At 39.4% G+C, this 144,179-nt stretch overlaps 1 long non-coding RNA gene across 1 annotated transcript; it reads left to right on the top strand.

The window, feature by feature from the left end:
- The first annotated feature begins 26,840 nt into the window (after nucleotides 1-26,840).
- LOC308549847 lies at nucleotides 26,841-89,612 on the top strand. The gene is made up of 3 exons (XR_013997802.1): nucleotides 26,841-26,967; nucleotides 27,073-27,170; nucleotides 88,667-89,612. It is a non-coding gene; the product is annotated as an uncharacterized lncRNA (long non-coding RNA).
- Nucleotides 89,613-144,179: the final 54,567 nt, after the last annotated feature.

Raw genomic sequence — 144,179 nt, forward strand, 5'->3', positions numbered from 1 at the left:
CGGCGGGCTCAGCTGCGTGCCCGCCCCGGCGGCACCGCCCGCACGCCCCCCCCCTCCCCCCTCCCCCCCTCCCCCCTCCCCCCCTCCCCCCTCCCCCCTCCCCCCCTCCCCCCCTCCCCCCTCCCCCCTCCCCCCCTCCCCCCCTCCCCCCTCCCCCCCTCCCCCCCTCCCCCCCTCCCCCCTCCCCCCCTCCCCCCCTCCCCCCCTCCCCCCCTCCCCCCCTCCCCCCCCCCCCCCGCTGCCCCCCTCCCCCCTCCCGGCCGTGTGCAGGCCCCGGGGCAGCTTGGGCGGCGGGCTCAGCTGCGTGCCCGCCCCGGCGGCACCGCCCGCACCGCGCCCCCTGCGCCGCTGAGCGCCCCAGCGCCTGCGCAGTACCCCCCGACACCCGGCCGCGCGCCCCCTGCCGGCCGTGCTTCTTCCCGCGCGGCAGCAGGGAGCCGGCGGGGAGGAGCCCTGCCCGCCCAAGGCGCGCCCGCGGACCTCGCAGCGCCCTCGGGGCCTTGGTTCTCACTCTGGACGCCCGGGCTGTAGAGGGCCTTCAAGGGCCCGGTCCTCTGGGAGGCAGCTGGCAAACACTGCGGCCTGCAAAGGCCCTGGGACTGTGCTGCCTCGTGGGAAGTCAGCCGAGTTAGTTGGCAGTAGTCCGTTAGGATAGTAACTACAATCACCTTGATTTCTTTCTTTCTTTCTTTTTTTAAATTTTATTTTTGTTTAAAATATTACAGATGTCCCTTTTTCTCCCCAATACCCGTTCCACCCCGTCCCCTCCCCCTCCCCAGTCCCTCTCCCCACCATTGTCCGTGTCCTTGGGTTGTGCATATACGCATATGAAGTCTTTGGTTACTCTCTCCCCCTCCACCCACTGCCCTCCTGCATCCGTTTGCAATAGCTCAGATCTGGAAGCAGCCCAAGTGCCCATCAGTAGATGAGTGGATAGAAAAGCTGTGGGACATTCACACACATGGAATACTACGCAGCTGTGAAGAAGAAGAATCTCACACCCTTTGGGACAGTATGGATGGACGTGGAGGATATTATGCTAAGTGAAATAAGCCAGGCAGAGAAAGACAAATATCACATGATCTCACTTATACGTGGAATCTAAAGAGCTTAATAAACTGATGAACAGAATAGATTCGCCTTGATTTCTGATGAAGTGGACTGATGATTTTCTTCAACACTCTTGTTAACAACACCTTAAAATACACTGAGTAATTTAACCAATTTTATTTGCTACCATCTCTAACCATTTTATACTGGTTGGCCTATCCTGACTAATGAAAAAAGAGCTCCTTTAAAAAAGTCATTCATTTTTTCATTTATTTACTCAATCACACATTTGTTCACCAGAGTACTATGCTAGACATTTTCTATATCCTCTAAGAATTTATACTAATGATTACTTAATTTTATTGGTTAAAGTTTGTTTAGAAACGGGGCAAAAAAATTAATAGTCCTTTTGTTAGTTTAGAAAGCAGAAATTAAAAATTAACATTTAAAAAGTCATTTAATTTGCAGTGATTCCCTAAGTCTAGCTATGGGATCCATGTAATTGACATAATCAACTCATATTAGAGGTCCATTTGGAAACATTGGCCTCACTAGAATCTTAATTAATACACTTTGAGCATGCTAATTTTTATTATTGATATGATGAAAAATTGACTAAATAGGGGTGTAATTCTGACACTAGGGAATATAAGATATTTACCTTTCAGATAGATTTTTTCTTAGAACTTTTCATAAGTAGAAAGGGAAATTCAGCAGAAAATATATGTGAACATGTGCATTAATGGTAAAGTATCATCATGGATGGTGGTGGAAATGGGATTCTTTCACTGAGTCGCTAGACAAGCGTTCTCAGGGACTCAACACAGGAGCCTGAGGTGTCGTGGTAAGGTTTATCGGGGCTGGGGCAGAACGCCGGCCCCAGGTCCTGGGGTCTCATCTCTATCTGCCCCACTGTGGTCAAGTTCAGCCTCGTCCTCATCAGGCCCAGAAATAAGGGCGGCGTCCAGAAGTTCCGTGCCCTGCCCGGCGGAGCGCCGCTGAGTGCCGCGCTCACGGGCCGGCGCAGTGCTCCTGAGCGGGGCTCGCGCTGGAGCGGTGCCCGGTGCCCGGTGCCCGGTGCCCGGTGCCCGGCGCCCACCAGGCTGCGGCCGCAGGAGCTGCCGGGGAGGGGGGGGGGCAAGGAAGGGGTGAGCGCGGGGGCAGAGCCCGCTCGCCTGGTGGAGCCTGGGTGCTCCCCTCCTGGGCTCTGGAAGGACCAGGTGCACTTTCAAACTAACCAATAACCTCCTAACCTTTCGCAAGCTGGCTCGGGCCTCCTAGCCCGTCCCCGGTGCGGCTCGCTGGGGTCTCTGTCCCTCCGCCAGCCCCCCCCCCCCCGTCAGTCCGAGCTCCGGCGGGAATTGCCCCGGGCTGTGGCCTTGCCCCGGGGTGGCCCCGGCTGAGGCCCGGTAACGGCCCCCCAGCCCGCCGGGGAGGGGATGCGGGCGGGCCGCGCCCCGGAGAGCCTGTGGGTGCTCAGCTTCCTGGTGCAGGGGCCTCGGGCTCAGTCCCGCGCCCCCGTTATGCGGCTCCCTGCCTGAGTCCCTGAGCCCCCCCATTCGTGCCTCGGCACCCACCGACACAACCATGTAGGTTTCCGCGGTGTGGGGGGACTGTCAGGCTCCCCTGTAGAGCGCCAGGCAGCCAGTCGCCCAGCTGTGGGGACAGGAGCCTGACCCGTGGCTCGGCGCCGCCGGAAAATGTGCCGCCCTCCCTGGAGAAGAGGGGGTGCCCTGGGGCTGACGCGGGGGCCCCGGAGGGCCGGGCGCGGCGTTCACGGGCCGCAGCACGCGCAGGGATATACTTTGAAGAAAGTGACCCAGACAAGAGAGGGAACTGGAATACGGTGATCGGAGGGGCCAGGCGAGCAGGCTCGCTGCCTCAGCAGTGAGAAAACCGCCGTAAGGCAATCAAAACCGACTTGAAGAGTGAGGCGACGGTGAGCCCCCGCGCCCCGCCTCGCAGCCCGCCCCGCGCCCCGCCTCGCAGCCCGCCCCGCGCCCCGCGCCTGATTAGCTCGGATTTCCCCACTCCAGGCGAGAGCCTGCTGCGGAGCCTGCGTCCCCGTCATTTTTTAACAGCTGGGAATGTTCTTGTTTTCAGTTATGTTTCCGCAACTCACCCTTCCCTGTAAAAACTCTGTATGATACTCCTCCAAACTGTTGCTTCGTAAATGTGTTATTTTAAAGCATCCTTCACAGATATTTTTCTCATCTTGCTTGCTAGACTTTTATGTTCTTGGAGAGACAAAATCATTACTTCTCTTTATCTTTCCTTACCACATTTAGTCCTGCCTGTCCTGTCTTTTGAGCAGTTAGTTGACAATATTTTCGACAGAGAAACAGACTTTTGATTACAGCAGTTAAGTTTTAGCAAGTTACAATCCCAGGCTATTCAGCACTTTACAATTCTTGCTTGTGGAACTGAAAAGACTTTTGGGGGTGACATTTGATTCTCCCGTCTACTAGAAATACAAAAAAGTCTAAATGTCAACCAAGTCTGAGGCTACTTACAGACAAGCTTTCCACTTCAGTGATTTCAGAAATTGGGTGGATTGTTCTTTGTCTCAAAGAATTCATTTTTAAGCTCTGGCTGGTGGCCAGCTCCAGGAAGTGTTCACAAGCCATCAAGGACTGTGCATACTCCACATTCTTTGGGTAATGCAATTCTGGACCCAAATCGATTCCAGAAGTCTGATCTTCCAAAAGGAGCTAATGCTCTGAGCTTGCTGAACTGTCCCCTCCAGGCTTCCCCTGCCCGCCATCCCAATCAGCCTCGAAGGGTTAAGAAAGCCAATGGAGGAGCTAAGCAAGTAGTTTGGTGAGACCAAAGTCGCAAGGATCTGAGCAAGTTGATGAGCTTGGCAGGTGTGTTTCAAGAATTTGTTTCATGATTTGGATAAAGTCTGGGAATTTATCCTTCAAAAATCTGTAGATTTAGTAACATATCAATGCACTGTGTTAATGCAATGAGGGTTTTCCGCCCCCTTTTTCTTTTCCTTCCTTCCTTCCTTCCTTCCTTCCTTCCTTCCTTCCTTCCTTCCTTCCTTCCTTCCTTCCTTCCTTCCTTCCAGCTGCCTTTCTTTTTTAATATCAGTAATTCATCCAAATCCTGTAAGGGAACACAAACACTTCTGGTAATTTTTTTCTTTCACAAAATGGAGACTTCCTTTCTGTCTTCTTTAAGTACTGTTCTTTAAACTGAAGGGAAATTACATTCCTCATCATTGAAAAAGAGATTATGCAAAATGAGAAGGTAAAGCCAATCACCACAACACAAATAAGAATACCAGCTTAAGTCCTCGAGGCAGGAGAGTCCCGAGTCTTCTCTTTGCAGCTGTGGGCACCTATTCACTTCTACCTTTAAAAAAGCTTCCATTATGTAGTATTTTTAAGAAGGCAGGCAGAATAGAATCCTCAGTAGAACACCATGGCTCCGGCCTTTTGTTCCAGCTCCTACTAAACTCTCCTCTTCCCCTTGATTTTGGAGGGTCTCCACTGAAGCACCTCACTGAAGCACCAAGACCCAAGGGTTACTTTTCTCCGTTGAGATTACCCAGACAGAGGAGAATGAGAGGCAGAGACTGAGTGAACGACCCAAACAGAAAATAAAAAAAATAGTTGGATACAAAAATAGTTGGATGACATTGAGTTTGGGAAACTATAGACAGATAAACATGACTTGATGTCTAACGTAGCTGCCACTCACAAAATACTCATTATGTGCCAAGCTCCGGACAACGTGCATTATGTCCATTGTCTCTTTTATGTTATAGACTCTGTGAAGAAAGCTTGTCTCTAGTTTATAAATATAAAATTGAGAAAGGTTAAATCATTTGCTCAAGGTGACGTTTAGTGAGAGACAGATAAAGCATTCAAATCTAGATAGACCTGGTTTCAACACCACTGGGGGTGAGAAGCAACAAGACAATGGATGCGACCTGTGGAGTGCAGGGTGGCCGGAGTACCTGGGATTTATGCAGTAGGGAGTATGTGATGGGAGAGTGAAGGGTTTGGGGCAGGGTGTGATTAATCAGTGTTTTAGAAAGCCGACTTTGTCAGCCGTATGGATATTAAAATGGAAAGGGAATGATTCTATATGCTTGTTTTACATTATTCTACTTTACATTAGAGTCAGTGGTTTTTGCAATTACTGGATAGGAGCTATGTTTAATTCTTTATTTTTTTAATCTTCACCTGAGGATATATATTTTTTGTAGGGGGGCGGAGAAAGAGAGAGAGAAAGAAAGAGAGACATTGATGTGAGGGAGGAACATCAGTAGGTCATCTACCCAACACACCCTGTCTGGGGATCAAACCCACAACTCAAGCATGTGCCCTGACCAGGAATTGAACCTGCAACATTTTGGTGCATGGGACAACTTTCCAACCAACTGTTAGATGGACCAGGTACAGCAGCCCAGGTACAGAAACCTGGGTGCAGAGACTCACCAGTGCAGGAAGCCCTGGAAGCCTAGCAAGGGGCAAAACTGGGAAAACAAGAACCTTGTCCCCAGGGTAACCTTTCCTCCCCTAGCATATCGCTGGTCATGTGGTTTAGACCCCCTGAGTGTTCCTCCCTGAAGATAACATCTAGGCCTCAGTTTTAGTTCAGCTCCAGGCCGAGATAAGCAGCAAAACCAGACAAGAGGCACCGTGGCTGCCTCAGGACCAGAAACTCTGACTAATGACCCCCTGCCCTGGCACCGACCCATCAGTGGAGACCAGGACCTGAAAGAGCACCTGGGAAGCTGATGAATATTCTATTAAGACCCTCCCCTGAGAGATCCCCTAAGATTCCCACCTGCGAGAAAGAGATAAACATGCTCAGGACAAAGGACCCAGTGTGTGTTCCCACCAGGAGAGTACTTCAGCACCATCTCCACCCCTCCAAGGGGACCCTATGAAACCTGCAACCAGGGGAGCAGTGGACAGAAGCAGCTTGTCCCAGGCTTGCCCCCTGAACCTGTCCCCAAGGCCCCTTCTCTCTGACTTTTCAGTGGCTAGAGCAGCCCAGCCAGGCTCTCCTGTTGCCTCTTCTGTGCTCTTCCCTGTCTTACTGTCCCAAGTGTATTTTTCTGCCATCATGGACCCAATACCCTTGGCTCAGTGCTGTGTAGCCCTTCCCTTGGATATCCCCAACCCCTTTTAATACATTTAATTTTTCTTTTTCACCCGTCTGAGATGGCTGTTTAGCTGCCGCACCACCACGCTAACCTTTCATGAGCCACTGGGCGAGGGCACTCTGTTTAATTCTCTATCCCTCTCATAGCTTATGTCTGTGAATAAATGAATGAATAAATGAAATTTTAAACTAGAAAGTTTCTATGTATGATAAGGAGACCAAATACTGACTTACCTGATCCCATTTGTTAATCCCTAAAAAAGTATCAATATAAATAAGAAATGAGCACTAACTTTGGGAAGAAGTCTTATAAAGTATGAAAATGCAGCTAATATTAAGAGAAATATTGTTGAAGTGAGAAAAGCCCTAGTCTTTAGGAGACTCTGCCACCGGTTATGTGTGCTTAGGCAAATCTCTGTACCTTTTTGAACTAGATTTTGTCTCTACAATGAGAGTAATCTTTGAAGAGGGCGCCAGTGGTTCACAGATAAGGGGAGATTCTGGGTACTAGTAATGTTTAATTTCTTGATCTGGACAATGGTTATGGGTGCCTTCACCCTGTGAAAAATCATCAATTACATATTTATATGTATATTTTTCTACATGAGTTTTATATTTCAATAAAAAGTTTATTAAAGAAGATAAAATGAGGAAAGTTGAATTTAACCTCATTTATTGTTTTTACAGTTTGGGTACTCAGTGGTGCTAATTATTGATCCTTGATAAACATAAAAGTATAGATGAGGTCATATCAAAACACAAATATTATGAGAAACTAGTCCATGAACTCTTTGGAATAGCTACTTAAAGAATAAAAAAAATGAAATGGAATAGAGAGGCTGCTGGTTAAACAGCAGCATGAACACAGGTTTAGTACCAAGCTTTCTCAAAACTCACTAAAAGTACAATAAAAGAATATAAAATGCACAAACCTGCTATGACACAGAAAATGGAAAAAAGTAGATGGCAGAAAATAATATTTTAAAGTCAGTAATATTTAAAAATTTATTTTGTTATTACTTTTTAATTTGAAAGTTGGAAAAAATAATAGAGAAACTTCTTGTGTACCCTTCACCCAGCTTTCCCCAAAGAGAATATCTTACAGAAACAAAATACATTGTAAAAACCAGGAAACTGATATTGGCATAATACTATTTATTCAAGTGCCCATCTTACATAGATTTCACCAGTTTTGGCATTCTGTCTCTTTCTCTCCAGTTCTATGAAGTCTTATCATACATCTAGATTTCATAAATAATCACCACACTATCCCATAACCACAGAGAAATTCCCTCATGTTACCCCTTTTCCCCAACTCTGATCTGTTCTCTTGTCCTATAATTTTGTCATTTTGAGAACGTTATATAAATGAAATTTTACGGTATGTAAATCTTTGATACTGGCTTTCCCTGCAGTTAGCACAATACCTTTGAGTTCCTCTAAACTGATACATGTATCAATACTTCGTCCCTTTGTGCTGAGTAGTAGTCCATGGTGTGAATATGATGGTGGGGAAGGGAACGTAATAAGAACAGAGCCACAGTTGTTTAATAATTATTCACCTTACTAACTATAGATAAGAGGTTTTCTTACAGACCCTGGGAAACTGGGGGATGAAACAAGGCTGGAAAAAGATAAGATGCCTCGGTGGGTCCATTGCTCAGAAGAGAAATACATTTTGAGAACAGACCAAGGACAGGACATGCTTTGACTTGGTTGCTGTACTGGGACCCTGACCCCCTCCGGGAGCTTGCCTCAGGAACGCTGACCACTCTTCAGCCCCAGGAACTGGCTGAGCTGTTTGTAACATCATAGATTAGCCACCTGGTTATTGGACTTTGGTTCCTGGAGGCCGGACTGTAGACCCTCCCCTCCCTTTTCATTGTTACACTTGCAGCTCGCAGCTGCACAAGTTATCTTCTCCTCACTGGTCAGAGGGGTCAGAGCAGAATTTCCAGGGTGACCCACTGCTCTCCCATTATTTGCCGGTGATAATGGAATAAATGCTCATATATGATGCAACCCTGTCTCTGCTTAATTTGGCTCAAGTACTGACAGGTGACCTCAGACACCTTGTGTCCAATTTCAAATATACCTCTTTCTTTATCCATTCACCTGCTCAGGTAAATTTGTTTTTTGATTTTTTCCAGTTTGGGGCTATTATGAACAAAACTACTATAAACACTTGCATACAGATTTTTGTGGGAAACGAGCTTTTCATTTCTCTAGGATAAATACCTAAGAGTATGATTTCTGGGCCATCTGGTTAGTGCATTTTAACTTTGTAAGAAATTGTCAGATTTTCTAGTGGCTTTACCAGAAATATATGAGAGAGATAGTTGCTCCACCAGCACTTGGTATTATCAATATTTTTATTATTAGTATTTTTTATATTAGCCGTTCTGATAGATGTGTAGTGATATCTTTAATTTGCATTTTCTTAATGGCCAATGATGGTGAATATCTTTTCACGTATGTATTTGCTATTTATGTGACTGTCTTCTTTGGTGAAGCGTCTGTTCAACTTTTTTGCCCATTTTCAAATTGAATTGTTTTCTTGCTGTTGATTTAAGAGGGTTCTTTATTCTGAATATCTTTGTTGGATATGTGATTTCCAATATTTTCTTTATGTCTGTGACTTGTCTTTTCATACTTTTAACAAGGTCTTTCATAGAGCAAATATTTAAAATTTTAATCAAGTCTAATTTATTGACTTTTTTTTTTTTTTTACAAATCATATCTATGGTGTCATGTTTAAGAAGTCTTTTCCTAATCCTTAGTCATAAAGAGTTCCACAAATGGTTTCTTCTAAAAGTTTTATACTTTTATGTGTTTAGATGTGGATATTGATCTCTGTTGTGTTAATTTTTTTATAAAATATGAAGTTTATGTTGAGGTTCATTGTTTTGCTCATGAATTAGTCTAATAGCATTTGTTCAAAAACCTAATCCTTCCTTCATGAAATGTTTTGCATTTTGTCAAAAATTAGTTGGCAGTATATGTGTGAGTCTATTTCAAACTATTTTATTCATTAGTCTATGTGGCTGTCCCTTCACTAATAGAGCAATGTGTTGATTACTGTATCTATGTAAGTTCAATCAAGTCATGCTATTTTTTTACGTTTACTCTTTTTTTAAAAATATTGTTTTTGTGGTTGTAGTTGCTTTGTCTTTTGTTCTACAGGAAATCCTTCTTGGGATTTTAATAGGAATTGCTTTAAACCTATATATCAGTTTGGGGAAAATGGATGTCTTTATTAAGGTGAGTCTTCTAATGCCTGAACACAGTATTCCTTTCCCTTTATTTAGGACTTCTTTCATTAACACTTTATAGTTTTCACATAAAGATTCTGTATATACTTTATTGGGTTTATGACCAATATTTCATTTTGGAGTGATTGCAATTGGTATGGTACTTTAAGTTTCCAATTTTTCATTGCTAGCATATAGAAATAGAGTTAAATTTGTGCATTGGCCTTATGCTCTGTGACCTTAAACTCCTTATTCTTCCCATAAATTTTTGTGGATTACTGTGGTTTTCTATGTAGAAAATCATGTCATCAGAAAATAGAAACATTTTTATTTCTTCCTTTTGGATCTGTCTGCCTTTCATTTCCTTTCCCCTGCCTTATTGTACTGACTAAAACTTCCAATACAATGATAGCAGGCTTTCTTGCCTTATAGTTGATCTTAGGGGGAAAGCATTCAGTATTTCCCTACTAAGTCTGATGTTAACTTCAGGTTACTATCAGATCTTCATCAGACTGAGAAAATTTCATTCTGTTCCTATGTTTCTGAGAGTGTTTATTAAAAAATTTTCAAATGCTTTTTTTTCTTCATCAATTTGTATGATCATATGATTTTTCTTCTTTGTAGACTATTAATATGTTGGATTACATTGACTGATTATCAAAGATAGAACCATCTTGTATTCCTGGGATAAACCACAGTTGGTCATGGTTACTATTATATTTATGTATTTCTTGGCTTAAATTGCTAATATTTTGATGAGAACTTGTTACATCTCTGTTTAGAGAGATTAGTCTATAGTATTTTTTTATATTTAAATTATGAACTCAATTTCTTTAATGTTATAAGACTATAAGATTATCTATTTTATGTTGAGTGAGTTTGGTAGTCTGTGATTTTTGAAGAACCAGGAAAATTTATTTAAATTGCCAAATTTATGTGTGCAGAGTTATTTGTAATAATTTCTTGTTATTTTTATGTGTGTGAGGTCTGTAGTGAGGTCCCTTCTTTTATTCCTAATATATAATATGTAGGCAGGTTTTTGCACATAATTCTTTTATTAAAGTATAATTGACATACAATATTGTTTTATCTTCAGGTGTACAACATTTATATACCTTACAAAGTGATCTCCACAATAAGTCTAGTAGCCATGTGTCACTGTACAAAGTTATTTTGATATTATTGACTATATTCCCTATGCTGTAAATTATGTCCCTATGACCTATTTATTTTTATTTATTCTTTATTTTTTATTTAGGTATAATTGGTGTATAATATTATATTAGTTATATTAGTTTCAACTGTACAATATAGTAACTTGACAATTTTATACCTTATAATGTAATCACCCAACTAATTTTAGTAATCGTCTGTCACTATGCAAACTTACCATAATAATGTTGACTATATTTCCATTCACTGTTTCCACTCATCTCCCCACACTGTCCCTGCTGGTAACCATCCCTTTGGTCTCTGTTTCTATGAGTCTGTTTTAGTTTTAGTTTAGTTTGTTTGTTTATTGCGTCTCTTTTAGATTCTTCATATAAGTGAAACTTTATGATATATGTCTTTCTCTACCTGACTTATTTCACTTAGTATAATACTCTCTAGATCTATTTATGTTGTGTTTTTTGATTTGTCAGTTTTGCTGGAGGTTTACAATTTTATTGATTATTTTTCTCCAAAATATCAGTTTTAGATTTGATGGAGTTTCTTTCTCTGTTCAGTTTTGTTAGGTTTTGCAGCTATTTTTGGTGCATATCCATTTAAGACAGTTATGTCTTCTTGGTGAATTACATTTTTTATCATTATGTAATGTCCTTATTTGTTTCTGGTAGTTTTCTTTGCTCCATAGTTTATTTTTTCTGATATTAATATAGACTCTTCAGCTTTATTTTTATTCATGTTTGCATGATTCATCTCCTCATGATTTTATCTTTAATATATTGCTGTAATTATATTTAAAGTGCATTTCTTATAGGCTGCATATGGTTGGATTATGTTTTCCCCCCTCCTTCTTTTCCACCCTAACCCATCCTGTCAACCTCTCTTTTAATTGGTATCTTTAGAACATTCACTTTTAATGGATTTACTGATGTTATTATTTAAATTTGCCATTTAACTTTTTAATTTATGTTTGTTCCTTCTGTTTATCATTCCTCTGTTTTTCTTCTCCTGGCTTCATATGAAATACCTGAACTTTAAAAAAAAAAAGTCACTCCGATTTATCTATAGATTGTGTGTGTATTTTAGTATATCTCTATAAGTTTTTTTCATGGTTGCTTTAGCAATTATAATACACATATGTAACTTTTTTGCAGTCTCCTAGTATCAAAATGTTACCACCTCAAGTAGAACTGTAAATACCTTATCACCATTAGGTTTATTTTCCTTCTTGCCTTTATCATATAGTTGTCTTAAATGTTACATTGAAAAATAAGGCAGTCAGAGAAAGACAAGTATCACATAATCTCACTTATATGTGGACTCTAATGAGCAAAATAAATTGATGAACAAAACAGATACACAGGTACTGAAACATGCAACAGATGGACAAATCTCAGAGGGAAAGGGGGAGGGCGGGAAAAGATTAACCAAAGAACTTACTTGCATATATGCCTAGCCCATGGGCAAACAGTAGTGTGGGAAGGCCTGGGGTGGGGCAGGAGTGGGGTGGAAAGGGCCAGCGGTGGGGGGGAAAGGAGGACATCTGTAATACTTTCAAAACTAAAGATTAAACCTATTTAAAAAACTATATAAGACAGTGTTATAATTTTACTTTTAAGTATCAAAAGCAATTTTAAAACCTCAGGAGAAGCAGAATAATATGTTACATTTTTCCATATAGTTGCTCTTGGCATTGTTTTTATTTTTTATTTTTAAAGCTTATGATTTTTTTCTATTATTATTTCCTTTCTGTCTGAAGAATTTCTTCAGCCTTTGTTTCAGGGTAGGTCTGCTGATGACTTCCATTTGCTTTCTTTCAACTGAGAATGTCTTTATTTTACCTCCACTCCTGAAGGATATTTTCACTGGATATAGAATTCTGGGGTGACAGTTCTTTTCTTTCAGGACTAGAAAAATGTTGTGTCGCTTCCTTATGGCTTCCATGATTTCTGATAAAAAATTCGTTGTCGGTCAAATTATTTTTCTAAGATAAATAATTCATAATTTATTTCTGTCTGCTTTTAATTATTTTTTGTGACTTTATATTTTTTTAGGTTATTTTTCTTGCCTTTAGTTTTTAAGTGTTTGATTACAGGGTGGGGCAAAAGTAAGTTTACAGTTGTTCATATGGAAAATAATACAATCATTAATAAATAATAATACAAGAATAAACTTTGTGTTTTAATTTCCTGACATGGAGTTTGAGGTTTATTTTGTTTGGGTTTATCCAGCCTCTTGAGTCTACAGGTTTGTCTTTTACTAAATCTGGGAAGTTTTTTATCACATTCCTTCAAGTATATTCCCTTTTTCTCCTTTTCTTCTGGGACTCTACTGATGGAGATGTTATGTTATTTGTTATGGTCCACAGATGAACCCCTCTCCCTCTAAAAAATTAAAATATTTGGATAATTTACAAGTGAGATCAAGGAAGTGATAATCCTTGTTTCATAAAATATACAAGGATAGATATTGTCTTGTCGAATTATGAGAGAAATGTAATCTTAGTTCTAAAATATAGATAAAGGTAGTACCAAAAAGAAAATTAAAGGCCCATTTTATTTATGAACATAGGTACATTGCAAATAAATTCTAAGCCTACTGAAATAAACAATGTATTAAAATATTGCATAAATGTTCTGTAAGATTTTTACCTTAAATTAAAGGAACAAAAATCACATGATTGAGAAAAGGCATATGATCAAGCTCAAAATCTATTTGAAATTGGAAGCTATCCAATAACAAGGAGTTAAAGGAAAAATCCTTAACATAATAAAGGATATAAAAATATACATCAAACTTTGTATTTAAGTGGAAAACTAGATTCATAGGAATAAAAAAAGGATGCCTATGATCACTGTTATTGTTCAACAAAGAATTGGAGATTCTGACCAATATGATTAAAAAATAAGAAAAAAGGAAAATATATAAAGTTAGGGAAAAAAATATAAAACTATTATTGTTCACAGATATGTTCTACACAGACAATATTACAAAATCAGATTTTTAATACTAATAAGGGATTTCAATAAAAATAATGTTCTTTTACATAAATATTAAAAAATGAAAAGATATAAAGTAAAAGGCCATTCAAAGCATCATAAAAACCTATGAAGTACTTAGGCATTAATAGAACTTTTGGCTTTATGTAAAACATCTGAAGACTCCAGCCCTGGCCAGTGTGGCTCAGTTGGTTGGGTATTGTCAAGTACACTGAAAGGTTTCTGGTTCGATTCCTGGTCAGGGCACATGCCCAGGTTGTGGGCTTGATCTTCATCAGGAAGCATGCAGGAGGCGGCCAATCGACAATGTGTCTCTCATCATTGATGTTTCTTTCTCTCTCCCCCTCTCCTTTCCTGTCTCTCTAAAAAAAAAAAAAAGAATAAAAATATTTTAAAAAATCTTGAAGACTCCAAAGGATATGAATAGTTAACTGTTTATGAATGGAATGTTAATATTATTAATATTTTCTCTCACATTTACTTTATATGTAATTAAATTAGAGTTAATTAAATTTCCAGTAAAATGTTGTAGGAAAAAAACACCAAAGTTAATATTTAAAATTAAGATTCATGAATAATTGAGCCTACAGCTAAGTAAATGTTCATAAAAAAGAACAGAGAGATGTGACCACTATATGACCTATCAGATATGGAGACATACTATAAGATATAGGAATTTAAAACAAAAGGATGGAATAGATTCAAAAGGTACAGGAATAGACTCAAGAGATGATAAAGTTTAAGTATAGAACACATCTATCTGGCAACTTGGTGTAATATGGTGGTGGCAGCAAAGCCAGTGGAAAAAGGATTGATATGAAAGTTATGGTACATCTGAAACTAGCTCAAGTAGAAGACTTGAAGCAGAAGACTGAAGTTTCACTTTTACCTCAATCCATTTACAAAGGTGAATAGCAGGTGGATTAAACCTAAATGTAAAAGATAAAACTGTAAAACTAATTAAGACAGTGGAAACTATTTCTAACCTTAAAGTGAGGAAGGACTTCTTAAGACACCAAAAGCACAAAACAAGTGGTGGAAAATTGATAGATTTGACTAAAACTGCTTTGCAGGACTGTTTGGCAGTGACTTATAAAGTTAACCATATGATTAGCATATGACCTTGCAATCCCGCTCCTAAGAATCTACCCTACTTAAATGAAAACATTTGTCTACACAAAGTGTGTACATGAATGTCAGTGCTTTATTTTTAAAATCCTCCTAATGAAAACAACTCAAATGCCCATCCTCAGGAGAATGAATGCATACATCGATACAACAGAGACATAGCTCTAAAAATTTTTATTCTGGGTAAAATAAGCAATACAAAAAAGGTACATATTGTATGGTTCCTTGTATGTGAATTTCTAGAACACATTACATCAATCTACAATAGCAGCAGGCCAGCAGTTTTCAGAGACAACAGGTGAGGTATTGACTTTAACAAATATGAGAGAACCTTTTCAAGTGATGAACATGTATTATGTTTTGATTGTATGTGCTTATAGGAGTGATTTATTTGTCAAAACCCATTGAACTTTAAAGATTAGTTTTATTGTATGTAAATTATACCTTAATAGAGTTGATTTAAAAATGTATAAAACAAAAATGATGAATTTGAACATATCAAAATAAATAATTATTGTTCCATCAAAGACACCATAAATAAAATTAATAGGACACCTTGAATCAGATGGGTAACATATTTCAATGTAAAAATTGATGAGATTAATGTCTAGAATAGTCAGATAGTAAAAAAACTTTGCTAATCAACAATACAAATGAGAAATCCAATGAAAAATAAGAAAAGTAGCCTTAGCTGATTTTGTTCAGTGGGTAGAGCATCAGCCTGTGGATTGAAGGGTCCTGGGTTTGATTCTGGCCAAGGGCATATACCTTGGTTACAGGCTTGATCCCCTGTCAAGGTTGGGGGCACATGCAGGAAGCAACCAATCAATGAGTCTCTCTCACATTGATGTTTCTCTCTCTCTCTCTCTGTCTCCCACTTTCTAGAAAAAGCAATGGAAAAAATATCCTCGTGTGAGGATTTAAAAATATAATAAAATATAAGAAAGGTAATGAGTTGGAAATTTACAAAGGGGGAAATTCAGATAACCAGCAAATATATAAGAAAATGTGCAACTTAATTAGTAATTAGAAAAAATTCAAAACAAAAATATAATAACATTATATTATATCCATCAGATTGGAAAAAGTTAGGAAGTCATGCATTACCAAATATTTGAATAGAATGAGGGGAATGAGAATCTTCATGTTGCTCACAGTAATAGACTACTACAGTCTTTATATGGGTGAATCTAGCAGTATTTCAATTAACAAATATTTGAGTGCTAACAACGGGCCAGGGACAATTTTAGGTGCTGCAAAAATAAACAGTGAGTGGGAAAAACATATAAAAATAATTTCCTTCATTAAGCTTACAGTTTAACAATGAAAAAGACAACGAACACAAAAAGTAAAATTATATGAGGGAGGAAAGGACTGGATAAAGGGGGGGAGATAACTAGAGGAAAAAGAGAGTTACAATTTAAAATTTGGTGGCTATGAAAGACTTATTGAGAAGGATACATTTGAGCAAAGACCTGTGAGGGATAAGCCATGTGCATACCCTGAAGAAGAGAGTCCCAGACAGTTTGCAGCAAACACAGAGACAGGAATTGAGAGCATACTTCAGATGTTCAAGGAACAACAGGGTCAGTATGGCTTCATCTGAGAAATTAGGAAATCACAAGGAAAATATGAGAAAATGAGGTAAAAGCGATAAATGGCAGATAAGGATGACATTGTATATATTGGAATACTTTAGATTTTACTCTGAATGGGATGGGAAGACATTCAAAGGTTTTGTGGAAGGAGTTTTCATAAAAATTAGGTATGTATATAACCTTAGAGTCACCAATCTCACTATTGGTTAAATTCCACAAAAACCAGTACACAGAAGCATAAGGCATGTGTAAGAATGGGGTGTTTTTTGTTTTCGTTTTTTAGTGTGTGTGTGTGTGTGTGTGGGTGTGTGAGAGAGAGTGAAGACTAGAAGGTAATCGAGGTATCCCTTAATAGGGAAATAAGTAAAACCTGTTCAGCACTCAGAACAATGAAAAGAGATCCATATAGCTCCTAAACAGTATTGAGTAAAACAAAAAGGATGAAAGAGAATGAGATATACTGCACAATGCAACATATATAAATTTAAAAGACATATATACCAAAGGAAATACTATTTCTCAAAGATCCATAAATATCCAAGGATATGGATCATGTAGAGTGAGTGTCTATGAGGAGGCAGTGAGAATGAAATTAGGACTGGGAATATAAAACAAAAGTAAATAAATATTTATAAAGAGAAATGATTTAAGGAGAAGTTTTAAAAATCATGTAAAATATTATAGTCTTTCAGAATGAGCAACCCATTTCTACTCCTAAAAATTTTTTATAATTTTATTATTTTTTTAATTATTGTTATTTTTTAATATATCCTTATTGATTTCAGAGAGAGGAAAGGAGAGGGAGAGAGAGAGAGAGAAACATCAATAATGGGAGAGTCATTGATTGAGCCCACAACCCGGGCATGTGCCCTGACCATGAATTGAACCCTGATGGCTTGGATCCTAGGTCGACGCTCAACTGCTGAGCCACGCCCGGCCAGGGCAAAAAAACTTTATAATTTTAAATAGAGCAAATCACCATGTAGCCATCATCCAGCCCCCCAAATCACTAACTTGTAGCACTTACACCTTGATCAATATTTCTCCCCTCGTTTTTATTTATTTTTGAGCATTTTAAATCAATTTTTTAAATAAAATTTACATGTCTAACAAAGTGCACCCATTTTATTTGTATATGTTGATGTGTGTTGAGTATAATCACCACCTCAAACAAGTTATATAATATTCCATCACTCAAAAAAAAAAAAAAAATTCCTAGAGCACCATTCCAGTCAATCTTTTCACACTACACTTAAGCAAATACTGATCTGCCTCTGTCACTATAGATTAGATTTGTCTTCTCTAGATTTATTTCTATAAGAACCATGAAGTTTCCATTGTGTTCATGTTTTCCTTTAAAATTTTGAGCATATTTATGATACTTGTTTTAAAGTGTTTTCTCCTAATTTCAGCATATATATTATATTTAGGTGTTTCTAATGCCTGATTGTGTTCCTGAATAAAGGTCACATTTTTCTGTTTCTCCATAGGTCTAGTAATTCTTGATTGGATGTAAAATATTTAGATGCTGTTCCTTTATTTAAGCAGTGTTGGGCTTTTTGTGGCAGGCAACTAATTTATTTCTGGATCAGCTTGGTTCTGCGAAGCTTGTTTTTAAGCTTTGTTAGGGTGGTTTGAAACCTTTACTTTAGGGTGATTTTAACCCAGCTACTAACATAAGACATTTTTGTGGTCTTTACAGAATTCCCTAAGAGTTTAATGAGGATCCTCCCTTGTTTGGATGGAACTTGAACGTCTCTCAGTTTTGTGAGATGCCTGGTAGCTGTTCCATTCACAACTTTTGGTAAATTATCATTCATTAATAGTTACTCTCTACCAAACCTTTCGTTCTTTTACCCTATGCATATGTAGATTCGAATTCAAAACTTGAGGTGGCAAAGGAGATGGAAGCTACACTCACCTCCTCCAAGGACCAAGCTGGGATTACAACAGAAATATAGAATATCAACCTGAATAACCAATGGAAGACTAGCTGAACAGAGGTCTCATAACCAAGGATTTACAGAAGAAGACACATCAAGACTGGTAGGAAGGGCAGAGACATGAAAAGGGCTGGTCCTGCGCCATAGGCGGCGGCTAAGATCCCAGAGGAATATCTCAGCTGCAAAGGTTCCCCCTGAGGAGTGTAGGGTCTCAACCCAAAGCTGGGTTTCCCAGACTAAGACACTACAGCTGAGAAGAGGAGCCCACATAATATCTGTCTGTGAACATCAGTGGGTATTCTATACAAAGGTAGAAACTTGAGTCTGCTAGAGACACAGGTTGATGAACAAAATTTCAGTTGTAGCCACTCACCCTGAGCTCCAGGGGAGGAAGGGAAGAGCAAACTAGAGTCTCATGAGGAGAAACTGGGTGCTGTGGCTCTGGAGAGACAACTAAAGGGACAGCCACCAGGATCCCTATGCTGAGCTCCTATCCCACACTATAGACACCCTCTTTCTTGGGAGAAGCACTCCTCTCCATAAGGCATCAGCTGGGGGAAAGAAATAGTCCCAAACTCTGGACACCCTGTCAAAATACCCTGTGGGGCTAACATCCTGCTGAGGAGTCAGATGACTGGGCAGGGTTGTAGAGGTCTGGGCAGAATCAGGAGGTGTCAGTGATTGAGTTGTATGTCTCTGGAGCAGGAGTTACTCCCCTTACCTTCCCCCAAGCTGGACCAACGCCTCCCCCTCATGAAAAATCCACTAGCTCCACCTTCCTGACTCCCAGTGACCTACCCTGCTGAGTAGGGGGCTTCCAGCAGAATCTGAGACAGACTCAGTTATATGGCTGTAAGACAGAGGCAGTTTTTCCCTTTCATAACCAATCTTTGCAGAGCACTCCCTTTACATGAACAAATCTTGGGCTGTTTGGTCTTGATAAACTCTGCTGGTCTCACCATGATGACTCCCTGAGACCTTGCCCCACCACAAAGGTATGTGGGCACCCAGCAGGGGGAAGCTAGACTGGGTATACCCTGGGATTTTGGTGAATGGACTCAGGCCTACCCTGGCACCAAGTTTAAACCTGTATCAATCTGGTGAAAGTTACTCAACTCTACTTGGTGACTCACTGAGAACCTTCATCCTGAAACTTGAGTACCATCAGAGGCTCATTCAGTGACTGAGCCTAACATGTATTTGGCAGGCAGAGGCAAGTGAAAGCAAATCTCAGGGTGGTTGGGCCTTTTTCTGACCTTCTCCAGGACTTGGTGCTGGTGGATGCAGCCTTGGTGCACAGCTTAGTCCTTCTCACACACACTCATGCACAACAGACTCAGCCACAAACTGTGGCTCCAAACAGGTTGTCTGGTGCCAGTCATAGGCAGTATCTGACATTGGCCTGCATCAGAGTCCCTATCAAGAGGCCCAGAACCAACACACCCAGTGGCCAGTTTCAGACAACATCAGAGAAGGATCCAATTAGCTTCACAAGCAGCATATCCAAAGAGAAGTCTCAGCAGGCACCAGACCTTGCTGAAGTGAATTCTGTTTAGGGTGGTCAACACTTGCACAGCAGCTCATACACTGTGGCCAAGGTCAATACTCATAGTCAGCCAGCCTGAGGGTTGATCCCATGCTCAAAAGGGTCAATAGCAATCATGACTCATTTACAACAGGAGGCCTCACATAAATAATACAAGTGACATTCCTAGAGCACCCAGCTCAGGTGATAAAAAAAACTGTGCCACTAGAACTCACAGTAACACCTACTGTATAAGAGTACCCTACCAAGACTTGGAGACATAGCAGATCTACCTAATACTTAGTAACAAACATAAAGAGGCAACCAAAATGGGAAGACAAAGAAACATGCCCCAAATGAAAGAACAGGAGAAATCTCTAGAAAAATAGCTAAATGAAATGGAGGCAAGCAATTTATCAGATAAAGAGTTCAAAAAAATGGCTTTAAAGATGCTCAAGTAACTTAGTGAGAAATGCAATAACATAAAAAAGGACATAGAAACCAAAAAATAAAACCAGTCAGAAATGAAGAAGGCAATATCTGAAATGAAGACTATACTAGAAAACATAAAAGTAGGTTGGATAAAGCAGAGAGTTGAATCAGTGATTTGGAAGAAGAGGTAACAGAAAACATAATGAGAGCACCAAAATAAAAATAAAAAATAAAATAAAATAAAAATAAAAAAATAACAGTTTAAGAGAACTTTGGGACAACATAAAGTGTAATAAAATTCACATGAAAGGGGTACCTGAAAAAGGAGAGAGAGAGCAAGGGATTGAGAACCTATTTGAAGAAATAATGACTGAAAACTTCTCTAAACTGGTGAAAAAAAAAAAGACATACAAGATGAGGAAGGTCAGAGAGTACCAAACAAGATGACCTCAAAAAGGCCACAGTAAGACACATTATAATTAAAATGCCAAAGGTTAAAGACAAACAGAGAATCTTAAAAGCAGCAGCAGCAAAACAGTTATTTACCTACAAAGGAGCTCCCATAAGACTGTCAGCTGATTTCTCAACAGAAACATTTCAGGCCAGAAGGGATGGCATGAAATATTCAAAGTGATGAAAAGGAAGGACCTACAACCAAGACTACTCTACCCAGCAAGGCTATCCTTTAAAGTTGAAAGAGAGCCCAGCCGGGCGTGGCTCAGTGGTTGAGCGTTGACCTAGGATCCAGACAATCGGGGTTCGATTCCCGGTTCGGGCACATGCCCGGGTTGTGGGCTCGATCCCCAGTCAGGGGCGTGCAGGAGGCAGCCAATCAATGACTCTCATCATTGATGTTTCTCTCTCTCTCCCTCTCCCTTCCTCTCTCTGAAATCAATAAAGGTATGTTTAAAAAATAATAATAATAAAGTTGAAGGAGAAAGAAAGAGCTTCCCAGGCAAGGAAAAGCTAAATAAATTCAATACCACCAAACCAGTATTACAAGAAATGTCAAAGGGTCTTCTTTAACACGACCTGGAAGAAGAAGGAGGAGGAGGAAGAAAATGGATAAAGTTAGAAAGAATAAAGTGGCAATAAATACGTACCTGTCAATAATCACTTTAAATGTCAATGGCTTAAGTGATCTAATCAAAAGACCTAGGACACATGAAGGAATAAGAAAACAAAACCCATATTCATACTTGTATAAGACTCACCTCAGAACAAAAGACACACACAAACTAAAAGTAAAGGGGTGGAAAAAATATTTCATGCAAATGGAAATTTTAAAAAGTTGGGGCATATATCAGACAAAATAGACTTTAAAACAAAGGCTATAACTAGAGACAAAGAAGAACGGTGCATAATGATAGAGAGATCAATCTAACAAATGATATAACCCAGGTAAACATTTATGCACCCAACATAGGAGCACCTAAATATATAAAGCAAATTTTGATGGACATAAAGGGAGAGACTGACAGTAATACAGTCCCAGTAGGGGATTTTAACACCCCATTGACATCAATGCATAGATCTTCTAGGCAGAAACTGGACAAGAAAAAAGTGTCTTTAAATGACATGCTAGACCAGATGGATTTAATTGGTATCTTCAGAGCATTTCATTCCAAACCAGCAGAATACACATTATTTTCAAGGACACATGGAACATTTTCTAGGATAGACCATATGTTAGGAGAGAAAACAAGTCTCAATAAATTTAAGAAGATTGAAATCATATCAAGCATCTTCTCTGACCATAATGCTATGAAAATAGAAATCAATCACAACGAAAAAAATGAAAAACATACAAAGACATGTAGGCTAAATAAAATGTTACTAAACAATGAGTGTATTAACTATGAGATAAAAAAAAATCAAATGATACTTTGAAATAAATGAAAAGGAGAACACAACAATCCCAAGCTTATGGGACACAACAAAAGCAGTCTAAGGGAGAAATTCATAGCAATTCAGGCTTACCTCAAGAAACAAGGAAAATCTGCAACGAAAAGTCTAACTTTACACTTAAAGGAACTAAAAAAAGAACAATAAACAAAGCTCAAAAAGAGCAGAGGAAAGGAAATAATAAAGATCAGAGCAGAAATAAAATAAAGTCTAAAAACACAATAGAAAAGATCAGTGAAACCAAGAGGTCGTTTTTTGAAAAGATAAACGAGATTGACAAACTGTTAATCAGAATCATCAAGAAAAAAAGGGAGGACCCAAATAAATAAAACAAGAAATAAAATAGAAGTAACAACTGACACCACAGAAATACAAAGGTTGCAAGAAAATATTATAAACAACTATATGCCAGCAAATTGGATGATCTGAATTAAATGAATAAATTCCTAGAAACATAATCCTCCAAAGCTGAATGAAAGAATCAGATAATCTGAACAGGCTATTACACTAAATGAAATTAAAGCAGTAATTAAAAAACTCCAAATGAACAAATGTTCTGGCTTGGATGGCTTCACAGGTGAATTTCCCCAAACATTAAAAGAACTAACACTTATCCTTCTCAAACTATTCCAAAAAGTTCAAGAGGTGGGAAGACTCTCAAGCTCATTATATGAGGTCAGCATTATCTTAATTCCAAAACCAGATAAAGATACAACAAAGAAAGAAAACTACAGGCCAATATCCCTGATGAACATAGATGCTATTATTCTCAAAATATTAGCAAACTAAATCTGACAATACACTGAAAAGATCATAGACCATGATAAGTGGAATTTATTCCTGGGATGTAAGTTTTGTTCAAGATCCACAAATCTATTAATGTGATACATCACATAAACAAAATGAAGTCTAAAGACCACACGATCATAGATACAGAAAAATCATTTGATATAATCCAACATCCACTTATGATAAAAACTCTCAGCAAAGAGGGAACAGAGGAAACTTACCTGAAGATAATAAAGGCCGTATGTGACAAACCCACAGCCAACAATGTACTCAGTGGGCAAAAACGGAAAACATTTTTTTAAAGATCAGCAACCAGACAGGATGTCCGCTTACACTTTCTTATTCAACATAGTACTGGAAATCCTAGCCACAGCAACCAGACAATAAGAAAAAATAAAAGGCCTCAAAATTGGAAGGGAAGTAAAACTGTTGCTATTTGCAGATGATGTGAGAACCATAAAGATTTTATGAAAAAACTACTAGAACTGATAAATGAATTCAGTAAAGTAGCAGGATACAAAATGAATACCCAGAAATAAGTTGCATTTTTATAAACCAATACTGAACTATCAGAAAGGGAAACTAAGAAAACAATCTCATTTACAATTGCACCAAAACCCCCCCACAAACAACTAAGAATAAATTAACCAAGGAGATAAAAGACCTGTATTCAGAAAATTATGACACTGAAGAAAGAAACTGAAGAAGATACAAGTAAGTGGAAACATATACCATGTTCATGTATAGGAAGAATTAACATCATTAAAATGTCCATGCTACGCAAGGCAATCTAGATTCAACACAATTCCTATCAACAAATGGTTATTTTACAGAATTATTTCAAATATCCCAAAAATTTATATGAGACCACAAAAGACCTTGAAGAGAAACAGCAATCTTGAGGGAAAAAAAAACGACAACAAAGTTGGAGAAATCACGCTACCTGATATCAGACTATACTACAAGGCCATAGTAATTAAAACTGCATGGTACTGGCATAAAAACTGACATATAGATCAATGGAATAGAATTGAGAGCCCAGAAAAAAAACCATGCCTATATGGTCAATGAATATTTGACAAAGGAGGCCAGGACATACCATAAGGTAAAGATAGTCTATTCAATAAATGGTGTTGGGAAAATTGTGCAGATATGTGCAAAAGAATGAAATTAACCACCTTCTTACACTATGCACATAAACTCAAAATAGATTAATACTTAAATGTTACATTCAAAACCATAAAATCCTTATAAGAATTTTAGGTAGTAAAATCTAAAACATTTCTCTTTCTCTCTTTTTTTTAAAAAAATATGTTTTTATTGACTGCCAGAGAGAGGAAGGGAGAGGGAGAGAGATAGAGACATTAATGATGAGAGAGTCATTGATTGGCTGCCCTGCATGCCTCCTACTGGGGATCGAGCCCACAACCCGGGCAAGTGTCCTGACCAGGAATGGAACCATGATCTGCTGGTTCATGGGTTGATGCTCAACCACTGAGCCACATTAGCTGGGCTAAGACATTTCTCTTAGCCATAATTTTTCTGATCTCTTTGATCAAGGGAAACAAAAGGAAAAATAAACAAATGGGACTAAAAAGTTTTTGCACAGTAAAGGAAACCATCAACAAAATGAAAACAACCCGCTGAATGGGAGAACATGTTCCCCAGTGATACATCTGATAAAGGGTTAATATCCAAAATTTATAAAAGACTTATATAACTCAACACCAAAAGAACGAACAATCCAATAAAAAATAGGAAATGGAACTGAATAGACGCTTCTCCAAAGAAGGCATCCAGAAGAGGGCATCCAGATGGCCAATAGACATATGGAAAGATGTTCGACATCCATAAAAAATATAGTTGTGTCTGGCTGGATCCCTCAGTCACATTCAACTGCAGTAAATACTGCAGGAGATAGGAGATTAAATATTTATTTGTCTGTGTCAAAGAGTCTCAAAGCTTCTAAATGTCAAAACTTAATTTGTAGGTTATAAAATACTGGGTTTAAAGTTTGTGTGTTTTAAAATTACTTCTTAGTGGTTTATTCTAATTACCGGATCTGTAGAATAGAGATTGGTCTCATTCTTCTTGCCTGATAAACAGCAGGAGGGTTTTGTTTTGGTTTTCGTTTCATTCCCTCATTTGCATATGGTGATACAAATCCCAGACTCTGGAAAAGGGATCTAAACTTCAGTCCTCACTCAGCCAGTGGGAAGGCAGAACTTGCGGTAATCACTTTACCTCGCTGGATCTTAGTAACAGCATTTGTGAAATGAAGGAATGGATAGTAAATGATCGTAAAAGCCCTTTTGGCTGGACCAAAGCTCTGTGACAGGTAACTTCCCCCACTAGACTGTCAATACCTTGAAGGCAGGGCTGTGCTCTAACATCTCTGTAGCCCCAGGTGCCAGTGCAGTGCTTGGCACCTGGGGGCTCAACAAAAGTTGGTTGAATTGAATAATATATGAGGAAGCAAGAGATGAGAGCCAGAAAGTTTAAAAGTAGGAACAAGCCTTTTCTTCTCTTAGTGGAGCAAAGTAAGAAAAGGCCGTTTCGCTAACAGGTAAACACCCCAGCTGGAGCAGAGCTGAAGGGCTGTTCCACCACGAGGGCGAGTTGAAACCCTGCATTGCACAAGCATCTTGAGGATAATTTATAGATTATAGAGAATGCTGATAAATTACAAAGGATAAATAAAATAAAAATTGTTGTGTAAAGTTAAGCCTTAATATAAAACAAAACATCAAGAATTAGTGGAAAAGTTCCAAAATAGTTGCTTAGATTTTCAAATTGTAAATAATTATTTTTGAGTAGGTAATGCACGCACAGAGGATACAATTTTAAAGATTTTTAAAACTTTTATTGGAAACACCTGTTTTGTCTTTTTACATCCTATTAGTTATTGGAATAAAAAGTTCATTTCCTTTGAACAGCAAGCGTCTGGTGAACACACAGGTCAGCCTTCCGATGCCCTCCTGGGCCTGCAGGCAGGGCCCCTCTGCCGCTGTGCCTTCCAAGGCCGGTGCAACGGCACCTCGACGGGGGCCAGCGAGTACGGTGGGGCGAAACGGTTACCCAGTGTCCAGAACAGGGGCCTGAGCCCTAGAAGTGAGGGGGGTTCAGGCAGAGCCCCTTAGGCGGTGCCGGGGGAAGGCCGCCGGCTGCCTCCGTCGCCCCGCCGGCGGTGTCTCCAAAGGGACGCGCGCACCTGGGTGGGGACGGGCTCGGGGGCGGCCAGCACCTGCCTGGCGGAGACGCCGGCCGGGGAGGCTGTGGCGGGCGCGGGGGCGGCTCCCGGAGGGCAGCGCGTGCACCCGTTCCCGGGCGGGCGCCTCCCCGCGTGTGGCGCCGTCTCCCAGTCCCGGGCCTCCCCTCCGGCCCCGGGGAGGGCGCAGTCACCGAGAGCAAAGCGAAGCGGACATTTATGCACTCCTGACACGAGAACCAGAGTGAAACGAACGTGTGTTCATTCTCCCGACTTAGCAGGACTTTTCAAGATCGCACCCGCGGTTTCGCGCAAAGCTGGTTACGTACGACGCGTTCACTCGCGGGTCCTTCAGCCCCCGCGCCTCCGCGGGGCTCCGCTCGCCCGGGCAGAGGCTGGCGGGCCGCGCCCCCCCGCAGGACCCTCCCACCCGGGCCCGCCCCCGCGCCCTGCCCGGCGCCCCCCTCCGGGCCCGCCCCCGCCTCACCCCTCCCCCGCCTCCCCCCTCCCCCGCCTCCCCCCTCCCCCGCCTCCGCCCTCCCCCGCCTCCGCCCTCCCCCGCGCCCGCCCTCCCCCGGGCCCGCCCCCGCGCTCCGCTCCCCTCCCCGTCGAGTGTGAGCAGCCAAAGGGCAGGCGTGGGGACAGCGCCCCAAGACCGCGCGGCGCGGGCGCGGACGGGGCGGGCCTCCCAGCCGGCGGGCGGCGCTGTCCCCCAGCCAGGGCGCCGTCTTAGTCGTTCCTGCTCCCCAATTGCTCCAGTCAACACAGTTCTTTAACTCTGGTTACACCGTCTTGCTGGAGGTGTCTACAGGTCCTTGAGCCTTTAACTTCCTCTCATTGATTAGCGGGTGAGAGATGTGTGTGTTCTGGACACTGTGCTGCGGTGATCGCAGCGCTGAGCAAGGTCACTTATTTACTATGTAATTCTGAGCTGTTTTCTATTCCAAAGGCAGTTGGAAACAGGGGCCGTGCGCCAGCCATGAACACGGATTTTTCTCTACCCTTTTTGGCACCTGTGACTAACTACTGGGCTCCTCCCACTTTCAGCAAAGTAAGTAAAAGAAAGCAACAATCTGGGAGAACCATTGTTCTTCAGTTTTGAACCGAAGGGAGCATAACCAAAATTGTCTGGGCAACTTGGATCCCCGGCTCCTTTGGAGAGGAAGGCTTTTGGGATATATGCCATGGTGGTTTATTACAGGTGGCAAAAATATTTGTTACCCAATGCACTGCTGAGCTTTCTGCTCCCCTGTTTTGCAGAGCTAATGCTAAAGGCCAGTACATCCTGGAAAACCTAGACTGGGAATAGGTGTTTCTCCATCTCCCTAAATACCCACTTGCTATTTGGTCTCCAGGTGGTTAATTTAATCTACTTTATTTTGTGTATTATAATTTTATTAATGGATATAACCTTGTCCAAAAGTCTGTGACTGTCACCCCCATGAACTTTCGCCATTTCTTTCTTGGATTCATGGATTTATTTACCCAGTAAGTATTTATAATCTCTGTGCTGGGCGTTGTGTGTCCAAGGATGAGTTAGACAAATATATTCCTTCTTACCTTTGGAGTATATAGCCTAACCCGAAGGGTAATTATTGAGCAAGAAATTGCAAGTGTGTCAGGCTAATACCCAGAGAGCTATGGGAATAGATCAGAAGTGATGGCCTTGAAGATAGGTAGCTCAGAAATGGCTTCTCTGACAAAGTGCCTGAAGGGAAAGGATGAGCCAGGACGATTCCAGGTAGGGAGGGGCCACCTGTGTGAAAGTTCTGAGGGAGAAAGGAGTATGGTGTGTTGTAGGTAATAAAAACCAATGTGGCTGGAACAGAATAATAATCTATGTTAATTTAGCATTTTATGTACCTAGCAATGTTCAAAGCAGTTTACATGTATTAATTTGTTTAACCTCCACAATGTGTGATGAGGAAACTGAGAACACAGAGGAGTTAAGTAACTTGACCAGGGTCACACAGCTAAGAAATTCCATAACTGGGATATGAGCCAAGACAGTTTGGCTCCAACTCCTGCCCTCTGGATGTAGCAACAGCAAAGGGAGACCAGACAAGAGCTACACTGCACAACTCATGAACTCAGGAGAGAAGATCGCTTTAAGTCAATTTAGACCACACTAAAAGTTAAATACAGCACCCTGGTCTTCTAAGTAGCACCTTTAATTTCTTTCTTCAAATGGAAAGTTGGGGGAATCCACTGAGAGTCTACTTCTAGGCTAAGTTTTAGACGAAAAACAAGAAGCAGTCAACTTAGTTCTCAAAGGGCTAAAAGGTCCTCAAACTTTGAGGGGAAGAATAGGTTACTGTGGAGTGGAGAGCTGAGACATTCAAGGAGCAGGCTGTGCTTATTTCCTATGAAAGCCAAAGTGGCCTTGTAGGACCTAGGCTGGTGGAAAGAATGGAATGGTTTTCAAACTGCTGTCCATTCCTTTTCAGTCTTTCATTTTTTCAACATATACTTATTATGTGCTTTGTATATGCCTGTTTTTTGCTAGGAGTTGAGGTTGGATCAGTGAATTGAACAAATGCAGTGGAAACCAGCGTGAGCAGGGGCACAAAAGTGCAGAAGTCTGTGACTGTGGGTGATATGGAAGAGGCCCATCTGGTTGGTGCCCCAAGGTCATGTTGACAGCAAATGGGGGCTAAGCTTAGGAGGCGAAACAGGGGCAGGGGAGATAAAGCCATTGATCGATCAAGATTCTATCAGCATCAGGAGTGAGAAAAAATTATTTTTTTCTAATACACAATGGGAAGCCATTGCTAGTTCTGTGTAGTAAAGAAAAACAATTAGTTTCTAGAATATTCTGTCTAACAACTGTGCACAGGCTACAAAGGAAAGCAGAGACACCTGGGGAGAAGGCTCAGGGACAGAAAGTAGATCTAAATGTCCTTGCTCTTATTTCTCACTTGCCCTGAATATGCTTTAAAATGAAATTTGCGATGGATTAGTATGTACTCTCATACTTGAAGGTCAGGGTTAAACCAGTTTCTCTTGGTAGAAAGTAGACAGGATTTCTGGGTAATAGCTTGGACCAGTTTTATTAACCCAAAACCATCTTTAAACTTGGCACCTCTTCAGCCAGAAACAAACATATTATTCATCCTGGACTGCCCTGAAATGAGTAAGAGAAATGAATGTAATTTAAGGAGATGGTCCTTAATTAAAGGAGCCAATTGGTAAATTTCAACGGCTGCCTTGTTTTGGCTATGCTTTTTTTTTTTTTTTCCGTTTTAATATTCTTCTCCAATCCTCTTGTTATAGAAAAGTTTATCACATTTGGCTTGACCTAGTAAATTTTTGTTTAATCTTCAGCGGATGCTGTGTCCGGTTGACTCTAATTCAGGATTGGCATGCACCGTGTATCTTAGCGCCAAGGTGTGCGGGAGGATGATGGCCCTGAAGCAGTGAATGCAGCCCGTTGTGTGGCTCTGAGTTCTCAGGATGGCTGTGTGCTGCCCTGGCTTTGCAGTGTAGCCAGAAAAGTGAAGAGGTGGATTTGTTTTTCTTTTTTCTGGCATATGAAGTTTAGGACCTACCTCCTCTATTCGTCCTCTCTGAGTGGAGTTTTCTCCACTCCACATGCCTATTTTCAATGGTAACCCAATATCACACATTTTGCTGGTTGGCTTTATTTATTTATTTACTTATTTAAAATTTATCTTTATTGTTGAAAGTATTATAAATGTCCCCTTTTCCCCCCATTGATCCTCTCTTCCTGTACCCCTCTCCACAGGCCTTTACCCCACTATAGTCTGTGTCCATGGGTTATGTATATATGCATATGAATTCTTATGTTAACCTCTTCCCACCCACCCACCCACCCACTCCCACCTTCCCTCTGAGATTCGTCAGTGTGTTCCATGCTTCTATGTCTCTGGATCAATTTTGTTCATCAGTTTATTTTGTTCATTAGATTCTACATATGAGTAAGATCATGTGACACTTGTCTTTCTCTGGCTTATTTCACTTAGTATAATACTCTTCAGATCCCACTGTGCTGTCTCAAAGGGTAAGGGATCCTTTGTTTTTACAGCTGAGTAGTATTCCGTGGTGTAAATGTCCAAGAAGATGCTTGATATGATCTCAATCCTCTTGAACTTGTAGAGACTTGTTTTGTGTCCTAACATGTGGTTTATCTTTGAGAATGTCCCATGTGCACTTGAGGAGAATGTATATTCTGCAGCTTTGGGGTGAAATGTCCTGTAAATGTCAATTAAGTTCATTTGATCTAGTGTGTCATTTAGGGTCACTGTTTCCATCTTGATTTTTTGTCTGTAAGATCCATCCAGTGAACTCAGTGGGGTGTTAAGTTCCCTACTGTGACTGTATTGCTGTCGATCTCTCCTTTAAAGTCCTCCAAAGTTTGTTTTTTTTCCTTTTTTTTTTTTTTTTTTTAGCCTGTGTAAGTCTTGTAGACAACATATATTTGGGTCATGTTTTCTTTCTTTCTTTCTTTTTTAAAAATATATCTTTATTGATTTAAGAGAGAGGAAGGGAGAGGAAGAGAAAGATAGAAACATCAATGATGAGAGCATCGTTGATCAGATGCCTCCCGCACACTCCCCATCGGGTACTGAGTTCACAACCCTGGCATGTGCCCATGAGGCAGAAACAGCCACCATTTTAGGAAGATTCCCCATTTCAGGTATCAGATGACCTACCTGAATGTATATGTAACCTTATCTGACCTCTGTAACCCCGCCCACTATTTTCGCGCCACAAGCAGGCCCAACCTCCGACCCTATAAAGCTGACCCAAGCCCTTTGTTCGGGGCCCAGAATTTGGAGACTGCCTCCTCTGGGACCGCATGCGTTAATAAAGGTCTCCCTTGGCCTCCTCCAGTGTACGGCCTGAGTCTTTTCTGCTACACCCAGACCTGAAATTGAACCACAATCTCCTGGATCCTAGATCGATGCTCAACTGCTGAGCTGTGCCTTGATGGGCTGGGTCAGGTTCTCTTATCTATTCAGCTACCTTGTATCCTTTGATGGGAGCATTTAATCCATTTATATTTAAGGTTATTATTGATAGGTACTCACCTATTGCCATTTTAGTTCTTTATGCCCATATTTATCATTCTCTCTATTTCAACTTCTTATTACAGCAGTCCCTTTAACATTTCTTGCAATGCTGGTTTGGTGGTGATAAACTCCTTTAGTTTTTGTGTGTTTTTTTTTGTCTGGGAAGCTCTTTATTTCACCATCTATTTTGAATGATAGTCTTGCTGGATAGTGTAGTCTTGGTTTCAGACCCTTGCTTTGCATTACCTTGAATACTTCATGCCATTCCCTTCTGGCCTGTAGAGGTTCTGATGAGAAAGCAGCTGACAGCCTTATGGGAGCTCCTTTGTAGGTAACAGCTTGCTTTTCTCTTGCTGCCTTGAAGATTCTCTCTTTGTCTTGAATTTTTGGCATTTTAATTATGATGTGTCTGGGTGTGGGCCTCTTTGAGTTCTTGTTTGTGACTCTCTGTGCCTCTGAACTTGTGTGACTTTTTCCTTAACTAGGTCAGGGAAGTTTTCTGCCATTATTTCTTCAAACAGGTTCCCTAATCCTTGCTTACTTTCTAGTTATTCTGGCACTCCTATGATGTGAATATTGTTACATTTCATGTTGTCCCACAGGTTTCTTAAGCTGTCCTGTTTTTACATTTTTTTTTTTTTTCTTTTTGGTTCTCTGATTGAGTGATTTTTTTCTACCCTGCCTTCTAATTCACTCATCCAATCCTCATCTTCCCCTAATCTGCTGTTTATTCCTTCCAATGTGTTCTTTATTTCTACTATGTCATTCTTAATTTCCTTCACAGTTTCCAGTTCTTTTCTCATGATGTTGAGCATCCTTACAATCAGTATTCTGAACTCTATATCTGATAGATTGCTTATCTCCACTTCATTTAGATCTTCTTCTGGAGAGTTCTTTTGTTCATTCATTTGGGGCTGTTTTTTTTGTCTCCCCATTTTGGCTGCCTGTTTGTATTTGTTTCTATGTATTAGGTAGATCTGCTAGGACTCCCAGTCTTTTGGATGGTCTCTGGTGCAGGCAAATATCAGACCCTGTTTGGGAGTGGCCTTGAGTACCTTGTGTGAAGCTTTCCACATTCCACAGCTTGTGGTTTTCTTTGCTGGGGCTGGGTGTGTTTGGACAAGGGCAAGATATGCGCCAAGGTTTTTTTCCCCAAGCCCTGGGTTCATAAGCAAGTCTGGCAAAGATTCATTCAAAGTGTTTGGAGGCTGATTGTTATTCAGTCTCTTAATGAACCACAGGTTGGGGTGAGAGGTGTCCAGCAGGGTGGGGCAATTGCTTCTCTCTCAGCCAAATGTTTCTTGGAAGGTAAGTGTCTGCCTAAGAAAGATGTGCTCCGCAGTATGGGGGAATGACTCAGCACAGGAATCCAGACTGGTCCTCTCTGAGCTCTATCCCAAAAGCCAGTATCCATAGATTCTCCTCTCACAGCTCCATTCCACACTGCCCTCCCTCTGCTGGAGCCCAAGGTGAGTAGTTGCACACGACACTGTGTGTTGACCCTTTAAGAGGGTGCCTGCATTTCCAGCCATCTCTCCCTGGCACAGAAACCCAGCTGCTTTTCACAGCTTGATGTTATGTAGGCACCTTTTTCAGGTCTAGTGCTTTGGGCTGGGAAGCCCACCTTGGGGTTCAGACCCCAGAGTCCTCAGTGGGAACCCCCACAGCTGAAATATCCCTCTGGACCTTCAGCTGCTGCCTGTGGGAGCCCAGCCAGCCCTCTCATGCCTCCACACTTCCTACCAGTCTCTATGTGGTCTCCACTTTTCCTCCTTGGTTAGGAGGGTGCTCTCCAGCTAGTCTTCAGTTGATTATTCAGGATGGTTTTTCTATATTTTAGATGTAATTCCAGTTTGGTCCTGGGAGTGTCAGTGTAGCTTCCACTCAGTCCTCCTCCATCTTAGAACCTAAATGGTTTTTTGATGATGTCATTCATGCAAGCATTTGCCAGCAGGAGTGTAGGAGTCATTCATTTGTTATGTTTGTTTCCCTTAAATCTAAACCATGCTATACATCCACAGTGGACCATAGAGGAAGACATTATTTTTTTGTGTGTGATACATTATAGTAACAAGGTATATTCAATGGTTCAGAAAGTACAATGAGTTCAAAAGTGAAACGTTACTCAGAATTAATTTAAGATGACTTATTAATTCAGTTTCAATGCAGATAGCTTCTCACATATGGAAATGTGTTTTTACCCAAGAAAAATAATATTAAAACAGGATCTAAGTTTATGATCAGTAAGGTAGTTGTCCACTGTAATGGAAAATAATGTATTTATTAATTTTATTCATTATATTTTCTTCTTATATCTTTTGGGAAAAATGAGACAATCATTTTCTACCTTAATTTTTGCGTGTCAGGGTACAACTAGAAAAACAAATAAAAATAACTTAACACACAAAGCTAGTTATAAAAGACATGAAACAGGCAAAAGGAGAAAGAAGTAACCCAGAAATTATATACTACAGGAAGAAAATATGGCAGAGAATGAAAAGGAAGGAGTTGGTATTCCCAGAGTGCAGGACACACTGACTACTGAGCTACTTAGTGAAGGTACTGTGCACACTGCAGTTACCATGGAAGAGGGTAGCACTTCACAGTTACTGGAACACTGGGGTGAGCCACCCAATAGATGCTGACCTCATATATAGGGAACCACATGGTCACTACTAGAAACATCAAGGAATGGTTATTACTGTCACATATGCTGGGATGATCACAACAATGGAGCTATTTCCACAGTTGCTGCCAGATAAAACAAGAGGCAAATAGAGAGAGAAGGAATAATAACTTCTCTCCACTTCCAAGTTTTGATGTTCCACTAGTGCCTCCTAATATGCAAAATTAATTCATAAGGTAGCTGGCATAGAAATATGAACAGAGTATAGAAGGATGTGTGTGGGAACAGCAGAAAATAGGTAAATAACTGACCCATGAGGAAGACATTGTTATCTTCTACCTCTTGGTGACAAAAATAAAATATCATGGCATGACAAGAGCTCTGTTTCTGATTTAATTAGAGCCCTTGCAGTATCACTTGGAACTCTGGAGGAACTGTCAAAGGGAGGCACAGGAAACACCAAAAAGGCCTTTCCCTTTCAGACCTAGTATCAGCTGCATGAGAGAATCAGGCACCCTGTTATCTGGTTCTGTAGAGATGGGATCCAGGTGCGCTCTGTCATTAGTTGTATTCTAAGACAGAGAAAGGCCGGCAAAAGACACAACACTGGGCAGCTGGAGGATATAGCTCCTGTTGGTATGCTTAGATTTCTTTCATTACCCTTACCCCGTCCTCCCGTTCCTAGGCCGCCTGAGATAGACAGCCTCAAGTGAGCAATTCCAGGCCTGAGTTTGGGCAAAGCATAGAGCTTTTAGAAGAGGCTAATATCTCATTATACAGGAAACTGGCGGGGGGGTGGGGCATGAGTCACAGACTTTGGTTCAAGCTGAGATGTTTATAAACTGAGCACTGGAAAGGGAGTAGGAAAGCAAAAAAGAAACATAGCTATTCTCTTAGTTCTGAAAAACTCATACATGGCTCTTGAGACAATGAATGACTGCAGATGTCTCAATTCATTTATTTTTTTATTTGGTGCAAGTTGAGGGCCTACTATATGCCATTTACTCTTCTAGATCCAGGGGATACAGTGATGAGTGCTCACTGCAGAAAAAGCAGAAACCAACCCTCTCCCAAACTTCCATGGGGTCCCTCCTCCCAGTGGTTTCTCTAGACCCTTGAATATCTTATGATGTACAGGCAATTCCATTTTACAAGTAGATATACTGAGACCTAGAGAGAATCATTGACTTCACAAGCTCACTTGGGAGTGAAACACTCTTAGAATGAGAACCCTGAGCTTTCGGCTCCTTAATGGATGTTGCTTCCCTTCTCATTCTCTCTTTTTCCGCATGCCCAGGTGAGTGGAACTGGGCACCAGAGTGTAGCCAAAAGGGTCTTTGGTGTTAACTCAGTGGGTAGAGCCATTGATCTTGTAGTTATTAACTTGATATTCAGCGATCCCCTTTCCTATAGCTGATGTCCTTGGAAGTCCATGTAGAACAGATGCTTCTGGCCATCACAAGTCCCTTCAAGCTATGGCTTACACTTTAGGACCACTGCCTGGGGTAGCTGAAGTGAGGTCTGCAGACAATTATGCCTGGGACAGGCTGCAGGTTTGAGAGTGAGTGCAGCAGAATGGGCAGAGAAAGCTAGCCACTGTAGCACCAACAGTTTTGCCCTTTTTGTTGGTAGAGAACCAGTAAGGAATTCCTGTTATCATTGTGATCCCCTTTCTTTGAATCCTGTGGTTACTGTAATTTGGTGGATTCATGGCCTGTCCCAGAATACTCTGGGTTGAAGTATTTCTCAGAATTCAGTCACTCAACATCTGGGATAATCTTTAGAGGTTAGAGGAAGATTGTTGGTTTAAATTAAGCTCCCTCACTCTAATTCTGGCATGGGCCCAGGACCTAGTGAATTATTACCCTGTTCTGGGTGGGGTTCTGGGCAAATGACAGAACATGTGGAGCTCAACTTTAGGACTTTTTCATGACTGACCACTGAGGAGATGTCAAAAAAGAAAGTAGTTCTGGTTGACATGCTCTTTTCCTTAAAACATTAAAGCACGTTGCCTGTGAGGATAGTGAGTCTATTGGCCACCCTGTTTGGATGCATCTGTTATAAAAATTCTGTCTTGAAGTTAGATGGGCATGAGGGTGTCTTGCATGACAGAGCTCATTTATTATGAACAGCTGTTACATATCTAGCTACTCATTCAGCCAGGCCTGATCCATCAAGCTATAGACCAGCAGGGCCAGGTAAGCCCAGGTGCCAAGGTCAGCAGTGGCATGGGCAGCCACTCTGGCAAGGGCCTTATGCCCTCTGGAAGCTCATGTCTCTTTGCAGAGAGCTCAGAAATGAATAAATAAATTGTTGAGTAAAGGAACAAATTAATCTTGTCTTTGGTGAGAAAATATACCCTGGCATATGACAATTTCACTAGAACTCTGAGATTTTTCTATTGCTAAAACGTTCTCTGTAACCTTCTGACTTCCAGTTATGACAATGGGAAAGAGGGAGCATTGAATCACAGAAGTCTAATAGGAATTCAGAGATGGGAAAAGCACTATGTTGAACTTTGAAAATATGTGGGACTTGCAGGACATCTATGTTAGATGGGAAACAATGGGAGGTTATTCCTGGCAGGAAGAACAAGGGCACAGTGAGAGCACGTTAATGCAAAGGGTAGAGCTTGACCTTGCTGTTGCCAGAAACCATGAGAACAAAGGTTGTACAGGAAGGAGGGTCTTAAAGTTAAGTTCAGGTCATTTACTATTTATCTTTAGTGTCTCACCCAGACCTAACACAGAAGAGGCATTTAACAACTGTTTAATTGGTGAGTGAATAAATAAATCAGTGGAGGAATGAATACATGAATGAATGGAGTCTGGAAGAATAGCGATGCTATTGACCAAAATGGAAAGTTTAGGTATGAAAAATTACAGGTAATGGTAGAAACTTCAGTTGGAAATGTTCTGTAGGAAGCTATTTGGAATTAAGAAGAATGTTTCTTGCCCTGGCCAGGTGGCCCAGCTGGGTTCCATGCACCAAAAGGTTGCAGGTTCGATTCCTGATCAGGGCACATACATAGGTTGTGAGTTTGATTCCCCTTTGGGGTACATATGAGAGCCAGCCAACCGCTGTTCCTCTCTCTCATCATTGTTTCTCTCTCTGTCTCTCTCACTTACTCTATGCCTAAAAAAAATAAAAAATAAAAAAACATACCCTTGGGCGAGGATTAGAATAAAGAGTGTGTCTAGATGTGGAGATTTGTGAATCTTTATTACAATAACAATTGAAACTATGAGTCTGGATAAAATCTTGAGGGGGGGGGGTTAATGAAAAAACTGAAAATCTGAAGGCAAGGACTAAGAGATGGGATTCACACCTTAGGCAGTGGTAGAAAAAGAAGACCCAGAAGACACCATAAAGTTTAGATACCAGGAAAGTAATCTCAAAAAACTTAATATGGGGAAGAATTTTTCCTTTTTAAATAAGTGGGAGGAGTGACTGTGAGACTGCATGGCAAAGCTCAGAGACTGAGTAGGTGGATAAGATGGGGTGTAGTTCCATAGATAACCAAGGACAGTGCAGATAGAGGGGAGAAGCCACGCTGGGAGATAGCTGGTGCACATTAGATGGAAAACCTCCAGTACACACAGAGAGGACAGGGCATTGTCATCTGGCCCAGAGAGACTGTTCTGAGTAAGAGAAATCATCTGCAAACTTGAAGCTTTAAGACCCATGGATCATCTTTTGGGGACAGGAATGGAATACATTTTTATATTCTCAATCAGAGAAATTGACCAAGAGCAAAGAAATAAAGAAATGCAGAAGTAATTAATACTTGGAATACAGGTTTAAATTAAGCTTAGACAAGGACTGAGAATCTCACACTTAGAAGCTCTTTGAAGATGAATCTCTCAGCACTAATTTAAGTAGCCACGTCAAATAAGGTCTCTCAAAAGACACCATCTAGAAAGGAAATCACTAAAAAAATTTTTAAAAAGAAGTCAGAACTTTTATTTGATGGATCAATGACTACAAATCCCCTGAAGGATTTCTGAAAACTTTGGTTATCAATGGTTTTTCCTGTGATCGTGGTCATCTTGAGGAAGAACAAGAAAGAAGGAAGCCAAGGAGACTCCACCCTGCTTCACTATCGGCCTTAGAGGGGAACAAACCTAAGGACAGAGGTTTGTTTCAAAAAACGATGAAAGAGACAGTTAAGAATTTTTGAGGCTGAAGGAAGGGAGGGAGGAAGAGAGGAATGGATGGAGGAAGAGGGGAAGGGAGGAAGGGAGAGAGGAAGAGAAAAGGAAAGGAGGGAGGAAGGGAGGGAGTAAAGGAGGGAGGAAGGGAGGAAGGAGGGAGGGAGGAAGGGAGAGAGGAAGAGAGGAAGGGAGGTAGGAAGAGAGGAAGATAGGAATGGGTGGAGGAAGAGGGGAAGGGAGGAAAGGAGAGAGGAAGAGAGGAAGGAAAGGAGGGAGGAAGGGAGGAAGGAGGGAGGGAGGAAGGGAGAGAGGAAGAGAGGAAGGAAAGGAGGGAGGAATGGAGGGAAGGAGGGAGGGAGGAAGGGAGAGAGGAAGAGAGGAAGGGAGGTAGGAAGAGAGGAAGATAGGAATGGGTGGAGGAAGAGGGGAAGGGAGGAAAGAAAAGAGGAAGAGAGGAAGGAAAGGAGGGAAGAAGGGAGGGAGGAAGGGAAAGAGGGAGGGAGGAAGGGAAAGAGGGAGGAAGAGAGGAAGGGAGGGAGGAAAGGAAGAAGGGAGGGAGGGAGGGAAGAAGGGAGGCTGTGTAGAAATCAATTCAGGTTCCAAAAAGCTACATGAACGCTTAGCTGTTTGACCTTGCTTGTGAGACCAGTGGTACAGAAAATGTGGGGTTACAGTGGCAGTGAACCTCAGAGTTTCAAAGTCCTATAGATCCAGAGTCAAATTCTGCCTTTTCCACTCACCAGCTGTGCTCCTTTGGACAGATTACTTAACCCTCAATTTCTCACTTATTAAATAACATAAGAACAATAAAAGCTACAACAAAAATAATATAATCTACCTCTTAGAGTTCTTGTGAGAATTAAATAAATTAATGTGCCCATTCAGAACTTGACATTCAATAAATGGTAGTTTTAGAAAAGTAGGTTCTTAACCAGAATATATTAAGTCTCTGGAGCCCAATGGTCCTGTTGGATGAACAGCACCCATTTACCTAGCCCTCCAGGCTGCTAAACAGGCCCTGGACACTGGAACATTCTCTGTGCCAGGTTGTAAGGAGGGTATGTCAGTTGTGTCCAAGCCTGATGGGGAATCTATGGGGTGCCATTTAAAGCCAAGAAACTCAAATGAGACCCAAAGGAGAGAAATCTGCTAATGAGCCCATTAAGATAAAGAGGTAAGAATGTCAGCTTCTGACCATCTGTCTTGTTCTGGCAGCTTATGCTGTCTGGACCCCACCCCTGAGCCTCATCCAAAACTTGCCAATGCCATTGATGCGTATTAATCTGAGTGAGCATACATTACCCCAAGTATCAACCTGTCACTGTTTGCTTAGCTTACATGAAATCACAGCTACACAAAAATCAATGTGTGAAATCTTTGTATCAACATATATGAAATAAAATAGTTCATGCTGGCAGATGTAGGTTTTTAGACAGATTAAAACCAACAAATTGGCATGATCCACAATGAAGGCAAGGATTAGGTACAATGAAACGTCAAAGGCATTGAAAATGGCATGCTGAGGAAAGAAATGCATTGCTGTCAGTGCAAAAAGAGACTGTCATTTCTAATAAAGGGCTTTGGGTCTGAGCAAATACTGATAGCTTTTTCTGAAGAACTAATTTGTTTTTAGCAGGGCTAGCATGGTGTCATATTCCCTAGGAACCAAATAAGACAAACAAAGGGTTAATGACTTGAGGAAGGTCACAATGGCAGTGGCTAGTGGAGGTGCCAGCACAGGAAGGAGGAGCCTGGACTCCCACTTCTCCCAATCACTAAACCCTCTGACACTCGGATGGAGAGATTCTTACCTTTCCCTCTGAACAACTTCTCACCCCAAGAAATTATTAAGGGAGCTCTCCCCAGTCAAATAATCACAAGCCTCTGACAGAATTCTAAAGCAGACTGATTAGGGCAGAAATATACAAGTTTTGCACAATGCTGTTCTGCATTTCAACTTACAAAGACACCCTTGCAATGGACAAAATGTCTTAGCTTTTATTTAAAGCACACTTTTACTACAGGTAATGGTCATTTTAATAAAGAAGAAAAAGTCCTATTTATGACATACCAACTGCATTACATGTGCATATATACAAAGCACCATAGCACTCCATAAATGTGACAAATTTTTCTTTTAATTTTGACTTCCCAAGTCTCACAGCATAATTATTGACCATCTGCTTTCAACACCTTTAGACTGTGTATGCTTCAAGAATGCAAATTCTTATTTTCTAAATAGTAGCTAAGAAAGGTAAATATTCTGCTGCTGAAAAAAAAATCCACTCCAAATAATTCAAAAACTATTGATACCACATGTGTGCAAAAACCAAAGAGAAGTCATCTTTGGCAAATATGAAAGATGATGCAGTGAAGTGACTCAGCACTGAAATAAGACCTGAGTTTGAGTCTTGCCTCTACCACTCATTGGTGTGAGATTTAAAAAATATTAATTTTTTACACCTTTTTCTGATCTTGAAAAATGAGAGTAAGACTCAATAAGACTTTTAGGAGGATTAGTGAGAAAAGGATTGTGAAAGGGCTAACATGTTGCCTAGAGCATAATCAAATCTTTTTTTTTCCTTAAAATTTATCTTTATTATTGAAAGTATTACAGGTGTCCCATTCCCCCCCCCCCAATTGACCCTCTCCACCTTGCTCCCACCCCCTCCCCAGGCCTTCACCCCATTACTGACTGTGTCCTTGGGTTATGCATATATACATATAACTTCTTTGGTTAATCTTTTCCCACCCTCCACTCCCCTTCCCTCTTTCCTCTGAAATATGATCATCTGTTGCATGCGTCAATGTCTCTGGATCTATTTAGTTCATCAGATTTCTTTGTTCATTAGCTTCTTCTTAAAGAAGACCCTTCAGCGTTTCCTGTAGTGCTGGTCTGGTGGTGATGAACTTCTTTAGGTTTTCCTTGTCTGTGAAGCTCTTAATTTGACCTTCAATTCTAAACGATAGCTTTGCTGGGTAGAGCAGTCTTGGTTGTAGTTCCATGTTTTTCATCACTTTGAATATTTCTTGCCACTGCCTTCTGGCCTGCAAAGTTTCTGTTGAGAAATCAGCTGACAGTCGTATGGGTGCTCCCTTGTGGGTAACTAATTGCTTTTCTCTTGCTGCTTTTAAGATTCTCTCTTTGTCTTTAACCTTTGGCATTTTAATTATGCTGTGTCTTGCTGTGGGCCTCTTTGGGTTCCTCTTGTTTGGGACCCTCTGTGCTTCCTGGACTTGTAATTCTATTTCTTTCCCCAGGTAGGAGAAGTTCTCTATAATTATTTTTTCAAATAGGTTTTCAATTTCTTGTTCTCTTTCCTCTCCTTCTGGCACCCCAATAATATGAATGTTGAGCCTCTTGAAGTTGTCCCAGAGGCTCCTTATACTATCTTCATATTTCTGTATTCTTTTTTCTTTTTGTTCTTCTCATTGGGTGTTTTTTGTTTCCTCATGTTCCAAATTATTGATTTGATTTTCAGTGTCCTCTACTCTACTATTCATTCCCTGTAAATTATTCTTCATTTCAGTTCATGGAGCCTTCATTTCAAATTGGAACTTTATAATGTCATTGATTTTCTCAGTTGTTTTTGTAATACTCTTTCATTTAGTTCCTCTTCTAGAGAATTCTTCTGTTCTTTTCTTTGTGATATGTTTCTTTGCCTCTGCATTTTGACTACTTCCTGGTGTTTGTTTCTATATATTAGGAAGAGCTGCTATGTCTCCTGGAATTTGTAGAGTGGCTTTGTGTAGTGCCCAGTGGCTCAGCCTCCCCAGTCACCTGAGCTGGGCTTTCTAGGTGCTTCCCTGTGTGGGCTGTGTGCACTGTCCTGTTGTAGTTGAGACTTGGTTGCTGTTGGTGTCACTGGAGGGAATTGACCCCCAGGCCAATTTGCTGTGAGGACCAGCTGCAATTACAGCCAAAGAGCTGGAGACACCCCTGTGGATCAGGATTTACTTCAGTGGAACCTTGGTGTTCGCCGAGCATGCCCCTTGAGTGCCACTCATGGATGTGGTAGGGTTGTAATCCAGCTTGGTTGAGTCTGACAACCAGGTGCACTGTCTCTGGGGCCTCCTGGGAGGTGCAAAGTCAACCTCGGCCTGTGCCTTGCCCAGGGCCACCCAGCATGAGCTACACAGCAAAGCATAGTTGGCTGCTACTTGTGCTGGGCTTGGCATTGTCCAGGAGAGGCCAAGCTATGAGCCAATGCAGGCTGCCACTAGTGCCAGGCCTGGCACCACTTATCAAGACATATGGGGCATGCTGCTGCTTGTTTGAGAGACTTTAGGAAAGTCCTAAACATGAGGCCTGAGAGGCCACTTGCACCGAAAAGCCACTGGAAATGGCCTGGATGAGCTTGCAGGTAGGGGCCTCCTGGAATCATTAGGGTGGGGTGAAAGATGTGAGTCTGGTGCTGGTGATTCAAATATGATGCCTGCCTGTCAGCTCTGGGGCCGGGGGGGCGCCAAAGGAACAATGGCCTCTGCCAGCTCTTCTGCCTGGGAGAAAGCTGTCCCCCCGACCTCTCGCCCCAATTTCAGGCAGGTTAGTTCCTCCTTAGTGTCCCAGGTTCCTTTCAAGCTGCTGCCTGGCGCTGGGGCTCAGAAGGAGCATCTCTGAGTCTGTGCGCAGGCCCTTTAAGAGGAGCTGCCTGGGACTCCAGCACCCTCCACGACCCTCAGTGACAGTCCCCGCTGGTTTTCACAGTCTGAAGTTGTGGGGATTTCTCTTCCTGGCCCTGGAGCCCTGGGCTGGGGGGCCTGATGTGGATCTGGGACCCCTCACTCTTCCTGGAAACCTCCACCGCTGAGATATCCCTCCCCAGTTTAATCTACAGCATTGGGTGTGGGACCGGGGCTGCATCTCCATGATTCAGCCCGGATCTGCCTGAGTCTGCCCCTCCTACCCATCTCGATGCTTCTTCAGTTCCCTCCTTGTAGGGCTTCTGTTCAGCTAGATTTCAGGAGATTCTGAGTGATGGTTGTTCTGTATTTTAGTTGTAATTTTGATGTGGTTGTGGGAGGCAGCAGGTACAGCTGTTACCTACACCAACATCTTCACATAATAGAATCTTGATGCAGGTGTCCTCTCTATTAGATCATTCATCATTAAGAATAATTATCTGCATCTCTACCTCTATCCATTAGAATGGATACTATAGAAATGCTACAATCAGACTTTGTCATTTGGTTATAAATAAATGCACAAATATTTCCCAGCTCTAAATGCTTCACCTATCATGGCAGTGGAGACCCAGTCAAATAAACAAAATTGATGTTTGTTACCATTTGGCCAGGATTCATCAGTGAATCTTTCTTCCTTTGGCCCCTATTTTTCTGGTGATCTACTGCTGCATATCAAAACCACCCCCAAACTTAGTAACTTATAGCAACATTGATCTATTTTGATCACAAATTTTCAGTTTGAACAGAGCTCAGTCTGGTAGACTCATTACAGTTTCATGTGACATCACCTGGAGCAGGTCAACTGGGGCCTAAAGGGTCTACTTCCAAGAAGACTCACTCACCGGGCTAGTAAGTTGATGCCTGATGTTGGCAGACAGCTCAGCTGGAGCTGATGGTTCAAGGCCTCAGCTTTTCTCCACATGGGCCTCTCTATGTGGCTTAGTCTTTCTTATAACACAATGGCTGGCTTCCAAGCACAAACATCCTATAAAGAGAGAACCAGGTAGAAACTATGTTGCTTTTGTTGATCAAGCCTTGGAAGTCGCATAGTGTCACTTCTCTCATACTCTGTCAGTAGAGGTGCTCACAAAGTCCTGGTCTGTTTCATGGGGAGGAGTCATAGACTCTACTAATGGATAGGGACAGCAAGTTTCTGGAAGAGTACGTGGGATAGGAAATATTGTTTGGTTATTTTTGGAAAATATCTCCCACATTTTTTCCCATTTCTTTTGATTTTCATCCTGGTTCAAATATTTATTATTAACTTGGACTTTTCTGCTCCTTTCTATTTGCTTTTTCATTTGGTCTCAATTGGGCTCAATTCCCAGCTCTCCCAGTAGGCTTCTCATTTGTAAAATGTGCTTAGTAATTCTTATCTTGCAGAATAGCTCCGAGAATTAAATAAAACAATGTAGGTAAAGTGACTGGCACAGAGTAGGTTTTAAAGGATGTGATTTTCTTTCTACACTTTTCAATCAAGTATCTTATTCAGCATTTGTTTTTGAGGAGTGTCCTTCCAAAGCAAGTTCTGAGCTTTACCCCCCAAAGCAACGCTTCCTACCATGCTGCAGTGTTCCCAGTGGGTACAAAAATGCGGGGCAACCTGGCCTCATTTCACTACCACAGAAACCCAGAAGGGTAAATTGGTGTCACCAATGCACAAGATAGAGTTTCCACAATCTTTCAGTCTTCATTTAAATTGTGTGTAATACATGGATAGAAACGCATCCTGATTTACATTCCTTTGGAGATATTGTGCACTGTGGTTGTATCCCACAAATCCATACTGGACGAGGAATGTGTCAAAAGCAGTGTTGCCACAATCACTAAGAGCATCCAGTAATCCCCCCCCCCCCCCAGTCTCCTTACTCTTTAGGGTCTGTTATAGGTCTCCAATCAGTTAGAGCACTTTTGTTACTTTTAACATTTTGCCTAATCAGTTCACTTATTAATTCCATTAAATGTATACCTTTCAAATTAGATATCCATTTAGCAGATGCTTTACTTAACCAATCAATAGGAAACTTCCAAGAATTGCAATCTCCCTGTTTCCAATACTTTATAGAGTCCTGGAGAGGTAATCTATGTCAGAAGCAGCAGATCTATGGCAAAAGCCAAGTTATTAGACTTAATCATTTAAGAAGTTATGCACACTAAGAATAGCTCAACATTATAGCATGCTCAATTTTCAATGGAATTATACTGAAGTTATTCTTTATTCTAAGATAAAATTTGCTTTAATGCTGACATCTCTCTGTGTCACCTGTAAGCCATTTATCTGCTTACAGCCTCTTTAATGACGTTCTGTTATTTTGCTGTTCTGCAAGGTGTTTAAAACTCTGAAAGTCCATCAAGACAGATAGTTTGTTCATCCACATTCAAAGACTGATGTATCTATGCTTATAGAAGGCCGAGGACAGAGAAATAATTCTGGCTCTTGTCTACTACACCAAGCCTGAATCCTAGTTTTAATTTCAATTCTACTTTTACTTTCTCCATAAAACCTTTCTTAATTTAACTCCATTCAGGTTCATTGTTTTATTCATTCCATAATATGAATAGTTACTATTTAAACATTTATTTAATTCTTCCTGTCAGAGATAATTGTATTAATTATCTATTTACTTCTTACTCCAGAAATAAACTTAAATAAAATGGAGGTAAGCAATCTACCAGATGCAGAGTTCAAAACACTGGTTATAAGGATGCTCAAAGAACATAGGGGAAGAGTAGATTAATTCAGTGAGAACTTTAACAAAAAGATAGAAAACATAAAAAGGAACACAGAAACCATAAAATAAAGCAGTGATAAATGAAGAACACAATAACTCAAATAAAGAACACACTAAAAAGAACCAACAGCAGGTTAAATGAAGCAGAGGATCAAATGAGTGATTTGAAAAACAAGGTAGCAGAAAACACCCAATCAGAACAGCAACAGCAACAAAGAATTTGAAAAATGAGGATAGTTTAAGGGACATTTGGGACAATTTCAAGCATAACAAAATCCACATCATAGGGGTGCCGGAAGGAAAAGAGAGAGAGCAAGGGACAGAGAACTATTTGAAGAAATAATGACTGACAACTTCTCTAACCTGGTGAAGAAAATAGACACACAAGTCCAGGAAGCACAGAGAGCCCCAAACAAGAAGAACCCAAAGAGGCCCACACCAAGACACATCATAATGAAAATGCTAAAGATTAAAGACAAAGAATCTTAAAAACAGCAAGAGAAAAGCAGTTAGTTATTTACAAGGGAGCACCCATAGACTATCAGCTGATTTCACAACAGAAGTTTTGCAGGCCAGAAGGAATTGGCATGAAATATCCCAAGTAATGAAAAATAAGTACCCACAACCAAAATTACTCCACCCAGCAAAGCTGTCATTTACAATCAAAGGATGGATAAAGCGCTTCACAGACAAGAAAAAAACAAAGGGTTTCATCACCACCAAACCAGAATTATACAAAATGTTAATATGTCTTTTTAAGAAGAAGGAAAAATTCAAAAATATGAACAAAAAAATGACACTTAATACATATCTATCAACAATTGAATCTAACAAAATAAACAAGTACAACAGAAACAGACTCATAGATACAGAGAATATTTTGATGGTTGCCAGATGGGAGGGGGTATATGGAGGTGGGTAAAATAGCTGAAGGGATTAACAAGTACGTATTGGTAGTTACAGAATAGTCATGGGATGTAAAGTACAACATAAGAAATAGTCAATTATATTCTCATAACTGTATGATGTCAGATGGGCATTAGATTTATTGGGATGATCACTTAGTAAGTTATACAATGTCTAATCACTGGTGTGTACACCTGAAACTAGTATAATATTGTATGACAACTGTAATTAAAAAATAAAAAAGTTTTTTTTAAAAAAACAAACTTTTATGTCTCTTGAAAGGTAAAAATAAAGAAATAAAAAAGAAACACAAATAAATTTAAAATAAATTAAAAATCTTTTCTACTAGCAGTAACCAATTAAATATATATGTTTGTACTCCCAGTCTAAAATCTACTAAATGATGGAAAAAAATGCCCACCTAAGGCATATCATTTTAATGTAAAAATATCCAGGATAGAAAATAAGAGATGATTTTATAAGCTTCTTGAGAGAATGAAAGGGGCCACCTACAAATGATTTGGAATTAAAATGGCATCAGACTTTTACAGCAACATTGGAAGATATAAGGATATAGAGCAATGCTTTTAAAATTCTGAGAGTAAAATAATTTCCAAATTGAATGCTATCCTTAATTCAATAATCAAGTATGAGGTAATAATAAAGATATATTCAGTCATGCAAAGTCCCAGAAACAAAATGTACCTTTTGCCCAATTTTAAAAGTAAGGTTAATTGAGAGTGCTTCAAAATAAAGGAAAAGCCCAGAACAAAGAAATTCCAGTGGGCAGAAGGACAAGGAAGCCCCAGAGTGATGGTGAAGGAAAGTCCAAGGATGGCAGTTGAGCTATTGACCCAGAGAACAAAATAGAACAGAAATATGGAGGGCTCCAGAAGGAATGTCTGTAAAAGGAAAGAATTAAAACTGACATTAACTACCTAAAAAAACATATATATTTATTCCTGAAAAAACCTTTGTAAAATAGCTGTCGTTATTCTCATTTTATTCATGATGTAACTGAAACTCAGAGGTGCACGAATTTGTCCAGTGTCCTATTGAATGTTCTAGACCTGGAGCTGGAAATGAGGTCTGTGTGTCTTCTAAGCCCCTCTCTTCTTGATCACTCTGTAGTCAGGGTGTGGCTTTCCTGCTGCTCACCCCACCGCCAATCCCACAGTTCTGTGACTGAAGTCTTTACATGTTTTCAGAGGCTGTAATGAGTCTTTATGCTCATCTATTTGTGTATCTGTCCCTCTCTTCCTTAGATGAAGAATTGCAAAAGCAGGAAGTAGATGGTTGGTGGCCCAGGGTTTTATTTACTCCACAGGAACACCTCTGGTGTAGTGCAGAGTGCTGAACTTGACACGTCATGATTTGAGGGACAACTCTTGGCTTCCTTTCTTATCCGTGCAAAGGCTGTTTGAGCCAATCTTGTTGAATCCATCTCCTTATTTTTAAAATGATGGTCATTTTACCTATAGTGGAAGTTATGTAAAACACATAACATGTACAGTATTTGTATGATATCTCTCAAAGCCCCTTGCAGAGACTGTTGTTTTTAGAGGGTGATAAGTCACTTGTGATAATGTTAGAGTCCTGGGAGAACAGTGTGCCAAGTAAGTACCTGACAGAAGAACCTGAGGTTCCGACCTGTTGGGTGGTGGGGAGCCAAGCAAAAAGTTCCTGGAGCTGTTTCCTTCCATGAACAATGTAAACATGGAATGGTATAACTGGCACTGGGCAGACAGCTGTGTTTCTAGTCTTTGGAGGATAGCAATAGTCTCCCATTGCAAGGAAAGAGGTTTAAGTTAACCCTGAAGAAGTATTTCCTGAGTATAGGAATTGTGAGACTCTGGAATGTAAAGTTAAGGAAAGCTGGAATGTCCTTTTTTGGAAATGTTGAACAACAACAACAAAAACCAATTTGTTTCAGCCCTGGCCAGTGTGGCTCAGTGGTTAGAGTATTGATGCATGCACCAAAGGGTCACTGGTTTGATTCCCAGTCAAGGTCACGTACTTGGGTTGTGGGTTCGCTCCCTGCCCCTGGGTTGGGGCGCGTGCAAGAGGCAACCAGTCAAGGTGTCTCTATCACATTGATGTTTCTCTCTCCCCCTCCCTCCCTTCAACTCTCTCTGAAAAGCAATGGAAAAAATATCCTCAGGTAAGGATTAACAAAAACAAAAAAAAATCTATTTGAATGTTGGGTTGCTTAAAGGCAGAAGAATGGATTAGTTTCTTTCAGACCCAGGAGTTAATATTCAGGAAAGAGACCTGCTTCTTGTCTCATCTCACCTTGCATAATAGAAAACTTCTTTTCTCTGCTCCTAAGAAGTGACACATGTACTATACTCTCTTAATCATCCCCACACCTCTCCTCTAGCACAAACATCTGGTCCAGCCATCAACACTGCTTCACATGGGGTCACTTCTTGTCTAGGGAGTTCTACAGGAAGCACATATTCTCAAAAGCAAGAGCCTCACACCTAAGAAAGCTTCAAAAGTCCAAAAACATTGTAAAATGTACATGCGAGTGCTGTAGGAGCCACCTTCACAAGCTTGTTTTTACAGGGATTACTTAACTGTGGGTTTTAATTTGCAATGACGAAGTTAAACTTTCCACCAATCAATCAGCAGCCAACAAATACAAGTTTGATTTTTTCAGCAAGAATTCACAAAATCTTTTCTCTGTATTGTCTCATGCCTGCCAACAGAGAGTACACTTAATTAAAAGTCATTGGGAAATTTTCCAAAGAAAAGAGAAATAAAACTTTTGAAAGGTGAAACATGTGAGTTCTGGGGCCCCCAAATCATTAACCTTCAGAATCCTAAAAGTTGCCAACACAATGGTGAAGAGAAATGTGCCATTTCTCTACACAATATGGTAAGCATTTCAAGGAAATATGAAGCCCCCCAAAGTAACTTGCAAGGCTACCTCACTTTTTTCAGTGTTTTTAACCTTTGCAGTGTCTCTGAGGCACAATTTGTTCAAGTGGGTGATGACAGCAATGTATGGTGCTAAAATTTAACATAAAATTCTCAGCTTCCAAGGCTTGATATTTTCTCCCAGATCTAGACTAATTTAAATGTTTTAGTCCATGGACACATACCGTTTGCTTAGCCTTCAAAAGTAACATTAAAGCAGGGATTCTTAACTGGCATCTATGGAAGATTCAGGAGTTTTTGAACCTATTAAAATTATGTCTAAAATATCACGTCTATATGCACTTTTCTGGATGAGATAGTCTAAAACTTTCTTCATATTCTTTTGAAAGTTTATGATTGGAAAATATAAAGAACAACTGCATTTAAGCAAACTCTCTTCAATCACTCACCCTTCTGCCCTCAGAGCTTCCCTGTCACATGCCACATAGGTCTCTTGTCATCAATTACTGAGGGAAGTCCTTCCTTTGATAGTAGCATCAAAGCAGAAGCAGTAGCATTGCTCATCAGGCAAGCCAGAGGGCTTTGTCATCAGATGCAGTAGTGGTGGAGAGATGCTCTAGGGCCTCTTTCAGTTCCAAGGTTCTAGGACTCAGTGAACTGTGAGCCAGAAATGAGAACTTTGGGCTATATAATAGGAATTTTATTGCTGCTTTTCTTTTAAGGAAATTATATTCTCATTGCCTTTCTGGGCTTCAAGGGACTAAATCTGACAAGCAGGAGATGCTGTGCTTTGGCTATATATAGGTAGAGGCTGGGGTCTCTGGGCCAAGGGATGTGGAAAGTAAGGGGATAGATGAGGTGTCCAAGGGGCAACGCAGGTGGTCCTAGAAAGTGTGGGCGATGCTGGTATGACATCTCTGTGTAGAAAAATGACCATGTCCTAACTGTGGAAAGAGTCTGTGTAAGTTTTTTGTTTTTTTGTTTTGTATTTTCAGACCACATTTAAAGGGCTGATAATCTTGAAAAGAGAGGGGAAGGTGGCAGTGGTATAAGTGGGTGTTTCCCCCATATTCTCCCAAAATCTAACTGGAATTAAAACTAAATTGGGGAATATTCACCTTGAAGTGCTAGCTGGAGACTAAATTAAGAAGACTTTTAAAACAAGGAAGAGCAAAAACCACCTTGAGATTGGGCCCCCTGCTGCTCTAAAGCAGACCTGGGAGCTCAGCTTGGCCCTTCCTGTGGGTAGAAAGCAGCCACAAGCTGTAGGTCGCTTAAAGCTTTAATCAGGTCACTGAGAGCCAAACTTGGACAGCGTCTGACATTGGCTGGCACAAAGTACCTCCCAGGAGGCCCAAAATAAGCATACAAAACAGTTAGTCTCAGACAGCATAAGAGCAGGATCCAAAGGGAAACTTTAGTAGGAACTAAAATCTGCAGAGATGCACTTCATTTGGTGGTGCTTTATTTCCCCTCTACTATTTTCATTTTTTCTTTTTTATGCTTTGGTATTCTTATTATTGTTATTATTTTTTTCTTTTATCTCTTTTTTCTTTCATATCTCTTATTTTCCTCCTTCCTTTACTTACGCCGTTTTTCTCTCTTTTTTTCTTTCTGTTCTTTCACTTTATCTCTCTCTTCTTTTTACTTTTTGATATTTTCTTTCTTCATGTCTTTTTTTTTAACATTTTCCTTTTCCTACTTTTATTCTTTTCTCTCTCCCTGCTTTCTTTTTAGAATGTTTTTCTGCCCATTTTCTCTTCTAGTATTATTTTATTTTTATTTTATTATTAATATTATTATCTTTTTCTTTTTTGTTTATTATTTTTGTTCTCTTTTCTCATTCCTAATTCTATTTCTTTTTTTTTCTTTTTTTTGCTCCTGTTGTTGGGATCTTTTGTATGTTTTTATTTGTTTCCTGTTTGTTATGTTTTGTTTTGTTTTGGCCTGACAGGCCCTGTACAATGGCTCACACAGTGTGGTTGGAACTGAGCCTCACAGTTAACCAGCCTGAGAGGAGGTCCTACTCATGAATGGAATAACAACAATCAAGACCCAACTATAACAAGAGAGCCCAAATAACCCACAAAAGGGTCACTCCTAGAGCATGCAGCTTAGAAGATCAAAGAGACTGCACCACTGGGTCCCACAGGACATTTACTACAAAAGACCACCCCACAAAGACTCGGAGTCATAACAGGTATATCTAATACATAGAAACAAACACAAAGAGACAAATAAAATGAAGAGACAAAGAAATAATCCCCAAATTAAAGAAAGGGAGGAATCTCCAGAAAAATGCCTAAATGAGATGGAGGTAAGCAGTTTCTCAGACATATAGTTCAGAGTAATGATTATAATGGTGCTCAAAGAACTTAGTGAGAACTATAAAGAACTTATTGGCAAATACAAGAAACTTAGTGGGAACTACATTAGCATGAAAAAGGACATAGAAACTATGAGTAAGAATGAGGAGGAAATGAAGACTCACCATATCTGACAGCAATAATACAATGGAGGGAAATAAAGGAAATAAAAGCAGGTTTGATGAAGTATAGATTCAAATAAACAATTTGGAAGACAAGGTAAAAACACACTTAATTAGAGCAGCAAAAAGATAAGGTAAAAACACACTTAATTAGAGCAGCAAAAAGATAAAAACACTTAAAAAGCATGAGGAAAGCCTGTCTGGGCATGGCTCAGTGGTTGAGCATCAACCTAGGATCCAGGAGATCACAGTTTGATTCCCCATCAGGGCACATGCCTGGGTTGTGGGCTCGGTCCTCAGTTGAGGGGATGCAGGAGCTGATCAATGACTCTCTCATCATTAATGTTTCTATCTCTCTCTCTCCCTTCCTCTCTCTGAAATCAATAAAGATATGTTAAAAAAGAAAAAAAGTGTGAGGAGAGTTTAAGGGAACTTTGGGACAACATGAAATAGAACAAAATCTGCATCATGAGGACACCAGAGGGAGAAGAATGTGAGAAAAAGACAGTGACCCTGTTTGAAGAAATAATGACAGAAAGCTTCTCTAACCTGGTGAAGGAAAAAGTCATGCAAGTTCAGGAATTACAGAGTCCAAGTCAAGAGGAACAAAAAAAGACCCACATCAAGACATTTTATAATTAAAATGACAAATGTTAAAGACAAAGAGAGAATCTTAAAGGCAGCAGGAGACAGACAGTTACCTACAAAGGAGCTCCCATAAGGCTAACAGCTGATTTCTCAACAGAAACACTACAGGCCAGAAGGGAATGGCATGAATTATTCAAAGTAATGAAAAGCAAGGATCTGAAACCAAGACTACTCTATCCAGCAAGGCTATCATTCAAAATTGAAGGTGAAATAAAGAACTCTCCAGACAAAAAATGGCTACGGATGTTTATTACTACCAACCCAGCATTGCAAGAAATGCTAAAGGGATTGTTGTAAGAAGAAGATATGTAGATATAGAGGAACAGAGGCATAAAGAAAAAATGCCAATAAATAGTACCTATGAATAATAACCTTAAATGTAAATTGATTAAATGCTCCAATAAAATGACGTAGGGTAGCTGAGTGGATAAGAAAACATGACATATACATATGCTGTGTAAAAGAAACCCACCTCAGAATAAGAGATTCACACAGACTGAAAGCAAAGGGATGGAAAAAATATTCCATGCAAATGGATATGAAAAAAAAGCCATGGGGTAACAATACTTATATCTGATAAAATAGATTTCAAAACAAAGGCTATAGAGACCACTTAAATATATAAAAAAATACTCTTGGTGGCCTTTAAGGTAGAGATGGGCAGCAATACAGTAACAATAGGGGACTTTAAGAACCCACTGGCATCACAAGATTGATCTTCCAGGCAAAAAATCAACAAGGAAACAAAGACCTTAAATGACACATTAGATCACTTGGATTTAATTGATTTTTATAGAATATTTCATTCCAAAGCAGCAGAATATACATTCTTCTCAAGTGCACATGGAACATTCTCAAAAATAGACATGTTAGGACACAAAACAAGTTCCTACGTGTTCAAGAAGATGAAATCATATCAAGCATCATGTCAGATCACATTGGCATGAAGCTAGAAGTCAACTACAATAAAAGCATTAAAAAATATTCAAACACATGGAGGCTAAACAGTGTGTTATTAAACAATGAATGGGTTACCAATGAGATAAAAGAAGAAATAAAAATTTTCTTGGAAACAAATGAAAATGAACACACAACAATGAAAAATCTATGGGACGCAATGAAAGCAGTACTGAGAGGGAAGTTCATAGCATTGCAGGCCTACCTCAAGAAACAAGAAAAAACTCAAATAAATGATCTAACCCTACAACTAAAAGACTTAGAAAGAGAATAAAAAGAAAAGCCCAGAAGAAGTAGAAAAAAGGAATAATAATGATTGGAACAGAAATAAATGACATAGAGACTAAAAAACCCCCCAACAATACAAAAGATCAATGAAACAAAGAGCTGATTCTTAGAAAAGATAAACAAGATTGATAAACCTTTAGCAGGACTCATCAAGAAAAAAAAAAAGAGAGGAACCAAATAAAATAAATGAAAGAGGCGAAGTAACAACTGACACCACAGAAATACAAAGGAATGTACAAAAATACTATGAGCATATATATGTTACATGTGCACTGGACAACTTGGGCAAAATGGACAAATTCCTGGAAACATACAGTCTTTCAAAGCTCAACCAGAGGGATTCAGAAAACCTGAACAGGCAAATAACAAGTAATGAAATTGAAGAAATAATTAAAAAACTCCCAGCAAACAAAAGTCCTGGACCAGATGCATTTATAGGCAAGATTTACTAAACCTTCAAAGAAGAACTAACACTTGTTCTCCCAAACTATTCCAAAAATATTCAAGAAGAGGGAAGACTTCCAAGATGTTTTTATGAGGCCAGCATTAGCCTAATTCCAAAACCAGGTAAGGTCATTACAAAGAAAGAAAATTACAAGCCAATATCCCTGATGAATATAGATGCTAAAATCCTCAATGAGATATTAGCAAATCAAATCCAGTAATACATTAAGAAGATTGTACACCACGACCAAGTTAGATTTATTCTGGGATGCAAGGCTGGTACAATATTTGAAAATCAATAAATGTGATAAATCACATAAACAAAATGAAGGGAAAAATCACATGATCATATCAATAGATGCAGAAAAAACAAAATCAAGCATCTATTTTTTATAAAAACTATCAGCAAAATGGGAATAGAGGGGTTATACCTCAATATAATAAAGACCATATATGACAAACCTACAGCCAACATCATACTCAGTGGGCAAAAACTAAAAGTGTTACCCTTAAACACAGGTACAAGACAAGGGTTTCCACTTCCACCACTCTTATTCAACATAGTACTGGAAATCCTTGCCACAGCAATCAGACAAGAATAAAAAATAAAAGGCATCCAAATTGGAAAATCCTAAAGACTCCACCAACAGCCTATTTGATTTAATAAATGAATCTTGCAAAGCAGCAGGATACAAAATTAATATTCAGAAATCAGTGGCGTTTTTATACACCAATAATGAACTCTCAGAAAGAGAAACTAAGGAAACAATTCCGTTTACCATTGCAACAAAAAAAGATAAGGAACCTAGGACTAAACTTCATCAAGGAGGTAAAAGACCTATATTCAGAAAACTATAGGTCACTGAAAAAAGAAATAGAGGAAGCTACAAACAAGTGGAAGCATATACCATGTTCATGGAGTGGAAGAAATAACATCATTAAAATGTCATACTACCCAAAGCAATCTGTAGATTCAACACAATACATATTAAAATGCCATTAGCATAGTTCACAGATCTAGAACAAATAATCCAAACATTTGTATGGAACCAAAAAAGACCCCAAATAGCCATAGAAATCTTGAGAAAGAACAGTCAAAGCCATTGTAACCAAAACAACCTGGTACTGGCACAAGAACAGGCATATAAATCAATGGAACAGAACAGCGATCCCAGAAATTGACTCATGCCAATATGGTCAATTAATATTTGAAAATGGAGTAAAGACAGTCTTTTCAATAAATGATGTTGGGAAAATTGGACAGGTACATGCAAAAAATGAAACTAGATCACCAACTTACACCATGCACAAGAAAAAACTAAAAGTGGATAAAAGACTTAAATATAAGTCACGAAACCATAAAAATCCTGGAATAAAACATAGGCAGTAAAATCTCAGACATCTCAGATAGCAGAATTTTCACCAATACATCTCCTAGGGCAAGAGAAACAAAAGGAAAAAAATAAACAAATGGGACTACATCAAACTAAAAAGCTTCTGCCCAGCAAAGAAACCAACATCAAAATGAAAAAAGAACATACTGTATAGAGAACCTATTCAACAATGATACATCTGGTAAGGGGTGAATTTTAAAAATATATAAAGAACTCATACAACTCAACAAAATGAAGACAACCCAATCCGAAAAATGGGCAAAGGACCTGGATAGACACTTCTCAAAGTGGACATACAGATGGCCAAGAGACATATAAAATAATACTCAAGGTCACTAATCATTGGAGAAATGAAAATTAAAACCACAATGAGGTATCACTTCATACTTATCAGAATGGCTACCATCAATAAATCAACAAACAGGAAGTGCTGGCGAGGATGTGGGGAAAAGGGAGCCCTACTACACTGCCTGGATGAATACAGACGTGTGCAGCCACTATGAAAAACAGTATGGAGATTCCTCAAAATATTAAAAATAAGACTTCCATTTGACCTAGTGATCTCACTTCTGGGAATATATTCTAAGAATCCAGAAACACTAATCAGAAAGAATATATGCACCCCTATGTTCATAGCAGCACAATTTACAATAGCTAAGATCTGGAAACAGCCCAAATGCCCATCAATAGATGAGTGGGTAAAAAGCTGTGGTACATTTACACCATGGGATATAATGCAGCTGTAAAACAGAAAGATCTCTTACCCTTTGAGACGGCATGGATGGGTGACCTGGCGATTATTATGCTAAATGAAATAAGCCAGTCATAGAAAGACAAGTATCACATGACCTTACTCGTATGTGGAATCTAATGAACAAAATAAACCAATGAATAAAATAGATCCACAGACATAGAAGCATGGAACAGACTGACGAACCTCAGAAGAAAGGGGGGAGGGTGAGAAGAGATTAATCAAAGAACATACGTGCATGCATGCATAGCCCATGGACACACAGTAGTGCAGGGAAGGCATCAGGTGGGGCGGGAGCAGGGTGGAGGGAGGCAGGTGGGGGTGGGGAGAATGAGACATCTGTGACACTATCCACAATAAAAATAAATTTTTAAAAAATTAAAAAAATTAGCAAATATGTACTGAACAGTTTAATATATATGTAAAAAATGAGCAGATAGTCTTGTCTTTCCTCTTCTTTCCATTAAATGGAGCTAAGAGCAGATTTGGCTGTAGTCCCCCCACCTACCCCTTCGGGTCCTACTTGAATTTGGTAAGAACAGACCTTCCAAAAGAAAAGTAACACCAATGAAGTATCATGACATGGTCACTCCATCTGCATCCAAAGGGTCCTCATCTTCTGTCCCCAGAGTCTGAGCGTGGAGGAGGCAACGTGTCCAAGCAGTGACTGAATCAGCGCCTGAGCCAGCAACCACAGGCAGAAGAGATCAGTGCAAAGCTACAACAAACCCCTGTTGCTCAGTGGAAGAAACAGCAGAAGCATAGCATGGGAGAGACAGAAGGTGGAGTAACTTAATTATTAATTAACTAATTTGTTCAAAAAATGTTAATGTTCCTACCATGGAGATGGCTCTGCAGCTCAGCATGAGTCACTGTGGGAGAACCTGTCTTTATAAGGAAACTATAAGCCACTTGTATAAACCACGATGCTTTGAAAGCTGAAGTGCAATGAGTCCAGTTAACTAACTGGGTACAGACAATAACTGCTGTGGGCCCTTAGGGAAGGAAAAGATCCCTCGGTGTGGGAATGGTCAAGGAAAGCTTTATGAAGGTAATACAAATTCAAGTGCTTTAGAAGATGTATACAATTTGGTGAAGTTATAGTGGGAATCCCAGGTTGGGAAGGAAAATATGAGTATAAAAATATTAGGTATTATTGATCAATAGTGAGTTAAGATGAAGCTGTTGTGAAAGACTGTGGCTGTCTTGCAAAGGGGTTTAGATTTGAAAAATTTTCAATGTAAGCAACAATTGACAGCGTTTTTCTTGTTTTTGTTTTGCTCTCCTTGCACCTCTCCTTCCCTTCCCTCTCTTTTGTTCTTTCTTCTTACTGTCTAAATTTTATTATTAAATTTTATACAATTTCAATTATGTACATTTTATTCACAATTGAGCCGTGTAGTACACAGGGATTACAACACCCTCACCCTGAATTAATAATTGCACTATTTTAACATTTATTTTCAATGCCCGTACCAGCAACTTACTCCAGACTCCACGTAAGGGCTAAGTCTTCTCTCAGGCTTATGTTTGAACTTGTCAGGATGCCCTGTGTTTCATGTCTCTTTGGAGATGCGCTTCTGCAGCCATCTGGGTCCCCCTCCAGCCTGGACCAGATGCTCCTGGGTCTGTCACGCCGGGCCTACCGTTTCCCCTTCCTTCTTTGGGACATGTCCTCCCTCGCCTCCCGGGAGGACCCTGTTTCTTGGGTCTTCATGTCCCTGCTCCTACTTCCTCCCTGTGGTGGGCTCACCCCTGGGGTCTGAGGAAAGAGCGCAGAGAAGCGACTTGTTTGAGACACTGTTGAAGGAGAATCTAATCTGACTCAGTATTGAAGGTGAGTATAGCTGTAAACGGGAAGTCTTTTTTCTGGGAATTTTGAAGGTTTTTTTTCTTTTTCTTTCTTTTAATCCTCACCTGAGGATATTTTTTCCATTGCTTTTCAGAGAGAGTGGAAGAGGGAGAGAGAGGGGGAGGGGGAGAGGGAGGGGAAGGGGGAGAGAGAGGGGGAGAAGGAGAGGGAGAGGGAGGGGGAGAGCGAGAGGGCGGGAGAGGGAGGGGGAGGGAGAGGGAGAAGGAGAGGGAGGGAGAGGGAGAAGGAGAGGGAGGGAGAGGGAGAGGGAGGGAGGGGGAGAAGGAGGAGGAGAGGGAGAAGGAGAGAGGGGGAGGGAGGGAGGGAGAGAGGGGGAGGGAGAGAGAGAGGGAGAGAAGGGGGAGACACCTCAGTGTGAGACAGACACATGATTGGTTGCCTACCAGGCACCCCTCAGTGAGGGCAGGGACCAAGCCTGCCAGCAAGGCACATGACCTTGCTCAAAATTGAACTCAGGACCCTTCATTCCGTGGGCCAATGCTTTAACCACTGAGCCAGACCAGCCAGGACTGATGGTGTTTTTCTGAGGTCTTCTAAGTCCCAGTGTTGCTGTGAAAAGTGCTATTCAGATCTGTCTGCCTTTGTAATTTTCCAGTTTTATCTCTGGAGCTTTCTGCCCGGAATCCTTAATTCAGACGATAGATGGCCATGAATCCTCTAATTCTTTTTATGCTTTCTCTATTCTATCCCTCTGTCTTTTAGTTTCATCTTCTGTGATATATTCTTGGCCATATATCCAATTCTTGTTTTGAATCTTTTATTTCTACTCTCATCGTTAATCTTGCTAAGGGTCTTAATTGTAGTTTCCTATCTCCTTTTCTTCTTTCTCCAATTCCTTTTGTTGCTCTGGCATCGTCTCTATTTCTTCCAAGTTTCTTTTTCCCCAGACTTGTTTTGTTTTGGCCTCTGACTTTTCAGTTGAAGGTTTTCCTCAAGTGTATGTTGATTCTTTACTCTGTGGTCCTATGGAGGAGAGCAGTAGCAAACCCTCCTGGAAGCTCTTGTTGCTTCAGAGGTGCTTGTCCATTGGAAGCTTCACTGTAGGTTAGTACAGGTGGGAAACCACAATGGTCAAAGTCTCTACTTATTTTTTTGTGGCTGGTAACATGTCTTTTGTTTCTTATTTATTTTTTTCTCAAGGGAAATGCTTTGATTTCTTGACTGGTTTGAGGAAGGGGTACAGGGCCAAAACCTATCTGTTAGCATTCATGAGCCTAATAGAAAAGGTTCCCAGAGATCTCACTGTTTCATATGGAGATTTTTATTTTATTCTCTGTGTTTTCAGCTTGCCTGCTGTTCCATGTCCAGCATCCTAAAAAGAATTAACCTAAAGTTTTCTGGCAAGATAGAGGAGGGACTGCTACTGCTTCTTATGTAGACTTTTAAATTATTTAAATTTTTAACTCCACCTTTTCCCTCAAATTTAGAGGCAAATTTGGTATTCCAGTTCTATGCTCCAATGAAGTTCTTTGGAAAAAGTTTTAACTTTGCAAATTATCAGAGTTAGCTACTGCTCTGTTGGCTTTCTATCTTCCACATTTTGGAGGTTCTGCTGTTCGTCTTTAAGGATTTGTCTCCCTTTTTTTCTTCTGTTGTTGTTTTTGTGGAACTGTAGGAGGGATCCAGAGCATCGCAAGCTGGGACAATATCCTTAGGCTGCCACAAGCAATTGGGAGCTGCTGATGGCTTCTGAAAATGAGACATGAAAGAAGCAGGGGTTTTAGAAAATGTGTCTTCAGAAAATGGGGTAAATGGTAAATTGAATGTAGGAAAGGCTGAAAAGAAAGATAAAAGAATAGAAGCTTTGAAAATAGCTGGGGATAAGATAATAGGACTACACAGGGGAATAAGGGTGATTCATATTTATAAACAGACCACTAAGGACCAACGATTTTTCCAAACCTTGCATTTATAACTGTGGGTAGTTGTATTTTCCAAAGACAACTGCCTGGATATATCCATCCTACATACTATTCTTACAATGTGATTTAACTGTCCTCCATGGGGTTTAGAGATAGGTTATATTTCTGCCCTACTGAATCCGGTTGGCCTGTGACTATGGCAAGATAGTCACTGTGTGATTTGGCTCAATGATGACAGTCAAAATGGCTTCTGCCTGGTTTGCTGTCCTTTGGGACACTTATCTTTGGAGGCCTGAGTGTCCATGTAAGACATGAAGCTTCTCTGAAGCTACCATGAGGCACAGACCATGAGGAAAGACATAAAATTAGAGAGATGCCCAAAGGACCAAAGCTGTGAGTTTTCGTAGGCTAGGCACCAGCCATGTGTGCGATGAAGCCTTGGAGATGATCCCAGCTCCAGCCCCTGCTGCTACTGATGTCCCTACTCGATGGTAGTTGTGGAGAGGCCCTGAGTGAGAACTGCCTAGCAGAGCTCAATTAAACTACAGACCCCTAAGAGATAACAGGAATAGTAAATGTTATTTTAAGCCACTAAGTTTTGAGGTGGCTTGTTATGCAGCCGTATAGGAGGGTAAATAAATAATTATAGTACAATGTGATAAATCTCCTAATAGCTGTGCTGACAATGCTATTAAAGCACAGGGAAGGAAGTTTCTGACTTTGCTGCGTAGTGTGGGAGGGAGTGGGACGATTAGGGAAGTGTTTGCAGGAGAGGTCAGTTATTAGCCGCAACTTTAAAGATGAATGGGTGCCTGTGAACTGCGTACTGGAAATGGAGAGAAAGAAAAAAATTGGTAACATTTTGAGACTGCCTGACTGTGTGACAAGACACAGAGGAAAAGAGAAGCTATAAATGGCTATGAGTGGTTTTATTTCTAATTATTCATTAAAGATATTCTAGTTTTAATACCCACTGCCTACATAGCTTCTCTTGCCTCATTTAAATTATTTTACCTGAATTGGATCAAAATATACAGTGTTCAATAAAAGTCTTTATTGGTAGAGCAAGGTAAAGTCTGGAATCTAGACAGACATGCAGTAGTAATATCCTCAATAACTGGCATGTGACCTCCTTTCTCTATGCAAAATTAAGAAGTCACTGCAGTCATTGCAGATCTCAGCATGACTGTCTGTGATTCGCGCTCCCAGCACCCTCTTTGCATCTGCCAGAGGCTCAGGCTGTGCTCCTCCCTTGGCACGCACACATGCACACATTGAGATAAAGGGCAATCACTTCTTCATTTCTTGGCTTATTTACTTATTGGCACCAGCCCCTTACCAAGTGACATGTTGGGGGTGAAGAAGCAAGGTGGCTATGGAGGAGACTGGAGGAGAAATAACATTTTCCTGAAAAAGGACTTCTTGGTATTCCCTTCTGATCAAGAGTGTGGAAAACAACTTAATTAAGAGACTATGCTTAATGACAAGGAAGTAAAATGTTCCTCATCTTATGGATTCTTCTGCTAAAGAAAGCTCCCAGTCGCCCTGCCTAGTGAACTGGCTATGCTAGAATTCATCGTCACCAAAGCTCTAACATTAAATTGCAGGGCAGGAACCCTTATGATTGGGCAGAGACTATAGACATTCTGTCATTTCAAGTGCTCTTCTAATATGAAAATATACCTGCAAGCGCTCAGTTGGGACTTTCCCGGAAAGTGGAGGCACTCTGCATGACTGAACTTTTCAGCCCTATGCATGAGCCATGCTTATTTCTGAAGCACCATACACTTCCATGTCTTTCATACTTGCCCAGTTACTTCTGTCTACATTTCTTTTCCATCCCTTCCTCATCCAAAAACTCTATTCTCATCCTCAGAAGCACACTTTAATAATGCCTTCTCTGAAAAAGATGCAGAACTTAGTTTCTACTAAATGCTGCCTTAGCCCATTGGCAGTAAAGCATAGAAACTATGAATACAAATTTTGGAGTGAGATAGACATGGTTTTACATCCTGACTCTGAAGATGACTAATTCTGTGATTTGGGGGAAAGCAGTTGTGTTAGTTTCCTAGGGTTGCTGTTACAAAGTACCACAAACTTGGATGGCTTAAAACAACAGAAATGTATTGCCTCACAGGTCTAGAGGTTAGAAGTCCAAAATCATAGTGTCGGCAAGGCATGCTTCCTCTGAAGGAACCTGGGGGAGACCCCCCTCCTTGCCTCTCCTAGCTCCTGGTGTTTGTCTGCAACTGCTAGCTTTCCTTGGCTTGTAAATGCACCACTCCAATCTCTGCTTCCACTTCACATGCCATCTTCCTGTGTGTCTCTACATTATCTTTCCTCTGTGCATGTCTGTCTCTGTGCCCAAACTCCCTTTTTTCTCAGAACACCAGTCATTTTGGATTAGGGCCCACTCTAATGACTTCAACTAACTTGATTACAGCTGCAAAGATCCTGTTTCCAAATAAGGTCATGCTCAGAGGTACTTAAAGTTATGTTCATAGGCACTGATGGTGAAGACTTTAATATATCTTTTGAGGGCCACAATTCAACCCATAACAGCAATTGGCCTTCCTCAGCTTTAGTTGTCTTATCTGAAATGCAAAGGATTACAAGAGCATCAAAGTCAAAGAGAGATTGTGTGTGAAATATCTGAAGTGTTAGACATTATGCTTCTCAAATAGCTCTCAGAGAAAGGTGGCTCTTATTAAGGAAACCCCCCACATGCTGAGGAACAGGTCCTCTCCTCCAAAACGCACTGCAACTGCCATATGTACAGAAATCCTTCTGAGGCCTGGGAGATGGGAGCAGTGTTAACTAGTTCAAGATCACCAAAGGGTAAGTGACTTTAAAAGAATAGAGGCATAGTCTGACCATTTGGTTCATCTCAAACTATGGCTGATCCAAGTTTGTTTTTATGTATGGAGTTGGCAGATCTCCTTCTGCTAAAAAAAGTTACATTTGAAGGAGAAGCCATCAACTTGACTTTACTTCTTTCTTGTGTGATTTTGGAGGCTTACCAGAAAGCACCTTGTCTCTCATCCTGAATACCCCCAGAGCCTCAGCACCTGAGGCCTGAACAGAGGTCTGGCTGCACCAAGACTTCTTTTATGTGCCTATTACCTGGGAATAGACTCAGTGACGTTTGCCTAGCCCATGGGAAGAAGAGTTGAGGGTGAAAAGCAACCCTATGACCTGCTTCTTTATGCCTGGCCATCCCAGCCCTAAGGAGGCATCCCTAGAGTCCTGACAACTCCCTCACATCAGTGCTCAAATGAAAGCCATCAGAAAAAATTCATTTTACCTGGGGAACCCTTCTGTCTGGGTCTACTGCATTATTCCTTGGCCTTTGAAATTAGTGATAGTTAAAGCAATAAAGGCTAATTTTATGCTCTAGAGCCTGATGGTGAAAACTATTTTAGGTGATGGTTTGTGACTGGTTGATTTAGGAAACCAACAAACCTGCCAGCAGAACATAACGCAGCACTACAGGAGTGAAAGGGCGAGCATACGTTGTTCTGCATCATGCAAGGCAACTGAAACGCAATTCAGCAGATCAAATGCAGCTTTTATTGACTTTTGCTAATTTTCTTTTAGAAAATAAATATTCCAAATTATTTCTCATATATCCCTTTATATAGATAATTTTAAAAATACTATAGTTGCTTTTTGTATAATTAAGAATATGGGTTTTTGATTCTGAATTCCTAAGTTCAGATGCATGCTCAGCTGTTTGCTATGTGGCCTCAGTTTCAACAGCTATAAAATACAGATAATAATAGTATCTACCTCATAGGGTTGGTGCAAAGATTAGTTAAAAGAAATACTTAGCACCTGGCCCAGAATAAATGCTCATTGTTAACTTTTATTCTTTCCTTTCTTCATTCTCTTTACATTTATAAAATACATGTAAGACAGGGAATGTAGAGATGAATCAGACATAATTTCTGCCTTTGAGGGGTTTAGGAAGACAAGCTTGTGAACAACAGCCACACATATAGATCCTAAGACGGAAGCATGTACAATCCACTCTGGGAGGCATAAAGGGGAGCTATGTGGCAGAAGAGTTAGAGGTTTTGCATAGCTTGTCTTTCTAAAGTGAGGTGTGGGACAGAATTCTCCATCTGGCACTTACGTACCCCATGGGAATGGAAACAGGCTGGGACAGAAACTAATAACTGCCCCTCAAATACTTCTAAGCTCTTTCTACCACCGGATTTCCCCTCACTCTCAAACCTATGGTAGTCAGATTTCTATTTCCATTCCTCCACTAAAACTTCTCTTCTGGAGGTCAACTTCAATGGTCTCTTCAATTCACTTACTGTGCTATTTTTTTCTTGTATTTCCTACTTTTGTTATTTTATTTTTCAGTTATAGTTTATATTCAATATTATTTTGTACTAGTTTCAGGTGTACAGCATTGTGGTTAGACAATCATATAATTTACAAAGTGTCTCCCTTGATATTCCTAGTACGCACCTGGCACCATCTATATTTATTACAATATAATTGACTAAATTCCCTGTGCTGCACTTTACATCCCCATGACTATTTCATAACTACCAATCTGTACTTCTTGATTCCTTCACTTTTTTTCATCCACTCCCCCACTCCCGCCTTCCCTCTGAGATTCGTCAGTCTGTTCCATGCTTCTATGTCTCTGGATCTATTTTGTCCATCACTTTATTATGTTCCTTAGATTCCACATATAGATGAGATCATGTGATATTTGTCTTTCTCTGATTTATTTCACTTAGCATAATACACTCCAGGTCCTTCCATAGTGTCCCAAACAGTACAAGATCCTTCTTCTTTACAGCTGCATAGTATTCCATGGTGTAAATGTCCCACAGCTTTTCTATCCACTCATCTACTGATGGGCACTTGAGCTGTTTCCAGATCTTAGCTATTGTAATTTGTGCTGCTATGAACGTCGGGGTGCATAATTTCTTTCTGATTAGTGTTTCAGGTTTCTTAGGATATATTCCTAGAAGTGGGATCACTGGGTCAAATGGCAGTTCCATATTTAATCTTTTGAGGAACCTCCATACTGTTTTCCACAGTGGCTGCACCAGTCTGCATTCCCACCAGCAGTGCACTAGGCTCCCCTTTCCCCACACCCTCGCCAGCACTTGTCCTTCATTGATTTGTTGATGGAGCCATTCTGACAGGTGTGAAGTGATACCTCATTGTGGTTTTAATTTTCATTTCTCCGATGATTAGTGACTTAGAGCATTTATTCATATGTCTCTTGGCCATCTGCATGTCCTCTTTGGAGAAGTGTCTATTTACATCCATGTCTATTTAGGTCCTTTGCCTATTTTTTAATTGGGCTGTTTGTCTTCCTTTTGATGTTACGTGAGTTTCTTATTTATTTTGGATATTAACCCTTTATCAGATGTGTCATGGCAAATATGTTCTCCCATACAGTGGGCTCCTTTTCATTTTGCTGAAGGTTTCTTTTGCTGGGCAGAAGCTTTTAATTTTGATGTAGTCTCATTTGTTTATTTTCTCCTTTGTTTCTCTTGCCCTAAGAGATGTATCTGACAAACATATTGCTACCAGAGATGCCTGAGATTTTGCTGCCTACATTTTCTTCTAGGACTTCTATGGTTTCAAGACTTACATTTAAGTCTTTTATTGATTTTGAGTTTATTTTTGTGTATGGCTTAAGTTGGTGGTCTACCTTATTTTTTTTGCATATACCTGTCCAATTTTCCGAACACTGTTTATTGAAGAGACTGTCTTTACTCCATTGTATGTTCTTGCCTCCTTTGTCAAATATTAATTGACATAATGGCTTGGGTCGGTTTCTGGGTTCTCTGTTCTGTTCCACTGATCTATCTCTGTTCTTGTGCCAGTACCAGGCTGATTTGATTACCTTCACTTTGTAGTATAACTTGATATTTGGTATTGTGATCCCTCCAACTTTATTTTTCTTTCTCAAGATTGCTGTGGCTAGTAGGGGTCTGTTTTGGTTCCATAGAAATTTTTGAAGTGTTTGTTCTAGATCTGTGAAATATGCTGTTGGTAGTTTAATAGGGATTGCATTGAATTTATAGATTGCTTTGGGTAATATGGACATTTTAATGATATTAATTCTTTCAGTCCATGAACATGATATAGTCTTCCACTTGTTTATATCTTCCTCTATCTCTTTTGGCAATTTCCTGTAGTTTTACAAGTACAGGTCTTATATCTCCTTGGTTAAGTTTATTCCTAAGTTTCTTAATTTTTTTGTTGCAATGGTAAATAGGATTGTTGTTTTAGTTTCTTTTTCTGAGAGTTCATTATTGGTGTATGAAAATGCCATCGATTTCTGGGTGTTAATTTTGTATCCTGCTACCTTGCTGAATTCATTTATTAAATCTAGTTGTTTTTTGGTGGCCTCCTTAGGGTTTTCTATGTACAATATCATGTCATCTGCAAATAATGACAGTTTTACTTCCTCTTTTCCAATTTGGATGCCTTTTATGTTTTCTTCTTGTCGGATTGCTGTGGCTAGGATTTCCATATTGAATAAGAGTGGTAAAGTGAACACCCCTTTCTTGTTCCTGTTCTTAGGGGAAATGCTTTTAGTTTTTGCCCAGTGAGTATGATGTTGGCTGTAAGTTTGTCATGTATGGCCTTTATTATGTTGCGGTATGATCTCTCTATTCCCACTTTGCTAAGAGTATTTATCAAAAATGGGTGTTGGATTTTGTCAAATGCTTTTTCTGCCCCTATTGATATGATCATGTGATTTTTGCCTTTCAATTTTTTTATGTGATGTATCATGTTTATTGATTTGCGAATGTTGTACCAGCCTTGCATCCCTAGAATAAATCCCACTTGCTTATGATGTATGATCTTTTTAAGATATTGCTGGATCCAATTTGCTATTATTTTGTTGAGGAATTTAGCATCTATGTTCATCAGGGATGTTGGCCTGTAAATTTCCTTCTTTGTAGCGTCTTTATCTGGTTTTGGGATTAGGCTAATGCTGGCCTTGTAAAAAGAGCTTGGAAGTGTTCCTTCCTCTTGGATTTTTTGGAATAGTTTGAGGAGGATAGGTGTTAATTTTTCTTTGTATATTTGGTAAAACTCCCTGTGAAGCCATCTGGACCAGGGCTTTTGTGTGCTGGGAGTTCTTTGGTTCTTCAATTTCATCAGCAGTTACCAGCCTACTGAGGTTTTCTGACTCTTCCTGATTTTGTTTCAGAAGGTTGTATTTTTCTAGGAATTTGTCCAATTCATCCAGGTTGTCCAGCTTGGTGGCATATATTTTTTCATAGTATTTTCTTACAATCCTTTGTATTTCTGTTCAGTCAGTTGTTACTTCACCTCTTTTATTTTGATTTTGTTTATTTGGGTCCTCTCTCTTTGTTCGTTTGTTTCTTCTTCTTTTTTTAAATATGTCTTTATTGATTTCAAAGAGAGGAAGGGAGAGGGAGAGAGAGAGAGATAGAAACATCAATGATAAGAGAGTCATTATCTGCTGCCTCCTGCAAGCCCCCTACTGGGGACTGAGCCCATAACTGGGGCATGTTGAGGCATGTGCCCTGACAGGGAATTGAAGGAAGATCTCGTGGATCAAAGGTCAATGCTCCTCCAGTGATTCAAGCTGGCCGGGCTCTCTTTGTTTCTTGATGAGTCTGATTAAAGAATCATCAATCTTCTTTACCTTTTCAAAGAACCAGCTCTTGGTTTCATTGATCTTTTGTATTGTTTTTTTAAGTCTCTATGTCATTTATTTTCTGTCTGATTTTTATTATTTCCTTCCTTCTACTTATTCTGGGCTTTTATTTTTGTTCTCTTTCTAAATCTTTAAGTTATAGGGCTAGACAGTTTATTAGAAGTTTTTCTTGTTTTTTCTAGGTAGGACTGTAGTGCTATGAACTTCCCTCCCAGGACTGCTCTCACTGTGTCCCATAGATTTTGAGTTGTTGTGTGTTCATTTTCATTTGTTTCCAGGAAGTTTTTTATTTCTTCCTTGATCTCTTTGGTAACCTATTCATTGTTTAAAAACATGTTTTTTAGCCTCCATGTGTTTGAATGTTTTTTACTGTTTTTATTGTAGTTGATTTCTAATTTCATGCCACCATGGTTCCAGAAGATGCTTGATATGATTTAAATCTTCTTGAACTTGTAGAGACTTCTTTTGTGTCCTAACATGTGGTCTATCTTTGAGAATGTCCCATGTGCACTTAAGAAGAATGCATATTCTGCAGCTTTGGGGAGAAATGTTCTGTAAATGTCAATTAAATCCATTTGATCAGTGTGTCATTTAGGGTCACTGTTTCCTTGTTGATTTTTTTTTGTCTGGAACACCCATTCAGTGAAGCCAGTGGGGAATTAAAGTCTCCTACTATGACTGTATGGCTGTCATTCTCTCCCTTAGAGTCCTCTGGAAGATTTTTTATAAATTTAATTGCTCCTATATTAGGTGCATATATGTTTATCAGGGTTATATCCTCTTGTTGGATCTTTCCCTTTAGTAATATGTAGTGACCTTTCTTGTCTCTCTTTATGGTCTTCACTTTGAAGTGTATTTTGTCAGATATGAATATTGCTACCTCAGCTTTTTTTTTCATTTCTATTTGCATGGAAAATTTTTTTCCATCCCTTCACCTTTATCCTGTGTGAGTCTTTTTCTGACATGGGTCTTTTGTAGACTGCATATATTTAGGTCCTGTTTTCTTTTTTTTAAGTTTTTTTTTTTTAACCCTCACCTGAGGATTTTTTTCCATTGCTTTTTCAGAGGGAGTGGAAGGAAGAGAGAGAGAGAGAGAGAGAGAGAGATCTATGTGAGAGGGACTCAACCAATGTTGCTTTCCTCATGTGCCCTGCCCAGGGTCTGGGATTGAGCCTGCAACCAAGCATGCCCTTGGCCGGAATCAAACCCAGAACCTTTCAGTCCACAGGTTGAAGCCCTAACCATTGTGCCAACTGGCTAGGGCTAGGTCTTGTTTTCTTATCCACTCAGCTACTCTATGCCTTTTGATTGGAGCATTGAATCCATTTACATTTAAAGTTATTATTGATAGATACTTATCTATTGCCATTTTAATTTTTTATGCCTATGTTTCTCTCTCTCTCTATTTCTACTTCTTATTACAGTAGTCCCTTTAACATTTCTTGCAATGCTGGTTTGTGGTGATAAACCCCTTTAGCTTTTATTTTTTATCTGGGAAACTGTTTATTTCACCATCTATTTTTAATGACAGCCTTGCTGGATAGAGTATTTTTGGGTTCAGGTCCTTGTTTTGCATTACCTTGAATACTTCATGACATTCCCTTCTGGCCTGTGGGGTTTCTGATGGGAAACCAGCTGACAGCCTTATGGGAGCTCCTTTGTAGATAACAGATTGCTTTTCTGTTGCTGCCTTTAAGATTCTCTCTTTGTCTTGAATTTTTGGCATTTTAATTATGATGTGTCTTGGTTTGGGCCTCTTTGGGTTCTTCTTGTTTGGTACTCTCTGCACTTCCTGAACATTTAGGTCTGTTTCCATCATCAGGTTGAGGAGATTTTGCATCATTTTTTTCACATAGGTTCTCAATTCCTTGCTCTAGCCCTTCTCCTTCTGGCATCCCTGTGATGAAAATGTCGTTATGCTTGAAGTTGTCCCAATGGTACCTTATACTTCCTAGTTTGTTTTATTTTATATTTTTACTTTTTGCTGTTCTGATTGGGTTCATCTGCTTTCTTATCTTCTAAATCTCTAATTTGATCTACTGTGTCATCTTCACTGTTGATTCCTTGTAATGTATTCTTCATTTCAGTTAATATATTATTTATTTTGACTGTTTTTTTCCTCATGTTTTCTAGTTTTGTTTTCGTATTTCTTATCTCTTTGTTTATGTTCCCACTGAGTTTATCTACTCTTCCCCTAAGTTCATTGAGCATTTTTATACAGTGTTTTGAATTCTGCACCTGGTAGATTGCTTGTCTCCATTTTGTTTAGTTCTTTTATAGAGTTTGTTCTACTCTTTCATTTGGGACATGTTTATTTGTCTCCTAATTTTGGCTGCCTCCCTGTTTTTGTTTCTATGTATTAGGTAGAGCTGCTTCATCCCGGGCTTGGTAGAGTGGCCTTATGTAGTAGATGTTTTGTAGGGTCCAGTGGCACTGTCTCCTTGTTCACCCCAGCTGGACACTCCAGGTGCACTCTCCTGGTGGGCTCTGTGCACCCTCCTGTTGTAGGTGAGCCTTAACTGCTGTTGGCAGATCAATGGGAGGGATCTGCCCCAGTCAAATTGACTGCAAGTACTGGCTGCCACCATTGTGGAAGATCAGCTGTGCAGGGGACCACCACAAGGAGCAGGACTTACTTCAGCTGGGCTCTAGTGCCTGCTGAATCTCCCTCTTGAGTGTGTCACTTGTGCAGGTTGTTGCATGGTACTCTGACATGGTCTGAAGCTATCTGCTGGGTGAACTGTCTCTGGGGCTTCCTGGGACCTGCAGATCAAAGTCAGTTGCCACCTCTGTCCTGCCCAGGGCCATCTAGCATGAGCTACAAAGTAATCTGCTAGTTTAGCTGGGCTTGAAGTTTCCCAGGAGAGGCCAAGCTGTAAACCAAGGCTGGCTGATGCAAGTGCTGAGCCTGAGACAACTTAGCAAAAGTTATGGGTCATGCTGAGAACAGATGTTTCTTGTTTGAGATATTTTATGAAAGTCACAGCAGGAGCCAAGATAGGTTGTTTGTATGGAAAAGTCACTGGAAATTGTCTGGGTGGGCCTGCAGGTTGGGTGTGCAAGGTCTGAGGTGATCATCAGGATGAGGCAAACAGTATTAGCCAGACTGAGGAAGACTTAGATATCATGCTTGCTTGCCATCTGTGGGGAGGGAGGGCTCAGAAAAGGCACAGTGGCCTCTGCAAGCACTTCTTTTAGGGAGAAAGCTTTCCCTCCAGTCCATGTTCCAATGCCAGACAATTCAGTTCCTTCTTATATGTCCCTGTTGCCTTTCCAGCTGCTGCTCCAGTGCTGGAACTCAGAGTGAGTGAATTCAACTAAGGCTGTGCACAGGCCCTTTAAGAGGAATTGCCTGGGACTCCAGAAACCTTCCATCTCACTCAGCCACAATCTTTGGTTTTTATAGTCAAAAGTAATGGGGACTTCTATTCCTGGCCTTGGAACACTGGGCTGGGGAGCCTGGTATGGAGCTGAGACCTCCTCACTCCTCCAGGGGTTCCTGCACAGTGGAGATACTCCTCCTAATTTTCATCTGCTACATATATGTTTGGGACCAGCCCTTTTTGTGTCTCTGCCCTGCCCCCCTTCCCCACCTGTACCAGTCACAATGTGGCTTCTTCTTTATATCCTTAGTTGTAGGGCTTAGTTTTAGCTAGCTTTTAGGCAGTTCAGAATTTTGGTTGTTTTGTAGTTTAGCTGTAATTTTGATGTGTCAAAATATTTTTCAAAAGCTTATCCCCATCAAAGCAAAATAATTTAGCCCCCTCTATGTTTACTTTTTACTTTTCTTTTACCTCTAATAAAGCAACCATTAGGTTTTAATTTTTTCTTTAGAATTTTGCTAGCCTTAGAAGACAAGACCAGAGAAGCAACAATCAAGTTCAGTATTGATTGCTTGAAGTGATGTAATGACAGTGTTGGCAGAAATGCATGGAAGAAGATATAATTTATGAAACTTGGTGGTTTTATTAATTGCAGGAAGTCAAGGTCACATTCAGGTAAATGATGAAGTCTAGTTTTCTGACTTGGATAACCTGATCGATGGTAATTCTAGTATTTGTAGATAGGGAGTTGTAGAGGAATAGAGGCTTTGGGAGAAAATAAATTAGCTCAGTGTGGCACATGAATATCTATGGGGATCCATAAAAATGTATTCTATAGGCAGGTAAATGCACAAGTCTGTAGTCTGGTTATAGATGTGTTGAAAATCAGGCCTTTTAGTATTCATTAACATGTCTTTTGGTTAGCTATGAAAGCTTGGACATAGTTTCCATCAGAAAATTAGTTTCAATTTCATACATAAAATACTCTGTCTTAAACTTCTGCAATTCTTATGTAAACTAGTACAATACTCTCAACAAATCCTTTAAAATTGGTTAGGTCAATGTATGTGGGTTTTTTCAATAATATCAGTTATTTCCTTTTTCTTGTGATATTACATTAGCTAGAACTCCCAGTATAATGTTCAGTAGGAGAGGTGAGGGAGAACATCTGTGTGGTTTTAAAAGAATTATTTGTCCATAACTATAGAATGTCCTAGTATAATCTAATGTCACTTTGTAGTGAGGTTGCCTTAACATTAGGATAATATTGTAGTAGTTAGTTTCTAATACTCATTCACCCCTTCTTTTATTGTAATGGTATTTTAGCTGAATACATGCTCTCTTAGAACAATGACTACTTATTCTAGCTCCCTTATAGTTGTACACAGGTAACTGGACATTTGATGTATGCCAAAATATGAGGCAGCTTTTAGGGATTTTTCACAGATTTGGCTAGTCCATACCCTTTCCTCAATTCTTCTCTTTCTTTATTTTCCTTTATATATTCTAGAATGAGGATGCTGCATTTTTGGACCATAGTATATGAGGTCAAGGGTGAAACTATGACCTGAAAGGAGTCAGACAGCTTTGTGGAACTGAATCGCCATATTAGCTCTGGACTGCGGGCCTGTCATGACTTTTCTATATGTGACAGAAAAAACTTACTTTGTATAAGCCACTTTTTAAACTTTCTCTCAGTATAATCCTAACTGATAGAGTAGACAACAAAGTGAGTGTTAGCCCACCCATTTCATGCCAATTCATATTTCTTTTTCTGTTTCTATGAAGCTGTTTTTTCACACTCTTGTCCAAAAAGAAGCTTTAAACACTACACAACCAGCTGATTGTCCTTGTGTTCCAGAAGCCCAGTGATATGGGAAGTTTGTGCACAGGTTATTACGGGAGCTCTGAGGTGAGGATATTTAAATAAGAAGAAACTGTGCAAAGGCCATTCTGGGTGATAGAAATTTCAAGTAGAAAACTACAGATTTAGTGAGTTGCAAGGAGTTTGGCATGGCTGAGTATAATTTGTGCAGCTGAGGTTGAAGCTAAAGAAGTAGACAGGAGTCTGATACCAAAAGGTCTTTTCTGCTCTGCTGAGGATCCTGTCTCTCTCCTGCTCCCTTGGAATGTTTTTCTAAAGAATAAGAAGAAGTGAAATCTTGGCCATCAAATTACCTTGATAAGCAGATAAGGGTTTATGTATGTGCCTCATACCTGTTGCTACAACTTGGAGAAACTGAAAACTAAGGCAATTCTAAGGAGGTGGTGCTGGAAAAGGAAAATATCAGAGTCAATCCTACAAATAATCAAGTAGCTCCAGGAAGATTACCTTTTGAAAACTGTCTCCTTTCCAAATATCACAGGACCTAAAATTCTACCATCAATGGCATATTTATTAATTCTTATTAATAATGTTTTGGAATTAATATAAGAAACAGGAGACATTAATAGAAGTAAAATAATTTGCTTCCAAGGTTTACTGTTATCTGAAACTGGGAGTCATGTGGCAATGGAGCCCAATAAGAATTTGAGGAACATAAGTGATAGACGGTAAATGAGACCAGGAAGGAAATGAGCTAACTGGGATAGCAAGCTGCTTGCCAGAGCAGCAGGTATACATTGGCGAATGAGAAACCAGAGGGCTACTGCTGCTGACCACATCTTCCTCACAACTGTGTGCAGACAGTCTGGTTGGGTAGTGAGGGAACTAGCACAAAAGGCTGTTAAGGAGAGTTGACAGATCAGGGAGAGAACAGCATGCTACAAGGTGGAAAGCCCAATATATTGACTGCTGAATGTGAATCTTCCTTGCCATCACTGCTCTTACATTTATGTTCCCCAGTGCAGGCTCAGTCTCACTTGCCAAATAAAAAGGGGGTTGGAAGATTGTTGGCCTCCTGCCCACCTGGGTACCTGCTGGGAGAATTTTGCATGTGCTGCTAAGTGCTCAGTGGCACTCAGGGCTCCCTTTAACATTCTTAATTACCTGAAATTCAGCCACATGATCCTTCTGCTTGTCTGGACAGGTACTTGATGGCAGCTGGTATTAGAAACCTACCAATGATCCCAGAACCCTCAAGTTCCATCTTTACTCATCAGGGAGGATCCTCTCAAGTCACTGAGAAAAATGTGTATCTATGTCTGCATGTGTGTGGGCACATATGTATAGCTGGGTTTATGTTTGTGCCTCTGGGTTCCAGATGGAGACCTATATGCATATATATGAGGGGAAGTTGGAGCTGGTGCAGATATTCTCAGAAGGATTCTCTTGACTATTGATGATGATTTGGGGACACTGTTTTAAACTTTCTCAAGAAATCAGAAATAATCCAATCTCAATGTGAGGAAGCACAGAAATATTCTGATAAATAACTGTGTTCATTTTTCTTGAGAGAGAGGAGGAACAGTTTTCTGGGTATTAGGGCAGAGAGGAAGGAAGTGAGATTGAGGAAATTTTTTGAGTTGAGATCATTTTGCCCTCCCTGAACAAATTCCCCAAATCTCCATTCTTCTGATTCTGTTTTGGGAAGAAGGTTTTGAAATGGTATTTGTGTGATGCATGATTTTACACACATACACTCATATATGCTCATGTGTATACATGCATGAATTAACATACTTCCTCAGTACATGCAGTGTGCAAGGTGTTTTGCTAGAAACTTTGGAGGGTGGAAAAGTAGTTTTACATCTGTTCTCAAAGATCTCAAACTCTGTTAATGAGGGAAAGTATAATAGGAAGCAATAAGTGTTATAAGCCAAATAGCTGGTATGGTCATGTGGAAAGGAAGTTCAGAAATGGAGGGAATCACTCCCACTGCAGAGGTCAGGAAAGGCTGAAAGGAGGAGCTGCACCATGAGCCTGGTTTTGAAGTATGAAGTCTGTTCTTATATGGGTTCTTACATGTTCAATGTTTGAATATGTTGCTAAAAACAGTCATTGAAAAAATCTTAGAAAAAGACAAACTGATAATAATAAGTAGGAACAAGTTACAAAGTTCCCAGAAATCTCACATTGTGCTGCGACCACTGGACCAATGGTGAAGAGTAACTTACCTGCTGATTTAGTAGGTGACCACGCTCTTGAAATCCCAGTTCTCCTGAGGTCTCATTTTGAATTTATAAGAAGGTCCCCTTCCAACTTCACAGGGAGGTCTCTTTCTAACTTTTCCTCTTTGAAGCACTAGAATTAAAGAGCCAATCAGTAGAGAAAGACAAACAGATAGTTGTTCTGCCCATTCCAGATTGATTGACTGAGTCTTTCCTCTATTGGTTTAATGAATTTAACAAAACCTGCATTAACTATAAATAGTGTGGCACTATGCTAGGCACTGTCCTCAAAACACTTCCTTAGTAAAGGAGCAGCCCCAGAAAACCAGCAGTAGACACAGTGGTATCATTGTGTGTGAAGTATGCTCTTGAAGATCCTGAGGGGACTTTCAAGGAAACCGGAAATTTGGGATGGCTTTATGAAGAAGGAAAAAGTTTAGTTTAGTTTATTTTCCTCAGAGTGTATAAAGGAAAAGTTGGAGTTGACTTTGTCAAAGGTAGTAAATTTATGTCTATAAATATTATGTCAATGTGACAGCCATTATTGATTACAGGTAGAATTTCTGTAGGACATTACTTCAAAATAGTTTCCTGGGCAGATTAATTTAATGTTTTGCTCACAGCACCAAATAGCACTGAGATTGGAGTTGTTTAAGAACAATGAATTTATAAAAAATAATGGGATCTAGAATGGTTCTTTCAAGTAATCCACCAGTGTTTGTTTTTACACCTTTAGGCGACAGAACACAGGGTTTAACAATATTATTTCTAATAAATTTGGTTATAAAATTAAGGGTAAATGTCAAGAATTATCCTTGAAAATTTTATTGAAAAATATTTTTAAACATTTTCTTTTTTTTTTTTTTTAAATATATCTTTATTGATTTCAGAGAGAGGAAAGGAGAGGGAGAGAGGGAGATAGAAACATCAATGATGAGAGAGTCATTGATCAAGCCGGCAACTGGGCATATGCCCTGACCGGGAATCGAACCCCGATTGCTTGGATCCTAGGTCGACACTCAACCGCTGAGCCACGCCCGGCCGGGCTGAAACATATTTTTAAAGTTCACACAAATTGATGAATTTAGACATATTAACAAAGGCTGCAAAGTTTTGCATGTATGTGAGCAATGTATGAGTGTTTAGAGGAGATGATTCACAAAAGCATGCTAATCATCCTTAGATGAGTGCGTCAAAGAAGAAATCCAAGTTACAATCCCAGTCTGTTCATAAAATGATGGCAATGAAAACTATTTACCAAAATGTAGAGGATGCGGCCAGTGCTTTAATTTGAAGTAAATCCATAGCCTAAAATAATTTAGCTATAAAAATATTTATATAATCATTATTGTCAAATAGCTAGAAAATGGAAACCAACCTCAAGAAATCAGGAGATATAAATAGTAAAGTTAACAACAGAAATAAATGAATTAGAAAAGAGAAAAAAATCATTTGAGAAAATTTTAATCAGAAAATAGGACATGTATCACATTTAAAGTAAATAAGAAAGATATAAAGCTACATATGTATATATGTTATTAACATAATTTTAATGAGAATGCTATGTGAAAAACATGCTACTTTGAAAAAGACAATAAAATGGTAAATCTCTAGGGTTTTTACAAATTACCAAAACTGTATTAAACAAAAACAAACATTTTAAACAGTTGAAATAATAAGGCAAAATTTTCAGAGAATTATTATGGAATTTTCTATCAAATAAAAGTTTTAGGGACAGATAGTTTTACTGATGACTTCTTTAAAACATTGAAAGTCATGTAAAACTGTGCAAAGTTCAAGCACAAAATAAAATATTGAACATATCTAATTCATTTAATATAAGACTAATGCAAACATCTTACCTATGATGAATATAATAATACTATGGAGCAATCTCATTTTTATGAATGTGAATATAAAAAAATCTAAATAAAACACTAATAAATAAATAATAAGTTAAATAAACTAACAAATAAAGTTATATAATATGGTTAAAAACAAGCCAGTTTGACATAAGAGATTGTATTTTTGTATAAAAGAATGCAAGTTTATTAATATATTGCCTCTATATAAGTAAAAAAAAAAGGCCACATAATCATACTAATCACATCTGATAAAATTTAGTGTCTAGCAATGAAAAGAAAATTATAGTTAAGTGAAACAAGCAGTATTTTTTGTTAATTTGAAAAGGAGTCTATATTTTAAACTATTACAAATATCAACCTCATTAAAATTGTTAGGAAGTGAGAGGGAAGATGAGTAGTATGAAACAGAAATAAATAACATTATTTGAACGAAAGCTAAATATTCATAATTTTAAGAATAATTTATTTTCTGTTAGAAATCTCTAGACAATAAACTGAAAAAAATTGGAATAAATTAGTGCTGAATCAAGTGGTAGGTTACAAAATACATATATGATATTCAATTACTTTTCTGCTATAAGTATTTAGAAAACACAATTGATAAAAGACCCCACTTAGTCCTGGCCAGCATGGCTCAGTGGTTAAAGTGTTGCCCATGAACTGAAGGGCTGAGAGTTCGAAACCAGTCAACAGAATGTACCTGGGTTGCAGGTTGAATCCCAGCCCAGGTTAGGGTGTGTGCAGGAGGCAACCAATTGATGTGTCTTTCTCTCTGTCTCCCTCCCTCCATTCCACTCTAAAAATCAATGGAAAAAATATCTTCATGGGAGGATTAACAAAAAAAAGGAACCCACTTAAAGCATAGTTGGAATAAAAATATAAATAAATATAATAAATGTGTCAAAAACCTATATTAAAAAAACAAAAAAATATAAATCAATAAAAACATATTAAAAATTAAACATGTTGGCCAACCACATAGATAGGCTATCCTCCAAAGAAGAAATTGAATGCTTAATGAACAAACAGCATTTCATTTAATTAGAAATAAAATAAAAATTTTAAAATACTATTTTTCACTTATCAAATTAGGAAACTATTAAAAATAATACTTCACTTAGAAAAGAATGTTGAGAAATTATTCCTGGAAATACTTTGTTAGAATATAAATGGGTACTAACTCCTTTATTTGTGTGTGTGTGTGTGTGTGTGTGTGTGTGTGTGGTGAACTATTCTAATTGATTTTTAAATGTTAAACTACTATTAAATTTCTGGAATAAACCTCACTTGGTTGTTATGTATAATGCTATTTATTTATTTATTTATTTATTTATTTATTTAAATTTTCTTTATTCTGTCACCATTTGTCCCCACTATGACCTCTTCCACCTCCACCCAATCCCTTCCCTCCCCAGTCACCACACTGTTGTCCATGTCCATGAGTTCTCGCTCTTACTTTTTCTTTTTTTCTCAAGCTCTCCATCCTCCCTGCACCCCCCCACCAGCACTGTCTGCCTGCTTTCTATCTATGAGTCTGTCTATATTGTGCTTGGTAGTTCAGTTTGTTCATTAAATTCCACATATGAGTGAAGTCGTAGGGTATTTGTGTTTCTCTGACTGGCTCACTTCACTTAGCATAATGTTCTCCAGGTCCATCTTTGCTGTCCCAAAGGGTAAGATTTCCTTTCCTTTTTTTACAGCTGAGTAGTATTGCATTGTGTAAATGTACCACAGCTTTTTTATCCACTCATTTACTGATGGACACTTGGGCTGCTTCCACATCTTGGCTAGTATAAATAATGCTACAGTCAACATAAGGGTGCATATATTCCTTCACATTACTGTTTCGGGTTTCTTCAGATAAATTACCAGAAGTGGAGTTGCTGGGTCATAAGGAAGATTCAATTTTAATTTTTAGAGGTAACTCCATACTGCTTTCCACAGTGGCTCCACCAATCTGTATTATAACCAACAGTGCACATGGGTTCCCTTTTCTCCACTTCCTTGCCAGCTATTGTTTGTTGAATTACTGATGATAGCTGTTCTGACAGGTGTGAGATGATAGCTCATTGTGCTTTTAATATGCATTTCTTGATGATTAGTGATGTTGAGCATCTTTTTATATGTCTGTTGGCCATCTGTATGTCCTTTTTGGAGAAGTGTTTATTCAGGTCTTTTGCCCATTTTTTAATTGGATTGTTTGGGGCTTTTATTGTCGAGTTTTTTAAGTTCTTTATAAATTTTGGATACTAACCCCTTATCAGATGTATCATTGGTGAATATGTTCTCCCATTCAGTGGGTTGTCTTTTCACTTTGTTGATGATTTCCCTTGCTGTGAAAAAACTCTTTAGTTTGATGTAGTCCCATTTGTTTATTTTTTCTTCAGTTTTCCCTGCCCAAGGAGAAATATCAGAAAAAATATTGCTATGAGAAATGTCCAAAATTTTACTGCCTGTGATTTCTTCTAGGAGTTTTATGGATTTGAGTCTAATGTTTAAATCTTTAATTCATTTTTAGTTTATTATTGTATATAGTGTAAGATGGTTTAGTTTCATTTTTTTACATGTATCTTTCCAATTTCCCCAGCACCATTTATTGAATAAACTACCTTTAGTCCATCATATGTTTTTGTCTCCTTGGTCAAACATTAATAAACTATAAGGGTATGGATGTATTCAGGGCTCTGTATTCTGGTCCATTGATCTTTATTTCTGTTTTTATGCCAGTACCATGCTGTTTTGATTACTATGGCCTAGTAGTGTAGTTTGATATCAGATAGTGCGATTCCTCCAACTTTGCTCTGCTCTCTTAAGATTGCTGTTGCTAGTCAAGGTCTTTTGTGGTTCCATACAAATTTTTGAAACATTTGTTCTAGTTCTTTGAAATATGCCATTGGTATTTTGAGAGGAGTTGCATTGATTCTATAGATAGTTTTGTGTAGTCTGGACATTTTAATAATGATAATTCTTTTTATCTATGAACACAGTACATGCTTCCACTTATTTGTATCTTCCTCAATTTCTTTCTTCAGTGTCTTATAATTTTCCTAGTCTTTTACATAATTGGTTAAATTTATTCCTAGGTATTTTATTCTTTTTGAAACAATTGTGAATGGGATTGCTTTTTAGTTTCCCTCTCTGATAGTTCATTATTGGTGTATAAAAATGCAACCAATTTCTGGATATTTATTTTGTATCTTGTTACTTTATTGAATTCATTTACCAGTTCTAGTAGGTTTTTGGTGGGATCTTTAGGATTATCTATATACAATACCATGTCATCTGCAAATAATAACAGCTTTACTTCTCTTCCCCCAATTTGGATGCATTTTATTTCTTCTTGTTGTCTGATGGCTATAGCTAGGACTTCCGGTATGATCATTTTAAAAATATATCTTTATTGACTTCAGAGAGAGGAAAGGAGAGAGAGAGAGAGATAGAAACATCAATGATGAGAGAGTGACCATTGATCAGCTGCCTCCTACATGCCCCTGACTGGGGATTGAGCCCACAACCCAGGCATGTGCCCTGACTGGGAATTGAACCGCATATCCTGGATCCTAGGTTGATGCTCAACTGCTGAGCCATGCCCAGCTGTGTTTTTTATCCTTCAATTTATTTATATGCTATATCATGTTTATTGTTTTGCAGACATTGTATCAACCTTGGGTCCCTGGAACAAATCCCACTTAATCATGGTGCTCTATATTTTTAATGTATTGCTGGATTTAGTTTGCTAATATTTTGTTGAGAATTTTAGCATCTATATCATCAGGAATATTAGCATATATTTTTCTTTCTTTGTCATGTCTTTATGTGGTTTTGGAATTAGGATAATGCTGGCCTCATAAAATTAGGTTGGGAGTCTTCCCTCCTCTTGAATTTTGGAATAGTTTGAGAAAAATAGGTGTTTGTTCTTTCAAGTTTTGGTAAAATTCACCTGCAAAGCCATATAGTCCAGGGCTTTTGTTTGTTGGGAGACTTTTTATTACCTCTTCAGTTTTACTAGTTGTAATCTGTCTATTGAGATTCTCTGATTCTTTCTGATTTAGTTTTGGAAGGTTGTATGTTTCTAGGAATTTATCCATTTTTTCCATATTGTCCAGTTTGTTGGCATATCGTTATTTATAATATTTCCTTACAATCCTTTAAATTTCTTTGGTGTCAGGTGTTACTTCTCCTCTTTTATTTCTGACTTTATTTTGGTCCTCTCTCTTTTTTATTGATGAATATGGTTAAAGTTTTGTCAATCTTGCTTATCTTTTCAAAGAACCAGCTCTTGTTTTCATTAATCTTTTGAATTATTTTTTTAGACTCTATTTTATTTATTTCTTCTCTGATCTTTTTATATTTTTATACTTTTTATTGATTCCAGAGAGAGGAAAGGAGATGTAGAAAGAGATAGAAATAGCAAGGACAAGAGAGAATCACTGATAGGGTGCCTCCTGCACACACCCTAATTTGGACCGAGCCCAGGCATGTGCCCTGACTGGAATCAAACCTTGACCTCCTGGTTCATAGGTTGATGCCCAACAACTGAGCCAAGGCAGCCAGACTGCTCTGATATTTATTTCTTTTCTTCTTCTCACTCTGGGCTTTGCTTGTTCTTTTTCAAGTTCCTTTAAGTGTAAAGGTAGGTTGTTTATTTGAGCTTTTCCTTGTTTCTTGATATAGGCCTGTAATGCCATAAATTTCCCTCTTTGGACTGCTTTTCCTTTGTCCCACAGATTTTTGGGTTGTCGTGGTTTTTTGTTTTGTTTGCTTTTTATATATATTTATTTTTATTGTTGAATGTATTACAGGTGTCCCATTTATTTCCCCTATTGACCCCCTCAACCTCGCTCCCACCCCCTCCCCAGGCCTTCACCACATTATTGTCTATGTCCATGGGTTATGCATATATGCATATAACTTCTTTGGTTAATCTCTCCCCACCCTCCACCCCCCTTCCCTCTTCCCTCTGAGATATGACCATCTGTTACATGCTTCAAAGTATCTGGGTCTATTTTGTTTGTCAGATTCTTTTGTTCATTAGCTTCTCCTTAAAGAAGACCCTTCAACATTTCATGTAATACAGCTTTGGTGGTGATGAAATCCTTTAGCTTTTCCTTATCTGTGAAGCTCTTTATCTGACCTTCAGTTCTAAATGATAGCTTTGCTGGGTAGAGTCATCTTGGTTGTAGGTTCTTGCTTTTCATCACTTTTAATATTTCTTGACACTCCCTTCTGACCTGACAAGTTTCTGTTGAGAAATCACCTGACAGTTGTAAGTGTGCTCCCTTGCAGGTAACTAAATGCTTTTAAGATTCTCTCATCTTTAACCTTTGGCATTTTAATTATGCTGTGTCTTGCTGTGGGCCTCTTTGGGTTCCTCTTGTTTGGGACCCTCTGTGCTTCCTGGACTTGTAAGTCTTTCTTTCACCAGGTTAAGGAAGCTTTCTGTTGTTATTTTTTCAAATAGGTTTTCAATTTCTTTCTCTCTTTCTTCTCCTTCTGGCATCCCCATAATGTGAATGTTGGGCCACTTGAAGTTGTCCCAGAGACTCCTTACACTCTCTTCATATTTCTGGATTCTTTTTTCTTTTTGCTCTTCCGGCTGGGTGTTTTTTTGCTTCCTCATATTCCAAATTGCTGATTTGATTCTTAGCACCCTCCACTCTACTGTTGATTCCCTGTAAATTATTCTTCATTTCAGTCCATGTAGCCTTCATTTCTTATTGGTACTTTATTATGTCATTGATGATCTCACTAGTCTCCTTAACAGTCTTACTAAGATCCTTGAGCATCCTTTTAACCATTATTTTGAACTCTGTATCTAGTAGCTTGCTTGACTCCATTTCATTTAGTTCCTTTTCTGGAGATTTCTTCTGTTCTTTCCTTTGTGACATGTTTCTTTGTCTCCACATTTTGGCTGCTTCCTGGTGTTTGTTTCTGTGTATTAAGAAGAGCTTCTATGTCTCCTGGAATTGATAGGGTGGCTTTGTATAGTAGGTGTCGTGTAGGGTCCAGTGGCTCAGCCTCCCCAGTCACCTAAGCTCGGCCTTCTAGGTGCTCCCCTGTGTGTGCTGTGTGCATTGTCCTATTGTAGTTGAGCTTGGTTGCTATATTGATGTCACTGGGAGGAATTGACCCCCAGGCTAATTGGTTGTGAGGATCAGCTGCAGCTATAGCCACAGAGCTGCTGTGCTGGAGACACCCCTAAAGGAGCAGGATTTTCTTCAGTGGAACTTTGGTGTTCACTGAGTGTCTCCCTTCAGTGTGTCACTCATGGATGTGGTAGTGTTGTAATCCCGTGTGGTCAAAGCTGACCACCGGGTGCACTGTCTTTGGGGATCTCCTGTAAAGTGCAATGTCATCTTCTGCCTGTTCTTTATGCAGGGGCACCCAGCATGAGTTACACAGCAGACTGTAGATGGCTGCTACTTGTGCTGGGCTTGGAGGTGTCCAAGAGAGGCCATGCTATGAACCAATGCAGGCTGCCACTAGTGCCAGGACTGGGGCCATGTATAGAGATATGGAGCATGCTGAGGCCAGCTGCTGCTTGTTTGAGAGACTTTAGGAAAGTCCTAAGCCTGAGGCTAGAGAGGCCACTTGCACAGAAAAGCTACTGAAAATGGCTTGGATGAGCTCGCAAGTAGGGAGGGGTGAGGTCTCTGGGAATTTCCAGGGCAAGGTGAAAGATGTGAGTCAGGTTGCTGGAGATTCAGATATGGCACCTCTCTCAGGGCTTTGTCGGGGAGGGCTCCTGAAAGGAGTAATGGCCTCTGCCAGCTCTTCTGTCTGGGAGAAAGCTGCCCCTCCAGCTCTCCCTGGTTCCAGGCAAATTAGTTCCTCCTTGAATGTCCCAGATTCCTTTCAAGCTGCTGCCCAGCACTGGAGCTCAGAGGGAGCATGTCTGAGTAAGTCCGTTTGCTGGCCCTTTAAAAGGAGCTGCCTGGGACTCTAGCAGCCTCCACATCACTCAGCCACACTCCCCACTGGTTTTCACAGACTGAAGTTGTGGGAACTTCTTTTCCCTGCACAGGAGCCCTGGGCTGGGGAGCCCAATGTGTGGCTGGGACCTCTCACTTCTCCAGGAAACCTCCACCCCTGAGATATCCCTCCCAGGTTTAAACTTTGGCACCTGGGTTTGGGACCGCTCCCATGTTTCCACCATTCAGCTCAGATTCTGCTCTGTGTCTCTGCCCCTCCTACTGGTCTCGATGCTTCTTCAGTTCCCTTGTTGTAGGACTTCTGTTCAGCTAGATTTCAGGAGGTTCTGAATGATGGCTGTTCTGTATTTTAGTTGTAATTTTGATGTGGTTGCAGGTGACGGTGGGTACCGCAGTTACCTACGCTACCATCTTGTTGTCTCCCTGGGTTGTTGTGTTCTTATTTTTATTTGTTTCAAGGTGTCTTTTGATTTATTCCTTGATATCATTGTTAACCCACTCATGGTTTAGTCACATGTTATTTAGCCTCCAAGTTTTTGTGTGTTTTCCAGGTTTCTTTTTGTGATTGATTTCATGTTTCATAACATTATGGTCAGAGAAGATACTTGATATGATTTCAGTCTTCTTTAACTTATTGAGACTTGTTTTGTGTCCTAACATATGGTCTATCCTTCAAAACATTCCATGTGCACTTGAAAAAAATGTATATTCTGCTACTTTGGGGTGAAATGCTCTGAAGATACCAATTGAATACATCTGATCTATTGTGTCATTTAAGGCCATGGTTTCCTTGTTGATTTTCTGTCTGGAAGATCTATCCATTGATGTCAGTGGGGTGTTAAAATCCCCTACTGTAACTCTATTACTGTCAGTCTCTCCCTTTATGTCCATGAAAATTTGCTTTACATATTTAGGTGCCCCTATGTTAGGTGCATTAATGTTTACAAGGGCTATATTCTCTTGTTGTACTGATCCTTTATCATTGTGTAGTATCCTTCTTTGTTTCTTACTATAGCCTTGGTTTTAAAGTCTATTTTGTCAATTATAAGTATTGCTACCTCAGCTTTTTTTCTTTTCCTTTTGCATAAATTTTTTCCCCCATCCCTTTACTTTTAGTCTGTTTGTATCTTTCATTTTGAGGTGGGTCTCTTGATGACAGTATACACGTGGGTCTTTTTTTTCTTATCCATTCAGCTATCTGATGTCTTTTGATTACAGCACTTAAACCATTAACATTTAAAGTGATTATTGATAGGTACATATTTATTGCCATTTTATTTATTTTAACTATGTTCCTGGTTTTTTTTTTTTTGGTTTTGTTTGTTTGTTTGTTTTCTTTTCTGATTCTTCTTCTTCCTTTTCTACAAGCAGGCCCTTTAACATTTCTTTTAATACTGGTTTGGTGGTAACAAACTCCTTTAGCTTTTTCTCATCTTGGAAGCGCTTTATTTCTTCTTCAATTTTAAATGATACCCTTGCCAGGTAAAGGAGCCTTGGTTGTAGGTCTTTGTTTTTCATCACTTTGACTATTTCATGGCAATCCACTCTGGCCTGAAATATTTCTGTTGAGAGATCAGATGATAATCTTATGAGAGTGCCCTTGTAGGTAACTGACTGCCTTTTTCTTGCAGTTTTAAAAATTTTTTATTTGTCTTCAACTTTTGGCATTTTAATTATGATGTGTCTTGATGTGGGCCTCTTTGGGTCCCTCTTCTTTGTGAGTCTCTGGGTTTCCTGGTCTTGTATGTCTTTTTCCTTTACCAGGTTAGGAAAGTTTTCAGACATTGTTTCATCAAATAGGTTCTCAATCCCTTGCTCTCTATTTTCTCCTTTTGGTACCCCTATGTCATGGATGTTGTTACACTTCATGTTGTTCCAAAATTCCTTTAAATAATTTACATTTTTTGAAGACTTTTTTATTTTTGCTGGTTTGATTGGGTGTTTTAATCTTTGTCTTCTAAATCACTGACTTGATCATCTGCTTCACTGAGCCTACTGTTCATTCCTTCCAGTGTATTCTTTATTTCAGATATGGTATTCTTCATTTCTGACTGGTCCTTTTTTATGGTTTCTGTATCTTTTCTCATGCTGTTGAGCATCTTTATAATCAGTACTCTGAACTCAATATCTGATAAATTGCTTATCTCCATATCATGTAGCTCTTCTGGAGAATTCTCTTCTTCCTTCATTTGGGGTCTGTTTCTTTGCCTCCCTATTTTGGTTGCATGTTTGTGGTTCTTTGTATGTATTAGGTAGATCTGCTATGATCCCCAGTCTTGGTAGGGTGGCCTTATGTAGTAGATGACCTGTGGGACCCAGTGGAACAGTCTTCCTGGTCACTAGAACTGGAAGCTCTAATAATGTCATCTGTGCATTTTGTGTGGCTCTCCAGTAGTAATTGAGTCTTAATTGTTATTGGCCCATTCGTGTGTGGGCTCAACCCTCAGGCTGGCTGACAGTGAGTCTCAACCCTCAACACAGCATGCAGGCTCTTGTACAGGTCCTGATCACCCAAACTGGAATTCATCTCAGCAAGTTTTGGTGCCTGCCAGCATCTCCTTGTGGATATACTGCTTGTTAAGCTTATTGGCTCCTACTCAATAATTGTCTAAAACTGGCTTCCCAGAGCCACCAACCACAGACTCTCTTCAAGTAGCTCTAGTCCACTCTCTGCTCCCTCTTCTGGAGCCCAAAGTGAGTGGCTGCAAACAAAATTTTGTGTGTTGGCCCTTTAACAGGGTGCCTGAGTTTCTTGCCAACTCCCCTTTCCCCCAACAAACAGAATCTCTTCTGCTTTTCACAGGCAGATGTTATGTGGGCAACTTTCCTGGTTCTGGTGCTATGGGCTAGAGATACTGGCTTAGGGTTTAGACCCAAGACTTCTCAGAGAGAACCCCCTACAGCCAGGATATTCCTTTGGAAATTTAGCTGCTGCCTGTGGGAGACGAACCGGTTCTCTTGTGCCTCCACACTTCCTACAAGTCTCATTGTGGCCTCCTCTTTAAGTCCTTCATTATGAGGTTTCTCTCCAGCTAGTCTTCAGTGGGTTATTCAGGATGAATTTTCTGTGTTTTAGTTGTAATTCCAGCTTGGTTTTGGGAGAAGCTCAGTATAGCTTCCACCTAATCTGCCACTGTCTTGGAATTGGACAGTTTCTTGAAAGTGATTTGACAATAGTTACCAAGAACTATAGATAAGTTTCTGCCTTTGGTCCTGGTAAAAATATATCCTCTGAAAATTATGAAAAAATGCCTGAAAAGATTATGTGTAAGACTATTCATTATCATTTTATATATAATATATATAATGTATAATATTATAAGCAATCTAAATGTCCATAATAAGGAGGAGTCAGGAATAATTATAGTATGTATATATGAGGTTACATCAAAATACCATTACAAGTTATGTTTGCATGAGAGGATGCTCATGATATAATCCCTTTGTGTCTCTTCTCCTTCTTTCTGTGTCCCTCTCTCTCTCAAATAATAAAATAAAAATTTCCAAATTTCACAATTCTAATTAATTCTCAGTATGTAATGTAATTTACATTAAATGTTTAAAACATTTTGTACCCATGTTAATCTGCTAATCCTTTCTCTAATCAAGAAGAGTCTTCTAAAAATCATCTGCCATTTATCAACCCAATACAGCTCAGATCCAAAATTCAACAATACATTGTTTTTATGAGTGGCTTCCCTGATTGGTATGACATCATGAAGCACTGAATTAAAAACAGTAATTCCATGAAATTTTTGTTCAGATTTCAGAGAATGATTTTAGTGACTCACACTTCTTCAGAGTTATAGCAATATTATCTGAAGTATTTCATAGAATAATATTTTTTTTCTCATAAGAAAAGGAAAATTTAAAGTAGTTTTGTGGATTTACCCTTCAAAGTTTCACAGCTAAAATTTAGTTATAATCTAAAATATTAAAAACATTTTTTAAAAAAACTAAGTAAACCAAATGAAAAACTGATCTGCCTATATCTGGCTCCATACTTATAAGAGTATCAGGGAATAAGAAAGGCCTTCTTATTTAGTTCATTAAACATTGCGCATGTTCAAGATTCCAAGCGCAGATCTAGGCATAGAAAGTGGAGAAGGGAGATTCAGTAGGATTTGTCCATGTTTTCTCTCTCAATTGTTACTAGTTTTTAACCCAGCACTGATATATGGATGAAAAAGTCTGCAGCTTCCAGGAGCTTTGAGCTTGACCAGTCACTGGCCCTTGAACACTCTCTATTGGGCTGTTTAATCAGACACATAAGAACAAGTTCAACGTTGAGGAGAAGGCTCTAAGGCCAGATTCTAGACATGGTTGGGACTCAGACCAAAGCAGATTACATACAATTCACATTTCTTCCCATTTGTCTATTTGTTTAGTCCTTTGTTTCAATCCACAGAGTATTAAAACAGATCTTGGTTTGGGCAAGGGAAGAAACTATGTATTCAAAATTTTAAAGTAAGAATTTAAAATCAGAGTGAACGAAAAAGGCAATACAAATTTGCTAGCCATATCATAGTTGCTATAACAAAGATGCATATTTTTTTCCTGAAAACAGGAATATTGCGTTCTTTATTCATGCTTTTTGTCCTACTGAGGTTCTTGAAATTTTAGAAAATAAAGAAAAATGTAAAAATAATTTTTAAATAATTTATGATTTCATCACAAAGAAATTTGTAACTCAGTATTTTAGTGTGTTTTTTCCCAGTCTCTCTCTCTCTCTCTCTTTCTCTATATCTCTGACAAAGAACTTGAATCTCAAAGCAAATGGAGTTGCTATCCTCTTGTTTTGACACCATTTTCGGAGAAGCACATCTTTAAGCTGTTAGGAATCTTGAAATATCATCTTTCATTCCCTTTATGTTCAGTAGAACATATTGTATTATTGTTGGTAACTCCTGCTGTTGTAACAGACCAACCAAAAATTATGTACAGGTCAAACATTGAAGAAGTTTACTTTTCTTTCAGATAAAGCTGGTTGACGCACAGCTGTCTTCCAAATGGTGATTCAAGGATCCAGATCTCTCCTACCTACTACTCCGTCATGAACACTTGGCTTCCAAAACTGTCATCATCAATCTGTGTCAAGCTAGTAGCAGAAGAAAGAACATAAAAAATGGTGCATGGAATATATTTTTAAAGGGTCAGGCCTTGAAGTGAAGCCCATCACTTATGTTCAAATTCCACTGGCTAGACTTCAGTGACATGGCCATGCCCAAGAGAAAAAGAAAGTGGGGAGTACAATCTAGCTATGTGACAATGAAAAAGATTCCAGGCTTAGTGAACAGTTGGCCATTCCATGTTTTCTCAACTGAAAATTTCTACTTGCTTAGAGCACTGTAAATGACGTTCTGCTTTATGAGAAAATGCTCTGGAGCATCTAGAGAGAGAAGACTCAGCTACTTACAAAAATGTGAATTAGAGCACAGCCTCTGTACAAGGAAATAGTGTCTCAATAACAAAAATCTTTCTTTGAATTCATTTCAAAGAAAATAAATCAAGGGTAAGTTCTAACGATTAATTAATGAGCATCTGGAGATGCATGTTTGAGGACCAAGACTACCCAGCCAAAGAGAAGAGGAGAGTGTAATGACTAGGCAGATGAAAATCATTCTGGTCAGAAGTTCACAACCTGCAGGAAAAACTAGACGGCTGGAGTTTTGTTTTAACCACTGTGCTAGCTCATGTCTAGGCGTGTTGACACCATTATGATCATAGTAGAGTAATGTCAGCATATCAGGGTTAAAAATGGAAAGCCTGAGTAAAGTTGTGTTTATCTGTTCCAGAACCTATACTATTTCCTTCTATAATTTTTTCCAGTTGGGCAAATGGATTTATAAATTATAGTCTCTAAGCCTTAATTAATTTCATTTAGGGCATTTTCACACTTGTACAATAAATGTTTGAATTAAGACATTTTTTTTTCTTTTGAAATTGAATTTCATGTTAACTGGTTATTGGCTGTTGGTGGTGGTCCATACAATTACAGATAAGAGTATTGATCTAGCAAGAATACAAATTGGCTCTTAAAAGAGGGTAGTTTGAATTGACAGGTGGTGATGATTAGGTGCATCTCTAATGAATACTGTGTATAACCATCAGAGGTCTGAAAGAGCTGAAAACTCCTCAGCTCCTCACTTCTACCAAGATGGGCTTTTTAAATCTGCTTTCCCTCTTTAGTGCACAATAACTGAATCCTCTGATAGGAAATAATGCCCCAAATTATATGGATGGTTGGTGGGCTACTGATACCAAATCATGCTTTGTGGTAGGCAGAAGTTACTAGGAGAAACCTTCTTGATTCAGTCAAGTAGTATTAGAAGTGAGGTTGGTTTCAACTACAAATGCCTGTCAGGCAACAGGCATAAACAACCTCAGCCAAGCATGACAAACTAGTTCCCCCTTGATGCTAGACCATCAAGGGCATTACCCAGATTTCACTACTCCATTGAAAAGAACCCAGATTCCAGCCATTCTGGCTAGATGACATCTAATCCAATGAATGGTTAGTTCATTTGCTTAGAAATTAGTTTTCTGGCTTTTAGGGACTTGATCTGAATTCAAACATTTGGGGGGATAATGACTCACTTCCGGTTTTATTCAGTGACCCCAATGTTGTGTTAGAACTCCCTGTCCTTGTCCTGAACATCAGCAGCTTGACCTATGTAATCCTCTACCCTATTCAAGGCAGGAGGCCTTCAGTGAATGCTCAGTACTGCCAATCAGATGTCTTAACTGCCCCTAATAATAACCATATTGGGGTAAGTTTCTTTGATTTTTAAGAGTCATCTATACAACTCCAGTATCAGGTCGTCTCATTATAAAAACCTCTGTTTCCAAGGGCGTGATTAGCAACATATTCTTTAAGAGATTCAGATCAAAGTCCAGATTCCAGCTTAATTTTAGCTCTGCGTATATCAGAAGGAGGCTATTAGGTTCCAGTGGTCAAGCTTCATATCTTACCCCATTGAGAAGATAAAAAAATCACTTGTAGTTGGAACTTATTCATCATTTATATAATCACTGAAATTACAGATGAAATAGCTCATTATGCCATCAAAGTTCTCATGCTAGCCAGTGTATGTGTATTTTGTCCTTTGTAGCATTCCATAAAAGCATCCTACACAGGGTGAGATTATAATAATTTCTTGGCCATTTGTGGAAGTGCAAACCATTCCAAATGAACTGAATTTTTGCCTGATTCTCATCTGGAAAACTCTTGAAGTGGCTCAGTCTAAAAGATAATGTCTTTTCCTTCATCCCCCACATTTCTGTGATGCAAGCACAGCTAGTTCTACCTGGAAGTGGTATAGGGCCATATCATCATGGACTCTGACAGAAAAACTAGGTGGTCCCCTGGTTGTATTTGTCAAGCAGTAACATGGATTCTTGGTTGGAGGTGGAGGCATATCTTAAAAAGTCAAAATTCTTTATGAGAAGTTTTCAATGTTGTATTTTCATTTTGGTGATTTATTGGTACAACAACAGACATATAGATCAATGGAACAGAACAGAGTCCTCAGAAATAGACCCACACCATTATGGTCAGTTCATATTTGACAAAGGAGGCAAGAGCATCCAATAGAGTAAAGACAGTCTCTTCAATAAGTGGTGCTGGGAAAATTGGACAGTTACATGCAAAAAAAAAAAAGAAAAGAAAAAGAAACTAGACCGCCAACTTTTACCATACATAAAAATAAACTCAAAATGGAAGAAAATATAGGCAGTAAAGTCACAGACATCCTAAGTAGTGAAATTTTCACTGATACATCTCCTAGGGCAAGAGAAAGAAAAGAAAAACATAAACATATGGGGCTACATTAAACTAAAAAGCTTCTGCACAGCAAAAGAAAATAGCTTCAAAATACAAAGGAACCCCACGGTCTGGGATAACATATTTGCTAAGGATGTATCTGATAAGGGGCTAATTTCCAAAGTATACAAAGAACTCATACTACTCAGCAAGAGGAAGACAAACAACCCAATTAAAAAATGGGCAAAGGATGTGAATAGACACTTCTCCAAAGAGGACCTACTGATGGCCAAGAGACACATGAGAAAATGCTCAACGTCGCTAATCATCAAAGAGATGCAAATTAAAACCAAAATGAGGTATCACTTCACACCTGTCAGAATGGCTCCATCAACAAATCAACAAACGACTCCTGCTGGCCAGCGTGTGGAGAAAGGGGAACCTAGTACACTGCTGGTGGGAATGCAGACTGGTGCAGCCACTATGGAAAACAGTGTGGAGATTACTTAGAAAATTAAAAATGGACTTGCCTTTTGACCCAGTGATCTCACTTCTAGGAATATATCATAAGACTCCTGAAACATTAATCAGAAAGAATATCTGTACCACTATGTTCAAAGCAGCACAGTTTGCAATAGCTAAGCTGTAGAAACAGTCCAAGTGTCCATCAGTAGATGAGTGGATAAAAAAAGCTGTGGGACATTTACACCATGGAATACTACGCAGCTCTAAAGAAGAAGAGTCTAGTACCCTTTGGGACAGTATGGATAGATCTGGAGAATATTATGCTAAGTGAAATAAGCCAGGCAGAGAAAGACAAACATCACATGATCTCACTTATATGTGGAATTTAAAGAACTTAATAAACTAATGAACAGAATAAATTCAGTGACATGGAAGCATGGATCAGACTGACGAATCTCAGAGGGATGAAGGAGAGTGGGTGGGAGGAGGGGGAGAGATTAATCAAAGAATTTATACGCATATATGTACAACCCAAGGACATGGACAATGGTGTGGAGAGAGACTGGGAAGGAGGGTGGGATGGGGTTCAATGGGTCATCAGGGAGAATAAGGGACATCTGTAACATTTGAAACAAACAAAAAATATTTAACATTTAAAAAATAATAATAAATTAAAACATACATGAGAATACTCTGGAGCATCTGTAAGACATTCTCATAACTGAATACTGCCATGTGATTCCAGTGCTCCAACTGCATTTGCTTTAGGGAGAGTTGTGCCACTTTAATTGTTTTGCTCATGAGAAAAAGACTCAGGTACAATTTACTTGCACTGGAGTAAAAGTGAAAGAAGAGCAAAGGACATCAAAATGTGCTGTGGAAATGGTGGTTTCACAGAATTTTCACAAAGAGAAGTGGAGGGGATGGAGTCGCACAGCACAAGGCAGCAGAGACAGACCAAGACCAGAGCCTGGGCACCACAGCACTGGGGATGGTGCTCATGTTACACGTGAGCAGCAGTTGCCTTTTATCACACAGTCACATGTCCTACTAAGTGGTGATCATTCCAAGGTTATCTTAGGTATAGCTTCCCTTAATTTGTAATTAATTTTGACTGTATTGTATAAGGCTATATTTGTAAGGGGTTTATGCTTAGTTTTATGATTACACAAATTTTAGAAAAAATAAAATAAAAGGAATTAAAATCAACATAAAAGTTGGTTTTCTCTAAAAAGACATGCATACATTATTCAATTTGAAGAAATACTGATTTATAAGATTACCTTGTGTCTTTCGTGGAGGTTTAAACTCAATCTGTTTACATCTCCAAAGGATTTCCACTGAAAGTACATTTCCTAATTTTAGTGACTTGTGAGGCCAAAGGATTGGACTATACTGGACCATATTTAAAGAGAAGAAAACTTAATTTTATTTTGTTTGCTCTTTTCCTGGGAGATGTTCTGGCCACATTGTGAAAACAACACCTCTTATGGACCTCTCTGTGCATTTGTTCATAAATATTGTGGACTAACAAAAATAGAACAGTAGCACTTACTCTTCCTAGATACTTTCTGCTGTTCTCTGATGAGAGGAAGGTGCACTGCAGCTGCTGCAGAACTTTTTTAAAAAAATTACCTTTATTGTTGAAAGCATTACAGATGTCCCCTTTTTTCCTGCTGCAGAACTTTTGATAATGACCTGTCTCATAGAAAGTGTTCCAAAAAGCTGAATAAAAGAATGAACTCGGGTCAATGACAAGAAGCCATTAAACATGAAGTAGATACTAGCAGTTGGTTAGTTGATCAAAGAATAATCCAGTAGGATGGAAGGCATCCCCTAGAGCAGTCTTTGGAGAGTTCCCTGATACACAGTCTATTGAGTGAGTTTCTAGGGGCCTGATGAACATTTTTTTAAATTTATCTTTGTTGTTGAAAGTATTACAGATCCTCCCCGCCCCAAGCTTGGTGAATACTAAGTTTCTTCCTTCATGTTATGAAAGCAGGAGAAGTCCAGTCTTCTAGTACTCTAGACAAATGCTTGATTACTCTCTGATAGTGATCCTCTGACATATCAGAGTAGTTAGGTTTGGAGGGAGTAAACCATCTGGAGATTTATCTGGGCACACAGAATAAAGTAATGAGAAGAAACGTTCTTGGGGAGCTGTTGGGAAAGAATTATGGCTACAACACAGAGAGTGGAGAGGGAGGAGGAAGACAGGTAGTAAAAAAGCTGTTAAAGGTTGTAATAACTCACCCTTATTGTATGCTCTCTTCCTTGGGTCTCAGTGATTATATAAAAAATTAATTGAGACTGGGATGTTCATCCTGGCTTCTCCTAGCTCTCAAAGTTGCATGATGTAAAGTATGACTTCTTTTGAAAAAATTTCTTCTCTACAACTGAGCACTCAGCTCTGGGTGGGACAGGACGTCCACCCAGTGAGTGGGCGTTTGTGAGCCCTGAATGATGAGACTGCACTGGAGTTGCATTTTTAATCTGACAAGGAACAGATGGAGTTTTATCTCCAGCTTGGAAAATACCTTTGGACAATTCACTTTTCCTTTTTATAAATCAATTTTCTCACCTTTAAAATAAAGGCTCCTTACTTTGGAACTATTATTGGGATATGTCTGTTCCTAAATTGCTTTCAGCTTTATGGAAGAAGGAGCGTACGCAGGTCTTCCCTATTCAGTTTATGGTCTATGTCTTTCTGCATTCTTTGGCTATCCCCCATCTCATCATCTACCCCTGGAAATATTACTAACTGGGGGTTTTCCCTTTGATATATCTCTTATACTCATAAATTTTTTCACTTCACAAAAAAAATGGACTTGATGTTTGAAGAAGTGTGGAGTTAACTTCTCTTTTCTTCCATGTACCATGGGACTTCAGATGCACGACTTAGTCTCACTGAGCTTCTATTTTCCCATCTGTAAAATGGGACAATTTAAAGAACCTTACAGGGTTGTTGAGAGTAATAGGTGGGGATGCAGTGTGTGAACTATAAAGGGCCACTCCAATGCCAGGCATCAAGAACTGACAGTTAATGTAGCAAAAGTACTATTCGGAGCCATTGAATTATGAAGTCTTTGTTTTATAAGGGGCTTTGTGACATTGTCTATTCTGGCCCCTTGGTGCTGTGCTCTCTGGCCTTCCTTTGGCTCAGACACAGAGTTTTACAGGTGGGAAGCTTGAGTGCATTAGAGATGCCCAATAATGCCAGTCTCTCACCCTTTTCCATGGAGTCTTTATCATTTAAATAGAGTCAACTTCCTTGTACATTTAGTGCTAAGGCTTAAACTGGAAGCAAAGATGAGATTCTATGGGCATAGTTAACAATTTTTCTCCTCTGCACCAGTAACGTCTTAAACTTGCTTTAATTATAACATTTATGACCCTGACTCATAATTATTTACCTGTCTGGTTCTTCTATTGAACCACAAAGTCTTCTAAGAGAATATAGATTATTCATTTGTAATACCCTGAATTTTGCATAGCTTCTGGTACAGAATATATGTCCAGTGCCAAACGAAGTATTTCTACTAGAATTTTACCTTTTTTCCCCCCTTCTGCTCACCCACAAGCACCCCTCCACACTGGCAATGTGGGCATAGCTTCTCTTCTGACTGAAATGAAACCCCAGCTGCTCCCATAAGTCTGATCATTCTCTAAACCTTAATTATGACTCTACCTGGCACTGCTGAAGACCTCGCAGGGAGACCACACCCTGGATGGTGAGTTTCATCAGCCTGCATGTTCTGCTATTTGGGAATTTTTGAGAAAACTAGTGAACATGTTGCATGTGTGAAAAGAGGAAGAAAAGGAAGAAAGAAAAAAGACTCAGAGGACATGTTTTTACATTTTCTCAACAATAAGAAGGTTAAATAAAATCTATAAAAATAAAAACTTTGTTGGTAGAATTTAGCTCAGCTTATAGGCTAGTGTTTCCCAAAGTAAATTTCACAGAGCTAATTCTATTGATATTAATAGATATAAACTTAAAAAGTGTTTTGTGTTCAAATAAGTTTATGAGATAGTGTGTTATATAAAGTTTAATAGGTTTCTTTACTCTGGAACACCTAATAACCTTTTATATAACCATGTGGTTTAGACATCTTTAAGAAGGAATAATCACATTGCTTTGGGCAATTTTTGATCACCCTTCATTGGAGAATTCCATAGAATTTAGTATTCCTTAGGACACATTTTGGGAAATGTGGCCGTAGAGACATGTATTTGAATTTTATCAAGGCATTTGACAATTGGCTCCATGGTAACATAGAGTAACATGAACCTAACAACCATGCAATTAGGTAGGCTCTTGCCTGATTCAACCACTGTCCTCAAAGGATGAATAGAAGCCTGGCCAGCTGGGCATATTGTTTCTAGTGTTCGGACTTAGGGCTTTTCAATGTCCTATCTTGGTCAAGTCATTCATACATACAAAATTTTATACTTTTCTTTTAAAAAAATGCTAAAAATAGGAAGCTTATATAACAAACAGTAGTTTGTAACTCCCAAGGATTTTAGGTGTCCAAAGTCAATAGTACAAGATTGTTACCAAAACATATACCTAACCCAAAGCCATGCTGATAGTTATTTAGTGTTATCAGATCAAGAAAGATAACAATCCAGTTGCCTTTTGGCCTAGCAGAACTCACATTTTTGTGGGTATGTTAATAAACTAAATGCTTCCATGGACGAGTAATCAAGATGGTGATGCGTCTGGAGGCCACGTAATAGAATAAAAAGTTTTTAAAAATTGAGAATGTTTATCCTCAAAAAGTAAAAGCTTAGTCAGAGGATATAACATATATTTTTAAATATTTGAAGAGTTTCATGAGGAAAAGGGAGTGTTATGGGCTGAATTATATTCTCCCTTCCAAATTTATAAGTTGAAGTCTTAACTCCCAGGACCTCAGAATGTGACAGCATTTGAAGGTAGAGTCTTTAAGAAGATAATTAAGTTAAAATGGGGTCATTATAATGGGCCCTAATTCAAAATGACTGGTGCCCTTGTAAGAAGAGAAGATTAAGACATAAACACACAGAGAAGGAAGAAAGATCATGTGAAAACAGGGAGCGGTGCCATCTGCAAGCCAAGTGGAGTCCCCAGAAGAAACAACTCTACTGACACCTTGATCTGGGACTTCTGGTCTCCAAAATTATGAGAAAATAAATTTCTGTTGTTTAAGTCTCCCAGTCTATGGTGCTTTGTTATGTCAGCCCTGACAACCTAATGCAGGGAGTATACCAAACCCACGAGATGGTAGACTTTTTGAAGAAAAGGTCTGGTCCTACATGTCTCTATATGTAATCTGGTCACATAATATGGAGCTAGGAACATGCTGAATAAAAGAACAGAGTTATTCTCTGGACTAGCAGAAGGAAGAACTAAGATATGTGCAGTGGCTAGTGTGAAAACTGGCTCAACTAGAAAGTGGGTGGTTTGACAGAGTAGTACATTTCCCAGTCACTGGGAATGTTCACACAGAGACTGACAACCTGTTGGGACTATTGCAGGACACATACCTAAACTGGACAGGAGGAATCCTGGAAGGCACTGAAAGACATTTCTATGGATCTCTAGGTCTCTGGAAGTGGAAAGGAGCTAATTAAACACCCAGATGATTAACCAGGTATGGTTCCCTCCCAGTAGCACCCAGAGATGGCTAAAGCCTATGATCCCCGCCTTTCACAGGCTGTGAGATGCCTGGGGCCAGGGGCACTTCTGAACATTGATTCGTCTGCGACATTTGATGCACCCTCGTATGCAGTGTATGAGCAAACATTCTCATCAGGTTCAGTGTTTCAGAACAAAGGCAAAATAAATGAACAGGTAGAAGTGCAGGATGGCATGACCTTGATTTGGTAGCAGTAAAATCTGTGTGAAATAAAATCTTCCAACCTGTGAATCTAGGTGTGGCTTGCTAGATGCTACATTATTTCTCTCAGAAACCATCCAGAAGGCACTGGGATTTCTTGTTTAGCGTTTGTTTTTAGTGGGATACTATGACGCAGGGTAGGATGTCATCCTGAAGGATGTTGAGTGAAGACTGATGCAGTTTGTTCAGTGATACCAGAGGGATGAATGGTGTAGGCATTGCCATCCTAGTGAATTTGAATTTGCAGTCAGTGCAGATGCTGTCTTCTACGTCATTAAGCCAGTTAGAAATTAGACCCTTGGAACTTAGGGATGCAAGGATTCAGGAGCAAGGAAGAGAGCAGGGGAAAAGGAGAGAGAAGGTGGCACCAATTATGGGCAAAAGAATATGACAATCTGTCTAGGCCATGTGGCTGACAACCTGCCTGATGCTTGTTTTGACTTCTCCAACTGCACAAGCAGGGCATACAGATGACTTTACATCTCATAGCAAAATATGCAACAGCAATGTGCTAAGCAAATGCAAATAAAAATATGCTTTTCCCACTCCAAACAAATCTCTCACACGTCATGATGATCCATGGCATGGTGAGGGATAAGAGACAGAGACCACCAGGACCCAGATTTGCTCACTGTTTAAACCACTGTCAGGAATCAATGTATATGTTCTGGTAGATCAACTTCAGCTGCATTGGATTACTTGCTGTTATTTGGACATAGCATGCATTTTGGTTTCACTCATGTACGCCTGCATGAAAGCATTATTCATCCAATTCATTCCACACACTGTGCACGACTGTGGCCCAGGCATAGCCGGAACTGAAGAAGGCACTATGAAAGACGCTGAGGTAGCCATATGAATACCTTGTCTTTGGGAGTTCATACTTTCTCTACTTTTGCTCTTGCATGTCCCTCAGCCCAGAATGGCATTCACTCTCCTTTCTCCCTATGGAATCCTTTTCATTCCTTGAGAGTCAGCTTTAGAACATTTCCTTTCTCTTATTCAGCATTTCTTCCCACAGTGGGAATTAATCATTTTTTCCAGTGCTCCAAGAGCACGGTGCTTCCACTCTGAAGTTTCACAGCAGGTATTCAATAAAAATGCCTGCTGCCACCTTACTTCTCCTGCCTTATTTTCACCACCTCTCCCAAACTTATAGGACCAGATATTCCCTAGTTCTGGGAAAATTATAACAGTAGGAGGAAATATATTAGGGTCTAAACCTCATAAAAGGGAGGCTCATAAATAAGTTTGTAATTTTTGCATTGAAAATATATTTTGGCTCAAATGTAGCTGCAGGGATCCAATGTGCCTTTCCCCAAACTCCTCACTGAACTAGAATAATAAGAAGGAATTATGTTACGTTCTCTGCCAGGGTAGTATAGTGTGGTGGCTAAGAGTGTGGAATATGAAGTCCAAATTTGGCTGGCTTCAAATACTGGCTCTGCCATTTATTAAATGTGTCACTTTGGGGAAGTTATTTAATATATTTTTGTCTAGGTTTTCTTATCTGTAAGTGTGGGTAATAATAGAACATATTTTATAGGGTTGGTGTGAGGATAAAGTGTAATACATGCAATTGCCTGGAACACTGCATGGCACTGAAAACATATTCAAGAGATTCTAGTTATTAGTTATTATTCTCCAAAGGAAATATTTTCTACCTGGGGTTTACTGTGGTGCTGTATTGTACTATTGATGGTTCTTTCTAATCAGATTTATGTTCTAAATGCTTTAAGGATCAATTTTACAAAAAGCTACTGCTGAGATTAGATACTGAAATCCTCTTAGTATTTTAGAAGACTAAATCATTTGGAGTCAGATATTGGCACTTGGGTTTCAATATTTTACCTTTATTGGGTGTCTTACCTGAGAGAAGTTACTCAAGCTCCCCAATCTTCTCTTTCCTTAACTTAAAAAGAAGAGGTAATTATATACCCCTCATAAGGTTGCTGTGATGATTAAATGAATGTTGTGAGATTGAGTCAAGTAAATAACATATAAAAATATCTAGCATCCTGTGTGATGGTCTTAATAAATGTTTGTTTCATTCTTTTGTTTAAACAGAAAAGGCCTTCATGGTCACTGAATCTGATACACCTGGGATGAGCCCTGAACATTTTGATAGTGTTAAAGATAGAAACTTAAATTGTGGCTTTCAATATTCCAGGTGTGATCTCTCTCTCTCTCTGTCTCTCTCTCTGTCTCTCTCTCTGTCTCTCTCTCTCTGTCTGTCTCTCTCTCTCTCACACACACACACACACACACACACACATGGGGGAGGGGGAGAGACCTAAATATCAAATCCTTTATTCTTCACAATAGCCTAATGGGGTAGTACTATTATGATCCCTTTCTAAGATGAGAAAGCAGGTGAAGACTGCTTCTTGGGCTGGGGCTGCTGCTTTAGGGCTGCTCCTCTGTCTTTCCACACACCTATTCTGGTGTCTGTTCTACTTTTTTTGAGGACTGAGTCTTGTCCCCAAAGCCCCTCTGGTGGCACGCCTCTGCTGTTGCCTCATGTAACCATGTCATTCTTTATTTCGGGTAGCCCCTGTGTGTTATGCTTTTCTGTTGAATGGGCTGATCTCATGACCCCATCCTTTGCCCTGTCCTTCCAAATGCCCACTGGGCTGTATCTCTGGGGCTAAGGCTTGATCAACCATGCTCTGTGACCATAATGTCTTGGCCAGTCTGTCTCTACTATCAAATTTGTCCCCTTCCTGTGTTTCCTGCCCTAAAGAACATGCTTTTTTCCAGATTTGGCCCCTTCTAGCCTTTGAGGCTCATATTCCTTGCAGAGTTCACAGCATTTGCAGGCCCTATGGATTGACTGACTAAATGTTGGCATTGTCTCTTCTAGGTGCTTGGGTTCTATTTCATGCATCAGTGAACCAAAAGTGACCAAAGTCATCTGAAAGTCCTTAATTCCATGAATAAAACCATATTCATATGCTATTCATGTAAAGAAGAGGTGCATTATATTTGAGGAACAATGAGTGCTGGAGATAACAGGGCTTTGCATTTGGGTCCTTCAGGAGGCTCTGAGATGGGATTGCCCTGCAGATGGAAAATATGGGAGCAACATGCTGTGAATCCACATCTTGGCTAGTGAATGTGGATTGTCAGGTGAAAGGGAGCCCTGGCCAATGACACTGTCTCTTGCAGAAGCACTGTGGACTCACCCAGGAGGGCAGCTCTTGTTGCCTTTGGATAATAAAATCCATGCTATTTACTTATTTATTTATATTTATTTTTTATCACCATTTATGCTGTCTATGCCCTCTTCCATCTCCACACTTCTTTTTCAGAGTAGTAGATTAGCATGGTAACCAGCCTGGGGAGAGGTAGGGAGTAAGAGGTGAGCAGGAGTAGGCAACCTGCACAGAATGGTGGCAGGTATGAAGTGACAAGCGGTGCTTGCCTCAGGCATCCAGCTAAGCTGTCTTTTGCCAAGACCTTCACCTTTGTCCTGAATAGAGGCCTTTTTACTGGGTCACAGCAAAGAGCAGCTTCCTGACCACTCATTCCATGGTCTCTAGGCTGATGAAGAGAAGCCAATTAGGCCCAGTTGTGATGGAAGTCTAAGCAAGCTTTCCTCCATTCTGCTAACCCTTGGAGTGACTTCCTCTGCCCTGGAGGCCATCGGGGTGGAGGGTGGGGAGGCTCTTCTCCCTCGCTTGTGCATAGTGAGCCCTGTATGCAGTGACTGGTTCTGGTCCTTGGCTTCATAACCTCAGGTCCCTCAGATCTAAGGTTGACAATGCCCTTGTGTCTCCCCCAAATATAGAAAATTACAAAATTTGTCATTTTAGAAGGTGGATGTTTGGGAGGGTGAGGAATAAAGATAAACTATAAATACTAGTTATTGGTCCAATGTCTGTTTTGTTTTAGAAGTAGCATTTATATTGGTAAAGCATAGCAAGGGTCACTCTCACTGTCCACCAACCATTTCCTAGTGCCTTCCTTTTTCTCACTGTGGGATACAATGAATTAATTCATAAGAGACATTTCAGATAAATGCTGAAATTGAATTTCTTAGGGTTCTTCCAGGATTTCCAGCTAGTTTAAAATCAGAAAAGCTTGCTAAATGTTAAGGACCCAAAAGCACCCTAAAACATATCCATTGTTCCAGAGATTAAATCGATGTGTTAAAAAAATCACACATAAAAATGAAAATGCCAGCTGCTTTTGCAAACTGGACATTGGAAAATGAATGTAATTATGTTCTTCCCCTCTATGTCCAGGAACTTTGACTGCTACTGTGCTACATCAGGTATGTAATGAAAGACAAACGACAAGGAATCTAAACAGAAGAGGCGAGAGTGAGTAACTGTAGTTTTTGTGTTAGGGGGAGTGTGAGAGAGAAAAGCAGCATTGTATCTCGGATTAACAGAACTGCAGGATTTCATTAATGACAGCCCAGCTTTTTAGCAAAAGGAAGACAGTTAGGGCAGTAAAAGAGAACATGACTAGAATGTGCTCTGCTAATTGGAAATGTGCATTATCTTCTGGCGATGTGTGTTTGAGGGGAGGGGAGTGGGGAGGGTGAGAAGAGACACATATTGAGAGGCCAGGCAGGGGAGAACTGGGCCTAGGGTGCCTCAGGTTGGCCTGTGCCAATGGGGCAGGCAGTTAAAGGGCCCTTTCTTGTAGATATGAGCCCTCCCTCCCCCACTCACTTTTAATTCAGTGGCTATGTAGGGGCCTCTTTGATGGCGGCTTTGAAGTTGGTGGCTTTGAGATTACTCTTCCTCTGTGACCTTGACCACCAGCCAGGAGGTTAGTGGGGAAGGGGAGGAGAGGAGGAAGGCGCTGGAGCTGGAAAAGAAAAGGAAGGAGAGGGGAGGGGAAGGGAAGGCTGTTCTAAGACATTTTTGCAGCATTCCAAGACTTTTCTGATCACTCTGCAAAGTTGAAATATGATTGCAGTCTTTGCACTGCGAAGGAAAGAAACCATTTAAATGAAAAATTAGCTGCCTTAGCAGGTCAAGCACATAGTTACATTAATGTCGTGTAGAACAATAAATCAACTTCGATCTCCAATTGAAAAAATGCTAATTTAGCTCAGCGATTCACTGATTGTACTTTCCTCTGATAGAAATCTTTTCTTTTATTTAATGCGAAGCCATGACTTGACAGCCTCCTCTAATGGTGCTTGCAGACTCCCAGCATTTCAGTGGAATTCTGATCATGGTTTTAATATTCCGTGCAGCTCTGCCCCCTCTGATTTCACGCTTACACATTAACGAGAGCTGACACTGGAGATTAGACGCAGACAGCTGGAATGCCAGGTCTTTGTTGCAGCATGGACAGGAGCCAACGTCGGTCAACCACAGCCAAGAGGGACCTGGGAAAGTCTTCTTAAGAAGGAGAGGAAGGCGAGAAGGGGGGTGGTGAGGAAGGGTGGGGGTGGGGGATGGGGCAGAAAGAAAGGCAAGGTAGTTTGTGAAGGGCATAGAAAAAGAGGAATTTGTAGAAAGCTGTTTTGTCTCTGAAGTTCACATTTGAATCAATTCTGATTTATCTGGAGGAAGTGGATCATTACAGGGAAATCCCAAATTGGTTGCTGTGTTTTTTTTTGTAAACTCTGAAAACACAAGGGTGATGCTGAAAATAGAAATGGCTCCTGCTTCAGCTGCTCACTGGCTTGTCTAAGAAACAATGGTGATTACAAGCTGGAGAGAGAGTGCTTACATAAGGAAATGTGTTCTCTCCTTCTCCTTAAAAAATTACTTAGTTCCAGGTGAATAGATGGGGAAATAAAACTAGATTTATGAGCCAGGCAGCCTGCTCAACTAGTGGCTACCAGGGCAAGAAAGGAAGTCTCATAGTCCAACTGCCTTGATCCTAATAAATTGTTTCCTGCAAAGGTCCATAGTTTCATCTAAACCATGAAGCAACTTGTGCTCAGATAATGCTTTCATTGCACAGGAAAAGGCAGGTGCTGTCTAAAATAGTGGCACAACTTTACCAAAAAGAAAAAGACAGTGATCAAAGTTGCAAAGACGGCACATCAATACTATGTCAAAAAAGTTGTTTTGCTCCCAGGGGAAACCAATCAAGTAGGAACAACAAATGTCCTTCTTGTTAACTATATCATTAATAATCATTGTACTTTGCATTTTATGGGATCCAGGATTCTAGAGCCCTTTATAAGTATTCATAGGGGAAGTCTGAAAAAGAGAGGTGAGTATACCCATTCTTGATGCATGGATGGAATGACTGAGGCCCAGGGCCCAGCAGGGGCTTATTTGAAATAAAACAAATCACAAAGTTGCAATGCTTTAGTTGTCATAAAACCATCCAGGCTGTAGTTTGGGCATTGGATGAGCTGAACCACCTTGCATCCCTTTGGCCTGTTCTTATTTGCCCTTCCTCCTGGCCTGGGTTGGACCACTGTCATTGAAATAGTTTTATTCATTCAACTAGTATTTATTGAACACCAAACTAGGCAATATTTTCACTTAAAAGAAGTATAAGTTAGGACCCTCATATAATATATAACATATATATGTATATGTAAAACATATATTATATATGGATACATATAGGTACATATATACATATATCACTAATATTTTAATAAAAATGCAAAGGACATTATCACAGTGGTTGAAAGCATAGCTTACAACATAGCATATATCAAAGTAATTAAGGACAAGTCAGAGAAATTTGCACATGAATCTCAGTTCCTCTTTTACTGGCTTTGTGATCTTTAGCAAGGCACTTAACTTTTCTCTAAACCTCAATTTTCTATCTGTGAAATGGGAAGTAAAATGAAACAATCTATAGCTCAGTGCCTGACCTATAGTAAGCACTCAATAAATGCTATTGTTGTTGTTATTTTCACGTACTTGCTGGGAGGATTCAATGAGACTACACACATTCATACACTCACGCACACACACACATTGCTTAGTCACAGTAAACACAAAAAGTAGAGTTATTTTTGTGCAGCATATTAGAATATATAATCCTAAAGGAGTCCTATATGCCTTCAAAGTAGTCTCCTTGATAGATTTATGCTCATTTCCAAGATAATATAGATCTGCTCAAAGCTTTTTAGGAGCTCTTCTTTAGAGTTATGTGTGGACACTATTAGCACTTTCTTAAATATTTTTAAATGTGGCACATGTTCACCCTTAGAGGGGAGATTTGTTTCTGGAGCTACCACAGGTTACCCTGAAGTTACCTCTAATGAATATGTTGGGAGATTAAGCTGAAGGGACATTGTTTTGGAAATAAATGAGTCTATAGCAGGGGTGGGGAACGTCTGGCCCATAGGCCTTTTACGCCATTGAAATAATTTGGTCTGGCCCTGCCAAGGCAACCACAGGCAGGACTCAAAATTCAATAAATCTAGGAGCTTTGTTCATAGCTAATTTTTAAGTTGATAATTTTGTTATGGCCCATGAATTATGTTATAAATATTCAAATGGCCCTTGGCAGATAAAAGGTTTCCCACCCCTGCTATAAAAGAATTAGATTGGTTTTCTTGTATAAACTGAATTTGGCCACAATTCCAAGAGGCTTGCTGAGCAAACTTGCTGAGCATACATGTAGCCTCCAAGGAGATTACTTAGAAGGGACCATAGGTCCTAATACACTTGTGGGAAAAAAATGAAACATTATTTCATGGTCACATTTTACAGTCACTTACGGTTCCATCTAGAAGGAAGGAACATGCCTCAAGCTCTTCAGATTATGCAGGAACTGAGGTTCACTTCTCCTGACTTTGCCCTCTTGGCTGGTGTACAACTTTAGTGTAGGGTCAGTTTCCTCATTTATTAACAATTGATAAAGCACCTACTGGGCTTCTGATAGGTACTGAGGGTTAAAGTTTACTAATTCATGATCCCTGCTCTCAAGGGCCTCAAGGAAGGCAAAAAATTAACTGCTATATGGACAGGTGAGTGCTCTGGTAGAGGGACAAGTCAGGTGTAAGCAGATCCTGGAGGGTGGGGGGCCCTATATATACATCATGCTTATGTTTGTGAATGTCGTCTTAGAAGGGATTGGAAGCCATGGATCTATAAAGCTTGGCAGCAACATACTTTGCATTTCCCCTTTGTTCTATCTATGCCTTGTTTGGCCTCCATGTCTTACCATAGTCCTACCTTAGCCCTGAGCACCACAGAAGCATAATTGTCCCTTTTCTTGATCTCTCTGCCATACTAGGGAGCTCTTTGGCAGAGAGAGAGGAGACTTCTCCTGAGTCTGTTTCTCGGGAAGATTTAGGAAGTGTGACTTATTATAATTTCAATTATAAAAAGGTTTGGGCTTGGCTTATAGAGGGCTTTTTTAAACTTAAGTGTCTGAGCCTGTTCCAAGGCCTTGTAAACCATGGCAGGTTTGAAGGGGCCCCAGGTAGCATCCTCCATAGTCACATTGTTTAGAGTTGGTGGTAAACAGCTTTGACTAAATAAGAGAGCAGATTAACTAAAGAGAAGGCTTAAGTGTCTAGAGATGTGGGAGATGGATTCTGGGGTTAGACAGCTTTGATCCTATCAGTAATAATATCGTACATATAGAACATACTGGAAGGCAAGAAGCCTGGGTTGTTCTATTTATTTATTTATACCTTGCTGCTTTGCCTCTGTGACATGGAGGCAGGAGCACCATCTGTGCAACACACTGCCATTGAAATAGCAGATCTATTTGTTCCTTGTGCAGAGAAAGCTATCCTGACTTTGTGCATCCACTCCAAGTAGGAGCACCTGGAAGCATCTAAATAAGATGCAGCCCGGCCGGGCGTGGCTCAGCGGTTGAGCGTCGACCTAGGATCCAGGCGATCGGGGTTCGATTCCCGGTCAGGGCACATGCCCAGGTTTTGGGCTTGATCAGTGACTTTCTCATCATTGATGTTTCTGTCTCTCTCTCTCCCTCTCCTTTCCTCTCTCTGAAATCAATAAAGATATATTAAAAAAAAAAATAAGATGCAGATGACTGCAATTATCTACTTGGTTCTGAAGTGGCTTCACAGTGTTTTAACCATTCTGAGTGGTCATAGTAATAGCATCTCTTAGAGGGCTGACTCCCAGTCTCAATGTTGCACTAACACAAGCTTTGGGTTTGTTATAAGCAGAGCATTTGCTGCAACTTACTAATTTAATTGGAAAAAATTAAGGAGGCTCTCCCTGTACCATTATCCTGCCCCTCATCTCCTTTCCAGTATGTCTTCTGCAGTGAAAGAGAAAGAGGGGGCTGCAGGGAGCTAGGGAATCTCTGCATAGCTACCATAGAGTGTGCTCTGTACGCTAAGTATGTCAGTGCCCTGCCTGTCCCAGTAGAAAAAGGTTGAGAACTACAGTGCTGGGAAATGACAATGGTGTAAACACAGGCATGGCATATCATGAATGAAGTTCAAATGGAGTTTAGTTGTTGTGAGATGAGAAAAGACTACATAATAATGTAGCCTTTTCATAACTGAGTTTCAAAGTATAGTCCTTAAGGCTGGTGTCTGCTGCAGGACCTAAAAGGACGAGAACATGAAAAACAGTTTATTTACTTGTCTTGCTATTGTTTAACCTCATTGCCTCCATTGGGCCTGCAGTTTCACATTGCTTCGGTTTGTCTGAACAGTTCCTGGGATTATTAGGGACTGTAGTAGAGGTCATAGAGGTCATGAGTATAAGGAATCAAAATCTGTTGAAGTGTGTGTGTGTGTGTGTGTGCACGCATTAATCCTTACAATAACCCTACAAGGTTTTCTTTTTATGTTTTAGTTTATCTTTAGTGTTGAAAGTATTACAAATGTCCCCTTTTTCTCCCCATTGATCTCCTCTATCCTGCACCCGCCCCAGGCCTTTATCACACTATTGTCTGTATCCATGGTTATGTATATATGCATATAAATTCTTTGGTTAATCTCTCTCCACCCCTCACCAACCCCACCTTCCCTCTGAGACTCTTCAGTCTGTTCCATGCTTCCATGTCTCCGGATCTATTTTATTCATTGGTTGGTTTTGTTCATTAGATTCCACATATGAGTAAGATCATGTGATACCTGTCTTTCTCTGACTGGCTTATTTCACTCAGCATAATACTCTCCAGCTCCCACCATCCATGCTGTCTCAAAGGGTAAAGATCCTATGTTTTTATAGCTGCATAGTATTCCTTGGTTTAAATGTCTGGAAGACGCTTGATATGATTTCAATCTTCTTGAACTTGTAGAGACTTGTTTTGTGTCCTAACAAGTGGTCTATCTTTGAGAATGTCCCATGTGCACTTGAGGAGAATGCATATTCTGCAACTTTGGAGTGAAATGTCCTATGAATGTCAATTAAATCCATGTGATCTAGTGTTACATTTAGAATCACTTTTTCCTTGTTTTTTTTTTTTTTTGTCTGGAAGATCTATCCAGTGAAGTCAGTGGGGTGAAAAAGTCCCCTACTGTGACTGTGTTGCTGTCAATATCTCCCTTAAAGTCTTCTAGAAGGTTTTTGGGTTTTTTTTCAGCCAGTGTGAGTCATTTCTTCTGAGGTGGGTCTCTTGTAGACAGCATATATTTGGGTCTTGTTTTCTTATCCATTCAGCTACCATGTATCTTTCCATTGGATCATTTAATCTATTTACATTTAAGGTTATTATTGATAGGTACTGATCTATTGCCATTTTAATTCTTTATGCATATATTTCTCTTTTTCTCTATTTTAACTTCTTATTACAGCAGTCCTTTTATTATTTCTTGCAATGCTGGTTTGGTGGTGATAAACTCCTTTAATGTTTTTTTGTTTTGTTTTTGTTTTTTGGTCTGGGAAGCTCTTTATTTCACCATCTATCTTGAATGATAGTCTTGCTGGATAGAGTAGTCTTGGTTTCAGCTCCTTCCTTTTCATTACCTTGAATACTACATGCCATTCCCTTCTGGCTTGTAGAGATTCTGATGAGAAATTAGCTGACAGCCTTATGGGGGCTCCTTTGTAGGTAACAGCTTGCTTTTATCTTGCTGCCTTTAATATTCTCTCTTTGTCTTGAATTTTTGGCATTTTAATTATGATGTGTCTGGACATGGGCCTCTTTGGATTCTTCTTGCCTAGGACTTTCTGTGTCTCCTGAACTTGTGTGACTTTTCCCTTCACCACGTCTGGGATATTTTTTCCCATTATTTCTTCAAACAGGTTCTTTAACCCTTGATTACTTTCTACATCTCCTGGCACTCCCTATGATGTGAATATTGTTATGTTTCATGCTGTCCCATAGCTCCCTTAAACTGTCCTGTTTTTTCATTGTTTTATCTTTTTGGATCTTTGAGTGATTTCTTTTTCTACCCTGTCTTCTAATTTGCTGATCTAATCCTCAACTCCCTCTAATCTTCTGTTTATTCTTTCCAATATATATATATTTTAATTTATACTATGTCATTCTTAATTTCCTTCATAGTTTCCATATCTTTTTTCATTCTGTTGAGTATCCTTCTGACCAGTAGTCTGAACTCTATATCTGATTGATTGCTTATCTTAATTTCATTTAGCTCTTTTAGGGTTGTTGTTTTTTTTTGTCTCCCCATTTTGGCTGCCTGTTTAGATTTGTCTCTATGTATTAGGTGAATCTACTAGGACTCCCAGTCTTTTGGATGGTCTCTGGTGTAGGCCAATGCCAGACACTGTTTGTGACTGGCCTTGAGTACCTGTTTGAAGCTTTCAGTGATCCACGGTTATGGTTCCCTCTGCTGAGGCTGGGTGCATTTGGAAAACACCAAAATGTGCACCAAGGCCTGCTTTTCCAAACCCTGGGTCCAGACGCAAATCAGGCAAAGGCTCCAGTCCTACAAGGTTTTATCCGCAGTTCACAAATGAGGATTTTGAGACACAAATAAACTTAACTAATTGGCTACCTGAAGTCAAACTCTACAAATAATACAGAGACAATTTGAATCCAGATCTTTCTGAATCCTTAAATCCTTGCTTATTTTCTGAGTGTGTGCCTTTCATGGGGTTTCTGGGCATGGTAGGATGCACAAATTCTCAGGGATGCCCCAGTAGGATATAATAATAGGATTGGGCCCAATCTAAAATCCAAAGTCTTGGGATCAATTTAAAAAAATCAGAGCAAAGTAGGACGCATTCATGACAGTATCTAATGAAATGCATCGGTCAAACCATGTGAAATTCCAATTGTCCAACTGACAACTTTTTATCAATAAAAATGAAAACGTTATATGGTTCAACTTAACAAAAATAGGGCAAGCGGTGCTAACCACACTTAATATGTTTTTCTCACAGATGGGATTGAAATAAAAATCTGGTTATTAACATAGAAATACAGAAGAGTCATTCACTTTAGTTCCTGAAGTTGTATATCTTATGTCTCTAAGACATCTAAATGGGATAGCGAGCTTGAGATTTGTGTCATCTTCAAGGCAAGCTTTCCACAATAAGAAAGAAGGGGGGGGTGACCTGCAGGCCCCCTCAATGCCAAAACAGGCTTTGTATATAACACATAGTCTCTGTCACTAAAGTCTCCTGTCTGGCTCTTCTGCCCTGTGTCCCTCTAAGTCCCAGTGAAGCCTAGTTAACTCCTGGCCTGGGTTGAATTATGTCCCCCAAAAAGATATGTTGAAGTTATTTCTCTTAATACTTCAGAATATGACCTTTTTTGGAAATAGGGTTGTTGCAGATGTCATTAGTTAAGATGATATCTTACTGGAGTAGGGTTTGCACAGAGAGAAGATGGCCATGTGGCAACAGAAGCAGAGACTGGAGTGGGGCATCTGCAAGCCAAGGAATGCCAAGGATTGCAGACAAACATCAGGAGTTAGGAGAAGCAAGGAAGGAGTCTCCCCTACAAGTCTCAGAGGTAGTATAGTCCTGCTGGCACCTTGATTTTAGACTTATGGCCTCCAGATTCATGAGACATCTCTATTGTGCCAAGTCCCCAGTTTGTGGGGCAGCCTTAGAAAACTGTTACACTCACCTTTTAGGCTCCCCATCTATCCCCTTCTCCCCTCTAGTCAAGACAATTAAGAAAATAAAACTGTTGTATAAAAAAGTAAATTTTAGATTTGAGAAAACATGGCTCACTACACTGACTTATATTTGGAGTGTTCTGAAGAGTTTCGCTTTTTTCTGAACCTTAAGTTCAGGGGCTACATAGGCAGACTAATCTCTTCTTAGCAGATTTTTGCTCAATTTATGACAGCCAACCTACACATTAGATTTATTCTGAGCCTAAGTCATAGACTAATGAATTTTAAACAAATGGGCTGCCTTCCCCCTGAGCAGCAAGATAAACAATGTCAATGAGCTCTTCCCTGGCAACCATCACTGACCACACCATCAGCAATTAATTTGAGTTATATTAAATTTTAAATATTATTGTGGAAATGCAATATTTTATGCTATTGTCATCATTGATAACTAATCCAGGATTCATTTTTCAGCTTAGTCAATCATTAGCACTACCTAGACACAAAATAGATTCACCCGGTATTTACTGAGTATCTCCCATAAATATCTGACTCTAGTCCAAAGGATTTGATTGCATGCTTTCATTGGCTCTGCAACACAATAACAACATATAGTTTTTTCCATAAAAAGTGGTGAAAGTGAGACTCAAAAGGTGAAATGACCTCCTAAGAGTCATATCACAAGAAAGGGTAAAAGTGAGTTTTGGGATCCAGTTCTTTTGACACTAAGATTAGAGATGGGGACAGTGTCCTTGAGCTGCCACACTGTGAGGGTTTGGGAAAATAAAGGATCACTGAGAATACTGGGGACAAGGAAGTAGTCCCCAAAAACCATTGGGCATAAGCGATAAGGTGTACATTAGACTTCACTTAGCTGTGGTTGTCAGATATTGGAGTCTGAAGATCTGTTGCTCAGCTGTACCATCTATTGGTCTTGTGTCCATCGCCTAAAATCTGAATCTCCTTGGCCTCATTATCCTAAACTACAATATGTTAATAACTATACCTTCCTCCTTGAGCTGTTCTGAGGCTTGCCCAGGATGATGCATGTACAAATATGAAGCAGACACTAGGTAATCAGCAAAATTTAGCTTTCTATCTTCTTTGCCTAGTAGACCTTGGGCTGGCCCAGAGCTAAATGCATATCTTTTTGGGAAGCACCACTATGTAGTTTTTCAAAAACAACAATTTTGTTTTATTTTTAAAATGATAAATAAAACATTTTCAAAAGAATTCATCAATTTAGTCATAAGATATTGTTTCTAGATGTACCAAGATTCCACATATACTATCATGTCTGCATCAGACAAAAAGAATCAGGAAATACTGCCTGCCCTTGTAAAACAGTCTTTAGCCTTTCACAGAAGCACCCAAAAGATTTGTATTTTTCAATAGTCTTTTCTGATATATAAATCTATGCATACTTAATCATGGGAAAGGTACATTTTTGTTTCACTTGTTTTTTTTATCATCATTTTCAGAAAACTTTTCCTTTACCCATGTGGAAAAAACCATGATTCAGCCTCAGGGCCTTTGCACTACCCCTTGCCTCATGTAGCCTCATGGCTTGCTTCTAAAATCATCTCATGTCTCTAATCAAATATTACCTTATCAGAGAGGCTTCCCTGATCACTTACCTAAAATAGCCCCACCCTCACACTGTTCCTTATCTTTCTCTCCGTCTACTATGCAAATTGACTCTTGGAATGACCCTCAGCTAACATTACCTTGTGGGGTTATTTACTTGCTTGTGCATCATCTGTGTTCTCCTTATTCACCACTCCGGCCTGGTGGGTAGAATGTAGTCAGCATGAGGATCGAGACTCTTGTTCCCTTCTGAGATATATCCACACCCCAACACGTATTTCACATTTAACATTTCTATTAACTATATAATAAATTACATAATTTTCCTTAGGCTTCCAGAGGCACAAAACTTTCGCTAATAAACTTCACCCAGCATTATTCAGTTTACACTCCCCTCAATAAGCAGTCAGCACATGGACAAATTCTTTTTACATGTTTTGGTGAGGCCTGCTCTGTCTTTCCTGTCCTTCATTAGCCCATGCCTGCTCCCAAGTATATGCCCCTGTATCCCTGGGGGCAAGGGCACTTGTTCCATAGCATGGCTTTGAGGACAGACACTGTATCTCTCCATCCAGATCTCCACTTCCAAGCTGCATACACAAGGAATTTAAGCCAGTTTTACCAACTGCTTTGCATTTGCAGTCCTCCCAGATTTCTCACTAAAGGATATATATTTACCAAAAAAGGAAAAGTGAAAAGTTCAATGTGCAAGGAATCAAAATTGACCTGGCCTACATAGACGTCCTTCCTGACACCATCTGAAACCTCCTCAACTTGCTGTCATTATCTCTCATTCAAAATGTCTTGGGAAGCACAGGCAAGCATTTTCAGGATGTCAGTTATATTTGTGGGGCTGTGTGGATAACAAGCCACACTTTCTCTTTCTCGCTCTCCCTCCCTCCCTCTGCTGCTCCCACTCTCCCTTCACTGACTATGTATCAGGACTTTTCAAGAGAAATGTTTAGTGGTTAGCAAGAAAGTGATTAGGGTCACATCAGCAACATTCCTCTCTTTTCAAATGGCTAGCACTGAAAATTTAAAAATTTATATCTTTTTTTTTTTAATATATCTTTATTGATTTCAGAGAGAGGAAAGGAGAGGGAGAGAGAGAGATAGAAACATCAATGATGAGAGAGCCATTGATCGAGCCCTCAACCCGGGCATGTGCCCTGACCAGGAATCGAACCCCGATCGCCTAGATCCTAGGTCGAGGCTCAACGGCTGAGCCACGCCCAGCGGGGCTAAAAATTTATATCTTGATGCTAAATTAGATTAGGTTTTTTAGCTTCCTCATTTTAGAGCTTGTTTTTGTTCATTTTTTTTTTTACATAACTTAAGATTCTCCCATACAACCCCGATACTACTGGAGGCAGTACTATTACTAGTTTCATGCTTCTCCTTTCAGGAATGTATACATATTCGCATGTATGCACACTATTCTTTTTCCCTCTACAAATACATACTACCTCACACATCACTTTTTGCTCCACAATTTATCTTGCAAATCTTTCTTCAATACACACTGAGTGGTGCCCCCACTTTAAAACCACTGCTGAGTATTCAAGTCAATGAAGGCATCATATTTCATTTTACCAAATTTCTATCAAGAGATATTGATTTGTTCCCAGTTTTACAATTATGAACAATGCAATAAATGATTTACACATGCGCAAATACATCACCAGGAAAATTCACAGAGGTGGACTTTCTAAGTCAAAGGATGTGCGTGCTTTACAATTTGACAGATTTTTCCAGATGTCCCTCTGGAGACACTCTGGCAACACACAGTCCCGTACATTTGGCCAACGACACATGAGAGTGACTCCTTCCACCCTCACCATCCTTTTCACCTTGCACAATTTAATTGGCAAACATATTATTTTATGGTTTCCAATTGCATTTCTTATATATTTAAACACTACATTTCTGAGCATTGTCAGTTTATGACTTTAGTCTATTATTGTTCTTGGTTATTGGTCATATGACTTTTAACAAGGAATTCTGGCCCGGCTGGGCGTGGCTCAGTGGTTGAGCATCGACCTGGGATTCAGGCGATCAGGGTTCGATTCCCAGTCAGGGCACATGCCAGGGTTGTGGGCTCGATCAATGACTCTCTCATCATTGATGTTTCTATCTCTCTCTCTCCCTCTCCTTTCCTCTCTCTGAAATCAATAAAGATATCAAAAAAACAAACAAACAAAAAAACCCACAAGGAATTCTGTGTATATTAAAGATATTAGCCCTTTGGAATATGGGATATTTCCCCAGTTTTTGTTAATCTTGAAATTATATTTATATTTTTAAAAAAATTAATTATATTTATATTTATATTTTTTGTGACAAAAAATGTAATTACAATGATCACATCTCCATTCTGAGATTGTTTTAAATTCTTAGGGATTAGCTTCCCTTGTTGCAATTTTAAATGAGATGTTTTCTTTCACATATTTTCTTTAAACTTATTTAATATATATATATATATTTTATATCTATCTTTATTGATTTTAGAGAGAGGAAGGAAAAGGGAGAGAGAGAAAGATAGAAACATCAATGATGAGAGTCATTGATTGGCTGCCTCCTGCACACCCCCTGCTGGGGATCGAGCCTGCAACCCGGGCATGTGCCCTGACTGGGAATCAAACCTTGATCTCCGGGATCCTAGGCCAAAGCTCAACCACTGAGCCATGCCAGCCCGGCCGGGCTTTAAACTTTTTAAATTATAAAATATATTATGAAATAATACTTAATAAGGCATTAACAATAATAAAACAATTGCTCATGTGTTCACCACTCAGCTTAATTAATAAAACGTTACTAATAAAGAGATGAAATCCCCATCTCTCTCTCTCTCTTCATTTCCTCTCAGAAGTAACCATTACCTGTATTTAGTGTGTGCATGATTCATGCACATTCTTTAAAGTATTGTTACAAAATAGGGAGTAAAATTTTTAAACAACACCTGGAATTGTTTTTTTCTGATTTTAAACTTTACATAAATGTATTCTTCTATAGCTGGCTTTTGTTACTAATATATCTGTGAGGATGTATTCATACTGATGTATGTAATTCTAGTTCATTCATTGTGATGAATGGATATTTCACAATTTATTTCCCTATCCTCCTGGAAATGCACATTTATGTTCCTTCTCTTTTTCCTATTCAAAACAATGATGCTGGGGAAATCTTGTTTAGAAACTCTTGTCCACAAGGGACAGTTTCCCTGAGCGGGGAACTGAAGGGTCCTGAGCTTGTGCAGGCCCTCAGTCACTGTGATAGAAAGGGTTTAAATAGCATTAAAATAGTCTGTTTTTAAAAAATTTTGGTTGAATTTATTTGTGGAAATGTCTAGGTTTAATTCTTTTTTTTTTTTTTAAATATATCTTTATTGATTTCAGAGAAAGGAGGGGAGAGGGAGAGAGAGAGAGAGAGAGAGAGAGAGACATCAATGATGAGAGAGTCATTGATCGGCTGCCTCCTGCATGTCCCCTACTGGGGATCGAGCCTGCAACCTGGGCATGTGCCCTGACCTGGAACTGAACTTCGATCTCCTGGATCCTAGGTCGATGCTCTACCACTGAGCTACGCCCTGCTGGGGCTCTAGGTTTAATTCTTTAAATTTGTATGTGCTTGTTTATGAATATTGGTAGTTTTAAACTTTTCATCTTTTCTGAGGTTAGTTTTGACATTTTATAGTTTCCTAGTACACTATCCATTTCAAATCAGTTCTTTTAAATATCTGCAAGGAGCTGAACAAAATTGATTTTGAAAAACATCCATACGTGTTTCATAGTGGCCCCACCATTTTGCATCCCTCCATCATGCATATGATTCCAATTCCCCCACATCCTTGCCAATACTTATTTTCTCTTGTTTTCTGAGGTTTTCAAAATTTTAAATTTACTTATTTATTTATTTTCAATTACAGTTGACATTCAATATTATTTTGTATTCGATTCAGGTGTACAGCAGAGTGTTCAGACTATCCTATGGTTTACAAATTGTTCTACCTGATCTTTCTAGTACCCACCTGGCATCATTCACAGTTATCACAATATATTGACTATGTTTCTTATGTTGTTCTTTACATCTTCATAACTATTTTGTAACTACCAGTTAGTAGGTATCAAACCCTTCACCTTTTTCAACGATCTCTGACTGACATTTCATTTAGTGTAATACCCTCTAGGTCTATCCATGTCATCATAGATAGTAAGATTTCTTTCTTTTTTATGGGCAAGTAATATTCCATTGATCAAATGTACCACCACTTTTATTTATTTATTTATTTTTGGTTTCAGTGTTTTATATATATACATATATATTTCAATTTATTTTTATTGTTGAATGTATTACATACATCCCCCCTTTTGTCCCCCAGTGATCCCCTCCACTCCCCTCCAACCCCCAGGCCTTCCCCACACTACTGTCTGTGTCCATGGGTTATGCATATAAGCATGTAAGTTCTTTGATTAATCTCTCCCCATCCACTCCCCTACCCCAACCTTCCCACTGAGATTCATCTGTTCCATGCTTCTGTGTCTCTGGATCTATTGTGTTCCTCAATCTAGTTTGTTTATTAGATTCCACATACGAGTGAGATCATGTAAAACTGAATCAGGAAGAATCAGAAAACTTGACTAGGCCAATAACACCTGATGAAATCGAAGCAGCAATAAAAAAAAACTCCCAGCAAACAAAAGCCCTGGTCTGGACAGCCCCACAGGAGAGCTTTCTAATTCTTTAAGTTGTAGGTTAGATAGCTTATTAAAATTTTTTCTTGCTTTTTGAGATAGGCCTGTAGTGTTATGAACTTCCCTCTTAGGCCTGCTTTCCCTGTGTCCCATAGATTTTGAGTTGTTATGTGTTCATTTTCATTTTTTTCCAGGAAGTTTTTTATTTCTTTCTTGATCTCATTGGTAACCCATTCATTGTTTAATAACATGCTATTTAGCCTCCACGTGTCTGAATTTTTTTTACTGTTTTTACTGTAGTTGATTTCTAATTTCATGCCATTGTGATCTGAGATGCTTGATATGATTTCAATCTTCCTGAACTTGGAGAAACTTGCTTTGTGTCCTAACATGTGGTCTACTGGAGAGGAATATATATTCTGCAACTTCAGGGTGAAATGTTCTGTAAATGTCAATTAAATCCACGTGATCTAGTGTGCCATTTAGAGTCACTGTTTTCTTGTTGATTTTTTGTCTGGAAAATCTATCCAGTAAAGTCAGTGGGGTGTTAAAGTCCATGACTATGACTGTATTGCTGTCAATCTCTCCTTTAAAGTCCTTAAGGTTATTATTGATAGGTCCTTATTTATTGCCATTTTAATTTCTTATGCCTATGTTTCTCTTTCTATTTCGTCTTATTGTTACAGCAGTCTCTTTAACATTTCCTGCAGTGCTGGTTTGGTTGTGATAAACCCCCTTAGCCTTTTTTTTTGTCTGAAGAGCTCTTTACTTCACCATCTATTTTGAGCAATAGCCTTGCTGTTTATAGTAGTCTTGGTTTTACCACCACTTTTATATCCATTGGCCTATTGATGGGCACTTGGGCAGCTTCCATATCTTGATTATTGTAAATAACGCTGCAGTGAACACAAGGATGCATATTATTCTTTTGAATTAGTGTTTTGGGTTTCTTCAAATATATACACAGACGTGGAATTGCTGGGTCATAAGGCAGATACATATATATATATATATATATATATATATATATATATATATATATATATATACACACACACACACACATATATATAATCCTCACCCACAGATATGTTTTTATTGATTTTTACAGAGAGATGAATGAAGGGGGAGACACACAGAGAGAAACATTGATTGCCTCCTATAGGCACCCCAACTAGCAAGTGAACCCGCAAGCTAGGTATGTGTCTTGACCAGAATCAAACCCACAACCTTTTTGGTGTATGAGACAATGCTCCAACTGACCAACTGACTGAACCACCCAACCAGGGCAAGGCCATTTCATTTTTAATTTTTTGAGAAAATTTCATACTGTTTCCCACAGTGGCTGCACCAGTCTGCATTCCCACAACAGTGCACGAGGGTTTCCTGTTTCTCCACATCCTCACTAGCAGTTGTTTGTTGATTTATTGATGATAGCCATTGAGACAGGCATGAGGTGATATTTCATTGTGGTTTTAATTTGCATCTCTCTGATGATTAATGAAGTTGAGCATCTTTTCATATATCGATTGGCCATCTGTGTGTCCTCTTTGGAGAAGTGTCTATTCAGGTCCTCTGCCCACTTTTTAATTGGCTTGTGCTTCTTTGTTTGTTTGTTTTTGGTGTTAAGATGTATGAGTTCTTTATAAGTTTTGTTATTAACTGCTTACTAGATGTATCATTGGCTAATATCTTCTCCAATTCAGTGGGTTGTCTTTTCATTTTTTATTTCATTTGCTGTGTAAAAACTTTTTAGTTTTATATAGTCCTATTTCTTTCTTCTTTTGTTTCCCTTGTGCTAGAATATATATCAGAAAAAATATTGCTAATCAAAAAGTCTGAGATTTTACTGCCTAGGTTTTCTTCTAGGAATTTATGGTTTTGAATCTTACATTTAAGTCTTTAACCATTTTAAGTTTAGTCTTATTGATTTCAGAGAAAGGAAGGGAGAGGGAGAGAGAGAGATAGAAACATCAATGATGAGAGAGTCATTGATTGGCTGCCTCCTGTACTCCCCCAGTCGGCAACCCAAGCATGTGCCCTGACTGGGAATGGAACCCCAGTCGCCTGGATCCTAGGTTGACACTCAACCACTGAGCCATGCCCGGCTGGGCTAGTTTCATTTTTCTGCATGTGTAAATCCAGTATTCCCAACAACATTGATTAAATAGACTGTCTTTACTCCATTGTATGTTCTTGTGTTTTTGTAAAACATTAGTTGACCATAAAGGCATGGGTTTATTTCTGGGCTTTTTGTTCTATTGATCTCTGTGTCTGCTCTATTCCAGTACTATGCTGTGTTGATTACTAAAGCCTTGTACAATAGCTTGATATCAGGTAGTGTGATACCTCCAAGTTTGTTGTCCTTTCTTAAGATTGCTGTGGCTATTTGAGGTCTTTTGTGGTTCCATATAAATTTTTGTGTTGTGTGTTCCAGTTCTGTGAAAATACACCATTGGTATTTTGATAAGAATTGCATTGAATCTACAGATTGCTTTGGGTGGTATGCACATGTTAACAACACCCATTCTTCCTCTCGATGAGCACAATATATGCTTCCATTTTTACCTCCTTGGTTATATTTATTCCTAGGTATTTGTTTTTGGATGCAATTATACATGGGATTGTTTTCTTAGATTCCCTTTCTGATAGTTCATTATTGGTGTATAAAAATGCAACCGATATCTGAATATCTAGTTTGTACCTTGTTAGTTTACTAAATTTATTTATCAGTTCTAGTATTTTTTTGGTTGAATGTTTAAGGTTCTCTATGTACAGTATCATGTCATTTGCAAATAATGACAGCTTTACTTATTTATTTCCAATTTAGATGCCTTTTATTTCTTATTCTTGTGTAATTGCTATGGCTAGGACTTCAAATGCTTTTTCTACCTTTATTGATATAATCATATAATTTTTATTCTTCATTTTGTTTATGTAATGTATCACGTTAAATGACTTATGGATATTGCACCAACCTTGCACCCTGGAATAAATCCCACTTGATAATGGTATATGATCTTCTTAATGTATTACTGGTTTTAGATTACTAATATCTATTTTTAAGATTTTTGCATCTATGTTCATCAGGCATGTTGGCCTATAATTTTCTTTCTTTGTAGTGTCTTTAAAAAATTTTTTTAAAAATTTATCTTATTGTTGAAAATATTAGAGATGTCCTCATTTTTCCCCATTAACTCCTTACACCCTGCACCCAGTCCCCACTCCAGGACTTCACCATACTATTGTCTGTGACCATGGGTTGTGCATATATGCATATAAATTCTTTGGCTAATCTCTCCCCACTCATCCATCTCCACCTTCCCTCTGAGATTCATCAGTCTGTTCCATGCTTCTACGGCACCAAATTTTGTTCATTAGTTTATTATGTTCTTTAGATTCCACATATAAGCGAGATCATGTGATGTTTGTCTTTCTCTGCCTGACCTATTTCGCTTAGCATAATAATCTCCAGGTCCATCCATACTGTCCCAAAAGGTAAGAGGTCCTTCTTCTCTACAGCTGCATAGTATTCCATGGTGTAACTGTCCCGCAGCTTTTTATCCACTCATCTACTGATGAGCACTAGGGCTGTTTCCAGATCTTAGGTATTATAAATTGTGCTGCTATGAACATAGGGGTGCATGTCTTTATCTGGTTTTGAAATTAGGAAAATGCTGATCTTATAAAATGAGCTTGGTAATCTTTTCTTTTGAATTTCTTGGAATAGTTTGAGAAGAGTGTTATTTCTTCTTTAAATATTTGGTAAAATTCACCTGTGATTCCATCCAGCCTACGACTTTTGTTTCTTGGAAGTTTTTTGATTACTGCTTCTATTTCATTAGTTGTAATTTATCTGTTTGGCTTTTCTGTTTCTTCTTGATTCAGTTTTGGGAGATTTTATGTTTCTTCCAGTTTGTCCAGTTTGTTGGGATACAGTTGTTAGTAATATTTTTTTTATAATCCTTTGTATTTCTGTGGTCTCACGTTACTTTTCCTCTTTCATTTCTGATTTTATTTAAATCCCCTCTGTTTTTCTTGAGGAGTATGGTTAAAAATTTGCCAATATTGTTTATCTTTTCAAAGAACCAGCTCTTGGTTTCATTGACCTTTTTATTGCTTTTTAAAGATCTTATATCATTTATTTCACTCTGATATTTATTTATTTTTTTTTCTACTCACTTTGGGCCTCGTTTGTTGTTCTTTTTCTAGTTCCTTTAGTGGTAAATTTTTTTGAGATTTTCTTTTTTTTTTTTGAGGCAGGCCCATATTGCTTTCAATTTCCCTCTTAAGACTGTTTTTGTTGTGTCCCATAGATTTTGTGTTGTTGTATTTTCATTTGTCTTAAGATATCTGTTGATTTCTTTCTTGATGTCATTATTAACCTATTCATTGTTTAGTAACATGTGATTAGGCTTCATATGCTTGTGTGTTTTTCAGTTTTTTTCTTGTAATTGATTTCTAATTTTATACCACTGTGGGCAGAGGAGACGCTTGATATTGTTTCAAACATTATTATTGAGACATGCTTTGTGTCCTAACATGTGGTCTATCCTAGAAAATATTTCATGTGCACCTGAGCAGAAGGTATATTCTGCTGATTTGGGGTAAAATGCTCTGAAAGTATTAATTAAAACCATCTGGTTCTGTGTGTTATTTAAGGTAACTGTTTCCTTGTTGATTTTCTTTCCAAAAGATCTATAAATAGATCTACAAATTGATGTTAATTGTGTTCTTAAACCTCCTATGACTGTATCACTGTTGACCTTTCCCTTCATGTCCATCAATATTTGCTTTATATATTTAGGTGTTCCTATGTTGAGCGCATAAATGTTTACAAGGGTTATATCCTCTTGTTGGATTGCTCTCTCTGTCATTATGCAGTCTTTTGCCTCTTATTATACCCCTGTTTTAAGGTCTTATTTTTTCTGATGTATGTATTGCTACCCCAGCTTTTTCTTTCAATTTCCAATTGCATGAAATATCTTTTTCCATTTCTTTACTTTCAGTGTGCGTGTCTTTTGTTCTGAGGTAGGTCTCTTATAGAGAGTATATATACAGGTCTTCTGTCTTTTAATTGGAGCATTTAATCGATTTACATTTAAGTGATTATTGATGGTTATGTATTTATTAACATTTTATTCTTTATAACTGTGTTCCTCTTTTTTTGTCTGCTTCTTAAAGGCATCCCATATCATTTCTTGTAATACTAGTTTGGTGGTGATGAACTCCTTTAGCTTTTACTTGACTGGGAGGCTCTTTATTTGTCCTTCAATTTTAAATGCCAGCCTTACTGTGTAAAGTAGTCTTGGTTTTAGGTCCTTCCTTTTCATCACTTTGAATATTTCATATCAATCCCTTGTGTCCTGAAATGCTTCTGTTGAGAAATCAGCTGACAGTCTTATGGGAGCTCCCTTGTAGATAACTAACTGTCTTTCCTTTGTTGCTTTTAAGATTGTTTCTTTGACTTTAACCTTTGGTGTTTTAATTATGATGTGTCTTGGTGTGGGCCTCTGGGTTCTTCTGGTTTGGGGCTCTCTGTGCTTCCTGGGCTTGTCTGTCTTTTTCTCCACCAGGCAAGGGGAGTTTTCATTCATTATTTCTTCAAATAGGTTCTCAATCTCTTGTGCTCTTTCTCTTCTCTGGCACCAGTATGATGTGGGTGTTGTTAAGCTTCACGTTGTCTCAAAGGTACCTTAAACTATACTCATTTTTATTTATTTTTTTCTTTTTGCTGCTCCAATTGTGTGTTTTCTGTTACCCTGTCTTCCAAACTACTGATTCCATCCTCTGCTTCATTTAACCTACTGTTCATTTCTTCTAGTGTATTCATTTCAGATATTGTATTCTTTATTTCTTAATGGTTCTTTTATAATGGTTTTTATAATGATTGGCTCGGGGCCACCTGTTTGGAGCTACAAAGTGATCCACAGTTTGTGGCTGTCTCTGTTGGACCTGAGTGTAAATAGAAAGGTAGCTAACCAAGGCAAGCTTTCACCAACACTAAGCCTGGGGGCAGGTCAGCAAAAAACCCAATGCACTGCAAGAACTGCCTCTGTTTGTCTTTACCTGCCAGCTGTTTGTTAGACTTAATTTGTGAGAGATCCTCTGGCAATTTGCAAGTTGCATGAGGTCAGTTCTCAGTGAGTCTTCAATTAGGAGCAAGCGATGCAGATTTATACTCAGTGCCAGTGCTGGGTTTGAGGTCACTCAGCAAAAGTAAAGTGTACTCTAAGGACACCTGCCATCTGTCTGGTGCCTCCAACTGTTTTGGTGAGGTGGGATCTCAAGGATTCATTATTGTGAGGCCAGCAGAGTTTATGGGGCCCCAAAAGACCAAGATTTGGCCTTTTAAAGGAGGACTCTGCACTGGTCATGTGTGCAAGGGAAATATGGCCTCCATCCTAGAGCCACACAACTCAGTCTGCCCTGGATTCTGCCCAGACCTACTCCAGAGTCTGAGGTTGGCAGGGCAGAACTTATTGGAGTTTGAAGAGGAATCTGGTGGCCCCCATGGGAGGGGGGGCTCACAGGATGGATGAGAATGGCCCCTGCACCAGAGCCACACAACTGAGTTTCTGACATTAGCTTTGTCCACCTGGAACTCTACACCACCAGCTCAGGCAAGTGACTCCTCCACAGGGCATAAGATTGGCAGGGTGGGTTGACACCAGTCAGGAGGGTGGCCTATTGCATTCTCCAGGCTGATGCGCTATGGAGGGGAGTGCTCCACCCAAGAAAGATGGTGTTTGTGGACAGTGTGGGAGAGGGACTCAGCACAGGAACCCTGATGGTTGTCCCTTAAGCTCTCTCACTGGAGCCACACAATCTGGTCTTTCCTCCCACAACTCTAGTTTTCTCTAAGGTGCTCTCCTCCTTCCAGAACTCAAGCTGAGTGGCTGCCAACAAGATTCTGTGTGTTGATCCTTTAAGACAGTGCCTGTATTCCCCTCAGACTCCTGTCTCTCCCTAGCAGACAGAATAGCTGATTTTTCGCAGCCAGAGCCTCTTCCTGGCTCTGGTGTTCTGGGCTGGGGATCCAGCATGGGGTTGAGGCCCCACACTCCTCAGGGGGACTCTTTGAAGCTGAGTTCCCTCCAAAATCTCAGCCATGCACATTGGTGCAGAACCAGCATTTTGAGTCTCTGCCCTTCCGCCGCATCTCGATGTGGCTTCTATAAATCTTTGTTAATAAGACTTCCGTTCATCTAGTCTTCAGATGGTTACTCAGGTTGATTGTTCTATATTCTAGTTGTAATTCCAGTTTGGTCCTTGGAGGAGGTGAGTGTAACTTCTATCTACTCCACCACCACCTTGGAGCCTACAAAGTAGTTTTTAAAGATTATTTTCCTCTCTATCTTATTGATATGGTTATGTCTCCATTCTTATTTTTCATTTTATGTGTTTATACTTCAGTTAGTTAATGGTTTGCCTATTTTACTTCACCTTTTAAAGATCTACTTTGTGAGTATAATATGTTTATTCCTTCCCCCTTTTTGGATTTTTAAAAAATTTCTGCTTTTATCTTTATTGTGTTTTCTTTCAGGTTAATTCTTTTCTGACTTCTTGAGTTTTGTACTTAATTCAATTTTTAAAATATTTCTGTTTATTAATATTAAAATTATTAATTTTCCATTGAGTTTTGCTTCAATTGTGTCACATGGAGCCTGATATTATTAGTTTCTACATAGACTTCAATGCTCACTTTGTTGTTCTTTTTTTTTTTTTTACTCAAAAATTAAAGTTATTTTACTCTAGTTTTAGTTTTACTCCATTTGATTAAAAAATATTTTTTGTGATATATTCTCTTGATCCACCATTAGCTGAGAGAGGCATAAGAAGTCCCTTTTTACTATATTTTTTATAATTTTTGCATGCTTATTTTGAAGCTACATTATTTAGTGCACAGAGAGTCATGAGAGTTCTTCACTGTGAACTGTAGCTTTTATCATTTTGATGTGCCTCCTTCGACTTGTATAGGACTTTTTAGGCAACTGTTAGTCTATGACCATTTTCTTTATTCCAGTCCTTTTTAGCTCTCTTTAGCTGTACCTGTTCATGATGAGGTTTACCTTTTGGCCCTGGGCAATTCTGGCTTCTGGGAAAAAAAAAAAAAAATAAGTCAAGTTTCCTAGCTCTGACAGATGTTTGCCAATTTGATCTGGTCCACGGTATTCCAAAATCTTCAACTCAGAATAAGACTCCCAAGTACTTCTTTTAAAATAAGCATTCTTTTGAAACAAAGTGGTGGGAAAAGCCAAAGGAGAGACAGGAATAGAGATAGTTTTTTGCCTCGACTGGAGCTATCAAACCTGGGAAGAAACAATTTTGAGTCTCTGTATTAGTCTGGTGTGTGCAGGAAATTGTGTTGGAATATCACAGCCAGCATTTTGAAGAAGGGCTGAAAGAAGGACAGAGGAGGAGCTGTGGTGTGATTGCCCTGGAGGATCACAGGGAAATGGATGGATGACTCAATAATTTATTCTCTTTTCTTACTATGATGGGATAAACTGGAGACAATTTCACCAGCCAGAAAAGTAAGTTGTAAATATTCTCTGAGGTCTTTAGAAATCATCTTATAATTTTATATTATAATATATTCTTTCAGTTTACTTGTTTCTAATTTGCTCCTATTCCGATGCATTTTTGCCAGATTCAGAATGCCTTCTCAGAGAAAATTTGACTGTAGTAGTAGCCACAGAAATATGCTACTTAGCCTTATCTTCAAGAGAAACACTGTGAGGTGTGCATCTGACTGACAACCTCCAGCTGCCACACCTTTGGATCCTCAGCTTTGTCTGTACTGAGTCCACAGTCTCAACTCAACAGTACACTACCAGCCAATGATGAGAGTGGGGCTGTTACTGCCCAGTTCAGTTCTCCCCTGGTGAATCTGTGCTCAGGGCTCTTCCTCAACGTTTCTGAGTTTCTCCAAGCTGTGCTGCCAGCTGAAGATCTTTCTACCCAAATCTCTTTTCTTCTTTTTTCTCTCTCACAGGTGTCAGACCAACATTGCAACCTGCTTACTTATGCTCCTTCTTCCTTTATCCTGTACAAGTGCTTCCTCCAATAAATGTCTTGCAGGTTTAATTCTCTGTCGGCATCTGCTTCTTAGAGGGTCTACATTAGTATAACATCTTTTTCTGGCCCCTGCAACCAGTGTTCTTACTTGTTTTCTCAGGCATTTGAGCCTTACCTCTCTCTGACACACTTTGACTTAACCATTCCTGTGACTGACTTTTTGTGAGTTTGTCTTTTTTATTTCAGCTCCAGGTCTTCAGAACTTCACATGGTAAGAGAGTCCAACCCAGGCAGGTACAAGAAACATATACTGAAGGAATCAGACATAATAGAAATATTAGTGCAACCAGTGTGGAAGTGTGGCCCTGCAGTCATTTGCCAATACCCTCATGGACAGTTGTGTTTCAGAACATGGAACGTTTTGAACTTTATTCAATATTATGTAATATACCCAGGGAGTCTGTGGCAGTGAAATCAGTAATATTTCTGTAAGGAAATGCATGAATGTTTACATTAAGTTGGATAAACAGAATTAAAAACAACTTTTAAAAAGATAATACAGAAATACAAATTCAGTTCCATTTAGGTTGGGTTTTGCAGTGAAATCAGTTATTTTGATTTTTTTCAGAGCTTTCCATATTTAAATGAAAGAAGGAGAGTTATCACCTTTCTGTAATGGAATTTCTGTTTATTGAGCATGTACTTTGTGTCAAGCATTTTACTGAGCCTTAGTACTCTAGAAGCATTATTTTATTTTATTTCACCTCAGTATCATGAATAGACATTTTAGCTTCATTTTATGTGAGAAAACTGAGTCTCAGTAAACTCTCAAAGACCACACAAAGAGCAATCATCAAAGCTAAAATTTGAATCTCAAAGAATCTGCCTCCAAAATTATTTGGCTGAACCACTGTGCCATGTTGCTTGCCTACGTATCCTGGAGCCCTAACCAGACTGCCTAATATGATCTAATTAGCTTGACCTGGAAGGAGGACTGGGAATTAATACAGGTTTTATACTCTGTAGTGGGTCCTCCTTGAGTCTCCATTTCCTTATATAAAGTTGGGGTCAGCATTACCTAATTCAAAGGGTGGTTTTAATAAGAATCAAAGTATAAATTAAGCACGAAAACATTTTGTCATCACACCGTAAAGTGACAAATAAGGTAATACCATCATGGCAGTGATGATGATGTAAGCCATTATTATTGTTTGTGTTTTAGAAATGTGTTAGGGCTATACATAATTGTTCCATTGAAAGGACCTGGACAGATACTTCATCTACTTAAGAATCTGTTCACTGGAGCACAAAGAAAGAGTTAGGACATTGAGAGGATCTAGGAAAATGGGCCAGTTTGCAATAGCTGCACTATGCCATCTAAACTTAAGAAGGAAGAGCTGTCTGTGCTTCATGGTAACTGTTTCTCTAAAGAGTCCACTTTCATGTTTAAGTAAATTATTACCACCACCACCCACACACAGCAGGAAAGACTTTGGAGCTTTCCAACTTTAGTGGCTATGATTTTTGCAAGTGAAGTCATTGCCTCTGGAACAAAGTTGTTGACAGTTCTTTATCATTGTGGATTTTCTTCAGAATGTTTGACTTCTGGTTAACATTGCCTATTTCACTAGTCTTTATGTCTGGGCCAGTAACGGGTGGCTGTGGAAAAAGGCAAGAAGACAAGAAATTATTCCAAGGTGGGCACTGTAGGTGGTACAGAATACAACACAGAATTCAACAAGAGTGTGGGGCTTCATGCAGAAAGAGAATGGTGTGGTTCCATGAAATCAGAATGTGAGGATGGAGTCAACACCTTTAATTTCAGGTTGAACTAAAAAGACAGGCAAGAGACAGAGAATAGTTATATATCATTATATATCATTATTATGTAATAATGATATAGGGTGTTAATAGACTGAAGTCAGTTCTGAAAAATCCCAAATCATATAAGAAGGTACAGGCAGAGTCTAACTCTATAGGCACTGGGTGGTGGGGACTTAGCAAAAAGAAGGGAGGAAGACAGATATAGGCATATAATGGGAAAAAGCATGTCTGAAACTTGAAGAGCAAGGGAGATTCATGTAGCCCTGTATGCTGACTTACTGATACTAAATAAGGTGTGAGAGTTAGTTCAACATAGTTTTGAAATACAGATCTATCTCTTAAATATCTGTGATATTGAGTAAGTTAACCAACTATTAAATTTCAATGTATTCATCTCAAAGTGGGGATGATAATTCCTATATTGTAGGGTTATTGTGAGATATACACATTTGAAGATGAGTCTGTAACCTGGTACATGTTTTATAAATGCTGATGTTGGTGATTAACTGTCATAATTTTCATTCTCTGAGGAAAGAGGAAGTTTGCCTTCAGTCTTAGCTGCAAGTCCTGTGAGAGTGTGTCCCAGAGTTAGGCATGTGGCCTCTGAAAACCCCTTGCACCAGCAGTGTTTTACTAAGTCCAGACCTGATTCATTATTTTGTTTTACTTCTAAAGATGATTTGGTTGGTTCAGCTTTTGGAAATAAGAAAAACAAAAACCTAGAAAATACATGAAGAATCCTTTCAAAACCACACACAAAAAGGATAGTTGTTTTTCACTACTTTCCTCTCTCCCTAAAGCTCTCTGTCCAAGAGAATGACAAGGAATAAAATGTTTTTGAATCTCATCTATTAATTTTTCTTTGGGCCACATGTCAGGTCCATTCTCTCACCCAATCCTTCCTCTGAAGGATGCTCAGTTCAAGAGAATTATGAGTCTTAGCTGTGGGGAAGTGTTTTGGGTTGAGAATGGTTACTCTTCCATCTCAATAAAGTGCTATAGTGGGCAGTGGAGCTACCCAGAAGAGAAAGACTCATCAGCAGGAAGGACAAGTGTTTGAGTGTGTTCAGTAAGTATTTAGTGTAAGCTGCAGTGAGCTAGAATCATTCATTCACGTTTGTACGAATGGCTCTCGTTGCAAAGCATGACAGAAAAAACTTCTTGAACCTGCTAGTAGCAGCTGATATGGATTGCTGATTCAGTTATTTACATGCTGTGTGATCTAGTAGAAGTTCTTTTACTTCCATCTGGGTTTTAGTTTCCTTATCTATAAAATGGAACATTGACATTTATTTGTTTGTTTGTTTGTTTTGATGGGATTAAATGAGACATTATCAATAAAGCAACCAGTATGATGACTGGCACAGGATATATATTTAATAAATATTAACTGCTAGAATAGTAGCAGCAGTAATGGTGATGGTGGTAGAAGTAATAGTACTAGTGATAAGAGTAGTATAAACACAGAAATTTGGAAACCGAGTAAACTGCTTTCTCTAAAAGAATGGTAGACTCACATTTCTGTACTTGGAAAACTAGACTTGCTTCACAAATGACATTTCTACAGCAATGTCCTTTCATTTCCCTTCAGTGTTTAGTAAAGTTCTTTAGAAAACTATTTGTTCCAGCTGTTTTGAGAGTTGGGAGGAGGAGAGGCAAGAAAGGAAGGTTGTGCAATTTCTTGAGTAAGAGACTAAAACTAGAACAGTAAATGCTAGAATTGGACAGGGTGGTGTTAACAGGGTAGCCGGAGCCCAAGGAAAAGATAAAACGTAATCTCCACAACTGGCAATCCCCCATCCCAAGGTCTTCAGTGAGTCCCCCAAGGAATTCAGGATGAAACTCACACTCCTGTGCACGGTGAGTGCAGCCATCAGCACCGTCTGGCCTTGCCTACATCCTAATTCTAATTCTCTGTGTCTTTTGCCCTCTGCTTCTTCAGGACACAGGCTGTTTCAGACATCGGTTTGTTCATGTAACACCTTCACCCTGTGCACAGGATGAACACCAACTCACTTTTAAGATGTGTCTCATGCTACCTATTTTTGAAGATTTTCTGAACTTGTCTCTCTCATCAGTAGCCCTGACCATCTCCTATTTTTTGTAAAAAATTTTGAATATTTCTATCAGCATCTGGAAAGCTTAATAAAATTCTTGTCTCTTCCTCTAAAATTTCTTGAAATCAGAGACTATGCCTTACTTATATTTGTGCTTCCAACAAAATAACGGGCGTAATTCATGCTTTTTGAATAAATGGGAAGGAATGGAGGGATGGATAGATGGGTGAATAAATGAATGAATGGGTAAGGAAATAAATAGTGAGTGAATACACAAGTGAAAAGATACTCCTAAGTGTCCTATAGAGGGACTGGCACAGTTCTGTCAACAACCCCCCACCCTACTCCACACACACACACACACACACACACACACACACACACACTCCAGCTCTTCACTGTTCAGAACTCAGAAGTTTCTGCCTCTTATTTTCACGTGTCTTGTCTTTCTTCATTGGGAAGTCAGAATGAGGTGCAGATATGAAAAAATAGGTGATGACTTAGGCTTTAATCACATTGATTCTGAAATTCTAAGAAGATATACATGTGGAAATGTCAACAAGGGAAATAAGAACATGGGACAAGTGTTCAGATGAGAGGGAACAACGGTTAAAGCCAGGAAAATGAATGAGGCTGCTGAGGAAAAACGTAGCAGGGGAGGAATAAAATCAGAGCCGCTTGAGGAACATAGGGAACAAAAGAAAAAAGAGGGTCAACAAAAGAGCAGGGTGAGCCTTGTTCTAGAAGAATGGAATGGCTAACCCACTTCCAAGAAGGAGCAGGGACCGCGAGCCCAGGGAGACATTGGGTGTGGCAATTTACTTAAGTGATGGTAGAGAAAGTTACTTGGTGTCAATAAACAGGTGATGAAAAAGTGAGGGAAAGAAATATAGACCCCATTTTGAAGGAAATGTGGAGAAATAGGGCATTTAAGTGGACAAGAAAGGGAGACACCTGAGATGAGGAAGAGCAGGAGCCTGAGGGTAGGACATTGCTGGAGATGTTAATGCAGCAGAGTCCCATAGACTACGCAAGACGGTCAGTCCCACGACCAAGACGGACAGAAGACACGGTCTCTTCCATGCCGAGGAACAAGAAGAAAAAAGAAGTAAAGACATGGAGACCCCCGCCCCATGATAATCAGCCCCGTTATCCCTAAAGTATTTTCAATTTACTAATTAGTGGTAGAGTTGACATACAGTCTTTGGAAATGGGGAGTTTTTTGCACAGTCACAAATTCAACTCAATTCTCATGGAAAGGAAGTTACAACACTGTTAAAATTATTGTTCAAAAATATAAAACCAGCATTTTTGTTCATCGATTCAGATTTACAATTTAATTTCATGGTACAATGAACTCATGCAGTTATATCTATTAAGGTCACCCACTCCCAGTTCATCAGCTTACTTTGGGCATTGATGACTAAAACACTTTAAGAGATAAGAATCACTATCTCATACTTCATAGAACTCACAATTTTAAAGTGAATCAAAACTTTTGGAGTCTAAATAAAGTTCATCCCTCTAATTCTCCCTCTGCTGCTCCTCAATCCATGGTTTTAACAATACAAACAAAAATTCTTCAAGAGATTCTCAAAGGTTTGAGTCTAGGAGAGATGAGGAAGGGAGTTTTTGATCAAGTAATTGTTTCAAGAGGAGGCACATAAACTTTTTAAAATTACTTAATTAGTTTCTCATTTTAAAAAATGATATATTTCTATTTTGTGCTACTCAAACTACTAAGGCCAAATTTCTATCAGCATTTATTGTGCTTTTTATTATTGTGATAATGGCTGCTTAATTTATTAAATTATTTTTGTCTTCCACACAAAATGAATCTAGAATATTTCTTTTTACTCATATAGAATTTATTTACTTATTTTTTCATATGTGTGTATTTTAATGTGTTAATTCATCAGTTTAGATTTTAAATTGGCCTGAGAATATATTCACATCCAAGATTAAATGAACACACACACACACACAGACTGTTGTCCCTCTCTTTTCATATATATATGCATATCCACATATATGAAAAGTATTTGTATATATACACATGTGGCATATGTGTATATATATTCACATACATTTTTATATGTGAAAAGTCATGAAAAAAACTGCGTGCTTTTTCCTCTGCATTCCACCAGAAACTATGCCTCCTTTCAATTGACAAAAATTCATAACTTTCAGATACTTAAACTGAGTTAGTAACAGGTCTAGAGAAGTTAGGGGGGTCAGCAAAAATCAACCTTTGAGCCCAGCTAGTGTGGCTCAGTGGTTGAGCGTGGACCTAGGATCCAGGAGATCGAGGTTTGATTCCCAGTCAGGGCACAGGGCCGGGTTGTGGGCTTGATCCCCAGCAGGGGGCGTGCAGGAGGCAGCCGATCAATGACTCTCTCATCATTGATGTTTCTCTGTCTCTCCCTCTCCCTTCCTCTCTCTGAAACCAATAAAGATATTTTTTAAAAATCTGCCTTTGAAAGTTATAAAAATATATTAATGTAGAACACGGCAGATGTAAACTGACTGCCCACCCCGTCCAGACTAGGTTACACTGTCTAAAACCTCTGGATAATTGCCTGGCTCTCCACTTCTTTTTCTGCTTTCACTACAACAGGAGTAGGCACTGTTTGGTTGTTTTTTAGTGTTTCTTTTTTTAAATTGCCTTTTAGAGATTTTAATAGTTGTTATAATTCCTTCCTTAAATGATTGTAAAGTTCACTGGTTAAGACATCTAATCCTAGAGTATTTTTTTTAAAAATTTGTTGATTTTATTGGGGTTACATTGGTTAATAAGTTATATAGGTTTCAAGTGTACAATTCTATATACATCATCTGTATCACCCAAAGTCAAGTATCTTTTCATCACCATTTATCCCCCTGTTCCCTCTTCTACCTGCCCCTTCCCCCTTTCCTTCTGGTGATCGACATTCTGTATATGTGAAGGGTTTTTGTTGTTGTTTGTTTTTTTTTTTTGCTTCATCCTTACACCTTTCCACCCAGCCCCCAGGCTCCTCACCTCTAAGAGCAGTCAGCCTGTTCTCTGTATCTATGAGTCTGTTTCTATTTTGTTTACTTTGTTCATTAGATTCCACATATGAGTGAGTCATATGGTATTTATCTTTCTCTGACTGACTTATTTCACTTAGCATAATGTTCTCCAGGTCCATCCATGCTGCCACAAAGGATAAGATTTCCTTTCTTTTTTTATGGCTGAGTAGTAGTCTATTGTGTGTCACTGCTTTTGATCTACTGATGGACATTTAGGCAGCTTCTATATCTTGGCTATTGTAAATAACACTGTAGTGAACATAGGAGTGCAAATATTCTTTGGAATTAGTGTTTTGGGTTTCTTCTACTATATACACAAAAATGGAATAACTGGGTCATAAGGAAGTTCCATTTTTATTTTTTTGAGGAGCCTCCATACTGTTTTCCACAGTGGCTGCACCAGTCTGATTTACAAGAACAGTTTAAATCACAGGGTTCTCTTTGCTCCACATCCTTGCGAACACTTGCTGTTTATTGATTTATTTATTCTGACAGGTGTAGGTGATATTTCATTGTGGTTTTAACTTGCATCTCTCTGATGATTAGTGAAATTGAACATCTTTTCATATGTCTATTGGCCATCTGTATGTCCTTTTTGGTAAATGTCTTTTCAGGTCCATTGCCTGTTTTTAAATTGTATTGTTTGGGGTTTTTTGTTTGTTTGTTTGTTTGGGGTTTTTTTTAGTGTTGAGTTGTATAAGTTCTTTATAAATTTTGGACATTAACCCCTTATCAGATGTATCATTGTCAAATATGTTCTCCCATTCAGTAGGTTGTCTTTTCATTTTGTTGATGGTTTCCTTTGCTGTGCAAAACCTTCTTAGTTTGATATAGTACCATTTGTTTATTTTTTTTCTTTTGTTTCCCTTGCCCAAAAAGATATATCAGAAAATAATATTAAAAAACAAATGTCTGAGATTGTACTGCCTATGTTTTCTTCTAGTATTTTTATGGCTTTGAGTCTTACATTTAAGTCTTTAAACCATTTTGAGTTTATTCTCATAAATGGTATAAGCAGGTGGTCTACCTTCATTTTTTGGCATGTATCTGTTCAATTTTTCCAACACCATTTATTGAATACACTATTTTTACCCCATTGTATATTTTGCCTCCTTTGTCATATGTTAATTGGCCACGGAGCTGTGGTTTTATTTCTCCTTCAATTTTAAATAATAGTCTTGCTGAGCAATGTAGTCTTGGTTGTAGGTCCTTGCTTTTCATCACTTTGAGTGTTAATCTCTTCTGGCCTGAAATATTTCTGTTGAGAAATCAGCTGACAGTCACATGGTAGCTCCTTGTAGGTAACTAATTGCTCTTCTCTTGATGCTTATAAGATCCTCTCTTTGTCTTAAACCTTTGCCATTTTAATTATGATGTGTCTTGGTGTGGGCCTTTGTGGGTTCATTTTGTTTGGGTCTCTGCACTTCCTGGACTTGTGTGTCTTTTTCTTTGACTAGGTTAATAAAGTTTTCATTAACAATTTTTTTCAAATAGGTTCTCGATCCCTTGGTCTCTCTCTTCTCCTTCTGGTAACCCTATGATGTGGATATTGTTATCTTCATTTTGTCCCAAAAGTCCCTTAAATTATCCTAATATTTTTAGCTATTTTTTTTCTTCTCTGATTGTATATTTCCTGCTACCTTGTATTCCAAATCACTGATTTGATCCTCTGCTTTATCTAAGCTACTGTTTATTTCTTCTTGTGTGTTATTCATTTCCTACTTTTTAAAAATGGTTTTTATATCTAATTTTCATGCTGCTGAAGCTCTCATTAATTTCCTTCAGCATCTTTCTAACCATTTTTAAAAACTCTATATATGATAGATTGCTTGCCTCCATTTCATTTTTTTTTTCCCCCCGTAGACTTCTCTTTTTATTTGAGGCATCTTTCTTTGTCTCCCCATTTTGGCTCTCTCTTTGTGTTTGTTTCTGTGTGTTAGGTAGATATTCTATGTCTCCCAGTCTTGATAGGATGACCTGATATAGTGGGTATCTTGTAGAACCCTGTGGTGCAGTCCCCTTGATCACCTGAGCTAGTGCTTCAGGAATGTCCCTTGTTTGGGTTATATGATCCTTCCTTGTCATTGAGTCTCAGTTGTCATTGGTAAGTTCATTTTTGGGTTCCACCATCAGGGTGGCTGACTTTGAGGATCAACCTGACTGCAGTGTACAGCTGCAATTGCTGACCACATGAAGCAGAATTCACCTCAGCTGGGTCTGCAGCCTTCCCAGATCTTTCTTTGGATATGCCACTTGTTAAGCTAATGGATTTTGCTCTGGTGTTTTCTGAAGCTTACTAATAGATGCATTTGTTCTGGGATTTTTGTGGAAGGATTCTAGTGCAGGTCAATGTTAGGTCAATGTGCAACACTATTGTGACTGCCCTGGGCAACATATTTGGAGCTACAAGGCATTCACAGTTTGTTGTTGCTTCTGCTGAGTCTGGGTGTTCATGGAAAAAAACAAATTATGCACCAAGTCTGGCTTCCACCAGCACCAACCCAGAGGCAGGTAAGCAAAAGACTCAAGGCATCCCAAGATCCCCTTCTGCCTGCCTCCATCTGTTGGCTGTATGTTAGGCTCAGTCACTGAAAGAGCCTCTGGTGGTACCCAAGTTGTATGAGGTAGGTTCTTACCAGGTAAGAGGTGAGTGATTCACCAGGTAGAGGTGAGTGATGTCATTCAGATCGATAAAGGTTCAAACTCGGTGCCAGTGCTGGGTGTGATGTCTCTCAGCAAGAGTCACTGTTCCCTGCCAGGTACCTACAAATCTTTGTGGTGGGGTGGGGTGTCAGGGAGGCATCAGTGTAAGGCCAGCAAAGTTTCATGAGGCTCAAACTAACTGTGATTTGGTGGTGTGAAGCAAGGGCTCTGCATCAGTCTGACACGCAAGGGAAAAATGGCCTGTTCTAGAGCCACCCAACTCAGTCTGATCCAGATTCTGCAGGGACTTCCTGGGAGCACAAGCTTAGCAGAGTGGAGGCACTGGGAGCCGGGACAGTGTCATGAAGACCCAGTCAAGCTTACATAAAGAAGGGACAGTGGCCCTTGACCCAGAGCCACACAACTCAGTCTGTCCCAGATTCTGCCCAGACCCCCCTGGAGAGCTTGTGTTTGGCAGGATGAAGCCACCAGGAGTTTGGAAGATGGGGACCAGGAGCCTGGTGGTGGGGCTAATTGAACTCCCATGACGAGAAAACACCAGCCAAGCTCATGGAAATTTTGGGGAAATGGACTCGACCCCAAAGCCACACAACTTCTAACTGACACCGCCTGAGTTTGTCCAGACCTCTACACTCTAGCACAGGCGGTTGACTCTCCATAGTTAGGGAAACAGGGAATCAGCAGGGCCGGCCTATTGCATTCCCTCAGGCTGATACTGTGTGTGTGGGGGGGGTGTTCCACCCAAGAAAGATGGCATCTGCAGTATGGGAGAGAGACTCAGCACAGGGACTCTGGTGGCTATCCCTTCAGCTGTCTCCCTGGAACCACAAACCCTAGTTTCTCCTCACACAACTCTAATCCTCTTTGTCTTCCCTCTGCTTCATCTCAAGGTGAGTGACTGCTAAAGAGATTTTGTGCATTGACCCTTTAAGAGGTCACCTGTGACTTTAGCAGACTCTGGTCTCTCCCTGTTGGACAGAATCCCAGCTGATTTTTCACAGCCAGATGTTATGTTGTTGACTCTTCCTGGCTCTGGTGCTCTGGGCTGCAGATCCTGGTATGGGGTTGAGACCCCACACTCCTCAGCTGAGATATCCCTCCAGAATCTCAGCTGCCCCCTGTGGGAACGGGGCCGGCCTTTTCCTTGTTTCTGCACTGCCTGCCAGTCTCAATGTGGCTTCTTCTGTAAATCCTTGGTTATAAGTCTTCTGTTCAGCTAGTCTTCAGTTGTTGATTCAGGCTTATTGTTCTATATTTATGTTGTAATTCCAGTTTGGTCCTGGGAGGAGATGAATGTAACTTCTACTTACTCCATTGCCATCTTGAATCTCTCTCTATTTTATATAATAATTTAAAAGAGTGATAAATTGTGATATTTTTTGTTATAGGTGAAACTGAACCTCACATTCCCAACCCTGAACATATATGTTTTCTCACTGCAGTAAAGATACAGTAAAAGTATTAAATGTCATTTAGCTGTGCATGTATTTCACCATTTATTCACCAGTTATGGTTAACTGAGGACTTTTTTTCTGAAAACAAGATGGAAACATCAAATATGGCCTGGGTTTTTTTTGCCCTCAAATAGGACAAACTCTATTGGAGATGATTACTGTGGGTATGAACAATTATAACACCATGAGACGAGTGTGAATGGAAGCATGTGCATGGATATGTGTGCACACTGATGATGAAGCACATGACTGCATGGAAGTCAGCGTCAGAGGAAAGGAAACGCACCAGAAGAATCTGTAAGAAGAGGCAGAAGGCGCCTGGTTGACTAGGGACATGAAATCACCCCAGCTACTAAGAATTGCATTTGCAAAGTAGCAGAAAGAGTTCATGTTAGGAATTACAAGTGCTTTGGTGTTGAGGGAGAGTAAAATAATAAGCCCCGGTGAAGGACAAAGGGCTGTTATGCTATGCTTAAAATGTTTAATGTTTTCCTAAATATTAAAGATGAAAGATTCAAAATCACTTTTCTTATGAGCTGGAAATAAGGTATAAAATATTGAAGTTGACCTGGTTCCAAAAAAAAAGAATTAAGTGTCAGTGTGAAGAGTAAGTGCCTGGGAAAATGCTGGGCACTTTGACTTTGAATCTTTTATTTTTTTCTTAAAGAAATACATTCTTGTTCCAGTGGTTGGACATTGTGATTATATTTGGCAGATTTCAATTCCATAATGATAATAGAGGCCACATTTGGAGAAATTTTCATTGTGGCCAAGAGAGAGAAGTAGTCTTAACTGGAACTTCACCATATCCCAAAAGAATCAAGATATTTTCTTTCTTTGAGGTGCTGACCACAAGGAAGGTAGCTCCCCAATCTGGGAAGGAAAATATGATTTCAAGACCTTAAAAAATCAAGTGATTCTTTAAAATTGTATTTTGATGAGCTAAGCATAAATAAATGAGAAACATATGGATTCCATTTTCCTGAAGATCTATACAGATTTAAAATTAAGGAACAAGGATCTTGAGAGGAAACATGTTTCAGAATTAATACAAACATAAATGATAAATCATTGGAATTTTCATAAATTTGCATGGAAATCCAGTTATACATCTTTCCATTATGTGTTCTGTGAATTTCACTCAGAATCCAGCCCTTTTATGGATACAGTATCATTTGTGGAGAAATAGCCTAAACAGGCTTGAGGAAACTTATTTACTATGTTGAATATGCAGTGATCACAGGCCGGTCAATAAATATGTTAGCTCCTGATACAAACCCTCAGAGACCATCTCAAAAGTCCCCTTCCATCCCTCACCACAATGTAAAAACATACCCATTGTACTAATCTTAGTGGCTCCTGCAAGAAAAGGTTTATTTCTCATTCTTGCCTCACTCACCTTGGCTGTGGGAGGGCTGAGGTTCTCCTTCATGTTCTAGCTTCATTTAAGGACAGGTAGAAAAAATAGCCCCTATCTTGGGCACCCGATTCTTGAGGCATAAGGAAAAAACAATGGCAAAACCACACAGTTCTTTAAAATTTTGCCCAGATGTAGTATAGATTACTTCCACTCATGGTTTATTGCTCAAAATACACCATACATCCAAGTTTGATCTCACTGAGATAAGAATACACTTTCTACAGTGAGTGGAATCAGGGAAGTCCTTCATAGGAATGGCATGAGAGAGGAACAGCAAAGAATTTGAACAAATAACACAATATACAATATCCATTATGCTTTAGCACTATTAAAATTGTTTAGTTGTTTACTTGCTTGTTAATTGCCTCTCTTACATTTGCAAGCTGCAGAAGGGCAAATTTCATATGTTCATCACATAGTAGGTATTGGTACTTAATAGTTACTCAATGCATATTTGCTAGATAAACAAGTTTCTGCTTTTCTTTCTGAAAATTAAGAGTGTTGCTATCTGCTCTTATAGGAATGTTAAGAAGATCAAATGAGAAAATAAAACTTATTACCAGGGCAAAAGATTGCAGAATCATTTTAAGGCAAATAATGCGAAAGCCTTCCAGTCTGCTGAGAAAAAGTTTGTGCTCCAAAAGGAATATTCTTGTGTGTAGTTCTCAGACTTCCTTTTAGTTCCAGCCATCTTCCCCCCAGCTCCCTACCATGAGCAACATCAGTGGGTTCCATTGCCAGCAGAGATTGGCTTGTTCCTGTATTGTGCCTCTCAGTGAACTTTTTCCAAGATGTCTAATCGCATGGATACTGGGTGGCTTATCAAGGCTGTGGGCTTCTCCATTAACAGGATAAAGGCAGTATTGGGTGAAGTCTTTACATGCCTTGCACCAGACAATAACTCATTGTGCTATCTGTGTTTACCTTTATGAGAGACTCTTCCGTGTCAGAAGGACAGAAGTGGCTCTAGAGCCCAGTGAGAATACCTGATCTGAGGCTGGAGACTTAAGAGTTTTTAAATAAATGTGTTCAAATAAATCCAAAAGTAACCCATAACGTGTTCTCAAATTTCCCAGGAAAACAATGAAATTTCACAAATATATTGTAGGTTAGTTTTGAAATCAGGGAGCTGACAGGATCCATAATACAATAATCATACTACTTTTTCCATATTCTGAAACTTTAAAGCAGCATTAGTTATTAATAATAGCTCAGTGAATTAAACAGACATGAAACATGGAAGCTCTGATGTGTTTATTATACTTCTGGGCACTAGTATCACAATCATACCTTTTGTGTTGTTTCCTTCCTTGCTGGATGCAGATCACACATACTTGCTTCTCTAGTTCCTAAGTATAGACTGACACTTACTGTCTTCTCATTGGGTTATTTGGGGTCCTTATGGTACTGGAATCTCCTTGAGAACCTGTGAATTTACCAGTTTCAATCCACTCCTACCAATTCCAATCACTCTTTGATGATTCCCAGAGAACCTCTACTTCAGGAGCACAGGTTTTTTTTTCTCCAAATCCCACTTAGTGATCCATATTCTATCTCACATTATGGACAAGGGTAGTGAAATCTGTTTAGGAACTTTGGATATGCCTAGGTTCTTCTCAAATTCTCCTTGAGCTTCCTCGGTGTCCAGGCTTGGAGGACAATGGGTAGGTGTCTTAGGCCTCATCACAGAGGCCAGGAGCTCGGCTTTCTTGCTCTTTTTTAGCAATATCAGCAAGTGGTGCCCCACTGCGGCCACCCATACATATTGCTCCACAGGGAGAGAGCTGAGATCCGAGGAGAGAGAATCTGAATAAAGATCTCTTCCCTCATGCTTTCCATGCTTTGAGTGGGAAGGGTGCCTTTTGAAATTATTCAGTATTGACCCTCATATCCCTTAAGTGTTTATTTCTTCCAGACCCTCTTTTTAGCTCTCTTCTCCTTCTACCCATGGCCTCTTGGCCTTAAGATGCAATTTACTTCTGTATTTGGATAGCCCCATGAGTTCAGCCCACATTTCTCTCCTATCCCCAGGCTTCTATACTAACAAGCAACATCTTCATGTGGATATCCTATATTTCAAATATAGATATCCAAAATGCAAGGTTTATTTTTATTGTTCTCTTCAAATCTGCTTTTATTCTTCTGTATTCCTTTTCAGAAAATTGAGTCCTACCTATTAATTTATTCTGAGCTAACTTCCTTGTAGAAACTACTCTGTTTCAAAGAAATTCTTACTCCTCTCACTTACCTTTTCTGCTAGACTGTGAACTCAGTGAAAGTTTATTCATCTCCATAAACCACAGTAATGGAGCCTAGAAAGTAATAAGCAGTAATTTTTGTATAAAAGTGACTGAATAAAGTTTTATTGTAACTCATGCTGTGATTAGCATGGCCTGGTCAGTTTCAGCAGATTGGAGAAATCCTGGAAGAGTCTAGACACGGACATAGCGCAGCTCATTTGAGAGAGCAGGGATCAGAAGAAAGTACTGTCCAGTAGTCAAGACACAATTAGGCAAAGTGTGGTACCAATAGGCCTGATTACAAGCAAAAAAGTGATCCAAGCCCACATACAGCATCAAGAATACATGCTGGCATGTAGCAGGGGACAGGCAGGGCACCTGGGAGCCGTACAAAAGGCACAAAACTAAAGGCCAAGAGGCTCAGTTATTCCCTAAGCTGGGAGGTAAGCACGTAGTTCTTGACTCAGATATCCTGAGGTAGCTTAATGCGTACACGCCTATGAAATGAGGATAGATGCCCAAAGTGTTCAGATCTGAGGCTCAGGGCCGGGAAACTGTGGCTGAGGTCCAGAATATGGGGACAAATTTTAAAACATGAGATGAGGCTGAGATTGGGTGGGAGTTACAGGCTCTAACTAGGAGGAAAAGAGATTTTGCTAAAAATTAGACAAGCCTAAAAAGTTTTAAAAGTCTAGTTTGGTTCTATGTAAAACATTAGTGTAAACTCAGCTAAGGGTTAACATTGATCTCCTAGAAACTGAGTGGAGGGTTTATGGAAACACTGTTTTATTTTCACAACTTTTCTGTAAATCTAAAATTATTTCAAAATGCAGTATTTATTGAAAAAATATTCATTAAAAATAATTGATCCCTGCCCAGCCAGTGTGGCTCAGCAGTTGAGCATCGACCCAGGAGATTGTAGTTTGATTCCTGGTCAGGGCACATGCCCAGGCTGGGGGCTCAGTTCCCAGTGGGGGGCGTGCAGGAGACAGTCGATCAATGACTCTCATCATTTATGTTTTTATCTCTCCCTCTCTCTCTCTCTGAAATCAATAAAGATATATTTAGAAATAATAATGATAATTGATCCCTTATTTGTGACCAAACTGGGTTTACAATATTGAATTAAAATTAAGTATTTGGGAGTCTTCCATTAAAAAACAATCAAATAAGTATACTTTATTCTTTACTGCTATCAGATGCTCCCAAGCTGGCTAGTTTTTCTGGAGAAGGTAGACATTTACGAATAAAATAACTTCTGTAGCCACAGAGGCTGTTCTGAGGTCCTTTTCATTGAGTATATTCAGGAAATGTGAGAGCTTCTTGTTGTATTTTTTTACCACCTGACCCTCCTTCCTGGTTGGGCGATGAGAGATGGAGAGAAGGAACTTGCACAGGGAGCAGGGTGCTGTGTGCCTGCAGTGCTACAGAACTGGGGTCGAGTCTCCCTTTGTTTTTCCTTGTACTTTCAAACTCTTCAGCTCCTGCCTGTCCTTACATGACCGGAGAGCCTTGTTTCCTGGAGTTGCCAGTGAACAAGTGAAGTTGCCAACCAAGCTAGTTGCTCTCTTCTGATGCTGAAACTTACAACCTGTCATCTTTTGTTGTCTGCAGAACAGAGAAAACAGCCAAGCTGGCAGGGAGAGCCTGTAGTATAAGTTTAGATGTTATTGGAATGATGCAATTTATTCACACATATCAAAAAAGAACAAAAAAATCCTTACCGCTGCTGCCCTTTCGCAGTTTCCACGTGTCAGAAAAAATTATGATGGGTGTGGGTGGAAGGTGATTTCCCCCGAGATGTAAACAGTATACAGAATGGACACAATGGCCGTAATGTGGCTGTACTTTCTAGCTTGCATATCTAACAGCGTCCTTAATCTGGCACCCAGACCTGTCTGAGGGCTAAGGCTCCAGTTATATTGGCAGGTGGGAGTGGGGGAGTTAGTTAATTGAGAAGAATTCCAACAATCTGAAAGAAAAAGCATGTAAAGGGTTCAAAAACTAGAGAGGAAGAGCATAAAGGAGGAGACCCAGCAACACCAAGCACAAATTAAAAATCTCTCTTGAGGGTTATTTCTCAATGCAGATATCAGTGGACAAATAATCAATGAACCCAGCAAGAAAATCTAAATTATTTCTACCCAGGGCCGACCTGCAGCTGAAAAGAGAAACGATGGAGTCACCAGGAATTTTATTGCGCATTTGTTTAGGCAGCTCCCAAATTACTTCTTTCTTATCACCCTCCTTCTGTGGGATTATCTTTTATTGGGCAATGACCAGAATTTCCCAGCTGGGAGGCTGCTCTGGTAAAGTCAGCTGAAGAGGGGGTTTGGAGACTTGCCAGGACCAAATGCTACATCACCATTTAGGGCAGTCCTGAGGAGTTTTCTGACTTAGGCAGAGGGCCTTATTTACAGAGATTAGTCATTAAATGGGCCTAGGTTATCAAGTCTTTGAAGGATGAATGGAAACAAGATTCTTTGAAGAGAGTGTACAGGGCATTAGGAGAGAATTGAGGCCTCAAAGAAAATAGCTAATTCTCAGAGCAAGTGTGGAAGAGTAGTAGGAAGTGTCCCCACTCAAGAAGTATGACCCAGGCTTAGGTCCAAACATTCCTGTGTGTATATCCTATGATCCTGGTAAACCCTTTGAGCCAGCTTTCCCACATACACCGAGGGAAACTGCCCTGGTTGTCTTATAATAGTGTTATAAGAATGAATAGCAATGACACATACAAATATTTTATGCAGCCCTGCCGGGTGTGGCTCAGCGGTTGAGGATCGACCTGTGATTCAGGAGATTGTGGTTCGATTCCCAGTCAGGGCATGTGCCTGGGTTGGGGGCTTGATCCCCATTTGGGAGCTTGCAGGAAGCAGCCGATCAATGACTGATGTCAAAAACATCACTAATGTCTCTCTCCCTCTCCCTTCCTCTCTCTGAAATCAATAAAATATATTTAAAAATATATATTTTATACAGATAAATTTGTGGATGTAATTGTAGGTCAGATAAGCTCTAACCTTGACCAGGACAAATTGTATTTGTTTCCTCCATACTTGCCTCATCACTTGTGGGGCTAAGGGCATGTTTTATTTTTTTATTTTTGTTACTTATATGCAAAGGTTTGATTTCCCCCTTTTAATTTGTCCACATTACAGGTAGACAGTATTTTAGATGACTAGTTAGGCTGTTAGGATATTGTATTTACAGTGAAATACCTATTGATATTTTTCCATTGATTTCTTTTCCCACATCCATCACATTGCTTTAAAGTACCTACAAATTGACCAAGCCCCCTGCCCAAGAGTTCTCCTTACCCATAATTGATTTCTTTCAGTATCTTGAAACAATCAATGAGAGATTATCTATATGTCTGCATATCTTTGTGTGCTTACATATATGCACGCCACACTTGTCTCCAGGGAATACCAAACCTTTGGGAAATACTGAACAATTAAT

This window comes from Miniopterus schreibersii (genome assembly GCF_964146895.1).
Source record: "Miniopterus schreibersii genome assembly, chromosome: 20".
Classification (NCBI taxonomy): Eukaryota; Metazoa; Chordata; class Mammalia; order Chiroptera; family Miniopteridae; genus Miniopterus; species Miniopterus schreibersii.